Source organism: Phyllostomus hastatus, unplaced genomic scaffold (assembly GCF_019186645.2).
Source record: "Phyllostomus hastatus isolate PE091 unplaced genomic scaffold, TTU_PhHast_1.1 phas_contig_210, whole genome shotgun sequence".
In the NCBI taxonomy this organism is placed as follows: Eukaryota; Metazoa; Chordata; class Mammalia; order Chiroptera; family Phyllostomidae; genus Phyllostomus; species Phyllostomus hastatus.
Window position 1 is genome coordinate 35874425 of NW_025333737.1, and position 113950 is coordinate 35988374.

Sequence of the window (113950 nt, forward strand, 5' to 3'; positions counted from 1 at the left end):
TTGTCGTGGGGAGCCAAACGCCAAACACTACAAAAACTTCAAAGGGGTTAGGAATGCTTGGAATTTGGAAACGGGAAGAGGCGGTTGACTATAATAAGGACTGGTGGAAATCCGTTTAAGATGATCCCTTTCATGCACTCTTCAGGCGCTGGACTGCCCCGCCCAGCCCCAGTGAGGGACCAGAGGTTTCCCCCCAGGCGGGTTAAATAGAGTCTCGCGAGGTCGGGCAGGCAGCAGGCGGCGCTGAAGATGGGGTGCGTTAACGCAGTCAGCCACGGTGAGGGGGTGTGTGGATGGTGAGTGCTTCCAGAAAGGAGGGCAGAGAAGATCAATGGAAATGGGGGGGGGGAATTGAAGAAAAATTATAGGGCAAATGTAGGAGGTTCAACACCCAAATAATAACAGTTCCAGAAAGAGAGAGAAGAATGGAAAGGCACAAATCATCGATGAAAATAATTCCGTAAAATTTCCCAGCATGGAAGGACATGCGTTTGCAGCCTGAAAGGGCCCACAAAGCCCGGAGACGATTCTACGAGATTCCAGAGGAAGAAAAACAGGTTACAGGAAAAAGACCCAGAATGGCTTTGGGTTTCTGAAAGGCAAAGGTAGAGGCCGGAAAGCCATGGAGCAATGTCTAAAAAACCACGAAGGAAAACGAATTTCAGCCTGGAACTCCACACCTAGCCGAGTCATTGCTGCAGGGGAAGATAAGGCTCTCTCAGCATTACTGTCTGCAACACCTCCCCTGTCTCCTACTCCTTTCCAAGGGAGGCTCCCGGAGCCCTTGCTGCCCCGAAATGAGACTAGGAACGAAGAAAAAGAAGACACAGGATCGATAAAGGGGACCCACCACAGCAGAGCGTTGCCAGGCCGATAGTGGACACAAGGGCCCCCGAGAGGAGGACCCCCGGGCCAGACCGAGGGGGTCAGGAGCTCAGGGACAGGTTTCCCCTCAAGATAATGACACAGACAGAATCCCTGGGGAGAACCAACAGCTTGAGTGGAGAGTTAAGCAACTGGCAGGAGATCTGAGATAAGATTTGTGATAACTATATACTACAGAAGACAAAGCAAACCCCCAAATACAACAAGGTCAATGCCAGGGCAAGGTGGGGGGAGGGGGCGTTGGGCAGGAAAAATAATTACAGCTTAGGACACGGCCTCGCTGTGGCTAGCATCTGCCTACCTAGCAGCATGGGCACTGAATTCTGAACCGACCGAAGTAATACTCCGATCTCGACGCTGGGAGGCAGGATGGGGGGTGGGGCGGGAGATGGGCGGGCAGCCGCCTCCTGGGGTGAGCTGGAAAGCGGGTGAAGTTGCTTCACTTCCACGCGTGTGGGATGCAGGTAGGTGATGCCTGAAATCAAGACCGTGAAGCGTTGCAGGGCCAGCGTGTCCTTTAGAAGTGCGGAGGGAAATGCCGAAGGCTCGGCGGGAAGGTTTGGAAGTGTGGGCTCAGCACAGGAGGACAGTGGCTGGGGACCCCCGACTCTGAAACACCAAAGCCCCCCCCCCCGGGGAATGTACAGGTGGCCTTGTGTCTTCAGGCCCAGGGCATACAGGACAAGCCCAAGATCTGGCGCTTGGCATTGCAGGCCATCTATGCGCTGGGCCTTGCCTGCTGCCCTAGCGACACCCCTGCCGCCCATTTCCTGCACCAGCGCCACCTCTCGTCCTGGAGGTCTCACTGCGCACGCTGTTCTCCCGCCGGTGCCCTTGTCTCTGTGCTCGCCTTTGCTGGCTTGTTGTTGCTTTTCCAGTCCCCCACCCCCAGCTGTCACCTTTTTTTCGGCCTTCCTGTGTGTTATTTTAGTGTCAACATTTCCTTTGGATTTATCCATAGTGTTTTGGAGTCCATATCTTTGTATAGCTTTTTAAAAAAGATTTTATCTATTTATTTTTAGAAGAGGGGAAGGGAAGGAGAAAGAGAGGGAGAGAAACATCAGTGTGCGGTTGCCTCTCGCACACCCTACACTGGGGGCCTGGCCTGCAACGCAGGCATGTGCCCTGACTGGGAATTGAACCTGTGACCCTGTGGTTCGCAGGCCGGCACTCAGTCCACTGAGCCACACCAGCCAGGGCTTTGTATAGCTTTTTAAGTGCCTGCTCTAGGCATCATGGTCCAGATGGGTAACTCCTAACTCATTGCAGCCTATGCCTCCCACACTGTACGAACCTCACCTCTGTTTAGGTCCCTTTATTACCCACCGTTGTACTACGATTGTTTAAATATTTCTCTCTTTCTTGGGGGAATTTTGGGAAGGGTTTTTCTGAGCCCAGCTGACGCCGCGTGGCTGGGAGCCAGAACGCAGACGCTCCCAGTTGTGGTACGCGTTTGCTCTGTTCACACTTAGAACCACAGCGGACAAGGTTGTAACTTTCGTTCTAACCACCAGATGTAAAAAAAATAAATAAATAAAAGGTGGCGGACAACTGTAAGAGCATCACCGATAAAGCATACCTAAAATAAAAATAAAAGGCTCACGAGGAGAAGGGCGCCTCCTCCGGTTGCTGGTGTCCGGACTCTCTGCACGGGCCTCCACGGGCCCTTCTTCCCCCTCCCCTCCCTGGGGGCAGTTTCCCAGCCAGTCCTGCAGGGTGGCTCCGCTGGCAGCACGTCCTGGTTTCCTCATCTCGTCTGGACGCCGGGACTGCGGCCCGCCTCTCCCGGGCCGGCTCCACATTGCCTTCATTAGCGCCGCCGCACGCACACACCCGCGGGCCTGGCGGGCCAGCCTGCCTGCTGTCTCGTCTCTTCAGTGTCGCTCTGGCTGCTCTCGGCCTTCTGCACGTCCACGTGCGTTTGATTTAGTTTTTGTTTGTTTCATTTCATTTTACTTTTTTACTTTTTAAAAAGATTTTATTTATTCATTTTTAGAGAGGGAAGGGAGGGAGAAAGAGAGAGAGAGAGAGAAACATCACTGTGTGGTTGCTGGGGGCCGTGGCCTGCAACCCGGGCATGTGCCCTGACTGGGAATTGAACCTGCGATGCTTTGGTTCGCAGCCCGTACTCAATCCACTGAGCTACGCCAGCCAGGGCTTTATTTTTTACTTTTTTTTATTGAACTTTTGGGGTCGTTGTGGGCATTGGCAGTCTGTTCCCTTTTACTGCAAGGGATTAATTTTATTAATCAATAACCCCTTATTGTTTACTGAAATTACATAGGTCTCAGGGGTACATGTCTGTAATACATCCGCTATATATTGTAGTGTGTGTGTTCAGCCAAGTCTCCTTCCATCCCCACTTACCCCCCAATATCCTCTTCTCCCTCCCCCGGCCCCCCTTCCCTCTGGTAATCACCATACTCTGGTCTCCCACTTGCGTTTTGTCAGCTTGTTGATTTCTACAAAACCCCATTGGGATGTGATTGGGGCCACGTTAAATCTACAGATTCGTTTGGGTGGATGTGATGTCTTCACAAGATCGAATCTTCCAATCTATTGACGTTGTCTAAAGTTCCACTTACCTGGGTTCTTTAGCTTCATAGTTTTCAGTGGAGAGATGTGGGCACGTTTCTCCTTAGCTTTGTTCCTGCTTGGTGCCTTTTGATGTTATTCGAAAAACTTGTTTTTGAAAAGGATGTTGTTTGGAAGTTTTCATTCCTCCCTGGTTTGTTGCCGACATCTGGAAGCACGATGGTCTGTTTACTTGACTTCGTGTCTGGGGTCCTGCTGGATTCCCTCCTTAATTATAGCAGTCTGGAGATCACTTTGGATTTTTATGTGTATGATCTGGTCACTAGACAGTCATGACTTTCCAGTCGTCACGAGTTTTATGCCTGTGCTTTGCCTTACTGAAGTGGCGGGGACACCCAGTTCAATGCCGAGTAGCCCAGTGAGAGCTGGCTCTCCACCTTCTCTCCAATCCCGGCGGGAAAGATTTTTAGCTCCTTCTTCTTTTTTTTTTTTTTTTTTAAGATTTTATTTACTTATTTTTAGAGAGGGAAGGGAGGGAGATAGAGAGAGAGAGAGAAACATCACTTTGTGGTTGCTGGGGGTCGTAGCCTGCAACCCAGGCATGTACCCTGACTGGGAATCAAACCTGCGACACTTTGGTTTGCAGCCCGCGCTCAATCCACTGAGCTACGCTAGCCAGGGCCATTTCCTTCTTCCACCTCCATGCACCCGGGGAAAAGTTTTTAATGCTTTGCCATTCAGCCGGACATTTGTTGCTGACTTAATTTTTTGGGTAGCCATTCCTTATCAGATTAAAGAAGCTCCCCTCTCTTCCTAGTTGGCTAGAGCGGGAATGGGCATTGAATTTTATCAAATGCATTTCCTGCTTCAATTGAGGTAATCCTATTCATTTTGTTCCCGTGCATTACGGTGCCTGCTTTTTACCATCCCTGGTTTTCAGGACCTGAGTCTCAGTCTGTAGCTGAATGCATTCTGGTGATCGCCTGTACCCACGTGCACCCCGCCCCCCAGCCAGACACAGACATGTCCGTGACCCCAGGCGCTCACTCCCTCGCCGCCCTTCCGGCCCGCGGGCCGTTCTGGAGAAAACCGCCGCTCTGATTTCTTGCACACAATTCAGTTTGGATTGTTCTCAGACTTCACAAAGGCGTAACCGTACACCTGTGATCGCGGGCGTTGGCAGTTCCTTCCCTTTCACCGCGAGTATTTATCGTTCCATTGTGGGGCCACAGAGCACACTTTTCACCCGTTCTCCTAGTGCTGGACATTGGGGTCATTTCCAGTTTCTAGCTCTTATGAACGAATCTGTTACAAACATTTTGTACAAGTCTGAGAGGTGGGCTAGGAAAACAGGCAGAATTGAAACTGTGTGTGTGTGTGTGCGTGCGTGTGTACCCAGGGGGTGCGGTGAGGGCAAGGCTGACAGAGTATCCTGGAACTGGACAGACCTGCCCCGCCCTCCTGTCCACTCTGGCCAAGTCCCCGGGGCCCGAGGGGGGGGGGCTGCACTTTCTCCCTCAGGGCAGGATCAGGCTCGCTCTCCTGTTTGCTGCCGGTCCCTGGTGGCCCCCCGCCCCCGCCGCCTCCGCACCGAAACACAGCAAGCCCCGACTTGCTTCCTTCCCCGGGGAACCCTGGAGCCAGTTGTCCTTGCCGAGCCCGCCTGCTGGCTGCCCTTGCTGGCTCATTACTTCAGAGAGGTGACTGGGGAGAGAGAGAGAGAGAGAGAGAGAGAGAGAGAGAGAGAGAGAGAGAGAGAGAGAGAGAGAGAGAGAGAGAGGGAGAGGGAGAGGGAGAGGGAGAGGGAGAAAGGCAGCGGGCATGTGCTCCAGCTCGGGCCCTCCTCACCCCCAGTCCCTGAGCACGGCTCCCTTGGATTAGACAAAGAAGGAGGGAGGAATGCCAAAGAGGATGACCCAAGGACCCTTCCAGATGCCTCGGAGGCCGACCTGCAAAAGGCGGCGGCGCCGATGCTAGGAAGGCAGACTGCAGAGCCCGCGCTCAGCCCCACGGCCCCCTGACTGTGGGCTGGGACGAGCTCCTCACTCTCTCTCTCTCTCCCTCGGTCTCAGTTTCCCCGTTTGTTACATAGGAACAGCAATACTGCCCACGTCATAAAGATGGCCGTGCGCATTCGATGTGCCTGTAACCATTCTGGGAACGTGGGAAGCCCTGTACCCGTGTTGCCTGCTGTGGCCTGTACGGACCAAAGAGTGACGTGCTGGGTGTTGCCGGCAGAGATGACAGCAGCGGGTCCCCCCAGCCTTGACTGCCTTGAACACACACACTTTCCGCAGGAGGTCGGGTCTGTTTCCCCACCTTTGACCCTGGACGGGCCTTGTGACGGTCTTTGGCCAATAGCACATGGTCAGAATGACTCGGGTGCCTCTGACAATTGGCCTCCAGTGGCTTTGTAGCTTCTGCTCTGGGAACCCCCTGCCACCGTGTCCAGGAGCTCTGTCCGGACACCTGCGGGGTGGTGGAGAGCTGTGGCACCAGCTGAGAGCTGCGTGCACTGCCAGACGGAGGAGGGAGGCCACCTCCGGCTCCGAGGCCGCCCTGGACGTCTGCGGCTGCGTGGGGAGCCCCAGCCCAGAGCACAGGGGAGCTGATCCCCACGGCTGATCCATGAAATCATGAGCAAGCACACGGGCATTTTTTGAAGCCTCCAGATTTTGGAAGACCTGACGTCGGTCTCACAGGCAGCCACGGCACTGCCTGCGGGGCCTGCACGGGGGGCTCCTGGTGGGCTCCGTGTCCACCCCCTGCTCACAGTCGTGGAAGCCATTATTTCTGCCATTACTTCTGCTCAGAAGCTGGACGCCCACCCGGCCTGGTCGCTGAGGAAATATTGGTTGGCCAAAAAGTTCATTTGTTTTTTTCCCATACGATGGCTCTAGTAGCGCTTAGTTGTCTTTACCTTTATTGGAAACAATTTTGTTAAATTGTATTATGCCAGTTGTCATATCAGCGTGCATGTAAAAAAACTTGTCAAAATTGGTGAATTTTCGTGTAGTTATTTTAATATTGACGATGGAAGAAAATAAGCAACATGTTTGGCATATAATGCTTTATTATTTTAAGAAAGGTAAAAGTGCGACTGAAACACAAGGAAAGATTTGTGCCGTGGATGGAGGAAGTGCTGGGATGAATTGAATGTGTCCAAAGCAGTTTGTGAAGTTTCATGCTGGAGGTTTCTCGCTGGACGGTGTTCCGTGGTGGGGCACACTCGCTGACGTTGATAGCGATCAAATTGAGACATTAATTGGGAACAACCAATGTTATACACGGGGGAGATAGCCGACATACTCAAAATACCCAAATCAATAAGGTTATTGGTGAAAATAAAAAAAAATGTGTCTTTTATTTTACAGAAAAAAACTAAAGGGACTTTTTGGCCACTCCAATACAAAGCTCTATGCAGGCCAACAAGAGGGGCTACTTTAGGAGGATTGCACAACCAGAGGGAGGAAGGTCAAGTTCAACACCCAACTGTCACTCACACAGAAAGAGGGAAGGACCAGAAGGAAGTTCTGGGACCAAAAAAATCCACCCCACCCCACCATGATTTTTAAGTAAAAAAAAAAATTATTAGACAACTTGAAAAAAGAGGATAGTCTGTTGAAATCCACATAATTAGTACACAGGGCAAAAGAGAACAGTTAAAAAGATGTAAATCGCACAAGGAGGGAGACCTGGGGGACGCACCACGGGGAGAAGGCGGGGAAATACACGGTAATGGGCAAGCGATAAAGATGGCGCGGCCGTAGCGAAAGCAGGCTCGCGGCTGCGGAGCAGAGGGACGGCCAGACCCCCCGGCGGGGTTATCTCTGAGAAGACGGGCATCTAGGCTTGTCCCCGCGCACCTCTGGGGTCCGAGGACAAAAAGGCCTCCAATGGCAGGTAACCTGAAAAGGACTGAGAACTAGCCCGACACTGGGCTCTGTCTAGCTCCCAGCACGGAGGCTCGAGGACCACAGGCCCAGGAAGGAGGTCCCCGAGCGCTGAGCTGCGTGGGCGTGTTCATAAACCCGTGAACCCCGCCGGCGGGAGGGGACGCATCTCTGCACCCAGCCAGGGTGCTCTCTCTCTCTCTCTCTCTCTCTCTCTCTCTCTCTCTCTCTCTCTCTCTCTCTCTCTCTCGGACTCACACCCTATCACCTGCATGTGTTTTGAAAACTTTTCTTTGGCCCCTAACGCTGAGATACTGAGAGTCGCTGCGGTTTTGTGATGCCCCCCAGACGACAGGCAGCGGTCAGACCCACGCGAGGAAGTACCCGGCGGGGAGGAATTCTGCACTGGCGGCAGGGCTTGCCCAGGCCGAGGGTCAGCCTGCCATCGGGAGGACGGCGGCCCCTGCGGGAAACGAGGGCAGAGCGGGCGCAGGGCCCGCCCATTTCCCTGTGCTCCAGCCTCGTGAGGACGGCGGCCCCTGCGGGAAACGAGGGCAGAGCGGGCGCAGGGCCCGCCCATTTCCCTGCACTCCAGCCTCGTGCAGCTCACGGCGGAGACGCTGCGGCGCGCCGCGCCCCGGGTGCGCTGTTTGCTCGCAGGATCTTGCAGGGCCGGCGTGTGTGCGTGGGTCAGGGCGAGGCCTCTGCAGCCCGGTTCCCTGCGGCTGGGTGCGCCTGAGCAGAACGTGATGATCGGTGCGTTCGGCGTTTTAGTATAAACCAATTTGCAAACAATTTTGAGGCTAAAGTATGTTGCGTGGGTCACCGGCCAGCAGTGACCACGGAACGCTGTGGATGGCTCGTCTAAAACACTCGAGAAAAAACACATGCACAGAGACAAACTAGTTTCTGTGGGGAAGTAGGGACGAAATGGCCACCCCCCCTAGTGGGGAGCGCGCCGATTTACCGTCCATACCTGCTTTTATTGGGCTCAATCTGCATAATAATTCAGGTAAAGTACAGTACTCATTAGGGGGAAGTAAGGAACCATAGAAAACAAGGAACTGCCAGTCTATTGACTCGGGGTCAAAGAGCTGTAAGACTGAGGAACAAAATAACTTCCTCCTAAGACCCTTCTCATTCAACTGAGAGCATTCTAAACAAAGAAGGTTTCACAGTAATTTACATGTTCTTTCTGAGGCCTGATCACCCCGGGGAATCCGCACTTCTCAGCACAGAGCTGCACCACCCTGTCATTGTTTCAGGCTTAGGTGGAGCAAGGGAACTAAGGCAACTGAGAGACGAGGAGGGTTTTTTCCCAGACGCTGAGAACTCAGGCTATGTCAAAGCCGAGGAGCGAGGGTCCATCACCCCCCTTTTGCTGCAGCCCCCCCCCCAAGTCCTTCTTTTGGGGGGCCTCCCAAAGTGATCGTGCCTGCCTTAGGTCGTCCCCCCACGTGGGGAATCTTACCCGTCTTTGGCTAACCGACCAAACTTTTGGGGGTTCAGTCATGAATAAAGCAGCAGAAGCAGCACTCCTGCCAGGAAGATAAGCTTTTGTCTCCTTGCTGGCTTACGGTTCCAAGGGCGTTCCCTTAGCCTTAGCCTAGGCGGGGGTTTCAGCTTCTGATACCAGTCAGGGCAGTTCCCAACAAAAGTATATACATCCTCAGGCCTGGTACGACCTACGCCTCTTCTGGGAACATGGGTGCTCGACTTTGACCTTTCCTCTACCTACCGAGAGGCAGGACGCGTAAGGACTTGGACTTGGAGGGCAGCCCCGGCCCGCCCGCCCGCAGTCTCCGGAGTCACCCCCAGGCTCTCTGTCCCTGGCACAGACTGGCTTGCGTCCTGCTCCTTAACCCTCCTCGTCCCTGCATCGCACTGTCGACCCAGGAGGCACCGTTCACTGTTACCTACTCTTGTTTTCATCAACTTCAAAAACCCCAGCATGCTTCCTTACTACAAAAAGAGCAAAACCAGCAACCACTGACTTAGCAGTACGGGCAGAACAGAGGTGGACCAGCAGGACACTGTGGGCAGTGTCAAAGAGTTGCACTTTTTTGAGGGAGTAGGTGCTGTTCATGTTTTGTGCCTATTTTTCGGTTCGGGTTTTGGTCTCCCTTCCTTTCCTGTTGAGTTGTTTATATATTAAATATATTAATTCTTAATCCGTGATATAGGTGGCAAATTTTTTTTTCCAGTATTTAAAAAATGTGTCTTTGGCCCTATGATGATTTTTTTTATTTGGTCAAACAAAATGTTATCATTTATAGGGAGTCAAATGTATCCATTTTTTTATTGCCTTTGAGTCATGTTTTAAAAAACCTTTTCTTGCCCCCAACCTAAGAAGTATTCACCCATGAGGTCCTAGTATGCTTGTCATTGCATTTTTTTTTTTTTTTTCACTAAATCTCGGCGCCATCTGGAGTTCATTCTTGTGTGTGGTGCGGTGGCACCCCCAGTCTGATCTCTTTCCAAATGGCCATCTGGGAGTCTGACCACCGTCGGTCACAAAGTCTATTTGACCCAGTGATTTCTGCGTGTACCTGGGATCTCTGGACTTTCTATTCCATTCTCCTGGTCATCTGTCTACTGAAGACACAAGTCTACCAAAATGTATTCTCGGTAGAGAACCCCAAACCCGCCTCCTCAAATTTAAACTCTGGCTACACTTATCTGGGTCCAAAGTGGAATAAAATGTTGAGTTAACTCACTCTAAGGTATCTGTCGAAAGAATTAGATAAGCAGTCAATTAGAGGCATGAGAATGAGAAATCTGGGTGCAGCTGACATGACAGGAGGCGACAGAATCCATTACATATTATTAATGTAGCAAGAAAGGAGGATGTAAAATTCACACACAGAAATCTGTAGCTTTCGTAGACAATATAGAGAAAACCCATCGACAACAGCAACAAAGAAGATACAGTACTTAGCAGGAAATGTACCAAACCTGTTGTAAGTCTACATGAAGGAAACATTAAAACACTCCCGGTAGCCCTGGCGTAGCTCAGTGGATTGAGCGCAGGCTGTGAACCAAAGTGTCACAGGTTTGATTCCCAGTCAGGGTACATGCCTGGGTTGCAGGCCATGACCCCCAGCAACCGCACATTGATGTTTCTCTATCTCCCTCCCTTCCCTCTTTAAAAATAAATAAATAAAATCTTAAAAAAAACAAACAAACCACTCCCGAAAGGCACAAAAGTGGGTTTGGATAAATGTGCAGTTCTTGGAAAAGATGACTCAATGTAATCAATTTGTGAGTTCGCCCCAAGTTCATTTATACAATGCAATTTGAATAGAAATACCAAAAAACATTCTTCCAGGTCGTAAATGGATGCTAAAATTCACATGGCAGAATAAATCCGTTAAAGGGGCTCCGGGAAACAGAAAAAAAAAAAAAGCTGGGCACTGAAGAGACTGGGGCGCCGAGATGCCGCCATCTGCCGCCCCGAGCTGGTACTGCATCCTCTGAGCAAAGCAAATCCGCTCCTATTGGTGTTGATTAGCTTTTGGACCCTGAGCGTGGTCTAAAACGAAGCTTGCTGCTGCTACTGCGGCTTTTTTGTTTGCCTTCCACGCCCTCACCAAAGGCCTGTATTCTGTGTAGCATCTTTAGAGCTCTGGGCTGCAGAATCCAAATCCTGGGGACAGAGCTCAAAGAAGATGGGCGGAAAGATCTGTGGTTTAGATCCTTATCAGGGGTTTGATTGATGGAAGACTATGAAAGAGGAAGGAAAACTAGTTCCTTGTTGCATCAGCCGTTTTACGCACAGGAATTTTTTTTTTTTTAAATCCTTGTGAAATGGACACCCCGAAAGTCGCGTTACAGACTAGAAAACAGTAGCCTGGGCAAATGTACAGGGATGTTTTTTAAAGGGTACAACTGTGACGCTCGTACAGCTATAAAACGAATACGCGTCAAAGATTTCATTTCGCTCACGAATGAGTGAAGGAACTAGTAAGATGTCAAAACTGGCTCGCGGGAGAACCCGGAGTTACAGACACACATGCGCGAGGGACGGTCGGGGACGCTGACGGGCGATCACTCCGCGATGCAGAACCGGTCACCGGCCCCAGCGGAATCAGCACTACGTCTTCATTGCGCAAAATTCGTTTGCATCTCTGTGCACCAGAATGTTTATTACTATCAGTTTCCTACCACCCAGAGAGCTGTCACACAGCTCAAAGACAAGGAGCGGTGCGGGCCCTTCTAGAACCGGGTAACCCCCTGGGCTAGGCCAGCGATGTTCACCCTTCCTCGTCCCCCGGCATCCAGAAACCAATGACTAAAATTCTGCGGCACACCAGAAGATATGTTACATTTTTTTTGTCAATCTGACAAATAAAACATAGGTCATCATCTTGATTCATTCACACCAGACAGATGTTGTTGTATTGGCTCTTGCCATTAAAAAATTTTTTTTAAATTTATTTTTAGAGAGAGGGGAAGGGAGGGAGAAAGAGAGGGAGAGAAGCATCTGCGTGTAAGAGACACTGATAGATTGCCTCTCATACCTGCCCCAACCCGGGACATGGCCTACAAACTCCGGCAGGTGCCCTGAATGGGAATCGAACTGGCGACCTTTCGCTTTGCAGCATGACACTCAACCAACAGAGCTGCACCTGTCAGGGCCACTCTTGTCATGTTTCAAATCTGACAGTCTAAGGGAAAAGAGGTCTGTGGCCCTGACTAAACAGTCAGGCATTGCACATTTTCAAAATCCTCGCGGCGCCCCCCGTGCACCTGCCGCGGCGCCTCGGTTGAAAATCACTGCTCCAGTCGGTGTAGAGTGACATTAAGTAACCCCCTTCCAGGTTTCACAGCTGCTAAGTATAAGATCTGGAATGCAAACCCAGATCCCTATCTCCCTGAGTTCTGGCTCTTTCCTCCGTGCCCAGTAGCTTTCGGATGGTGACGGGCGATGTTCAGCAGAGATGCGTACTGGCCACTCATCACTGCATTTAGTGAACATGTTTTGGTCTCAAGAAAGAAGCCCTTCTTCCCCATCCTGGGAACAGAACCTTCAGCCACGTTCCCAGGTCTCCAAAGCCTCTGCCACCTGGCACCCCTGGACACACGTCCCCTCAGTGGCCTGGAGGGGCTGGGAGCCTGGTCCCAGCCTCGGAAAGGCCCTGGTCAGGTCTTCGGCGGGAAGGTACGGGACGCTGGAACAGTCTGATGATGCCTTCGTCGTGCAGCCGCTTCCAGAGTGTTCTCTCTAAGGCGAAATCATGGTTGGTGTAGAAGACTGTCTTTTTCCACGTTGTGTCGTAGTAGTGGTCTGAGAAGCGCTCGTGGCCCTCGGTGATGAAGCCATAGGCACTCACCTGCGGAAAGGCAGGAGGAGACATGGGGCTCGCCCTGGCCCCTCCGCCCCCCTCCCCAGTCCCGGCTGCCTCTCCGAGGCTGATTGTGTGTGTTGGGCGCGGGTGCTCTTTCTGGGTTCCGTCCCTCGAGGTCTGGGTGCGGGCCCCCGGGTGCACCCGCAGCCACGCCCGCCGCACCCCACGGGGATGTGCAGCCAGCCCAGCTGCCGCCCCGCGCTGAACAGGCCAGGAGCCCGCAGAGCGGTTTCCCGGGGTCCTCCTGCCCCCGCGGCTCAGCCTCACCTGGTCGCAGAGCTGGAGGGCGGTGAGCAGCAGGAGGGCCCCCGTAGTGGGGCGGTATATCCTCCAGTGGACAGTGTCCAGCGTCTTAGACCTCAGAAACCTGTAAAACGCCCCCCGAACTGTCAGCAGGCGGCCAGGGCGAGAGGGTCCCGGCCCCTCCGTGCCTCTGCCCCCACCTGTTCTTCATGTAGCGGATGGCGTCTGGGTGCAACAGCAGGTACCTGTCCAGCTGCACCGTGTCCTTGAAAGCTTCCTGGGGCCTTTTCCTGTGGGCGGGCCGCTGGTTCAGGCCCAGTCCCCCACCTCATCCGGCGGGGGAGCTGTCCCGCCCTTCCCAGCCGCTGGCTACACAGCCCAGCCTGAGCGGGGTGGGGGTGCGGGGGAGGCCCAGCCAGTACCTGTACCAGAAAAGGCTCCTTTTCTCAAGGGTCTGGTTCAGAAGCAGAGCTTCCAGCCAGTCGAAGTCCCGGCTGCCTTCCAGGAAGTGCAGGTAGCGGATGTCCTGGGGACCAAGGACAGCGAGTGGCCCGGGGGCCCTGCCTGCGGTCCGCCCTGCTGTTGCCCGCCCCCCCACCCCTACCCTGTATGAGCTTGCACCAGCTGTGCGCTCGCTTCCCCAGAGCCTGTGGGGCCAGGCCCACTCCTCCCCGCTCACCTTCCCCACGGGCACGTGCGGGAGACCCCGACGGCCCAGGATGTACAGTGACTGAGTCAGGGAGAAGGCAGTGAAGCCGTAGAAAGATGTCCGAGTACCCACATCCTGCTCGTAGCCCTCGGTAACAGCTCCGCTCAGTCTGTGCAGAAAGACCCTGGTCAGACCGGACGCGTGAGCACCGGAGGGAGCGGCGAGGAGGCGGGTGGCGAGGAGAAGGAGAGACGGGGAGGCCGCTGTCACACGCGGGGATTCTCGGGGAGCCCAGGAATTCCCCCTCCCAGGTGCAGGCATGGGACGCCCCATCAGCGCTCAGGAGAGCCTGTCTCTGCAGGAAAGGCTGGGGACGGGGGCTGGGGCGGGGCAAGGGACAGCTCACCGGAACACGTAGTCGTGGCTGTCTATCTCTTGGCCCACGCGGGAGTTGTTCAGGATGCCCCCGTTACCCACCACGGCGCAGGTGGCGCACTGGGTGCTCCCGGCGGGGAGGCGGGCCAGCAGCAGCTGCTGCTGGGCCACTGGAGGGAAGCGTGTCACCACCTTCTGCACCACTGGAACAAGGGCGACCCTCCGTTCAGAGCCCGGGGACGGCCAGGGACCCCGGTGCATCATTTCTCCCAGAGCTGGCGGCCCCCCAGGGAAGAGGCAGACCCAAGACCCAGAGCCACTGCCGAGTGCACAGCCAGGTTCCTGGGGGCGGGACTCACAGGAGTAATTGAGCTCCATGAAGCCAAAGGGGGGTGCGAAGTGCTCCAGGCGGTCCCACTCGCTCTGGTTGAAGCGTCTGGAGTCCAGGAAGAGGGTGAGGTTGGGCAGAAAGAGCTTCTGGAACCAGCGTGACTTGGAAGCTCTCACTTTCACAGAGTCGGGGCAGGTCTAAATGCAGGAGGGCGGGGCAGGCAGGGCGAGGTTGGGGGGGCCCTGGTGGGGGTGGGGCAGGGTGGGGGCTGGGCTGGGCAGTGCGGGTGGACAGAACGCTGGCCTGGGAGGTCGGAAGGCACCGCCCCCGCTGCCTTGGCCACCCCTTTGGCAGGCCCGCCGTGGTCCGGAGACTACCCTCGGCCCTCAAGGTGAGCACACCCTTGTCAGTGCGAGAGGAATGCAACGGCCTGGGGCGGGTGTGTGTTCCCGCATGCTGTCGTGTGCGTGGCTGCAACCGTGTGTCATCAGATACATGTTCAGTGTCACCCCCCCATGGGTGTTTTTCTCAGGGACGGACGAGAGGGGAGGTGGGGGAATGACCTATGCGGAGGACCAGGTGTTCCCAGGCGGTGCTAGCGCCGAGCACCAGGCTGGGTGTTCTTGTCTGATAGTCTCTGCCCCCCTTGCCCCCTGCCCTCCCGGAGGTGGGGAGCAGGTGTTGAACCCCAGAACGGGCTGCACCCTGTCACCCTGAGGGATGACCCTCCGGGCCTCCCTGCAGCTCTTTGTCACTCACAGCTTCCCATGCTGCCTGGGCGGGGGTTCGGGTTCTGGGGTGGGTGGTGGGGGGGCCTGCCTCCTCCTCCTCCCTCGTTTTGGCCATTGTGGGAAGGGAGGATGGGGAGGAGCCTGGGGGGTGAGGAAGAGGGTGGGGGCGGGCTGTATACTCCAGGAGGGGCGTTGGCGCCAGGCGGCTTAGGGCCGGGGGGGGGGGGGGGTGCGGCCCTGGAAAACTCACCGTCTGTAGGCCCCCCACGTCGATGCTGTAGTTTTCCTCGAACTCCCACTTGGGCTCAGACTTGAAGCTGGCGGCCTGCAGCCTCGGGGCCTTCTGTGTAGTGGGGCCCCTCCGTGTGGTCGGGCCCCTCTGTGTAGTGGGGCCCCTCCGTGTGGCGAGGCGCTGGGAGGGCGCAGAGCTCGGGGCAGACTGGGCTGGCCGCCTGGGTGGGACCGTGGCCGTGGCCCCCCCTTGCGTCTTCCTCAGGGGCGGCCCTGCTGCCCTGGTGGTGAGCGCCTCAGCCCCCCATTCCGGACCAGGTGCCCGAGGCTCCGTGGGCGCTGTCCTCGCGGCCGTCGGCCCTCCGTCCTCGCCCCTCCGTCCTTCGGGGGTCCTCCTGTCCGGCGTCGTCTGCGATGGGGCCTCAGTCCCATTGGAGGCCCTCGCCCTGTCCTGACTTCTCCGGGACAGCACGTCCACCGTGGTGTCCTTTCTCTCCTGACTCTTGACCGACGCGGTCCTCGCCGTGCCGGGCGCTCTGGCGTCCGTGTGGCCCGTGGCCTGGGGGCGCTGCTGCGGTGTGCTGCTCCCCTGCGCGGACCCTCCACGGGCGGGGGTCTTCCTCTCCACGGTGGGTGCTGGGGGCGTGGCCGTCTGGAGCCACTCCAAAGACCTTTCTCTAATGCCCTCTCTATCCTGAGGCCTGCGGACAGAGATGACTTTGGATGAAGGGTGGGGATTACAGAAGCGGGTCAGAACGTGACGAGTGCCCTGGCTGGCGTAGCTCAGTGGATTGAGCGCGGGCTGCGAACCAAAGCGTCGCAGGTTCGATTCCCAGTCAGGGCACGTGCCTGGGTTGCGGGCCAGGTCCCCAGTGGGGGCCATATCAGAGGCAACCACACATTGATGTTTCTATCTCTTTCTCCCTCCCTTCCCCTCTTTAAAAATAAATAAATGAAATCTTAAAAAAAATGGGACAACTAGCATAATCAATAAAATATATTAAAAAAAAAAAAAGAACGTGACTAGTGGTTGCCCTCGGGCCGAGGGTAGACCTCAAACCAGGTCTCTGCACCAGCTCCTCCCAGGCTCCCCGCGAGCACCGGGTCCCGGACTGTGAATTCTAGAACGAGTTCGTGTGGCCCTGGTCCTGTCACCTCATCGCTGCCTGACTCAGCCGACCTTTTCACCTTTCACCTGAAGTGCAGGGAGCACAGGGAACCCTGTCCGAAGAGAACGGGAAACATGCATCTACGCTGAGACTGGAGCTGCCAGCCCTGACCTTGAAATCAAGGTCTCTCCGAGGACGACCTGCCGTGCAGATTCACTCCCGGTGCCTTGCGCAGACCAGCGGCCTCTGGCTGGCACGGTCCGGAAGCACGTGCGCGCTCAGGCCGTGCTGCTGGTCCGGAGCCCCCTGCGTCTGCCGCCCGCCGCGTCAGCTGCCGGAGGTGGGAAAAGGCGTGTTTCCCAGCCACCAGCAGGAGGCACTGCGGTGCGGGGCCGGCCGTGTGTGTCCTCAGGATGCAAAGCACGTGTTGTACCCTGACCGGTGTGGCTCACTGGGCTGGGCGTCAGCCCACCGAGCAAGCGCTCGCAGGTTCAGTTCCCAGTCAGGGCGCATGCCCCGGCTGCGGGTCTGGGCCCCCGTCGGGGGGGGGGTCCTGCGTGCGAGAGGCAACTGGTTGATGTTTCTCTTTTGCGTCGATGTTTCCCTCCCTCTCTTTCTCCCTCCCTTTTCCCCTTCTCTAAAATAAATAAATAAAATCTTAAAAAAACCAAACCAAAACTGGGCGCACATGTCAGCTCAGTGGGTGTGAAGGAGGGGTTCTGCCTGAGCACCAGGGAAACAAGGAAGGCTTCCCGGAGGAGGTCCCCTCTGCAGAGGGTTAGGAGAGGGCGGGAGGAAGCTTCAGTCCCAGAAACGTGAGAATTCACCGTGTGCCCGAGCTGCTGAGTATTGATGAAGCGAGTGGGGCTGGGGCGGGACTTGGTCCCAAGCGGGCAGGTGGGCCGGGTCGTCAATAGCATTCTGTGCCGGAGGGAAGACTTTACTCTGGATCATCCAGGAGGAGCTGCAGAAGGATTTCCCTTGGGAGGTTGGGGTGGGGGGAGGGGCTGAAGGGACGAGCGGGGGTGAGCGGGGGCGGGGGGGAGGTGCGGCACACAGGGACGTGCATTCTGGAATGCTTTCTCTAGCCCCCGTGGAAGACGGATTTGCCGTGGCTGGTCTGGCTCCCGGCACTCAGGGTTTGGGACGCCGGGGACTGGATTTACTGTATCTTCTGCTTTATTGTGAGGCTGTCAAAGGTGTCAGTTTATGCAAGTTTGTGTCGGGCGTTCTGCGGAGGAGAGAGAGCACGGGGCCTCTGCTCCCCACGGTCCTTTAACGGGACTTCGTGTGTGGGGTCCCTGTGCTACGCAGGTTTCGGGGGGACTCCGGGAGCTTTGGATAAAACAGTCTTCCTCTCTCGTGACCTCACCACGATGCAGATGGATTTCCAGGTGCTCTTAACTCTTACCTGGTGTCCGGGGCCCCCTCCCTCGGCTTGGTCTCTCTCGTCCCAAGCTCCCTTCGACTGTTTCCACTGTTTGCGTCCTAGGCCACGTGTAACAGACTTACTGAGGTTGCGCGGAGGGAGAGAGCGTGCGGTGTGCGGGCAGGTGGGCCGAGGGAGCACCCCCGCCCCTCCGCGTGTTAGCTGGCGTGACCGGGAGAGACCTTCCTGGCCTGCCCGGCCCTGGGTTTTTTTTTTTTTAAGATTTTATTCATTTATTTTTAGAGAGGGAAGGGAGGGAGAAAGACAGAGAGAGAGAGAAACATCAATGTGCGGTTGCTGGGGGCCGTGGCCTGCAACCCAGGCATGTGCCCTGACTGGGAATCGAACCTGCGATGCTTTGGTTCACAGCCCGCGCTCAATCCACTGAGCTACGCCAGCCAGGGCCCTGGGGTTTTTATTATGCGTACAGTGTGCTGCGGCCTTTTGCTTCTCAGAGAAGTCTGCTGGGAGCATTAACGGGGAGCAGGTGCCACGCACCTGGCACAAAATACAGACTCAACCAAATGACTGCCCTCCCCTCTCTCCCTGCCCCCCCAGAGGCACCCTGTTTCCTGTCGCCCCTGACTCTTCCCGTGCAAGCCGCAGACCTGTTCGGCCTGGTCTCCACCCCCTCTACCACTGCCCGACTCAGTGGGGAAGAACTCATTCTTCTGTGCAGCCGACATTCACTGAGCGCCTCCTGTGTGCGCCGGACTGGTCAGGGCGGGCACGCCCCTCCCTGCGTGGGGCCCCCCACACGAAGGGGCTGACGAGCCATCACCTAAGGAAACGTCAGGTTGTCCCTAGGAGCTGAGCAGGAAGAGCAGGAAATGGGCGCGCAGGACCAGGCCACGGGAGGGAGCCTGCCCCGGGCTCCAGCCCCCGGGCGGGTGTGGACGCTGAGACTCCTCCACCAGCCATCGAGCCCGCCCTGTGCTGGGGTGCTACCTGCTCAGCGGCAATGTCATCTCTTTCTTAAATCACAGACCCTGAGGAGGCAGCCCTAGCCCAGCGCCACGTTGTATCAGTGATGGATCTGTGTACTTATTGTAAGATGTCCTGTGCCCCGAACGGGAAACCAGTGACTTTCCGCTTTGCGGGACGATGCCCAAGCCGCTGAGCCACACTGGCCAGGCCCCGGGACCTGGAGGGAACTGGAAGGTTAACTGCCTCCAAGCCTTTGTTCTTTTTTTTTTTTGGTTTCTTTACTTTGGACTAAGTTAAAAAAATTAAAAGGAAGTTTATTATAAGGCCGGAAAGTGTCTTGAGGAACCCAAGGGCAAGAGGTGGTCGGTCAGGCCTCTCCCAGGGCCCAGAACCAGGGGGACCCTGGGACTCGCTCTCTGCCCGGTCTCTGCCTCCTGCTCTCCCTCCCTCTGCTCTCAGCCTGCCCGGTGGTGGGGGAGGGCCGGCCCATAATGCCTGTTCTGGGGACTGTTGACTCTCTCTGCTCCCGGTTTTTAATTTTGTGGGGAGAGTTTCGAACCCAGTTGGGTCCTCTCTCCACCCCTGGCCAGGGGTCTGGGCAACATGGCACGTGGTGACATTCCTGGGGTCCACCCTGAGCGTAGCAGGAGGACAGTCTCAAGAGAAACCGGGGGGGTTATTGGCTCAAGAACTGTAAGACACCCCCGGAGTATTCATTCTGAAAGAATGCCACCCGGTGCATCCTGGGAAGCGGGAGTTAGTGCAGAGCATTTGTGATCGGCTTTTGCTTCCTCTAAAGAGCTGAGCGCCGTGAGCCTGGGCATGGGACTCGCTCAACTGCCCTTTCAGCTGATAATTGAGCTGAGCTCCAAAGGCAACACAAAAGCCTGGGTGTGACCTCCACTTAGCACCTGCTGGTTACCGGGCTGGGACTCTGGACAGGTCCAGCTGCACCTCCCCCTCCCCCTCCCATCCCCAAACCTCGGGAGTCCACAGGAGTCTTCCTTTCCAGCTACAAGCCCCTGACGTGGCTGTGAGGGGGGAGACAATGAGGAGGGGTGGTCTGTTACATTCCACATGTCGCACAGGCAGCACGGAAGGCTGGCCACCTGCCCGGACGAGACACCTCTCCGCAGCCCCGTGTCGGGGCAGGAGGACAGCGACCCCCGGCAGGTGGGTTCAGCCTGCAGATGCTTCACGTTCTTGAAGACTGCTTTGCCTCTTACAGAAAGTCTCAGCAATGACCCGGGTAGTGACCGAATTGTGTCATGACATTTCACGTCAATTTCCTATAATTAAATGCACCTGTGATTGCTAGGGATGTGGCAGTTTACCTAGGCATTACCTATTCTCCGGTGTGGTATTTACTGAATATTCTAACTGCTTCCGTCCCCATGTTGAGTGCCCTGCACCTGCTTGGCCAGAACTTACACGCCATGGGCTGGGTGAGGGTGGGGCGGGGAGGCGGGGAGGCGGGCACCTTTTTTCTGTTAAGAGTCCCTAGTTCAGAGGGATAGGCAAATCAGTCACAGATCACATCCAGACCAAAAGCAATTTAATTTCGCCATCTATTTGGGAAGTAAAAAATGTAAAATGTTACACTTTGAAAAATAAATATGTCAGCCCTGCCTAAGTCCCCGCAACGGCTGGCTCCAAACCAGCGGGGGTCGAGTCGGTGGAAGAAACTGCCGGAGCCCTGAGCAGTTCCGTTTTAACAGCCCACAGTCAGGCTCGCCTACCCAGACTCACCCCCCCTGAGCGCCAGCACCGGGGGGCAGCTTGAAGGGCACCAGCGGCACACTGGCAGGGGCTGAGGTGTCTGGCATCAAGGTGGGCAGAGGCCATTGTCCTTTTCTGAGCCCTCCCCTCTGCAAAGCCACGGAGCCGGCAGGCCAGTGCCATGGCTGAGACTCCATCAACCCGGCTGACACGGTCTGACCTGCCTTGAAGATCCCCAGAGACTCTGCCCCACCCAGATTCCGGGCCCACCCAAGCTACTTTTCCATGGGAATGACTGGTCTTGGCTCAGGCTTCACAGCTTCCGAAATCCTATGAAACAAGCAGCAGCTGGCTTCAGGGAGCCCCAGGCCCGGCACCAGCAGCAGCCGCCAGCCCAGATTCACAGCGTGGCTTCACCTGGGAATCTCCGAGCCCAGCACAAGCAGCAGCCATCTCAGATGGCTTTATAGCTCAGGAAGGACAGCCCTGGGCAAAACACAGGTGCAGGCTGACCTTGGCCTGCTCCACCCAGGAACCCCCAGGGCCAGCGCACCCAGTGGACAGCTGCATTCCACTTTGGAACACTGCCACCTGGCCCCCTGCACAGCTGACCCTCCGCAGAGGGTGGAGGCTGGTGGTCAGTGGTCACGGCCAGTCCCTGCAGCTGATTGGCTTGGGTAAATCCCTCCCACTGATCTGCCAACAGCAACTGAGGCTCAACTACAAGAGGAGGGTGCACTCAGCCCACACAAAGGGCACACCGTGAATACCCAGAGTTGGGTGACAGGGGAGGCAGTGCCACTGGACCCTACAGGACACCTGCTACCTTAGGCCACACCACTAAGACACGGAGTCAGAGCAGCTCTCCCTGACACACAGAAACAAACACAGGGAGGCTGCCGAATGAGGAGACAAAGAAACATGGCCAACGTGAAAGAACAGACCAAAACTCCAGAAAAAGAGGAAAGTGAAATGAAGATAAACCACCTATCAGATGCAGAATTCAAAACCCTGGTTATAAGGGTGCTCAAGAAACTTAGTGAGGACCTCAGCAGCATAAAAAAGATCCAGTCAAAATGAAAGACACACTGATGGAAATAAAGAACAATTTACAGGAAACAACCGTAGAGTGGATGAAACCGAGAATCACATCAGTGATTTGGAACGTAAGGAAGCAAACAACAACCAATCCACTAATAAAGACATTAGGAGACAATACAGAGGATACTTCGTATGACTGTGGGCTGGGACAGAGTTTCCTAAGAACGGTACCAAGTCCAGTGGCCATAAGGGAAAGATAGACAAATTTTATGTGTATGCAAATCACTCGTGTATGACATAAGATAAATGATGCAACAAAACAGCGCCCCCCCGACACCCCAAATATCAGGCTGGAGAGGACATTCGAAGTACTGTTACAGATAGAACAGGACAGGGTGGATATTCCTCATACACAAAAAAGCTCCTATGGATCAGAAAAATAAATCATTCAATTTTTTTAAAAAGCAGAAGACATGAACAGGTCATTCATCACAAAATACAAATGATTACTAGACCTAAGAGGGTCCTCCAGTTCCCCAGAAGCCTGAGAAACGCAAACAAAGGAGAGAAATCCCCTTTCACGTATCAGAGGGTTCCCTGTCACCATCGATGACAGCCAGCGTTGCCACAGAGGACAGAGCGTTCATTCTCACGCTGGTTGCCGGAGGCTTTTCATGGGGGGATCTGATGGTGTCACGGACGTGTAAGGTGAACACGGCCATTGTGTTGGCAGTTCCCCTTCTAGAAACCCACCTAGAGGAATGCTTAGGTGAGTACACAGAGGCCTGTGAAAAATGAGTGGCCACCCCAGTGTCAGTGGATAGGAACTAGTTAAACAGATTGTATCCGGTCGACGGAATACTACACATCCCCGAGAAAGAAGCGAGCAGAGCCACGCATACCGGGGGAAGGGTATCCACGACACAGTGTCGATGTAAGGAGCTGACCTGTGGAACCAGGTGCGTCTGTCTGTCACCCACCTCCCTCCCTGTCGACCCATTGGTTCCATTCACCCACCTGTGGTCAGGGTGTACGCAGCGTAAAGGAAAGGGCATGGGCTATGGAACCAAAATGCTGGGTCTGAGCCCCGGCCCTGCAGCTTACTGGCAGGGCAACCTGGGTGTGGGTGGCTCAGGGATGCTCGGTGTTTCGGGGCACACCTAATCGTCAGAATTAGTGAGTGAGTGCACAGGAAGCATTTACAGTCGTGCCTGGCACCTAGTGGATGCTATAATCCCATAATAACGATGCACACACCCAGATATGAAGAGCACTCACCCCAGAGGAGTGGGTGGAGACCTGGGGTACGTAATGGAGAGACCCCCCTCTTCCTGCTTCACCTTTCTGTATTTGTTTAAACTTCACAAGAGCACGTATTACTTTCAAATTGTAAGAATTGTGAAACACAGTTGTTTAAAAATTGAGTCTAGAGCCCTGGCTGGTGTGGCTCAGTGGACTGACGGCAGGCCTCCAAACCAAAGCATCACCAGTTGGATTCCCAGTTCAGGGCACTTGCCTGGGTTTGCGGGCCAGGTCCCCCAGCAGGGGGTGCACAAGAGTAACCACACACTGAGGTTTCTCTCCCTTTCTCTCTCCTTCCCTTGCCCTTTCTCTAAAAATAAATAAATACAATCTTTAAAAAAATTGAGTCTAGAAAGAACAGGGTCCCTCGCTGCTGGAGATGTGTTTCTTCTATAAGAAACCTGGTCTAGAAGGTCCTTTCAGAGGATGAACTGGGGGCCCGGAATCTGAGCGGCAGCCAGAAGTGGCGGACTTCTGAAGGAGAGCGTGATCTGAAATGAGCAGAGCGCACGGGATCACTTTCGCCCCAGGACACGGGGACTGGCAGGTAAGAATGAACCCCAGAGCCGCTCAGCGCACTCACGGTCCCAGAGGGGAGAACAGTCTTGTTTGGAACCTCTGCCTTCTGGACACAGCTCAGCAGTTTCCTCTGTTTGCCTTTCCCCTGCAGACAAGCCCCGTGGCCCCGGGGGCTTTGGCCTCCCGCCCCCACCACCTCCGCGTTCCCCAGGCTTCCCCTCGGATGGTTCTTGGCGGTGGTCCTTGCTCCCCGACGCCTGTGTGGACACAGCGGTGCCGCAGAGTTCCCCGGGTCTCCCCACAGAGTGTCCCTGTCCTCTAATAAGTGAGGGTGAGCTGGGGAAGGGGCCGGGGTCTTACCTGGTGAGCTTCGAGTTAGGTTCCTTGACGAAGGTGGGCAGGGTGAACAGGAAGAAAATCAGCACGACTGCCGTCAAGAGCCAGACGGCTTGGCGCAGGTGCCCGAGCCTCCACAGGCAGGACCTCATGGCGGCGGGTCGGGCCCTCGGGGAGCTGCAGCAGGTCCTGCCGCTTGGACATGGGACAGCAGCGAGACGGACCGCTAGGATATCCTGGGTGGGGAGCGCACACGCCCTTTGTCCTCGTAGGAGCCACTCGGGTAAACACGGAGCCTTTACACCTTTGCCAGGGAGGGGAGGGGCCACTCGGGCTGCTTTATGGAGGCTTATAGGCTGGCGTGACCGAGGGGAAACTCCTTTGGTTCAAACAGGTTCCCGTTCCTTTTCTGTGTCTCTGAAGCCAATTTCTGGATGAGAAACAGACACGCATGAGACGGAAGCTCACGTTCATCGGGTCCCCGATCCTGGGGGACCCTGGGCAAGGGCTCGGGCTGGCGGGGTTGGGCACCACCTCCACACCCAATGTGAGCCTCAGGGGAAAGAGAGGGGACCCTTTAAGGACGAGACCCCCTCGTGGTCGCTCCCCTGAGAGACCATCCCTAGCGTGTCGGGGAACAGCTGTCAATCTCGGGTTCACAGCAGAGTCACCCGGGAGCCTTGGAGACGTCCTGACGCCCAGGCTGCACCCTGACCCATGAAACCAGAACCTCGGGGACAGGCGTTTTCCGGGTGTGGGTGTTTTTCAGTTCCCAGCTGACCTAGTTGCGTGACCTGGTTGAGAACCACTGATTTATCGGTGCTGGAGGATTGTCAGACTCGTCGCTATAAATTAGCAAAGTTTGCTCTGCAGGGCGCTTGTGGAAACCCGAAGGCATGCCTCGTGAATTTTGCACAGTTGGGTGATGTGCCTCCTTCTTCCTGTAACCTTGGACAGGTTCCTTACATGTCTGGCCTCACCTACAAATGGGAAAAGGGAGGCATCTACCTCGTGGGATTATGACGCAGGTGCTATGGAAGGGCCATTGTCACCTGCAGCCAGGAGCATGACCTGGACCCGCACACCCGCGGCGGGTGCGCCCGGAGCCAGGCACCATGGCACCCACGCAGACCCCCGGCCTCTCCGGAGGTGGGGCACTGTCAGCAACCCCATTTCACAGTCAAGGGGATTGCCTCTGGGGATGAGCAGCTCAGCCAAGGTCTCGGAGTCAGCCTCCGGCTTGGGGACCAGATCCCGCTGACCCGGAGGCTCAGCCTTACCTGAAGCACCGTGCGCCTCTGAGAAACCGTGCGCTCTGCCGTGATAGGGAAAGCAAAATACCTAACCCTTGGGGCAAAGGGACAACTCAGAGAAACGACGTCAAGATCAGGTGTAGAAAACGGCGCATTCGGAGAAGCAGCAGGTTACCCGGTTTAAAACTATTGCTCACAGCGCGTCACTGGGGCACTGGAAAGCAGGTGTTTTCCGGGAGCGGAGGTGGCGCAGGTGCGGCCTGGGAGAGTGGGGCTCGGAAGGTTTGGGGGGCCGGGCCCGCCACGCACATGGGACCTCGTCCGTTCCTCTGAACGCAGCTTTCGATGCTGGACCCGCAGTCCTTGGCCTCGCCGGTGGATGCACCAAGAAATGCTTACACGACCTTCCCCAAGGGGCATGAAAAGGTCGGAACGTGCTTCTGAGTGGCTGAGAGGCACCCAGAGCACCGACCAATGGGCGTCCTTTTCCCCACACCGTTTGCCGTCCCTCGTGGCACCTTTTGGGAGGGTGGGGACAGACAGACTGCCTCTCCTCGGGCCGACTCAGCCTCAGCCTCTCTGGACACACCTGACCGCACCTGACCGCACCTGACCACACCTGACCTGACACGCAGGCTCTACAAGCACTTTCCCAGCACACCTGAGTCAAGTCCTCGCTCTGCCGTAACTGACCCTCTTCCCCGGGTCGGCCTGCCCACTTGGCCCGAGCCACTACCCTCTGCCCTGGTGCCCGGGAGCAAAGCCAGGCCGACCAGGTGCGCAGTGGGAAGGCGTTTTCTTACCTACAGCGTTGGTTCCGACTACACCCAGCGCCTCTCCCGCTCACCGGGGTCTGAAGAAGACACAGGCGCTCAGTGTTCTGACCTCCGCCGAGCCTGGAGGGCTGCTGACCTCCGGGGCGGGGGCTGAACAACCGTGCACAGCCTGTGCTTCTGCCCCCTCGGGGGAACGTTGAACTTGGGTGTTCAGGAAGACATATGGGGGAGGTAGGATTACCCGAGTTCTAGCTTCCTGGTCCTCAGGGTCCAGCCCGAGGCTGCCGCCCCGTGTGGCCGAGCAGGAGGGGAAATACGGAGAAACACAGGTTTTCGTGGAAGCTGACGTTCCGATAGTTTTCTGAACGTCGTCACCGTTTGCATGTTTGACGAGGTCTACTTTCCTTTCTAAGCTAATGCTTCTGACTCGAGTGTTTTTCTCTTTTCTTTTTTGAATGCACCAGCCAACAAGAGGTGCGACAGCTTAAATGCAGAGACACGCCCTGAGAGGGTGTTTGGGGGAAGGTCAGACCTTGACCTTGACGCAGGCGAGAAACAGGAAAACGTGTTACAGATTGTGTTCTACTCCTGGCAGAACCAGGCGGGTGTAATAGCCGATTTAAAAGAGAAGTGCGGTGGCGCCCATGAAGAGAGAGGAAGGATTATTAAACTGCGTTGCAAGTTGGGGCAAAGCTGGATTTCCAGGGAGGGGAGGGAGTTTGCAGGGCCCTGGGCTACACACGAGTTTGCGGAGCGGTGAAACAGCCAGGAGAGGAAGGGAGGGTGAAATCGGCTCGCCTGGAGGGCTGCTCTGCCATCCCGCTGCCTGTGCGGAGCAGGCCTGGGTGCAGCCTGGCGCGAGTGGGCACCTTCCAGACCCTCAGGGATCAGTGCGACCCTGGGATGGGACTCTCTCTGAAGGTCCCTTTCCCTGCTCTCTTTGTGACATGTAGGGCTGTCCTGCAGTGTTGCTTGTTTCTACTGGTGTCATGCCCAAAATGTGCTGGTCCCTGAAGTGCCCCCAACATCCACAACACCCGGACACTGCTGTTCCTTCTGCCTCTGAAGACACGGGGCACGCGGCGAAGAAGCCTTGCTCTGAGGCCCGAACAGTGTTATTCACGGAGGCCCACGTGGTCAGTTAAGGGTCAGGCTGCACCTGCCCTGAGCACGCGATCCAAGTGACCCAGGCGCACGCTGCTCTTCAATACGTTTGTGTTTGTATGTTTGGGATACGGGGCCTCCTAAAGCACAAGGTCCAGCCCTGGCTGGTGTGGCTCAGTGGATTGAGCTCAGGCCTGTAAACCAAAGGGTCTCCGGTTCGATTCCCAGTCAGGGCCCATGCCTGGGCTGTGGGCCAGGTCACCAGCAGGGGGCGTGTGAGAGGCAACCACGCAGTGATCTTCCCCTCTCTTTCTCCCTGCCTCCCTCTCTCTCTATGAAAAATAAATAACTAATAAAATCTTTTAAAAAATTAAAATAAAGCACAAGGTGCAGGGAAGGGGCTCTTCTCACCTGCATCTAAAGGGGATACTACCCTACACCCCGCCTTTGGCCAAACCTCCTTCTTTTTCCTAGCTAGAATGCCCCTGGTTCCTACAGACACAGTGTGTGACTTTGTAACAGGCTCCCTTGGCATAGCCATTTCTTAGAAGTTTCTCGGAGAAATTCAAAGGCGAAAATAATGCTGTTCGGTGAAGAGGAAACGCCAGAGGCAGCCGGGGAGGAAGGCGCCCCAGGCAAGGACTCCGCGGTAACACTACTCTCTGGTCTTTCTAGGGTGCAGCGTGCTCTGCCCCCCGGGCTGTCCTGGCCTGCGGCAGCGGTGCTTGTCCTGGAACCTTGAACCTGGGTCAGAGGCCTGCTGGAGCCCCTGGGCTGCCGTGGCGCTCTTCCCCCCGGGCACCTGGGAAGGCCAGGTGGGCCATAACGAACTCACCTGATGACATTTCCTCAGTCTCTGCGAGACACCAGTATCCACAGGAGAACCCTCGTTCATTTTCTGAGCTCTTCGCTTCCCCTTCTCTGGCACGTGCCGGGCGTCTCGCCTCTCATGCGCTCTCCTTCTGGGGGGGGTGAGTCTGACGGAAGGAGGTGGACGCCACGGCCCCGTGTCTGAGTGGCATGGACACCACAGCACGGTGTCGGGGTAGCGTCGACACCACAGCCCGGCGTCATAGTAACAAGAGCTACCCAAAGGAAACATGACATGAAAGATAGGGTTTTGCTGGTGAATTCATTTATTTTGCACTTATTAACAGATGACTACATACTGGACTCCTGAGGTAGGAACGGTAAACTGGTGTGTGACTATGGGACAGAGGACAGACACACTAGCTACCGAGACTTTCAGGAGGGGGACCTAACCGGTGTGCGTGCCAAAAGGTTCCCCGTGCCACGCTCCCAGCATGGCCAGGAAGGCCCCTGGGATAACGTGGGACGCGGGCACGCCCAGGCAGCCTCAGGTGGCTGAGGCTGAGATTCGAGTGGGAAAACCACCGTGGCCACGGGAGCCCCCCGGGGAAGGGCTGAGACCCCGAGGGCAGACTGCGCTGTGTCCACCCGCAATGCTAATAATCGTGGCAAAAGCATCTTTTGGAGAGGTTTTCTGGCTTGGCGGGAGACTTATTTTTAATGCTATTTCCCCGACACCAGGCAGTGTCCGGGCTGCGGGCACAGTGCCGGGCCACACAGAGCAAGTCCTGACCCCCGGGGTCACCCTCCCAGAGCAGAGACAGAAAGAATCACTTAATTTGGTTGTGAGTGGCGCTGTGAGGACAATGAGGGGGGCGAGCCGCGCTGGGGGCATCCTCTCTGAGGTGTGGCCAGGTAACAGGAGAAAGCAAACCGTGGGGAGTGCTGGCAGGACCTGGGCCAAGCCACAGAAACCAGAAGGGCAAGGTCCTGAGGCAGCGCCCACTTAGTGCTGGTTAAGTCCAGCACAAAGCGGAGCGAACCGAGGGGCGGAGGGCGGAGGGCGGAGGGCGGAGGGGTAGCTCGTGTCCAATAGAATCAAACCCGGTGACCCAGTCCACCCCTCCATCGTGAGAGAGGTTGAAAGAGAAATCAAACAATTTTATTGTCGGGCAAGCATTCAACCAGGGTTTCAGGTGGCTCCACTACAAGACGAGGACAAAGACATCTTGACCTTTACACAGGCGGTCTGACACAACCCCTCCGGAACACATCCGTGAACCGAGCAGCCGCTGGGCCTCCAGGGAGCAGACGGGACTACGGGGTTCCTCGCACGCAGAGTCCGTCCCCACTTCGCTGGGCGGCTGGGGTGCCGTCGTCTTTGGTTATGTTCCAAAAGGCTTCTGGTCCTTAGGAAAGGCACTCCAGGGTCTGGCAAGAGGATTCTCTCTCGCTTTAAAAAGGTTCATATACACTTCAAAGAGATGGAAAGAACTTACAAGTTTCCTAAAGCAAACACTCTAATGAAACTCTTCTGGGTCGGGGTGTAGTTATTGCTTAATTTTCATCGGAATTCAGTTTTTTTGTCACCTGTTTATACAGGTGTCCTGACACTCCCCCGGCAGCCCCCAAGGCTCTGTGCTTGCATTTCCTGGGCGTGTTAGTAATCCAGACAAGGACAAACGAATGCAAACCTCTTAAACCAGTACATAAAATCTGTCCAAAAAAAAATGAGTTAAGAAAACTCATTTTAGGATGAGCTGTTGTTCTCAAAGCCACTCCAGTGGACAAAAGCCAAATGTCCCCCGGATTTTCCTCATTGCAAAAACTGGTGTTTCACAAAACCAGCTTGAAACTGCTAGTCCCTCCAGGGGGGCAGGGGGGTTGGGGGGGCGGGAGGGAGGGGGAGGTCACAGTCAGAGAGCTGGCCGCTCGCAGCCGCCACTCACACGTGCTCAACCCCATCAACAGCAGCAGCATTACAATTCTTGCCCTGGCTGGTGTGGCTCAGTGGATTGAACGCCGGTCTGCAGACCCAAAACGAAAGCAAAAACTATATATATTCAGCTTATTCAGGTGTAATTCACATGCCATACAATTCGACTATCTAAAGCATACAATTTAATGGCTTCTAGTACACTCACAGAGCCATGCAGATGTCACCACAATCAATCCTACACCACTTTTGTCACTCCCCCGACACCCCCTGCCCCCGCTAGCGGTCACTCCTCTTCCCCCCACCCCACTCCCAGCCTTCTGCAACCGCTGGCCTACTTTCTGTGTCTGTGGATGAGCGGACCCGCGAAGTGGCATGTACATGGAATGACTCGGTGTGTGACCTTTTGCCTCTGGCTTCCTTCCCTCCGAGTGATGCGTTCAAGGTCCGTCCGTGCTGTTGCAGGTAACCACTTCGTTCCTTTTCATTGCTGAGTAATATTCCTTTATAGGGACGCACCACTTTTATTTATTCATTCATCAGTTGATGGGTGTTTGGGTCGGTTCCACCTTTTGGCTACTATAAGTAATGCTGCTACAAACACTCATGCATGACGGTTTTGTGGTGGACATATGCAGTTTTTTTTTAAAACAGCTTTACTGAGACACAGTTGACATGATAGTGCGTAATTGAAGGTGTACAATGGGATGACTTAATATAGGCCTATGCTGTGAAATGCTTTCCACTATGGGGTTAGCTCACGCTTCTGTCTTGTCACATAACTTTCTTTTTTTGTGATGAGTGTGGACACCTGTTTTCACTTCGCGTGGGTACCGACCCAGGAGTAGAATTGTTGGGTCATGTGGCAACCCTTTGTTTAACCTTTGCAGGAAATGCCGCCATTTTCCAGAGCGGCTGCACCGTTTCACATGCTCATCAAGAGTGTGTGATGGTTCCAGCTTCCCCGTAGCCTCACCAATAACTTGTTTTTGTCTTGTCTGTTTTCATTTATCGTTTTATTATAGCCTCACCAATAACTTGTTTTTGTCTTGTCTGTTTTCATTTATCGTTTTATTATAGCCTCACCAATAACTTGTTTTTGTCTTGTCTGTTTTCATTTATCGTTTTATTATAGCCTCGCCAATAACTTGTTTTTACCTTATCTGTTTTCATTTATTATTTTATAGCCTCCCCAATAACTTGTTTTTGTCTTATCTGTTTTCATTTATTGTTTTATTACTATGGCCATCCTAGTGACTGCAGTGTCTCCTTGTGGTTTCAATTTGCATTTCAATAGCACGTTGAACATAGTTTTCAAGTGCTTGTTGGCCATTTGTAGATCTTCTTGGCAGAAATGGTATTCAGACCTTTGATCTGTTTTGAGTTGGGTTATCTTCAGTCATGTAGGAGTCACATCTTTTCGTCTGTAAAAGGAGAGCGTGACTTCCTTACTGAGAGTTTCGAAGGTCAGGGGAGCAGCGACTGGCAAGGCTCCCAGCGCTCTGTGCGTGCAAAGCCTGCGCTCTGAAAAGTTGGTGAACCTTCAGCTCACCTTGCCTGGAAAGTAGAGGCCGAGTTGAGCTCCTCTCGCATTTCATCATCCAGCCCAGCGCTCGGCACGAAGACAGGCTCCATAAATGTCTGAGGAGTACACTGTGCCAATTCACACCACTCAATATTCAAGCGTCAATCTCAGGTGCTCTGCCCCCTGGCTCCCATTTCCTTCCGGGGACCTTTTCTTCCTGGAACAATGTCCTTAATTTGATTCCCCTTGCCAGCTGCCTCTTCTCCTGACGTCTAACTTGCAGTATCATTGAAGCTGATTACAGGAGAACCAAAGGTGCCCCCGAACACAGCTCTGAGATGAAGATGAGTAACCTTTGAAGGAGCGAAGTGGCTGTCAAAAGAACCTGTCCCCTTTCAGAGAGCCCGACAAAAAGTCATTCAAGTACTGAGCTCGGTGAAAGAAATGAGGTTTTGAAAAACCTGATTGCATATTGACAGAGCTCTTCAGCACAGTTCAGTAACCTGGATGACCTAGCCTGCTCCGAGGCACAGCCCCCTTTCTCATTTGCAGAGGACCCCACCACCGTCAGGCCCCTAAATCGAGGCTGGTGGCACCCCTCCCCAGGGGTGCAAAGCCCGCAGTGGGCTGGATTTGGGCGGCGGGATGGCAGCAATTTGATCCTTCAGCCGAGTGGGGAGTCCAACTGACTACAGACTTACTCAGAGGCGCTCTGCCAACCCCAGCTCCGTGCCCGGGGCAGAACGTGAAAGGGCAAGCGTAGGTGAGAGGTGCGGCCCATCTGCCTTGCACCTCAAGCAGCCCAGTACCAAAAACACCCCATGAGAAAACGGGTGTGTGCAGTTTGCCCAGTGGAAAGGATTATTTGCTGGATTTGGCCTTAGGCGCGGGGCTAACGAGAATGTGGAAAACACGGGGTGGAGGGACGGGAGACACTGGATTCGGCTGCAGGACGGTGACCCCAGGTCACTCTCTTGAGCCTGCTCTAGAACAGGCCCGGGGAGTGTTGGTGGAAGGTGGAGACGGTGGGGCCCTGGGGTACAGGCGCAGGCTTGGATTTATCTTCGCACTGAGGATCTAGCATGGTGCTCATGGGCTGGCCTGGCCTCGTAAGGGAACTCAGCCCCAGGCGGGGCAGACCGCCAGGTCGCGCATCCAGTCGCGGCAGGGGACTCGGTGTAGGGACGCATCTCCAGATTTGCACAGAGGTAGGGCGCCACCGCGCCGTCTCCAGCTCCGAGGCAAACCCGGCGGCACGATACCGGCCGCCTCTGCGCACGGTCACCCCAACACCCCAACGTCCCGCAGGTGTTGCGGTGGAAGCCCGAGGCGCCAGCCTGGCGTAGACCGTTTAAGCCATCCCGCGCTTCTCATTGGACAAAGGCCCTTGTCCATCACTGAGGGACCGCTACTGGACGAGGCCGGACGTCCGGGACGACGCATCTCGTTGCTGAGTGGGGAGGGGGCGAAGATGCAGTACCCAATGGCAATCAAGATCTTTGCTTCCACAGAAGATTGGCAGATGCTCGAACCACTGAGGCTCCGCGGAGGGATATTGTTCGTGGAAAATGATGCGTCCATTCTGCGGTCAGCGGTTTGTCCCGGTGCGCGTTTTCTCTTGGTATATAAAGAGGGAAATTAATTGACTCGTAAGTGAAGCTGCGCTGCAGGCCAGGGTGGTTCTTTCAAATAGTATTTTGGTTTTCAGCGAAGGCTCCTGACTTCGGTAGACTTTTCCAGGAATTACCTGGTTCCCCAGGACCCCTTAGTGAGGCGCCCCCTTCCCTGCGTAGGATCGGAGCTCGACTCACCCGCGCCGCGGCGCGCCGCAAACGGCGGCCTAAATAAAGGGCCGTGTGTGCTGTTCCGTGAATTAAAGCCAAGATTGAATGGATGGTTGTCAGTAGAAAAGAGGCAGAGACAGAAACTGTTTGCAGGGGGGAAAAATGTAAGGAGCACTTAAAACATTTGGATGGATACTCAACCTTTTTCATAGTAAGGAAAATGCAAATTAAAACCACCGAGCTAACATTTCTGACCTATCCGGTTAGTAAAAATCCAAATTTGAACAAGGCACTGCGTTAAACATCGGCGTAGAAACTGGCTCTGTCACGTGTTGGCTGGTGGCGCGCAGGTTGGCATGGGGTGAGGGGGGTGGGTGCTCCGTATCACGAAATAACGTGAATGTAGGTTTGAATCAGCGGTCCCTTAGAGGAATCGACCCTGAGAACACGCTTCCACAGCTAGTCGCCCAAAGTCCTATCCATAGTGGTGTTTGAAGTAGCACAAGACTGGACACGACACACGCGTCCCTTGGTAGGGAAATGGCTGAACGAACCGCGGGGCTCGGCCCCGTGCACGGTTGTTGCTGCACAGCGGCCGGTGCTGTTCTCTGCGGAGTGATATCCAGAGGCGTTGTGAAGTGCGCGCCGCTACCTTGAGCAAAAATCAGGGCAACAGGGTCCCGACCAAACGAATAAAAATGGTTTACTCAGAAGGAGCAGAGGCGGGGGTGGTGGAGAACCTGGGGGAAGCCTTTGAGGGGAGGGGGCGTTAGAAGGAAGGGATAGTAACGGCAATTGTAAGAGGAAACCAAAGACCACAAAAATCCGTGACGATGCGCATTTGCTCAGCTTGGCCACTGCCCTCCTGGGACCCAGTACTAGACCCTGGAAGGGCAGGCGTGCTTGGCCGGGTGGGCCTCAGGGTACTTCCGATGGGACCTTGCTGTCCCAGGGGCCCAGGGTATCTGGAGGAGAAGAGGGCAGAAGGGCAATGACTTTCACCTGCTTCAAGGTACGCTCAACTCTCCTCCCACAGTGCAGAGCGGGGCCTGGCCGGGGATCCCAGACGGCGAGGCTGGTGAGGCCCACGGATGACTGTGGGTCTGGGCCAGGCCGGCCACACCGGCAGCCCTGCAGCTGCGGCTCGGGTGGAGGCAGAGCCTCTCGCTGCTGTTCTTCAGTGCCCGGTCCCACGGACGCCACGCTGTGCCTTCAGAACGCGAGGCCCCGTCTTCCACCTGACGTTTTCCAGGCCCAGACGGCTGCCCAGAAGATACACTTTGTCACACTGTGAGTACCGGGGGGGTCCTTTGGACAAGTGCATGTGCTTCTGATCAAACTGGGAAGAACAAAACAACCTCAAAGTGATCTGTTCTTAGGAAAACTGTTTACATTTCCAGATTTTTTTTAAAAAATGGAAAACAAGTAAAAATCAGCCGCAGAGTGGGGCGGAAGGCTGGGTGCACGGAGCTCACGGCAGGCTTGCCCTTAGCTGTAGCCTGCTCCTAAAGCCGCTTGGGTTCTGTGTAATCTTCGGTATGGCCCCCGGAGACGGCAGCCACTCGGAGGGCGGGAAGCAAGGAGACACTAATTTTGTCCAGGTGATGCAGTTACAGACGCCTGCGGGGAAGGAGGAGGCCCTGAAAGATCTCTGGCAAGGAGAGTTTGGTAGACAGAAATGGACCGTCCGTGGCTGTGGTTTGTAACCCACTGCGGGTGTGTGATGGGTGACAAGTTGCTGCCATTTGTGTGGGCACCTCCGGAGTAGGGCTCCCGGGAAGGGCAGTGATTGGACGGGGTGGGGGGTGGGCGGGAACTCCGAGGCTCTCACGTGGTGCTCAGTGCTGGTGGAGACTGCGCCCTGACGTCTCTGAACCTGCAAACCTGGCCAGTTCATCCTGATTGGCCTCTGTCGGCCCCTGTGGCCCTAGCCCTGCTCATGGTAGGGCCACAGTGGCGGTAGCCTGCCTTGTGGAAGTCTGACTTCTCCTTCCTCTCCCCGTCCCGCCCACTCGCTCTTTCTCCGGGACCGTTTGGATTTAGAGGCCCTAACGCAATCGAATTGTCTTCTTCTCGGCACCTGTGAACAAACAGGGTGTTTCGCCCCAGTTTCAGGTTGCAGGGCGGGGCGTTGTCTCAGGTTGCGAGTTAAGGAGTTAACGTTCTTGCTATAAACTCCAGGAAACCCGTAAGAACGGGTCTGAATCAGCAGGTGCATTGTTTCCGAAGGTGCTTGGATTTCCCCCACCAGTGGCAACACCGGTACCAGGGGCGACGTACGGGTGTCTGTTTGAGATGGGTTGTAAGGGGACTCTCTGGCCGCAGGTGGACTCAAGGGTGTCCCAGTGAGGCCGATGAGGTGACGGGAACGGTGTAAACAGGAGAGGGTGCTTATCTGAGATGGCGTCAGGGCCCCCAGCAGTCTCAGGGGCCAGCGGGGCTTCCTGGAAGCTCCAGCGGCCCCTGGGGAGTGTCGCGTGTCCCAGGTACTTCAGTCACCGGCTTCCAAGTCCCTGGCAGGTGACAGCGGTCCTGGTGTCTACCCAGTGCCACCCCCTGTCCCTCCCTCACAGAGCCCAGTGGGATCCAGTTGCCCCTCCTCTGAGTGGCCATGTGTTCAGGGGACCTGGCCGCTTCCCCAGGCATCTCAGCCAGCCACGGTGGTCTGTGCCAGTCCCCTGCTGAAGCGCGGACACGTGACGTCTTCTGGCCAGCTGGCACCTGAGGGGAGGACCCGTTCCCCCAGTCCTGGAGACACAAGCAAGAGGTGGTGACCCTTTGGCTGCCTCTGGACGTGACACCTGGACTCCTACGGCCATCCTGCAACCGCGAGGAGAGGTGGTCCGTGACGGGAGCCCGCACGGCGAGGAAGGTGGCGCTGAGAGCTTCGCACCCTGGGCCTGGCCCTCCCGGGCCTGCAGCCTCTCCGCCGTGGACCCCTCAGGGACCTAGCGCGGGGCGGCGGTGGGGGGGTGTGCGGTCTGGACAGTCTCCAGCAAGGAGAGTCTGGTAGACAGAAAAGGACTGGGAGAGGTGGGGGGAGCATGGTGCCAGTGCTGCCGTGCGCGGCCTGGGGGCCTGGCCAGTGCGTGCCTCCAGGGGACAGGGAGGTGAAACCACGCAGGGGTCCCCGAGACCCCAGAAAGAGAGCAGACATTTCTCTAATCATACAAGTTTTAAAAAGCATGCCGAAAAAAATACAAATAAAATTTGAAAGAAGTAAAAAGCACTGACATTCGGCTACAACAGACACAGCAGCCCCTCCTGCCGCGCAGATCGTCCGGGAAGCGGCGGGGGAATCACAGCGCCGGGGGGAGGGGGGAGGGGCCCCGGGAGAACTACAGCCAGCACGGGCGGGGCGGGGGGGTTCGCGGAAGGAGGGCCACCGTTCCCTCCGCTGTCACTTGAGGTGTGTCAGATGCCGTGGCTTCACTTAATTCTATGTGTTGATTTAGGTCCTTTGTGTTTTTTAAAGATTTTATTTACTTATTTTTATAGAGAGGGAAAGGGAGGGGGAAAGCAGGGAGAGAAACGTCGATGGGCTGCCTCTCTCACGCCCCCCTCTGGGGCCCTGGCCCGCAGCCGGGGCACGTGCCCTGACCGGGAATTGAACCGGCGGCCTTTTGCTCTGCAGGATGACGCCCAGCCCACTGAGCCACACCAGTCAGGGCTGTTTTAGTTTTACTCCAGCAAATAAAAAATATAAGAACTTCGTGGGCCCTCCCTCACTCAGTTGGCTATGAACTTCCCGCCAGCGGGGTGACGGAAACCAGGCTCCAGCCGCACCGGGTAACCCCTGGCGTTGCCGTCGCCCCGCGCACGTGCTCGGCGACTCGCAGGAACGCGCCGCGCTCGCGCCCTGTCCCGGACACTGTCCCGTGAGGCCGGGTCGGCGTTCTCTGGACTGCTGCCCGGGGCGGTCCCCCGCCCCCGCACGCGTGCCCGCCTTCGCTGGAGGACCCAGTCTCCGTTAAGGCAGGCACCGCACCCGTGCGCCGTGAGCACTCAGAGGAGCCTGATTACATACACGCGGAGGAGTCTCGTGCCTACAGGGGAGAAGCTCCTGGAGGGCTTAGCTCGGATACGGCTGTTTTGCTCCAGGGTGGAGGGGGAGACTGAGTTAGCCTTTCTGCTCAGAGTGCTCCCCTGCTGCTTGCTTCCATGCAGTCACAGAACCTTCCGGAAGTCCTTCTAAGGCAGAATGAGAGTGTCATGTGGCACACCTGTCTGCCATGCACCTCTACGTCTGTGGGCACAAGACACAGGAAGCCTACGGAAGTCCGAAAGTAACAGGCTGGGGTCATGGGTCAGGGCGGGGTCACGGTGCCGCGGTCACGGGCATCCCACTGGGCGGCGGCCTACATGTCGTAGAGCCTGAGCTGCTCCTGCACGTCGCCGGCCGACATCTCGCCGAACGTCTCCTTGTTGTCCTCCATGAGCTTGAAGATGGCCGCCAGCTGCTCTTTCTGCACTCTGCCAGGAAGAAAGGAAACAGAGGAAGAAGCTGCTCCTGACCCAAGGCAGGGAGAGAGGGAGAGACCCAGCGCGTCCCCAGGGGGTCGGGCCGCCCCTCTCCTGTGTCGCTGCATCCGCTCTCTAGAACAGGAAGAGAACCAAAGTCAGACAAAACCCGCTGGGAACACGGGAGCTGGTTCTGAACACTGGGGTCCTCAGTGCTGGGGTTACCCTGGAGACTTAGGGACCCCCAGTTCCTGCTCAGGTTCTCTGTGTTCAGTTCCCCGTGACCCCTTTTACTGTTGACCGCACGTCTCACAGAGGGGAGGGGGGACAGGGTGGGCCCCACCGAGTGGCTGGGGATTCTGTGCGAAAACGTGTTAGACACAGTCTTAGTTTAGAGAAATGAGCCCAAAGTAGAGGAAGAAAAAACATCATGGGCTGGGAAATAGGGGCACTCACAGATGTGCTTGGCCAAGGGGCGAGGCTTGGGTGTGGGGTCCCACTGCCCGAGGAAGGGGCACCTTTTCCTAATGGGCACAAAGACGCCATGTGGCCGCCAGGGCCCCTGCCGCCCTTCCAGGGGCCGGGCATGGCCGGAGGTGAGCTTTATGTTTCTGAGGCTCGGCCGTGCCACCTGGCCAGCGCGGGGCTGCGCCCCGCCGTGCAAACTCGAAGGGGCGGGGTGAGGCTGCAGCAGAAGCCAGGGGACGGTTTGCCAGGCTGCCACCTGGCACTGCGTGCTGGCCCCGGCTCACTGTTCTGGCTTCGGGCTTCTGCGCCGGCCACCGTCAGGGGATGTCAGCCCAACGGCAGGGTGGGACCCCCAGGCCCCTCCCTGCAGCCGGGCCAGCTGCGGTCACAGCGCGTCCCGCAGAGCAGGCTTTGGCACTGTCCTAACACACCCCTGCTGCGAGAACCCCAGGGCCCCCACCCGGCCGTTGGTTTTCCGACTACAGTGGCATCTACAACCTGAAGTACTGAAGTCCCAAATGCCGGCCTGTCTCGTCGCCCTGGGAACGTCCTTTCTTTCTGGGGGAGAAAGGGCCTGTGATAAGCACCCCGCTGTCTGAACAGGGGACAGTGCTGGGAGTTGAGAGGGTGTTGCTCAGCCCCTTGGGTGGACTCGCACAGTCCAGAGGTACGCGTGGGCGCCCCCCCACCCCAGTGGGTGCAGATTCTCTCCTGTGTCTCCGGTGGCTGGGACACTTGCGTGTTCTTAACAGGGTGGACACGGGACTTCTGGCTCTGCTGGAGAGGGCCAGGCATCAACATGAAAGGAAGCTCAAATTTTAAGGGGTTCACAGGTTTTTGAAAAAACAAAGCAAAACTAAAAAAAGCACACAATAATCAGGACCGTCTACTCAGAGTTTATTGGACCGAACAAAGGCTGAAAACGCGGATCCACGCCATCGGCGTGGGTGAGCCTTGGCGCCTGCGTCCCAGAAGTTCCCAGACAAATCAGACTGGAGGGAGCCACCTGCTGACTGCGTCAGTAAGAGCCCAGCCTGGACAAGGACACTGCCGTTGCTGCGTGGGGCGTGTGTGCCCCCCACACACCTCCTCACGTGGCGCTGCGTGGCGGCGGCTCGTCGCCCGTTCTGCCCACGGCCCCTGAGGTGTCAGGCCCGGAGGAGAAGGCCGCACACCCTGTGGGTTGGCACTGGACATCTCCCGGCCTTCCGTTAAATGGAAACTTTTTTTTCTATAAACTTATTGCTTTAAAAAATGTTTTAACCAACATATCTAAAAGCTGCGGACTAGTTTGGCATCGTATAAATATTGTCATATACAAAAATTCCAGGAGAGGAATCTGGGGCTGATCTAAGGATCTGGTTAGGCTCTAACTCATCTCGGAAAGTTTCTAGGGAGACACACCACTGAGTCATCCAGTGTAAGCGAACACCGTTACTGCCGCTTCGGGCGGTCTGGCTGAACGGGCAGGACGCGGATCGGTGAGGAGGCCTGGGAGCGCCCGGAGGGCTGCTGCGCGCCGCCCCGGACGGGAAAAGACGGGCAGCCGTGCATCGGGGCCGGCCCTGGTTCTCGGCCGCTCAGTCGGCAGCGGCTGCGCCAGGCAGGGGAGGGCGGTGGCCCTGCTCGGTCCCCTCTGTCCCCCGCATCTCAGAGCCTTTCCGGGTTGGGCTTCAGGGAAGGAAAAAGCGCAAGGGCCGGGATAAAACTCTCCGGATTTAAAAATGACGGAGTTGGCGCGCCCGTGGCGTTCCCAGGTGTGCAGGGTGTGTGGGGGCAGGGAGTGAGAACAGACCCTTAAAACCCTTCGGTGTAATGAAGCCAGCCACCTGACAAGGAGGAACGCCCCGACAGCAGGGGCGCAGAGGCGTCCCCCGGGCCGTCGGCTGAGGGGGGCGTCCTGTCCGAGCGTCCGCGTGCCGGCACTGTGCGGGCACGGGGCGCCTGGGAGCCTGCAAGGCTGCCCTCTGGGGGGTACGTCTTATCTCTCAGGCCTTTAGGGCGCCAAGTGGAAAAGCCTGTAGGAGGGCGCTAGGGGCAACTTCGTCACTCTTCAGTTCTGCAGAGAGAAACAGGGAGAGAAGGTCACTGATCCGACTCGCCGCGCCCTGTGAGAGCCGTGGAGGGGCAGTGGGTGAGGAAGGGGAGGGGTTGGAATTGCAGAAGCCGGCGGGGCGCTGGCTTCCCCACACTGGAGGGCTGCTTCACCCCTCGTCACCTTCAGCAGGACGGTCTGTGCCGCTAAGCGGCAGTGGGCCCCCCCCAGGGGACCCCGCACGGGAGCTCAGCAGCCTGCGGCCCCGTCCCACGTCTGCGTGGCATGTGGGGAGCTGGGGCAGGGCCTACACTGAGGTAGTCAGGCAGGCCACGCACCGGGCACTTCGGCCTTGTGGCTGTGCTGGGACGGGCTTCCCACTCTAGATTATTTCCTATTCCTGCTGCCTGGGTTTTGCCCCCTTTGGGGACACTAGCAGCTTGGGACTCATGCTCCTACAGTCCAGGTCCCCGCTTTGGGGGGACCCCGCTTTTTCTAAAAAAAAAAAATCCCCCAGAAACCCAGAGAGAACGCAGGGATTCAATTTTGTCCCTCTGGCGCCCTCTTCTGGAGGTCAGAGTCAGCACGTGTTTTTAGAAACGGACACCGGCGGATCATTTGGGGCCACGTCAGGCAGCAGATGTTAGGGGACCATCCCACAGCCAGGGTTTCTCTGCCCCTTCTCACCCTTGCCCACTGTGCCATACAAAACCCCGTCCACTGGAAGCCTGTCCGTCAGTCCCGTGGACCTTCAGAATGGAGCGGGTGCTGGGGTCCCGGGTCCTCATCTATCAGAGCCAGCCTGGGGTACAGCCAGGGTTGCGTCGTTCCTCTGAACCAGTGCGGGGGAGAGCGGGTGGCGTGCAGTGAGCGGCCTGGATGGTGGCGCTCCACCCCTCTCCTGCCAGCCTAGGAGCCGGCCAGGCCTACCAGCTTCGCTAGCTCTGGGGTGCGGGGACGTCTTGCTGGGGGCCGGGGCACAGCCACCAGCCTGCAAGCCCACTGTCCTAGCTGTCCTCAGGCTGGGCGGGGCGCCTCCCAGAGAAGCCAGGCGGGGCAATGCCGAGGTGGCCCGTGAGCCCCGCGCCCCAGAGAGCCAGGAGGAGGGGGCGGACGGTGGCAAAGCAGGTCTTTCTTAGGCAGCAGCGGCCTCTGGACTTACAGACCCTCATCCACGCTGCGCCTCGGGCGGAGGAGTCAGCGCTGTGAGCCGTCCCTAGGGTGGGGGTACTGAGTTAGACACGCAGAGGCGCAAATGTGGGGTCTCCCGCTTTCAGTCCCGCTTCTTAGGCCCGTTCCCTGAAAACTTGTCCACGGAGGCCTCTGGGGAGGGCTGGGTCGCGTGACCACAAACACGTCAGGCTCTAGACACTGTGTTGGCGGAGTCAGTGAGTTACAGCTGGGCGCTGCCCGTGTTTGCTGGGTCTCTGGCTTGCAACTTGGCTGGGGCCCTGAAGGCCGGGGAAGGGATCGGGAACAGGCAGAGCCCGGCCGTGAGAATCCGTCCGGTGAAGAGGAGTGCACACGCTTCACCGGCTCGTGGTGCCCGCGGCCGGACGGCGGTGCGCACGCAGTGTTCCGCACCGGTGCTTTCGGGGCGGGTCTCTGGGCCAGCCGGTCACGCCGTCTCGCACCTGCGAGCAGCCCCAGGCCCCGCCAGAGCTGCCGTGCTGTAGGTGGAAGTCAGAGCCAGGCTCGCCGGCCTCTGCAACCCAAGCGTCGCCATGCCAGGAACAGGAGTGGTTTGGGAGGGGGGGCGGGGAGCAAGGGGGCCCCTGAGGGCCGCGCGTGCTGACCACATGCAGGGCAGGGGGAGCGAGCAGACGTCACAGGCAGGCATGTCGGACAGCCGCAGGGAGCATGCTTGGCGGGGCAGCGGTGAGAATGAATGTGGACTCCAGCCCCTGCCTGTGAGGAACTGGGTTCAAGGGCCGCAGAGTCTGCCTGTCCCTCCTCCTCAGCTCAGGGTGCACCAGCGACCCCGCAGCCTGTGCAGCCTGTGTGTGTTGGGGGGGTGGCGAGCACCCTGTCTGGACGTAGCAGAGAAGGGACTTGCCCTCCGCGTGCCCGAGGCCCCGGCTCTGAACCCAGTGACATCGTAGCCTGACAGCCTGGCGCCCCCCACGCCGAGGCCTGGCGTCCGGTCCCCGGCCTGGTCCCTCCTGTTCTGACGGTCCCGCCGGTGCACGCGGTGCACACAGACCAAAGGCCGCAGCCTGCGTCCCCGGGACCTTTGAGGGCCCACGGTGTGCCATCCCCTCTCGATCCTCCACCCGGGGGCTGCACCCTTCCCTGTACGGAGCTGGCTCTCTGAGGCTTTCTGGGCCACGGGGTCTCTGCTGCAGCTCATCCGCTCAGGCCACCGCAGTGCGAGAGCCTCCGCAGGCCGCAGGAAAGGGGGCCCGGCCGTGGTCCCGTCCCAGACGCACAAGAACAGGGCTGAGGTCAGCCCCCTCTCGCTCTGGTCGTGAGGACCTGCCTGTCCGGCATCTTGGGGCACAGGGTTCCTTCTGCCTTGCACTGTTCTACAAGCTGTGTCACCTCCTTAGAGTAGAACTGAAGCTGTGGCGTGACATCCTGCATGTGCTGCAGTCCCGTGTGATCCCCACAAGAGGGCGCTAGCCCCCACCAGCTAGCCCATTAGGTCCATTTGCCTCTAGGAACCTGGTGGCATCAGGAAGGGGGGGCCTGTTCACCAGGTGATCCCTGCACCCAAGAAGAATGTGGCTCTGGGTGCACAGCAATGTGCGTGTTCACTGGTTGTGAAGGAGATGGAGGAGGGGAGGTTTGCCCACAGCAGTTGTGTTGGGGATACGCTCACAGACAGGATGAGGGAAGCACCACTAGTCTAGGAAGTCAGTCTCCTTACCAAAAGGATTTGCAAGAGTGTTTGTGGCTCAGGACCTAAGGAACTTGCTACAGGGAAGTGAGGTCAGAGGTCAGCTCAATCCTGAAATATAAAGGCAGCACACCAGGTCACACCGCGGCAGCGTCATTGCAGGGAGGAGTGGGTGCTCCCTGGGCCACCTTCCCCCGCCCAGGGCCGTCCTCCGCTGGGGTGGCACTGCCGCCCCTCTCCCCGGGCGGACAGCCTCCGAGCCAGGAAGAGCGGGGGACCACTACCGGTGGGGACATAGGGGTTCTCGCAGACAGAGCGGCTTCTGACCGCTGGCGGGTACTGGGGGGCTGGGGAGGGCAGTGGGAGGTGGCCGGGCCTGAATAGCACTCTCCGCGTCCCTCTCCGGGTGCCAAGGAGTGGGGGGGAATGGGGGTAGGTGGGGGCGGTCGCCCAGGCCTCTGCGGGTGGCCAGACAGAAGAGGCACAGCAGCCAGTTAGACCCCCGATGGAACCAAGGGGCTCTGGGCCCTAGGCCACCCCCCAAGTGTGGGGACAGCTGGGGTCACAGTTGTTGAGAGACCCAGGCTCTCCTGTGGCCTGCCCGAGCTGTCCGGCTGCTTCCAGGGCTGCTTAGCCTCTGGCGGGATGGCCTGGGTGGGAATGCGGAGGGTGCCCGTGGCGTGCAGCGGGTGCTGGCTGGGGGAGGGGGACAGCCTGACTCTAAAACAAGAAGCTGCGCAGCAGCAGCCACAGCCGCCTCCGAGCTGTGCGGAGTGGGATGGACAGGACGTGACCGCGGGCTCCGGGGCGGGAGGGGCGGGGGCGGCCGCCCCACGGGTGGGCATGAGGAAGCATGTCCCACCCCGAGCGATACGCTGGTGTTGTCATGACCTCAGCGTGTAAGCGGGCAGCCGGGTCTGCTCCAGGCCCTTCCCCGGCATCTTGCCTCTTTTCTCTTTCTGGGGGGGCCGGGGGGGCAGGGTGGGAGTGCAGGTCACAGGCTTGGCACCGGCTCCCCGAGTGCCCCGAGGGGAAGTCCCCAGGGGGAAATGGAGCCCCCGCGTGAATAGTGCGGGGGGGGGGGGGGGAGCGACGCCCTGGGATGAACATGGAAACGGTCGGGGCCGTGCAGCCCGCAGGGGCAGGGCTCCTCCCCGCCCCCGAACCGCGGGCGCAGGGGAGGCAGCGGGGCTCCCGGCAGAGAGCCGAGCGGCCCTGGGGAACCGACCGAGGGGGGGGTGGTGCCTACCTCTGCTCCTCCTCCAACTCCTCCTGGGTCATCATCCTCTTGTACTGGCTCCCCCGCAGCTTCCCGGGGCTGTACTTGAAGGAGAAGGCCTCTCCTCCTGTGGGCAGGGGCCGGGTGAGGGCCGGCAGAGGGTCAGGTGCCGGGTCCCTCCTGCAGGTTGAGCCCCGTTCCCCCCTTTGTTAGTTCTGAAGGACCGTCCCGGCCAGAGAGCCCCCCCTTCGAAGAGAGGCAGAGGGCGCCATCAGCCAGCGCCAGCCCGGGGGCAGCCTCGGCCCAGGACAGGGCTCTCGCCCTCACCCGCACCCCGTGGGCCCGCCCCCCCAGCCCTCCCCGAGACGTCCTGCTGAGACAGCCAGAGGGAAACGAGCGCCCACGCCCAGAATAATGCGGCTCCTGCCCCACACGCTTCCCTCCGGGGCCGGCCGAGCCGTCCGGAGAGCCGGCTGGCCGGCCGCCCCTCCTCACCAGGCCGCTGCCTGCACGGCCTGTCTCGCCTCATTGGGAGGCCCCTGGCTGCTGTGCTCATCACCGCGGACGGAGGGAGCCTGTCTCGGGGAAGCAGGCCATGCTAAGGCGCTGGACCCCCCGCCTCTCCCGCTGCGCTCCTCCAGTCTCACGGACGTGGGGCCCGTGCCCAGCAGTCCAGCGGTGTCCTGCCAGCCAGGCTCATTCTCTCCACGCCACAGCTGCCTTTGAGAGCTCAGAAGGGCGGCCCTCGAGGCCTGGGGGGCGGGTGGGGGGGGTGGCAGGGGGTTCGGACGGGGGAAGCAGGAAAGCAGGGGAACAGGAGGTGGAGCGAAGGCCGGCGCTGGGCACACGGGCCGGATGCAGGCGGCACCCGCAGCCGAGGGCGGCGAGGGCAGAAGAGAAGAGACCAGCTTCCATGTGGAGAGAAGCTGTTTGGGGAGGAGTGGCCTTGAGGGGTCCTTCGGCCTGGCGGGTGCAGGGTGCCTGGCCTCTGGCCAGCTCCAGGACAGATGCCGAATGGCCCATCTTTCCTCATTTCCATTAAGGCAGAAAGAACTGAGTGAGGGGGACGCAGAGACCAGCAGCCAGTCACCCTCCCACACGGTGCGTTCTTTCTCAGTCCCGTTCTAGAGGGCCCGCCCGCTCCCACTCCCGTGTCGGGAGTCTCGGACACCTGCGCGTCCTGCCCGCCGGGCCCCCCGGACCTTCGGCTGCCGCCCGTCCCACGTGACCAGAGAGGCCGAGGGGGCCCCGCGGTGGGGGAGCGAGAGGCCTTGGCCTCTCAGGCCCTGGCTTTCCCTCGGCCACACCCAGGAGGCTCTGGACGCAGACCGAGAGCCCAGTCCTCGTGCCGTGGGGCTGGCTTCCTCTTGCCAACGCCGCCCTGCCTGGGGGGAGGCTGGCCCTGGCCCACACGCGGCCCAGGGGCTCCTCACCCCGCACCCCACCGCCCGGGGGGGCCTCTTGTTCCGGAGCCGTGACTCTTCCTGCACGGGGGCTAACTGGCCTGCGTCCCCCAGGGATGTGTCGTGCGCGCCGTTCGAGGTGTTGGGGCTGCGGCAGTGCGCGGCACAGCGAGCGGAGGGGAGGGGCGCAAACGCCGAGCTCACGGCGGGGGGAGGGGCGGGGGGGCTGGGGAGGGCTTCATGGAGCCGGCACAGCGAGGAAGCCTGGGTGGCGCGGAGCCAGGGACAGGAGGGCATGGCCTTCCTCCGGGTGAGACGGGACTCGCTCCCTGCTTACCGGAGACCCCCGCTCCCACTGGCCAGCTCTCCCCTCCAGGCTGAGCTCTGGGGGGGCCCCGGGAGCACCGTTCCTCCTGGGGCCTCAGAAGCAGGAGCCTCCTGCAGCACCGGGTGTGGACAGACGGCGTCCGGGGCCTGGGGACTCTGCTGGGTGACCCCGCAGCACCGGGTGCGGACAGACGGCGTCCGGGGCCTGGGGACTCTGCTGGGTGACTCAGGGCCACCGCTCCAGGGGCCCGGGCCTTCGGAGTCGGTCCCACCGAGCCGCAGACTCAGACCGAGCCGGCCGCTGGTGCTCGGCCCTGACCTCAGCGAGAGGCAACAAAGAAAGGCAGTTCACCTCCCTGTCGAGGTCAGTGTGTTGCTGTTTTGGAGAAATAAAACGTCCAAAATGCTGCCAGCCAGGTTTCAATTTATGGGGCACCTATGATTCATTTTACACTTTCCAAGCCAGGGAGACGTGACACGGCTTTCACATGATCACACGCGTGTACCAAGCGACACCCAGACATTCCCAGTTGTGCCAGACCAGGAGGGCTCTGCGTACAGCCCCCAGGGAGGGCAGGCGTCCCCCTGCCTCTTGCGTGAGCCCAGCGCGTGCTTAGGGCACACAGACCCACTTGCCCGGGGCCGAGCCGCTCACGGCGGAGGGCCTGGCAATCTGCTCGTGTTTTCTTCTGCCAGCTGGGGCCCCCAACCTCCCCTCCCTCTCCGAGTCAGGGCCCACGGGGGGTGGCTGGGGTGGGGGGTTCCAGGGCAGCAGTCAGGGAAGGAGGGAGGCCCAGGGCGGGGCTGGAGCTCTGGAGAGTGGTCTGCAGACCCCCGGCCCAGGGGCCTCCAGCAGCAGCCTCAGCTTTTGCTGCCCGAGTCCCCAAGTCACTGACAGGGTGCGCCGACGTGGCAGAGACAGACGCGGGGGCACAGTTTCTGCAGACGGTCCGGGGGACCGACAGCTTGGAGGGGGAGCCGGCAGAAGGGGCCGATGTCCGCCTCACCCGCACCCCCCGCAGCCGCCTGCCCTCCCTTGGCCTCTGAGGCTGTGTTGACAGAGCCCACAGCCCAGCCCTGCTGGGCCTCCAGGGGGAAGCTTCGGCCCCCACCCCCGCCCACACTGGCCTTGGCGGCCGCATTCCTGCAGCCCTCTCTTTCCACGGCTCCTGCCAGCAGTCGGCTTAAAGACACAGCGCCAGCCTTGCTCTTTGAACATTATGAAATGTTTCAGACACACACAAGAGTACTGCAGTAAGTCCTCCACGTACTTGCCGTATACATGTAACAAATGGTGACATTTTGCTGTTTTTGCCTCAGGTTTTTTTAAAAGAGAACAGAAACATGACGGATGCGGCAGAAGCCCACCCGTGCTGGGTTCTTGCGCTGTCCAGGGACGGGCCCCTGGGGGGTGGGTGCCCAGGGGAAACAGGGCCTTCCACTCAGTGGGGTTTTGAGCCGGTCAGTGTTGAGCCGGGCCAGTTTCCTCACCGTTCCTGGTCACTCCCTGTCCCGTCTCCTGGCCGCTGATGGCCCGGGAGGCCTGGCGGGTGAGTGCGGCTGCTCAGGAGTCGGGCGCCCCCTCCCCCGGGGCCTTTCCTCCGCAGAGAGCAGGGGCAGCAGCCCCGAGGAGGGGGCTGAGAGGCTGCTCAGGAGGCAGGCCGGGGGGGCGGGGTGCTCGGTGCTCGGTTCATCCTCGGGATGGGCCACCTGTGTTTGGACCCAGGCCGTGTTTTACAGGCGCAGAGGCGGAGGCTGAGAGAGCCAAGGAGGTGGGTGGGGAGGTGTGTGCAGAAGGCGGGGTCGGCGAGGGTCTCAGCCCTTCTCCCTTATTCTCTCCCCACCCGCCCACCCACTGCCACTCAGACCCTCGGCAGGGGACCGGCCCCAAAGGCCCACAGGGCAGCCCAGCATTCGTGGCCTGACAGAGGGCGCCGGGGAGGGGCGGAGGGGTGTGGCCTGGAGGCAGGGCCCACTCACCTTCCTCCTCCTCCTCGGGCCCGGCTGGGTCCTGCTCGGCTGGGTCCTGCTCCTGCTCCTGCTCCTGCTGCTGCTGCTGCTGCTCGTGCTCCTGCTGCCGCCGCCCCTCCTCCTGCGAGACAAGGAGCCCGGGTCAGTGCCCGGAGTGCAGGCCGTTTCCTCCCCGACCCCCGACCCCTGACCCCTGGGTCCCCTCGCAGGGGGGATGTCCCGCAGCAGCAGGGGGACCAGAAGCGAGTGACCACCCTGGTGAGGTGGGCCAGTCAGTGGTGGGCAGAATGTCGGGGCGGGGGAGGGACCACCAAGGGCCAGCCTGACCGTGAGCAGGCCCGGGAGGACGGACGGGGGCCACGGGCAGCAGCTGTGGCCACCGTGATGTCAGCGCAGACACCGTTTGGCCAGGATGAGGGAGAGGGGACCCCAGGCCGGGAACAGTGTGTTTGTCCTTGTGCCTCAGGCCCTTTTCCGGCCGGGTGCCGGTCAGAGTATCGGAACGCCACTCTGATAAGTGGGCTGTGGACTCCCACGCCCCCACGACAGCGGGGAGCGCGGGCCGGGCCCCACGGAGAAGCTGCACTCGTGGTCGCGGGCTCCATCCGCCTCCGCCCCCCCCCAGCACCGTTCCCGGCTCCTGTCCCCGAGTGTCCTCCCGGAACCGCAGCCCGGCCTCCCCCCGCCCGGCCCTCGCCCACGCACCGCACCGCGCGACGTGACGTGCAGGACGCTGCCGGGGCCACCCAGCACGGCCTCGGGGAAGGAAGGAGGGACTCCAGCTGGCAGGAATGTCGGGGGGGCGCAGTGCCAGCTGCTCCAGCCACGCGGGGTGGGAGCGCGTGGCGGCGAGGGGACCGACCACCGAGGAGCCGGGACCGAGAAGCCCAGCGGGAAGGAAGCGCCTGCAGGTGGTTTAAGGGGGGACGAGCGCGGACGGGCTGCCCCTCGAGGAGAGGGCCGCGCGGCCGAGAGGCCCAGCGCCAGGCTTTCGGGGCTCCGGTGCTGGGGGTCCGGCCCCGCGCGGCAGGCGGGCACCCAGGGAGACCGAGCGAGCGGGGCTGGGAGGCGGCGGCGGCAGCAGAGCAGCTGCATGGGCCCTTCTCCCCTGCGCCAAGGCGCCGTGTCCGCACGGGCGGTGACGCTGCCCTCACTGCAGCACCGGCCCAGGGGCCCCTCGGACTTTGCCCGTCCCCGGGGGTGTCGCAGGGGAGGTCCAGGCGTGCGCTGGACCGGAAACCCACCTCCCCGGGCCTCGCGCAGTGACTCTGACTGCGCGCGGCGGAGAATTGGAAACCACCCTATGCCTTCCTGAAGGGCCAAGTGTGTGACCGTCAAGTATGTTCGGGCGATACGTTCGCCAGAACACTGGCCGGTTAGATGTCCTGCTGGGTGCAGACCACGCAGCGCCGAGCACTCACGAGGAGGCAGCCGGATGTGCCGCTGTGGAGCAGCGAGCCCCGGGGCAGACCCCGAGGAGGCAGCAAGCAGCAGCCCGGCGGGGGCAGGCAGTCTCCGGCGTCGCCGTGAAGGCGGGGCGCACACCGTGCTCCCCGTGCAGAGAGAACGGTTTCCGCACGGGCAGCGGTTGCCCCCGGGGACGGGGCGGCGGGGGGCAGCCTTACCTCTCACCTCACACGTTTCAGTGTGATTGGGTTTTATAAACGTGCACGAACTGCCCTTTACATGTTTTTAAAATGCTACACGTGGTCTCTGCACAGTTGAGACTGGGCTAGTATCTATTTTTCTTTATTTTAAGTAAAGAAAGAGACAGACGGCCATTAGCCCACCCAGGGCTGGGCCCCGGGAAGTAGCTAGGTACCGAGACTAGAGGGGAGGTCAGTTCCCCAGCGATGTTCGAGGGGCGTGAAGATGAAGAGGAAAAATCACACCACCACCCAGCACAGTCTCTGTCCCGAAGGAACCGCGGTCCAGCGGGAAAGACACACTCACAGATGGTCCAAAGGCCACGGCAGACCCGGCGGTCCCCGAGGGACAGGGCTCAGCGGGCCTGACCGCACCCTCCTGGGGGCGGCCGGCCTGCGTCTGGATTTCTCACCGACTCTTGCAGTGTGGCGCTTTCTAACGGGCCGTGACCCGTGCGGTGGGTCACGAAAGCCATCTGGCAATTGCCACCGTTATTTTTTAAAACGCACAGCCCATCTTAGTGCGGTTTTAAACTTTGATAACTTCAGAGGCACAGATGCTGCAAACACACCAAAAAATGGCATACGGAAGGTTATTTATGTTTTCAGTATACTGATGTCTCTTACTCAGATTCACGCGAGACCACCAGCCGGTGCTGCCCACTGCTTTGGTTGGCTTTCGGACTCCGAAATCACAGTCACGGGCTGGAGCTGGTCAGCGGCCGAAGAGACTGCCTTTGTGGTTTCTGCCTCACGGGGCCTGGAGGCACGTGTGACGGTGTGGGCATGGCGACCTCCGGGAGGGCGCCCGGATGCCCCCGGCACCCCTGGGCGAGGCTTCCCTCCCCGCCACCCGGCCGGATTCCGGCACACACAGAGAACCGAAATGAAAAACCGGGCTTTCAAATGCCAGGAAACTAAGTATAAAAGGCATTAAGATAAGTAAATATTCAACGGATGTGTTGTGTAGGTTTGTAGCATTTACACTTCTTGAGTCATTAAAACCGCACCGAGACTTTGAGGGCACCCCTGTCCCGGAGTTACATTCAAGATACATAGTGTGGTGTGCACGGTAGGGTAGATAGTGCGTTACAGATCCTGGTGCAGGTGTCACTTTAGGTAACACACTAACGTGCGACCTCGTGAGGTGCACAGCACGCTGCACGGGGGGCGAGGACTGTCCGCACAGAGGCCCCGCCTTGCAGACCGTGCCTGTTGGAGCCTGTGGCCCCAGTGGGGAGTGCCAGCTGGGTCCCTCAGAGACCAAGAGGGGAGGGGTGGCAGGGGACAGGCAGGTGGCTGCAGGGCACACAGGGACTCCGAGGGAGGCTTTCGGGAGCCACTGAGAGCCCAGCACACACCCTGCAGGCAGCGCGTTGCCATGTATGGCCGCCCTGGCTGCCCCAGCGCTGACCGCAGACTGAAGCAGAGAGAGGGGAGGCCGGAGGGGGACGGAGAGAGATGCAGATACCGGTCTGCCTGCCTGCCCGCCCGCTGAGGAGCTGGCTCTGCCCTGGGGCCCTGCAAACAGGACTGCAGGGACCCTGGGACCAGCCCCCTGAGCTGTCGCCTCTGTGACCCCCCCGCCCCCCGTGGTTAATCTGGGGTGATTTTAGAGGCACACACCTCCACCGGGCAGGCGGGGCGGGAGGCCGGACCAACTCCCGTGGGAATGCCTGCCCGCCTGCCCCCCCTCCCCTGGCGCAGGCCGGGGCAGAGATCACAGGGAGCTTTGGAGGGTCTGCACGCAGTACCCGCACTGCCCGGCAGCCCGGGAGGGGTCCAACCCCTGTCTCTTGAGGGTCCCAGATGGGCCCCGAGACCAGCGAGGGGCAGGGGTCCCAGCCCCCACGGCTGACCGGCCTGACCGTGCCCCCTCCTTCCAGAAGGGTCCCATCAGGCGACCGGGGCGTTCACCTCGCGCACTCGGAGGGGAGCGTCGGCTGGGCACAGGGCTGGCAGAGAGGGTGCTGGCGGAGGTCACGGCAGGCCCCTGCACACAGACCGTCTCGCCAGCTCGGCCGCCACAGGCTCCAAAGGACGGCCCCAGGCTGAGGACGCCCCGGCCGGCCCCCTGAATCCACATTGGCGGCCGGAAAGCACGTCCCTGGTGACGAGGGACCCGACGTCCCCTTGCCCCAGGCTGGCTCCCTCGCCTTGGCAGCTCTTCTGCGGCCACAGCTTCCTGGACACTTGGCCGCAGCCCAGGAAGGCGGGCCGAAGCCCGACGTTTCCTCTCCGTTCCCGCCGCCCCGCTCCCCCGCCCTCGGGAGGTCCCCGGGAGGCGCCCGCTCACTCACACCCCGGCCACCGGCCACCGGCCGCCGGCACTCAGGGCCTCCACACGGCCCTGGGTCCCGCGCCCACTCTCCTCCAGGCCACCTCCTCAGGGGACCCCCTGAAGGTGCCAACTTTCGGAGGCTTTTCCTGCTCGAGACCTCCCAGTGATGGCGGCCACGTCCAGTGCCCATACTCCCAGCCTTCCAAGTCCCCCCCGCTTCCAGACTCGGTGACGGCCGTCCGTCTCTGCTGGTGGCTGGGTGTGCGTGGGGTGGGAAGGCAGGCGGCACCTTGGGCAGTCCTGGGGACCAGGGCCTCCCTCCGCACGGCTTCTGTCCTTCCCGTTCACCTGCGGGCCCCCACCTGCCCGCACCTGGGCGGGGCCTCCGAGGTCACAGAGTCTTTCAGTCCCGTGGGACGAACGGGTTTTGACGCCATTCCCACCAAGAGGGTCAGAGGGCATCAGAGGCTCCGTGCACAGCCCACGGCAGTGGTCCGCCCTCCCCCTGACCCTTATCAGTGCACGTTCTGGGCCAAACGTTGGATAAGCCCGTTCCCGGGGTCCTTGCGCCGGGCTTCCCTTGGGCTGTCCCATCCCACTGGGCATCCGTCCGCGCCCCCGCCGCCCCGGCCACCCCAGAGCAGGCGCTCTGTTGGGGACAGTGCCCCTCAGGGGAGGGCGAGGGGTCTCCTGCAGATCAGAACCCCCCGCCCCGATTCCTCGGTCCTCAAAGGAGTGTGGGCGGCCCCAGGCTGTTCCGGAAATGCTCCGGACACCCGGCCGTGGCCGTTCCCTGGAAGGAGGCCTGAGGGTGGGAGCGCCGGCCTCGCCCCCCCCCCCCCCCGCTGCAGCACTGTGGGGGAGAGCAGGGGTACCAGACGGAGTCCGTCTGAAAGGGGCTGAGCGCCACATTCTAGCTCTAACTCTCCAGAGCTGGGCAGCTTTTTCTCCCCCCCAAGAGATGGTCTTTAAAAATTCATTACTTCTCTCTGGGTAGAAAATTCCGACTGACAGCTAAGTGTTCTCTCTGGAAGAAAGAACAAAGCTCAGCCACTAGGAAAGCCCCCGGCCTCCCTCCCCCACGGAAACGGGTTACACTCTGAGCTTAAACAGCTTCACAAAAGACACCCCCCCCCACACCGCACTACCGAGCACTGACCTCTGTCCACAGCCCCCGCGGCACCTTATGTTCATGATGCACGCCATCGGAGGCACTGGGGCCGCATGGTGACTGTCCCGTGTGCTGTTTGTCCCCTCACTTATTTCTACCAGCCTGCTGATGAACCCACCGTCCTAACTAGTGGGCCTGTGGGCCATCTCCAGTCTTCCTCCTGGAGAACCTCAAGGCCTGCTACAGGCCGAGTGTCTGTGTCCCCCAGGGTTCACTCCTGTGCACCCCAGAGTGGCGGTGTGTGGGTGTGTAGAGGGGGCCCTCGGGAGGACGTTAGGGTTCAGCGAGTCAGGAGGGCGGCCCCCGTGAGGGGTCAGGACCCTTAGAGAAGGGAGGCAGCTGTCCGGGAGCCAGGAAGAGAGCCCCCACCAGGGGCCGGGTCTGCCCGCGCTTTGACTCCGAACTCCTGGCGCCCAGAACTGGGAAAGACACGCCTGCGGTTTCAGCTGCCCAGCCCGGGACATGTTGTCAGGGCAGCCCGAGCCACCTCAGACAAGACCCCGCAGCGGCGCGAGCGGCGGCGGTGCCAACTGGGCCTCCACGCCCTGGCTTCCGCTCCATCAGGAGCGCACCGAGTGGGGCCCCATGCTGGGGCACCAAGGTCAGGGCTGACGGCGGGCAGGGAGGCTGCTGCTTCTTGCTCATTCTGGGAAGGCTAGGGGCTCTGCACCTTGGCAAAGGCCAGCCAGGGCCCGCCGCACGGCAGGGCCAAGGAGGCTGTGCGCCCGAGCGGACGGACGGCCGTGGGGCGTCCAAACACCAAGCCCTTCCCTGGGAGACCCCCCCACTGGTTTCCTTCTGTCCAACTCGGTGCTGTGAGAACCCCAAGCCTGCAGGGACGGTGGGAGGCACGGACGACACCATGAACACTCACACCCGTCGCCCAGCCACCCAGCGTCACCGGTCGTGAACACGTCCCCGTCCCTGTGTGCTCTCCACACACCCCCACACTCGTGTGCGACTGTGGGGACCGGGGCCTGCCACTCCCGACTCTTCCCGAGAGCAAGGACATTCTTCTGTGCAACCGCAGCTCCAGAGACCGGCACTGACACAATAACATGATCTCACGGACCATTCATTTGAAAAATGTCCCCGTCATCTCCCAAACGTTCTCGGAGCGCCCCGCCCCCACCCCAGTCCGCAAGCCCACCAAAGACCGGGCACTGCATTCGTCTGTCCTGTCTCTGGGGAGTCTCCTTGAAGCTGGAAGAGTCTCCTGCCTCTCTTGTCCGGCGACACGGGCCGGCTGCTTTGCCGGAAGTCCCCGCTCAGGGTCTGCGTGCAGCCGGCACCTGAGGGTCACGACGTCCGGGTTCTGGCACAGACGCAGTGATGCAACTCCAGCACTGCTTGAATGCCACTTGACCCTCCGCCCTTGGCCGCTGCGCGGGAGCCCTCAGACACAGCCCTACTAGAACCCGAGCCGCCGCTGGGTGAGAAGGCCGGCAACCCCGAAAATCCCAGCCGATGCGTCGGCACGAAGAGCACTCACTGCCTCCCGGCCTTCGCTGGGGCCGCGGTTCTTGGTGAGGCGGGGGTGCACCCGCAGCGTGCACGCCCTCTGGTGCCCACCTCACACCAGCCCCAGGGGGGACGGAAAGGAACGGGCTCAAACACTCGGGCTCTGCCCTCGCTCGGCCTCCCTGCCCGGGCCTGGCTCCCTGCCAGGGTGGCCTCAGCCCGGACTCGGTGTCCCAGCCCTCGGGGGGGCCCCCAGCACCAGGGACACGCTTTCCAGCGACCCGCAGCCGCCATGGCAGCAGGCTGCTGCTCTGGGCTCCAGATCCTTCTCCGTAATCAGCTTTGCTGAGTTGTGGCAGCAGCTGCCCCAGGCTCCGGGGGGCTGGCGGGGAGGGAGCCGGCTGGGATCAGGAGGGATGCAGTTGATGGAAAAGCGGGGGGAGGGGAGAGGCGGGTTAAGTGCTGGAGTCAAGTGCTGCTCTCAGGGAACAGGGACGTCTCACTCCCTGCTCCCTCCTCCCCGCTGCCGCCCTGCTGGCCTCGCCCCTGCTTCCCCTGATCCGAGTTATGAGTTATTCCCCCCAGGGGTGCTTCCCCTGGTGTTTGGTGATCAGAAGACTGCACTGGGACCTGCGCTTGTGCATTTCCAGACAATTTCTTAGCAGCGACCTCCAGGGCTAACCCCACCGCGGGAGGGCAGGGGCGTGGGGAGGCAGTGGCTGTGTCCCCAGCACCAGAGTCCAGGCCCGTATGCTCGGTTGATGGTTGCCAGTCAGCGTTACGGGGCGCTGGACAGCTCGGGAAGGGCCGGGACCCGATCCCAGAAGGGAAGGGCAAGCCCTCTGGGTGGGGAAACGGCCGGTGCCCTCGGTAAGGTGCCCCCTGCCCCCTAGGACCAGGACTCGCATCTTCCTCCACAGAGTCGGGCAGCCACTGGAACAGCAGCGCGAACCCGCCGCAGTTCTAAACTTCCTTCTGGAAGCCGCCACTGGGCCACGAAGGGCCGCTCTGCAAACCGTAGGAGCGGGGCCGGTGGGGAGCCAGCTGCAGCCAGAGAGCGGCCTGCCCTCCCCGTTCCCGAGGGGCCGGAGCTCGGGCAGGGACCCTGAACCTGGGAGCAGACCCCACCTGCCACCGCCAGCCACCAGCGGGGCCTCAGTTTCCCTTGGAGAGTGCCAGCCCCTGGTGAGCCGGAACCACTGTCTGTCCTGGGCTGAGCACAGCGGCCCCGCTCTGGCTGGTTGGAACCGGCTCCACTGACACAATTAGTCACCGGCTTGTCGAGCAGAGCGCCTGCTCTGAGGGCGTCTGGTAGACTCGCTCTGCAAAGGGGGACGCTTCTGCCCGGCCTGGCTGCCGCCTCCTCCTTCCCCCACGGGCTCTCTCCAGTGGGAGCCATTGTGTCCAGCAAAACTCAGCGCTGGCAACGCACCAAAGCCGCTCGCTCCTGGTTCCTACCGCCCTGGCCATCCTCCCACGAGCAGGAGCTCGGGAGAGAGGACCAGGCGTTCTCATCAACGCTGGGACCTTTCGCTGAGGCGGCGGTGGCCTGGAGGGCCCACGGGGGCCGAAATGCTGGGACGGCGCCTGGCGAGCAGGTTTCCAGCCTAGAGAGAGGCCTGGGCAAGTGTGTGGGCCGGCGGGGTGGTGAATGCAGGCGAGTTACCAGACACCTCTGCGGGGGCCCCGAAGCAAGACAGGCGGGACGGAGCTGAAGGATGCGGCCGGATTGGGCTTGGGCGGCCCCCGGACTGGGGGTGGGGGTGGGGGGCGGTGTAGGGCGCTCAGCTGGGCCGCGGGAGCGTCACCCGGCTTCTGCGCTCCGCACTGGCTGGGCGGATGGATCTGCCTCCCCAGCAGAGACCGGCCGGGGCGCAGGTGCCGTTCGCAAACGACAGTAAGCACGGCTGCGACCGTCCGGTGCCTGGTCGCTCGGTCCCACCCCCACGCGCCGTGACATCACTGACTCTGGAGTCCGGCATTCGCATCGGCCCACAAAGAAAAGGCAGCTCCCCTTCCCTTTTCTAAGTAGTAGTGTTTCACGGGCAAGACAACTCTACGCGCGCCTCGAAATGAGCCACTTGCACGTGGACTGGGGACCCGTGGGCGGGAGGGTAGGGCGTGCGCCCGGGAGTGACGCTGCGGCGGAGCAGCGAGCGAGCCGGGGAGCTGGGGGCCGGGCGCGGGGCTCCGGGCTCGGAGACGCCGCACAGAGAGAGGAAAACAAGCAAAACCACGAAACAACTCCGACAGGCTCGTTCGTCTCGGGGCCACACTTTTCTGGGGCAGGACCGTGAGTTTGCTCGCCCACCCTCCCTTCCGACCGAACACGGGCTCCGGCCTCCCTGGGGGTGCCCCGCCCGAGGATGGGGGCCTGGGTCCCAGCTCCGTGAGGGGCGGCAGAGGTGGTGGGAACCGGGGAAGGAACCGGGCCGGGGTGAGGAGGGGTTCCTGGCGGGCCAGGTTCGTACCTGCTTCGCCTCGGCGGCCTGCTCCTCTGCCTCTGCCGGCCCCGTAGGCTCCCCCGGCTCCTCGGGCGCGGCCGCCGGCTCCGGGGCCGCCCCCAGGCTGCACGGCGCGGAGGTCCCGCTGGCCTCGGCCCGGGGCGCAGGCTCCGGGGACGCGCCGGCGGGGTCCGAGCTCGCGGCCTGTGCGCGCCGCACCAGCAGCCAGGCGAGCAGCAGCGCCAGCACGGTGGCCAGCGCAGGTAGCGCGGCCAGCAGCTCCGCCGGCGCCTCCATCGCGCCGCGGTGGCTGAAGTGCGCGCCCACGGGAACCCCGAGGGAGCCTCCTGGCCCCGCCCGGCCCCGCCCCACCCGGGGCGGAGCCCCACGTTGCCTGGCCCCTCCCCCGATTTCTCCTCCCCCTGGGGTGACAGACTCTGGGGACGGGAGCCTGGACCCTTTGGGAAGCGCATCTGAGGCCAGACGAGGGCCAACCCTCCTCTGCCCCGCGGGGGCGGGGGAGGGTGGGGACAGGCCTGGCGCTTTGAAAACCGTCAGAACTCGCTACTCAGGTGCCCTTACTGTCATCTTTGGGAGTCACTTGAGCCCTGCGGAGGTCATCTTAGAGCATTTTGTTAATGTAAGTGCTAGCCTGGGCCGAGCACAGCCAGCCAGGAAGGCTTCTGTAAGCTGGCCCTGGACTTCCTGCGGAACAATGAAAGGCACACACCCGCCCCGCTTACTTCAGCCCCTTGACAGCCGCGGGGACAGCCGCTGTGCTGGGGGGGGGGGGGGCTGCCCGCCCACGCCGTCTCGTCTCTGGCCACCCCTGCAGCCTCCCCCGGGCGCAGCCTCTTTGTCGTGTAGCTGCCCCCCCCACCACCCCCGGCGCCAGGGCAGGTTTCTGGAGCTCAGCTCCAGTTCCTCGGGGTCAACTCTGCTCCCCGTTTCAAACCCTCTGTGCAGAGTTCTGGATGTCTGCGAGGGGGGCAGGAGGTAAAGGGAGTCGACTGTTTCTCTTTCTCCAGATCCTCCCAGGATCTGTGGCTGATAAGTGTGTATTTGAGATAAATATGTTGTTACCCAAAACATTATTTCTTTACCACTCCGTTGTAAACAAACAGGGGGCTGGCCAGGTTGGTCAGCCCCCACGGGGAACCTAAGGCCTCCTGTTGAAACAAGGCCTGGTTTTTGCTGAGGTCGCACTCAACGCTCTTTGGGAAAATCTGCGGGGCCGAGCTGACGGCTGACGTCAGCTCAGTCGCTGGATGGAGCGCTTCCTTTTCAGTGGGCGGGGCCAGTGTGCCCTCCGGCTTCCTCCCGTCCAGCCAAACAGGGTTCCACAACGGGCTGGGGGCTCAGTCCTGCTGCACCCCAGAAATACGGAGGGGAACAGGCAAAATAAAATAAAATAAAATAAAATCTCAGTGCTGGTTGATGAAAGTGGCCCCCAGCGGTAACACGTGGAACGGGGCTCATCTCTTGGCTACTGGATTTTAAAAAAAAATTTTATTTACTTATTTTTAGAGAGGGAAGGGAGAGATAAACATCAGTGTGTGGTTGCTGGGGGCCGTGGCCTGCAACCCAGGCATCTGACTGGGAATCGAACCTGCGGCACTTTGGTTCACAGCCCGCGCTCAATCCACTGAGCTACGCCAGCCAGGGCTGGCTACTGGATTTTGGCCACACTGGGGGACTTTCGGCCCAAGCGCTGAGGCCTTATTTTTGCCCCCCCACCCCGACTGTTTTAGGGTATGTCTGTAAGAGGTCCTGATGTGGAGGCAAAAACTTGGTGACCTCGAAAAGAAACAAGGGTGAAACAATGCAAAAAACCCCACTCCCAGTCAAGTGGCTTTATTCACAGCGATGAGCGAGTTCCAGCCGAGTGGACGTTGAAGTGCCGCTCCAGTGGCCGCGAGGAAGCGTGGACCAGAGGAGGCCGGAGGCCCCGCGCTCAGCAGGCAGTCCCAGTTCCTCCGTGGCGCCCAGGCGCCCGTGGACAGCAAGCCGGAGGGTCCCCTGGGGGAGGCTCTCCCGGGGGAGACAGGAGGACGTCCGTTCCCAGGTGTCGAACTAACAGTGAGACAAAGTTGCGTGCCGCCACCTGAGGACACGGGGCCCGCGAGGCAAGCAGCTTGTTTGGGGAAGGGCTGCAGGCAAGTCGAGGAACCTGCGTGGAACGCTTCCTCGCCCGCCTCCTGGCCGGCAACCCGCTTGCCGATCCCTGAGCACCTCTAGCGCGTGTGCGAGGAAGCCACCACCGTCAGGAATACAGCTGTAGTGACACTCAGGTCCTCCCGTGAAGATCTCACACACGTGCATTTAGTAGTAAGGGCTTCTGCGCCCGCCCCCGCCCGCCCTGACCAGCAGCCCTGCGCACAGAGCGCCCGCCGCCCGCCAGCCAGGCCGAGAGCCCCGGCTCGGCTCGGGCACCTGGGACGGTGCCGGCGGGCGAGCGTGTCGAATGCTTGCTGTGCAATAAACGGGCGTGTGCGAACGTGAACCAAGTGTGAGAGACGTTCCGGTTTTGGGGAGGCTGTCTCCTCGGAGGCATCACCTTGGACATCACAGTGCTCCTGAAGACCCCCGGAGGCCCCCGCGTGCAGCCCTGCAGGCTGCCGGCTGATGGAAGAGCCACGGGCGCCTCTCCCGTTCCCCACGACCAGGGCCCCTTGGTGCCCTAGGTGTCCCAGGTGTCCGGGCCCCCACTCTCGCCGTGCCCCACGGCCCCTCCCCATCAGCCGTGGGGTCCCAGGTCCTTCCTCTCCGGACCCAGCCTGTTGGCTTTAAAATTAGCTGGAGAACGCTAAGAATGGTTTGACTCTGCACCCTTCATTCACTCCACTGCTGTCGACCCCACTCCAAGGAGCAGCTCCAGCCTGGCGGGTAGCGAGTTAACCGAACACCCCCCCCCCACACCCCCCCCCCACCCCCCATTCCCGGCCTCCCCGGTCCTGCTCGCCCAGCCCCCACGCCACGCCTTTGTCGCCGTCTCCCCACCGCATCCCTGGCCCCTTACTTCCGGGTGGCCTTGATCAAACAGGGGTCACATTTGGCATCTGGGGAAACAAAACGAGGTGGCTCATCTTTTTTTAAAAGAGTTTATTTACTTATTTTTAGAGAGAAGGGAGAGGAAGGAGAAAGAAATTTCAATGTGTGGTTGCCTTTTGCACGCCCCCTGCTGGGGACCTGGCCCGCAACCCAGGCGTGTGCCCTGACTGGGAAGTGAACAGGGCCCCTTTGGTGTCCAGGCCAGTGCTCAGTGGACTGAGCCACACCGGCCGGGGCTGGGTGAGGCTTTTTGTTGTGCGTAAACGGCCAAGTCAGGAAACACCCCTGGGCAGACCCTCTGTCTCAGTTTGAGTTTTGAAAACAGGGCCTGTGTCAGACTCTAAAAACAAAACCCCAGGCAGAACAGAGAACATCACTCAGGCTCTGGAAGTGGGTGGTCAGCCTCAGCTTTGCAGGTGACTGAGGACGTGCCGCCCGGGCTGGGGGAGGGGCCGGCTGGGGGAGGGGCCGGCAGAGGGCAAACTGCCACTGGACCATCCCAGCCACCGCTGCGGCTCACTCTGCCCCCTGGTGGCAGACAGCCTTTGGTTTTGGCATTTTTCTCTTAATTCCTAGAGGAGCCCTCAGTATGAGTTTGAGAAGAAAGTGAGTGAGAGAGCCTGAAAGCAGTGCTGGGGGAAAGATGAAAGCATTTGCAGGATGGTGAGAAAAGTTCTTTGAAAAGGAGAAGGAACACCACTCGGATGTTAATACAAAGAGACGATGGTTTCGGGGTCTGACCTCACTCTCGCCCACACGCAGGCCAGGCCACCCCGGCACCAGAGGCCCGGCTGCCTGGCGGGGGAGGGGAGGGGAGGGCGGCACCGGGGCAGGCAGAGGGGCAGGTGCCCACGACAGACGGCGGCAGCATCCCATCCAGCCGGCCACACGTTTAGGTTGGCATTTTAGGACACGGAACCCGGACCAGGCCACAATGGGGACAGGCCTCCGACAGAAAGTCACACCAACAGCCCAGTGGCAGGAACGCTAACTGACTGGTGAAAAGCCTAACGTTGAGCAGAGAAGCCCGGATTCACCTGATCATACCTGTTTTTGGGGGGAACTTGGGAGGCGCTGGCGCGGGGTGCCGTCTGTGCACACACACGCCCGTCCGTCCCCCGGGGGCACCGCGCTGACAGCGCCTCACCTGCACTCCCGCCCACACGGCCGTTTTCCCGGGGCGGGTGCTTCGCAGCCCCCTCGTTCTCAGTCAGGTGAGGGACAGAGGCAGGCGAGCAGGTGACGGAGGAGGGCAAGAGATACAGGGCCTGTGGGTCGACCCCCAGGTTTTTGTAGCAGAATGGGCCAGGAGCCTCAGCAGCTGCCCGTGAGCGGGAGCAGCCTCTCTGAGTCTGTCCCTGATGTAATGACACAAGCCATCCACCGGATGCTGGGCAGGGCCGGCCGACGGGGGCGCCGACCGTGAACTCTTACAGCCTCGGGGGCATCGCTGGGCAAGTGGGCACCTCGGGAGGCAGCAACTCTCGGTGCTTCTCACGTGTCGCTGGTCCCACCCACAGATCCAGCCCACCCACTCGTCATTGTGTCTGTGTCCACGCAGCTGGCTCTGGGGACAGTGCAGATTCACAACCCGCCAGCCTTGGGGTCGGCCAGCGTGGTCCCACAGGAGGCACACAGGACCCTCTCTCACCCAGCGTCACGCAGCCCTCGGCGTGCCACTGAGCTGGCGGGGTTGACACTCAGCAGCAAAGACAGGATTTGACAAAAGACAGAGCCTTGGGCCATAGAAGGACCCCAGAGAGCCTTGGGGTCTCCCTGGACCCCAAGTCCAGGAAGACAAAGGAGAAGAGGGGAGCTGAGCTGGGCGGCCACCGGCAGCCGACACGAGGGCCAGCACAGGGCGTCTCTTCACGTGCTCGGGGGTGAGCACGGCCTCCACCGCGTCCCTCACCGGCCAGGGCAAGTCCGCCCGCCCGTGACTGGCACACAGACAGCACGGCCACGTGCAGGGCGGGAGGGCGACGCTGCCGCAGGCCCCCCGGGCCCCCACGTGGAAGCGATGGCAGGGCTTCCTCTAGACACTTTCCTTACAGGTGACAGAGTCACACCTCACGGGCAGACACAGTCTGCAACGTCGGAAGCCCAAGTGTGGCCGTGAAAAGGACATCTCGGGCTGAGACACGCGCTCTAGTGCCACCAGTTCCCTGGAGTGAGACACCGCGCTCTCCCGCGGAACTCCGGCCAGACCGGAGGGAGCCGGGAAACACGACACAGAACACTCAGCCGCGGCTCACAGACCGAGGGAGCGCGCGGGAACGCTGCCTGGCAGGCGGCGAGGGACTCCGGGCACGCGAACGCCCACCAACCCCAGCATCGTGCCGTCCTCCCGGACCCTCGCCGCCCCTTATGCTGACACACGGCACACGGGGCCCCGCGGCCCGGAGACCCTGGGGCCCGAGCCACCAGCCTTCTCTGGGCGCCCGCCACGAGCCCAGCACCAGGGCGGGCTCGCTCACGCGTGCGGCCCCGCCCTCGCTGATTTCACTGCGAGTTTTCACTTCTTTAAATCAATTCTGGGTTTTAAACGCTGGAGACGTGATTCAGGTTTTATTCAGAAAGTCTGAGGTCTCTGCCTCTGTCCAGCTTAGCCCGACCGTCACAGCAGCCACGAGCAAGTGGGAAGAAGGAAGCCGCCCCTCAGGCCTGGGGGTGCCGGGAGGGCCCGGCCCCCCCCCCCCAACCGCGGCCATGCTGCCCCCATCCAGGGCACAGAGCTGTGCGGCCGCTCCCCTCCCCCAGGGCCACTATGGGAGGGGCAGCACGGGACGGTTCTGGTGTTCTCGAAGAAGATTCAAAGGTGTAAAATGCATTTCATTTTTATTAAATAATGGAAAGGGCTTCCTTGGCACCATCCACACAGATCCTCGCCTTTACGCATGAAACAAGCCACGTGAATTTGCACCGGCAGCGGACAGACAAGCTACTGCAGCAGACGCTACGTGAGCGGACTCATTCCAGGAGCGGCCGCACTCGCCGGCCCTCCCGGGGCCTGCAGGGGCCGACAGGCCGCCCTCCCGGGGCCCGGGCCCTGGCCGCCGCGATGGCACGTCCTCCGACACAGCCCAGAGCGGCGCCCGGTCACCTGGAGGAACTGCGCTCTTTGCTCACGCAGTCGTCCTGGGAGGCGGTGTCCCCGTTGCCCACCATGCCGCAGGTCCTCCTCTTCTTCCTGCGGTGCGTCGTGCCATCCCCTTCGGACCCCGACTCGCACTGGGCACACGGAGAGACACGGGAACTCAACCCGATGGGGCCGCGGGGGATGGCCCGCACACTGTCCACCTCCCCCCGAGGGAGAGCGGCTGCCCGTGAGCGCCCCACAGTCCAGCCTGGGCGGCCGCCGCCCTGCACACTGCCAGCTCCTGGAGAACGCGAGTCTCCCGGCAGGCGGCCAGCGCCCTGTGCTGGCCGGCGGCAGGGCCGTCTGGCACCCGCACAGCTGCTCTGAGGACGCGTGCGGGCGCTCCGAGACTGCGCCAGGGGGCCTCACTCGGCCCACGCTGCCCGGGCAGGAAGGCGAGCACCACGCTTACCACTCACGGCATGCGCCCCGCCCCGAGGACGGAGTAGCCGGCGGGGCAGCACCGAGGGAACAGGAGTCCCGCCTGCAGAGGGCGCAGGACGTGCGCGCCCAGCGTTAGGGAAGCTTTCAGCGGTCCCTGAATTTGCCGGGTTTCTAGGCTCACGATTTACCCGGCCCCCGGGGGAAATCCTTGACCTGGACTTTGTGCCCAGAACGCTCGCAGTCTGGGCGCCCGACACTGCCGTCTGCTGGCTGTGTGGCCCCGGGCCATTCATTACCGAAACCCTCAACTGCTCTTCCCCCTCCCGAGGCCACCGCAGTGACCCGCAGACTCGCAGAGCTACCAGGTGGGCAAAGTCCCTCCGCAGCAGGAGTGAGAGGCTGGGGCCCGCCACTTTCTCCTGCCTGCAGGGCAGGAGGGCGAGTCGCCCCAGCGTCTATTGGGGGGGGGGGCCCGGCCCCGGAGGCCTGGCGGGGGAGCGGGCCTCACCTCTGAGTCGGAGTCGGACGAGCTGGAGCTAGAGGAGCTGGACGAGTCGCTGGAGCTGTCCGAGGCGATTCCCGTGGATTCCTGCAGGTCAACGGAGTCCGCCAGGACCGCCAGCTCGGGCCGCTCCTGCTTCAGGATCCTGGGGCACAAGAGACCCTGTTCTCAGCGCCGGGGCCCGCAGCGACGCCCGCACACGATCCAGGCTGGGCCGGGGGCCGTCTGCCCCAGAGGCGCCCGCTCGGACGGATGGAGGACTGCAGGGCGGCGAGGACCCGGATCCGCAGGCTGGGAACGAACGCCCTACCGCGCCGTCAGCTTTCCCAGAGGAAACTAGCTCCACGTGACCCCCCGCCGCCTCTCGAGGGCTGGGGCGCGCCTGCGGGGGGGGGCAGCGTGGCCTTGACTCAGTCTCCGAGTTTTCCCCTCGGGGGGAAGTCTGTCGTCATGCTCTCCCTGAACTGCCCCTAGCTGGTGTTTTTAACCTCCCTATCCACAGCACAGCGCTTAGCGGCTGGCGTCGGGCCGGTGAGCCTCTGTCTGTGGGAGGACACGACTAGGTCTGTGAGAAATGAGAAGTGTCCAGCACAGAGAGGGCCCCTCATCAGGGATGGAACGGACTGGGCCGTCGGAGGCCGCAGCCCACTCCGGGAACTGTGTGGCATCCACTGTGACCGAGGACGAGACCCTGCCGCAGGCAGGGCCGTCGGAGCACGCGGCAGCCCGCAGGAGGGAGCACGGGCCTCTCTGCCTGCGAGTCTGGGGAGAACGGGCCGCCGCCCCTGCTGGCCCTCTCAGCAGGGGGGCTGAGCTGAACCAGCCGCATCCCTCTCTTACCCCGAGAGCTGGTCCCTCCAGGTCAGGGTTGGGACACAGAGGCACGGGGTGGCTGGGGGTGGCGTGCACTGCCGCTGCCCGTGCTGTATCTGTTCTGTGGATAAACAAAGGAGCTAAGTCTCCAGGGCAGTGACCTCACTCGCAAGAACTGAAGGGAGTAAGTTCAAATGGGAATAAGGCTTCTGGGTAAGGGAAAGAAACACCCAACATAAAACCCGAACAAAATGGCTTCCTTTGCTCGAGCTAGCTCTGGGAGGGGGGAGGATCAAAAACAAACACCCCTCCCCCCCAAAAAAACGAGAAACAATCCCAATCACAACCATGTTTTGACTGGCTGTCTTTGGTCAGCATGCAGCGCCTTCGCCTGTCACCCGAGGCTGGCGAGTGCCCTGCGGGCCCGGCCCGCCTGGGCTCACGCTCCTGCGCCCGGGGCCCCTGCGGCCCCAGCCCCGGCCGGGCCTGCCTGAGCACAGCACGTCTGCGCGGCGGTGGGCTCGTTCCGTGTTTTCTCTGCGGCGGACATCGGAGCAAAGCGAAAGAAAGAAGAAAGTGTCTCTCACCTATACCATTTCCTGGACAACTTTGGTCTCCCTCTTACCGTCTTGTGCCACACAACAGGGAAGTTGGTGCTGCTGGCAAAATTCTGGGTGACGGCCACGGTGGCGTCGAGATTGAGAACGACGTGCCACCAGCCTCCTGAAATCCAACAAGCGGAGAGCTCAGTGGGGCCGGGCTCCGGACACAGCCACGGCCACACCGACTGCACACCACGTCTAGCGGGAACGCCGGGAGTGGGGGTTCCTAGTCCGGAGGGAGCGCCCCGGGCACGGGCCGCCGAGTGGCCATGCTCCTGATCCCAGAGGCACAAGGGACCTGTCCGTGTCACTGGAGTAGGGCTGCGCCTGCTCGTTTTGGGATTGTTTACGGCTGCGTTCCTGCTACAGGGGCAGAGGTGTGTCCTCTCCTGCCCGTCCAAATCAGTGACCCAAACCGTAAAGGCAGAAAGTTCTTCGGCTTCTCGCAGGGGAAGGCCCGACCGAAATCCCTTTATTCGCCACATGTGACCCCTCAGAGGCACCGACTGTGGGGCTGATTCACTGCCACTAGGCTCCCAGTCACTGTATTTCCTGACCTGACCCACCCAGTGCCACATTGTATCAAAACCCCAACTTCCGGAGATTACAGAAGACACTAGGTAAACACTAAGGATAAAAATGAGTTGAACTTTATATGCACAAAGTTTACCAACAGTCACTATGTATTTAGCTGATGAGAAGGGTGGCAGCGGCCCCCTCAAGACTTGCCAGCACCGTGGCCTAGCCCTGTCGGAGGTGGGCACAGGCCCGTGCATGCAGTCCGTGTCCAGAGGGGTTTCTTTGACTCCCTTTATAGGTAGTTCTGCTCCAAAACGACAATTGCTAACTTCGAGGAAAGACCCCGTTTCAGCTCATCTGTACCTGGTACAAAGACAGTCTCTCCTGGTTTCTGCAAGATTTCCAGGGGTTTGAATTCAGGTGGCCAGGTGGGAAGCTGTGTCCGGGGATAAATGACGTTGAACCAGGTAATAGCTTCATCTTGCTGGTTCCCCCCTTCTTCTCGGGTCACCTTGATGAGTTCCCGGGGCGTGCTGGTGGGAAAAAGACACCAGCGCTTGTGGCCCTGAACCAAGGCATTCCAGGCGCTGGTTCCCAGGGGGTCGATGTGGATTCCGGTTCCGGAGCGTGGGGGCCCCATCACGAACCACCTAAAGGACGGGCAGATCCAAGACGGGAAGAGAAATTAAACTACACACACACACACAGCACAAAATATTATACACTGCACTGTTATCTCTGTTCCAAAGACTACACGCATTTTAGGACACAGAAACGCTGAGTGAATTGTGCGTGAACTGATCCCTAACGGAGAGGAAGAAAAATCACTGGAGTGCCAGCGCCTGACTCAGAAAAGGCAGCTGACAGGGTGCGCCCACAGGTGCTGCTGCAGAGGACACTGTGACGACGCCTCACCTGTAAGGGGGCCGGCGTTTCTCGCCTGCGTACTGGAAAAGGTCGTCAGTGAAGAACTTGGGCACCTTGTAGTCTTCTAGAAGTTTCCTTCTCTTGGGATGTTCACCGTAGCTGCTGTCGAAAATGTACAGGGGGCTGTCATCTCGCGTGCTCTCCATGTACTCGATGTAGTATTTCATCTTCATCTTCACGGAGTAGCCGTCGTTATCTTCCCCACACTTGAACTTCTGGTTCCGGTACTTCCTTTTCAGGCGTTCCAGCGTCCATTTCTCCTGCGCAGACCAGCCCTCTTGGGCGCTGAGCAGAACCACGGGCTTGTAAGGTCTTTCGTATCGCTCCACAAATTCCTCCACCGACAGCTGTAGTGCGTCTGCCCTCTCCACATTATCCTGAGGGAATCAGAAAAGACCTATCCAGTTAAAAAAAAATCAAGCAAATAAGGGTGTCCCCAGGGCCACTTAAGAATGACATATCTAAAGAGACAGCTTTTTGTTCCGGCTTCTATGGGTTTGGCTGGGGGGCGGGGGAAGGACCTGCGTGAGTGCGAGCACGTTGTAGCGTGAGCCACCGCACCACGGGTGGCTTCGAATCTCCCAGTTTTGTGGCCTTTGACAGCCACGTCCCCGAGGGCCTCGCCGTCCAAGGAGATCAAGGGACAACAAGAGTTCTCTTTGAGGGTGCCAAACGCGTGCGAGTCCAGTTGCCCGGGCAGGGGAGAAAGGAGACAATCCCCGGAATCATGGCCCATATGACCCCGACCTCCGCCAGGTGCGGGTGAGCCCATCGGAAGCCCGGGATTCCGCGCTCGGGGCCGGTGGACTGCGCCCCGGCAGAGGTGCGCGACCGCCCGGGGACGCACATGCCCGGCCCACGGTCCCCGCACGCTCACCACCACCGCCGCCGGGTTCAGCGAGAAGCTCTCGTAGTAGTTGTGCCGGGTCCAGTCCAGCGAGTCCTTCAGCTCCGGGCGCGCACTCCGCTTGGCTTCGCGGATCCGCTTCTTGCTCTTGTGGTTCATCCTGCGGGGGTCACCAGCTGGTTCCGCGACGACCTCGGCGCAGCTCGCTTCCGGCCACCAACGCGCCCCTTCCCGGCCCAGGCGGCGGCCGCTCCTGAACGCCCTACGCCTTTAAAGCCTCCTTCCAGAATATTCACTCCCCAACCACCTCCCGGCCTTCGGGTTGGGCTTGCGGCTGCCGTCCTCCCCGCCCCCCGGCCTGTCCCGGTCGGCCATTGGCCTCGGCGCCTCCAGGGCCCGCCTTCACAGACACCGGGTTTCTGCCATGTTGGGAAGGTCCGGCCTGCCCAGGAGCCGTCGCACTGCGGCCGGCCCTCGTACGCCTGCTTCCGGTTACGTCACCTCCGGCAGCGCGCATTTCCGGAGCCAACTTCCGCTAGCGCGCTGCGCGGCCGCCAGTTCTCTCTGTCTCACGTAGCTGGCTTCGGGTTCTGTCTCTTGCGTGCTGTCACTCCGTCGCCCGAAGGGTGCTTCCCCCCCACGCTTGCCGTAGGGCTTTAGGGGCCCGAGGGGCCCCGCGCAGGGCCACGTGGTGCCGGGGAAGCGGCCCCTGTGCGTCCAGGGGCCCCGCGCGGGCAGCCTGGCCGCGCGGCGCCGTCCGCTGCTGCCGGCCCTCCCGGGGGCCACCGACTCTCCTCTGGGCGGCCGTGGTCTCCGAGGTCACGTGGTCCTCGCCCAGCGCTTTCGGTTCTCGGAAGAGCCGGGAGCGGAGGGGGCGGTGCTGGAGGTCTGCGTCCCGCAGGTGCGTGCACCTGCACCCACCCGGAAGGGTCTCGAGTCGTGCACGCCCTACCTGCCTCAGGAGCAGTTCCAGCCTATCTGGGCGGGCGGGGCGGGGGTGCGTCCGCGGCTTCCTGCCTTGGGATGAAGCCTTTGGAGTATTACCTGTCTTTCAGTAAGGAATCTGGGGACCTTGCCGGGAACGGAGCCTCTCCACACCGAATATTCCTGCCAGAAAAATGGAATTCTGGATACCTAGTATTGCCTTTGATCTTCTTGAAAGGCTTCTTAATTAATCTTTGCCTGGGACCGGGGGTTCTAACCCTCTCTGCCCAAGCAAAGTTTTTGGGTTGGTACTCACGTCTTCCTTTCAGCTCACGGTTGCCCCAAAACTCAAAATTGTGCTTTCCATGCGTCCGGTTCTCAAAGCACTTTCACGCTGTAGTGTTTCATTTCGTTTTAACGGCCGCCTGTGGCGTAGATCTTAGTAATAACAGTTTAAAGGTGAGAAACAGCTCCAGTGGGACCCATTTCTGATAGTTTCTAATGCCTTCACCTTGAAATACCCGTTTGGATTTCTTCCCAAATTCAGGGAGTGAAGATCCTCCCTGCGAGAAGAGAGGCCTCTTTTATCTGCGCGGCGCACTCTGCTCAGAAACCCTTCACTGCCCTCCTGGCTGCCGTCTGCCAGGGCAGGCGTTTTTGTCTCATAGGCATGCTGCCCCGCCTGCGGTTAGAACAGTACCTCACATATTTTGGGCACTAGTATTCTTGTTGATTGGGTTAAGTTCAGACCTTAGTTCCTTCACCTTTGATATTTTATTACTTCAGTCCCCTTCCTACCACCCCACTAGGGGCACCCTTTGAGAAAACAGACTTCCGGTTTAATCATTGCTAACTGTATGCGTGTTACATGCTTGGCACTGTATTAAGTGGTTTGCATTGAATTTTCCTAACCATACTATGAGATTGTATTTTGCAATTGAGGAAACTAAAGCACAGACTTCAGTGACTTGAGTGAGGTCGCACACCTAGTACATCGCAGATCTGGAGTTCGAGCTCCAGCAGGCTCGTGATGGGGTTGTGAGCGGCGCTGGCTTGCCTCGCTCAATACCACACCCTCACGACTCTGCGCCTCTCCAAAGGCTTTGTGAACCTGCCGGCCCTCTTAACCCCTTCCGCACTCGGGTCCACTCAACCTCTTCTAGGAGGTCTTCTAGGATCGTATTGCTCCCATTTGCATGCCAAGTTATGCTTGTGCTTAAAATCCTCCAGTGTCATCTTGCGTTTAAAAGCTAAAAGTATAATAAAAAATAAACTTAAAAAATAATAAAATGCTAGACTTCCTGCGGCCTGTAAGACCCCCTAGGTCTGTCTGGTCCTTGCCTTCCCTGTGACCTCTGCATGCTCTGCAAAGCCCTGCCTCTGACCCCTAGGCTGGGCTCTCTGTTGTCCAGTAAGAGGCGTCGGTTCCTGCTTTGAGGCCTTTGTCTGAATCATCCTTTCTCCCTATCTAGGGCAGCCACCCTGTGGCGACTGTACCCCGCACCCCGGGCCACCCCCCACCCCCAGTACTCTGACATCACTGTTTTATTGTGTTGATAGCATTCTCACAGGCCAAAAATAACTTTATTTGCTTGCTTGTTGCCTGTCTCTCCCTAGTAGGATACACAGGCTTCATGAGAGTTACATCTTCAGCCTAGAATAGCTACTAAGCCACTGAGTCTCTAAATAAATGCCCATTGAATAAAGAAAGGAGTGAAGAGGGCTTCTTACCACAGGGTACTGCATTTTCACACCCTCCCACAGGGTGGGAACTGGGGGGTCCTTCTGGAATGGGTGTCCGTGCAGGCACCCAGCCATGGTGTAAGCAAGCATTCCGATTCCAGCACGAGTTGTTGACGGTACACCAACATCCTTTTCAGGTCCTGCACCTCCAGTATGGCATGTACGTCTGGCCCTGTGCTGTGGTGCTGGCCCAGTACCTGTGGTTTCACAGAAGATCTCTGCCAGGCAAGGCTCTCTTAGAGGTAAACGTGCCCTCCAAGTTTCAAAAAAGTACTCGGATTTAAGTCCACATGCTATTTGCTGTTGGTAAATACAGCGTGGGGCAAAGGTACGTTTACAGTTCTGTGCAACATTTATTCTTGTATTAGTATTTTCCATACAAACAACGGAGCCTTCGTTTGCCCCACACTGTATTTTAATTTAAAAAAACTTTTTGTTGACATTTATAGATGTCTACCCTTCCCTCCTGTTCCCCTACTTTGTCCCCCTCCAGTCAGCCCCCAACCCCCAGTTTTTAAAATCAAGAGTAACTCGGCTAACTTGTAAGGTGTGTGAGCGGAGAACAAACTTTACATTTGTGAAGTGTTTAAAAAAAAAAAGAATGGCCCAATATTAAACTGACCCAACTGTCTGGCCACTGACAGTTGCCATGCCTCGATGCTGAGTGAAGCGCATTGGCCGATCTGGCAGGACAGCGCCCGAGGCCATCTTCCCACGGCACTCCAAAAGGGCCACTGGGCTCAGCACAGCGTCCTCCGCACAGATTTCCCATCGCCGAGATCTTGAGGTCAGATTTGAGATGTGTCAGACTTTTTCTCACCACTCTGTGTGACCTGAGACTGCTGGGGGCTTGGAGAAACCACCTTTTGTTGTTGGCAGAGGTGGTAACTTTGCTTCAACTTAAAGGTTAAACACAAACCAGAAGCTTAAGAACACCTGCTTTTTGCTAAACCTATAAATGAAGGGCAGAGAAGGCGTTTGGCATACTTCTGTCCCCAAATGCTGGCAATCGTCAGGCATTCAGAAGGATGGAGAAGCTGTGCCCATCCTCCAACTGGAAAATGGGCAGCTTGTTTCAGTGTTAATACACAGGCAGTCCTTGGTCTTGATCCTTATTGTGTGAGGGCCTTTGGAGGCCCAGATGGAAAATCCTTCTGTAGGAAGCCACACTGTGGACCTGTCAGGCTTTTGTTCACTAAAACCGGCTAAAATCAGTACTGCCCTGACTGGTGGGCTCAGTGGGTTGGGCAGTGTTGTTCGGGGCAAAAGCTCCTGTTTGATTCCGGGTCGGGGCACGTGCCTGGGTTTTGGGCCAGGTCACCAGACATGGATGTTTTTCTCCCTCTCTCCATCCCTTCCCTTCTGAAAAGATCTTAAAAATATAGTACCAACCGGCTGTGCATGTTCAGTCAGTCACGCAGAGCTTCTGGAGACCCAGTGTCCTATGAAAGTGACAGGCGAGTGTCCCGGACTACTTTTCTGGGCTTGCCAGCAATGACATGGCCAGACACACGTGGAGGCTGGAAGCACGGATCCAGTTGCAGAGTACTGGGCTGTGCATGGGACTAGGGCTGCCCTTTGACCCCATTGAGTAATCCGAACTCTTGCCTTCAACAGAGAGCCCAAGCGTCCTACAGTTTAAGGCATTTTTTAAAATGGGGAGCTATCTGCAGAGACCCAAGCTTTTTGCATTCCTAGGCCAACTTTGCAATGTCGCCTTTTACCCTTTCCAGATTGGAGCTGGAGTGAGCCTTCCCGGAATTGTGGCTGCAAAGTGCGGTGCAGAAGTGATCCTGTCGGACAGCTGCGAGCTGCCGCACTGTCTGGAAATCTGTCAGCAAAGCTGCCGACTGAATAGCCTGCCCCAGGTGCGTGTCCTAGGACTCACGTGGGGCCACCTGTCGCAGGACCTCCTGGCTTTGCCACCGCAAGACATTATCCTCGCATCTGACGTGTTCTTTGAACCAGAAGGTAAACCTTTTTTGCTCAGCAGTGAATTTGACCCGAGTTGCAATGTAAGTAGACATCTATTAATAAGCCCTTTCTTCCCAGATTTTGAAGACATTTTAACTACTGTTTACTTTTTGATGCAGAAGAACCCTAAGGTCCAACTGTGGTCTACTTACCAGGTGAGAAGGTAAGCCCTGTTAGTCCTGGTTCACTCAGTTTTTACTCAGTTAAATCAAGCCTTACTAATGCAATGCCAAAGGATAAAATGGAAAGTGCAGCTGAAGCAAAACAGGAAAATTGTAACCTTTAAACGCAAATTTTTTCTCAGTGCTGACTGGTCACTTGAAGCTTTGCTCTACAAGTGGGATATGAAATGTGTCCACATTCCTCTGGCATCTTTCGATGCAGACAAAGAAGACATAGCAGAATCTGCCCTCCCAGGAAGACATACCATTGAAATGCTGGTCATCTCCTTTGCCAAGGACAGTCTCTGAACTACACCCACAAGCTGTTTTGGGACAGTGCCGGGACCCGGGCCACTCCGGCCTCTTGGACAGTGCGAGCAGCGGGCCCAAACATGGTCTAGCTGTTTGCTGGCCTTAGATCGCGGTGGGTCACCTGGGCAACACCCGTGGGCTCCATAGCCATGAAACAAATTAAAACACTTATTAAGAAAAGGACTCAGATGGTTCCTGAGTTATTGAAATAGGGCATCATTTAGGTGATGAGAAAGGAGTACCCCTGGACTCAAAAGTGCTACCTTAGGGCATTGATTTCAGGGAAGGTGGGTTCTGAACTGGCATTTGCACTTTAAAAAAGTCAGCCAAACATTTTATTCTCATACGATACAGTCAGTAACATTCACAGAAAATTGCACAGGTCTTTCAAATAAAGGGAGGAAAAAAGACAGACATGTTCTGAAAAAGCTAACACCAAGAAAATGTTTTAATTAAACTATAGAAACAATGGTTATAGTACAGAATATTTATGAGCAAAAAAGATACACCATGTTTTAAGTACTTACAAAGTTACAAACCATTTGCTTCCTTAACATTTTTCATATTTTAAGTTCATACATGAAGATGATCATTTTTACCATTTGGTGGAGTGGGGGTAGGAAAAAAAAGGTGTATTTATCACCAGCTAGATGTGCTCACTGTATGCTCCGTAATTTATATGCAAGGCCCGGGTGACTGGAAGTGCAGTTGTCAGGCATTTAATAAACTGGACAGCCATTTGTTTCTGCACGACAAGGCATCTTTACACAGGAGCAACCGGGAGAAAACAGGAAACAGCCAAGCACTCTGCACTGCAACACGCCACCTTAACAGCTAACCAGCATTACTCAACTGCTACACAACTGCGCCTAGTGCACAAAAATACACAAGAGAAGAGATTAGAATTGTGTTTGGTAAACAATCCTTTCAAAAAAAAAATAATAATCAAGTCTTTTCACCTGAAGTCTTTATACAAATTTGGGTTCAGATTACCATTTAGATCTGTAGATAAGTAACATACACAAACAAATTTACACCAGGTTTGTAGGTTTTTAATTCTAAGGAATGAAGGCAATGCTGAGTCAATCTCTTGACAGCTTTAGGCTGTGCGTAATGGCTGCATGTTTCCTTAAAAGTCAGGAGGCCACAAATTTGGTTTACCAATCTGTTTAATTCCAAACAAAAAAAGTCAGCACTATATAAACAAAAAAGAAATTTTACCTCAAATATCCAAGCCAATAATGAAATCTGAAGTTCGTTCACCTCACTAAATTACAAGAAATTTGAATAACAGCAACAAAATGGCACATAAAATGAAGCTTGCCACCTGAGGCCAAGCTTGAAACAAGTAAAAAGTTAGACAAAATGTTACAAAATAACCTTTTCAATAGCCAGTTGCTTGTTCCAAGGACTCCGATGGACTGAGCATGTGGTCCTTCTCCCCAGGGTGTCTGTCACGCTGCGTGTCGCCACATCTAGGTTTGAAGAGAAGCAAGTTCAGTGGACCCGCCAGCACTGGGCCGCGCACAGGGCTTCAACCGGGGCTGGTACTTACTAAGTAAGGCTCCGGGGAAACGAGCGGTTACAGAAAGGTTCCACCCGGCCGTTCTCACAATTTCTTAAAGGCCCAAATTAGGAAATGCTCACAAAGGCTACCGCCAGCATTTACAAGTTTGTGCTTTCTTGGCCAAATAACCAAGGTGAAAAATATTAAGGGGGGGGAAAGGAAAAAGAAAAGGAAAGAAAAAAGAAAAAAAATAGGGCTGTGTCCAAATATCCAAACAAAACAATGTGAAATCAGAAAAACCAGTCTATATTTCAAGATAAATTTAGTTTTCAAACAAAACTTTTGGCGATTGAGAACAATGCTTTAACATCTGAGCTACTTAGGGCCCTTCCTTTTAAAAAACAGGACCAAACAATTTGAGTTAAAGACACACTATCCTTTCCCCACCCGGTGCAATACCTGCAAACTTTTTTGGGTTCCAAAGTTCATTGCTTCGTTTTGCGATTCGTTTGCCACATCCGCTAGAATAGTGTATCCCGGTCAGGCCAACAAGAGTTGACCTGACAGCCTTCTCTAAGAGGATAGTGCATCTTTAACATTTAAAGACAAACCTGCTCCAATACACGCCCACAGAAACTGGTCCCTGGAGGATCAGCCAAATCAGTTAAAATCTGCAATACTGGCCAATATTCTTTTATCAAACAGGAGACCGCAGCTTTAAAGGGGAAAATGCAGACGTTGGATAAAAACAGCAAGAAATAGTCATTTTCATCAATAGGTCTCAAACAGTTTACCAAACAGCCACAAACATCTACGCTTTAAACACATCCTTCCTGCAGGCCCCTCTTCGGCATCGCTCCCAAAGCCGCGTCCGCGCAGGGCAGCGCCCCGGCGTCGGGGTCGCTCCCCATCCACGCGGGCCGGAAACGCGACCGCACACCCCAGCTCTCAGTTCGGGCCCTGCGCCTCGGGCCCCGCGGACATTACCGTTCGCTCACGAGGACACCGCTCCTTCCTCCTCCGGAGACTTGGGGGGGCTCTTGGAGCGCGACCTGGACTTGGACTCCCTCTTGGACACGGGCGGCGGACTCCTGGACCTGGACCGGGACCGGGACCGCGAGCGCGACCTGGAGACCGAGGACGACTTGGACTTGGACCTTCGCGCCGACCTGGACTTGGAGGTTGACCGCGATCTCGAGCGGGTGCGGGACCGAGACTTGGAGCGGCTGTAGCGGGATCGGCTCCGGGACCTGGACCGGCTCCGGCTCCGGGATCGGCTGCGGCGGCGCCGCCGCGGGCTGCGGGCGGAAACAGCAGGCGTCAGGGCTCCGCGATCGGCCGCGCCCCGCCCGCCCGCCATTATCTCGCCGCCAGGCGCCATTTCCCTGGCCGCGCGCCGGGGCCGCCCGGGCCTGGAGAGGCCCGCCCGCCGCCGCGGCCGGGGCCCCGCCACCGCGGAGCGGTCGGGCGGGTCGCAGGACCGCGGCGAGGGGCCGCGGCCCCGGCCCGCCACCACGTGTCTCCCAGAACCTTTGTGCGTCAGCTCGGGGCCCCTCCCCATTTACCTGCGGCTCCGGCGTCCGTAGCCGCCACCCCCGTACCTGCGGGGTGGCGGTCCCCGGCGGCTGTGGTGCGAGTCGGGGGGACGGCCGTAGCGCGCCATCTGCACCCGCAGCTCGCGGCCATCTAGGACGGCCCCGTCCATGGCGTCCATGGCGTCCTCGGCGTCGCGCTTGTCGTGGAAGCGGACGAAGGCGAAGCCGCGGGACTCCTTGGTGTAGCGGTCCCGCGGGATGTACACGTCGCCGACGCGCCCGTACTTCTCGAAGACGCGCCTCAGAGTGTCGGGCGAGGTGCGGTAGGTCAGGTTGTCCACCTTGAGGGAGGTCATGCCCTCCACATCGGGAGGCGGGCGGCCGTAACTCATGGCTCGGGAGAGTCGGCCGGGCCCTGAGACTGCGCGCCTAAAAACTAACGCCCTGGGCGGGCCCGCGCGTTCGGCCGAGGCGGCGGCGGCTCCCCCACACTAGCTCGGCTGCACGCCGCGCCTCCCCGCCGGCAGTTGGCTTCCTCGTGGAAACGTCTCTTAAAGCCCAACAGACGACTACAGCGGCCTACTACCGCAGCACACAGGCAACTGGGCAAGCGGCCAACCCCAGCGCGTATTTATAGTCCTCTCCACAAAATGGCGCCCGCGCCACCCACAAATGAACCCTCAGATTGGCTGGCCCCGCAACGTCCCTGCTGCGTGCCCCGCCTCTTTCTGGCGCGCCTGCGCAGAGCCGGGAAAAGCGCGGAGTCACTGCTGCTGGGAGGGGGGAGCGGCGTTTGCCGGCGGTTGGAAAGCCCGCGAAACGCTCCTTCCGGCTGGGTGCTCTGGGGCAGGAGGAAGAGGAGGTGTTCCCCTTTTGGGCTCCGCCTTCTTCTCCGTGCCGGTATCGGAGTTCCGCGCAGCTTTTCGGCTTGGCCTCAGCTCCGCCTCTGTTAGAGGGCGTACTTCTTCCCCCACCTGCGTCTCTACCCCCTGTCGCCTCAGACCCCGCTATGTGGTCTCCAGGTCCCCTCTCATAGTTGCCCCCTCTTTCCCTAGGTTCCGCTTTCAGCCCCCCCTGCGCCACCCCCAACAGGATGGACTCTGCTCCCCTCGGGCCGGCGAGCTCTCGCGACGTTCCTGCCATTCTCGGGCCGCGCAGGGACTGCATTTCCCAGCGCGCCCAGCGGGCGGCGCCAGGGCTGCGGTCAGGTGACCGGGTCGTCTGACCCGCGTCGCTTGTGGGCGGGTTCGCGCGGGCGGGGCCGCGCCGGCCTGTGCAGCTCGCCCTTGGCCCCCTAATTCCCCCTCGCGGGCCCCTCAACCTGGGGTGACAACGGTCCTGGCGCGTCTCCGGGTGTCGGACTCTTCCCGACTCGGGTCGCGGCTTAGGAATGTCCTAATCGTGCCGCTGGGGAGAACCGCGCCCTACGCCCGGGGTTCTGATCCGAGGACTGGACGTCGGCAGCCTGGATACTCTGCTCCCGGATCTGTCCGCCTCCCGTCGCCGTCTCTTCAATCCCCCCAGGACCCGCAGTGGGGCCGCCCCGCGGAGAGCTGACTGCCCTGGCCGGCTGCTGACCCCCGGCAGCGTGGAGCCACAATGTCCCCGGAATCTAAAAAGCTTTTCAACATCATCATTTTAGGGATTGCCTTCATGTTTATGTTCACCGCCTTTCAAACTTGCGGGAATGTGGCGGTGAGTTGGGACCTGCTGTTTCTCCTTAGAAGTGCTGCTCCTGATGCGTTCCAGCAAGGATCGTGAACGTTCCTTGTCCCCACCAGCGCGCTTGCATTGCGCCTTTTATTCTCACAGCCTTCCTCGTTTTGGTTTTTGTTTTTATGACTTGGTTTGATTTCATGTGTCAGACGTTTCTTTTTAATATATAGGCATGTGAAACATTGCCGTTTATTCCTCTGATTTGAACCCAGGCCATCTGGCCCCAGAGCCCAGGGTTTTAACCACTGTTATTCCTCTGATTTGACTTTGGGTTTCTACGTTGACTTATTTCTTTTCTTTTCCTGCCCTGAGGTCTGTGTTGCACTGGGAGAGCTCAGGCAGTAAGCCCCAAGGCACAGTTTAAATCCCCCCCCCCCCCACACCGCGCGGTCACTGGTTTGCTCTGTAGTCCTTTTCGTCTCTCCTAGTTACTTCAGTGTGTTAAGTATTGAGCATGTTCAGTTTTTACTTTATTCTCAGTATTTGGAGACTTGGCAGGGGGAGGGGGATTGCAAAACCATTTCCCGTGGTGGTTGATGAGTTCTGTCTTCCACACAGCAAACTGTCATCAGGAGCCTGAATAGCACCGATTTCCACGGCAGTGGATATACCAGGTATCGTATCGGATAATGCACTTTACTTTTTAGATGACGGCGGTTGCTTAAATCCCATCAACATCACGGGCAGTAAAATGCTGTGAATGAATGAGTAGCGACTGCTCCTCTCTATCTAGACTATTTGGGAGAACGTCATAGGATGAAGGCGACAGGTTTTGGTTTCACGTGGACGCCGGGTTTGAAGCCCTGGCTTCACGGCTGAACTGCTGCGTGATCTCAGGCGAGTCGCCCCAAAGAGCCGAGTTTCCTTGCTCGGCCGATGCCCGTGAAGCGCCTGGCACACAGCGCCCGGCATTTACTAGCACTCCAGTGTCGTCACGTTACAGCTGCCCAGGCTGCAGCAGAGGAGGTCGTACGTGGCTCTGGCAACATCTGGCCTTTCTGTTTTTTGTAATGTCACAATGATTCACACGCTGTCATCAGGAGCGTTTGGAGTTTTATTCAGGTGGCCGGTCCCCATTTTGCACACGGAGCAAACGAAGCGAAAAGACAATCAGAAGTCACTGGTGCTCGGTGACGGGAGCTGGGAGTGTCGCGTGTGCCTGTGTCTGAGCCCACCTGGGTTCCTTCCTAATTTCTCTGCGTGGAGAGAGTGGGTTGTGGCCAACCCCACCCCCACGTGTGGTCCCCCACACGCCCACCCTGTCGAAGTCAAACTCGATCGCCTGTCCTAGGTCTGACCTCGCATGTGATATTCGAGAGGAAAGGGTTGGGAGCGCCCGTTTTTCTCAAGGATTGATAAAACCACAACTTTCTGGAGTGCTTTGTGTTTTGCATAATCTAAAGAGCAAATGGAAGAACGGTTGGGAGGTTCATAAGTGTCGAGGAACAATTTACTTTGGATGTATAAGTAGTAGTTGAATTCAGGACCTTCGGAATGGTCTTGGTCACACTTTGTCAGGAGACACGTGTTAGGCAGGCTGGGTCTGTAGTAGCGAGATAATATTCAGTGAGACCATTAGGCTGAGCTAAATAAACTCTGGCTGAAGCGAGCCGTAACTCCGTGCCTGTTATTTTTAGCAGTGAGATTGCATGCTGTTGCCAGGAGTTGTGGGCTAAGTGTGCAGAGCAGACCGGTGGACCGGGGCCTCGGGAGTCAGGTTCCCGGGTCCGGGACCCTGGCCCCGCCGCTCACCCGGCGTCCAGGCGGGCTCCCGGCCCCGCCGCTCACCCGGCGTCCAGGCGGGCTCCGGGCAGGTGACTTGGCCCCTCTGTTTCAGTTGTCTTTTCCGTATAATGAGGACGACACCTCTGCCTTCTCGGCAGAGTGCAGGATGAAAGGCAAACACGTGTAGAAAGTACTTGGCACAGTGCCCGGGACGTGTTATGTGGTCGCTGTTATGATAACTTACCAATCCACCCAGACCACGTCATCCAAGGCAAACTTACTCAAAACTCAAAAAAGCATTTGATAAGCCGCCAATGTTTTGTAGAAGTGAGAACTTCTAATACGGCATTCAGTTCAAGGATATGTTTGTCGTAAATGCCGGCTAAAGAACGAGGATGCTTATTGCAGGCCGTCTGCAGACTAAGCAGCCCGGGGAAAGGGAACTTGGGAGTCAGTGCCTCAGGAGTTCTGTTCTGTCTTTGTGTGGCTGCAGCATGGCGATCATTTACGGGGTGTTCTCTGCTTCGAATCTGATCACGCCCTCGGTGGTCGCCGTGGTGGGACCCCAGCTCTCCATGTTCGCTAGCGGTTTATTCTACAGGTGAGTGGCTGACTGTCTCCCCTTCATTTTCCTTAGGACACCTTCAGCCTCTTCCAGGCACACGTAAGTCTGTGGCAGGGCCTTGCCCACTCGGATTGAAGAGAACAGAGCCGCTAATTTAGGGGTTCGGCTCTCTTCTTGACGCCCGGGATAACGGAGTTTCAGTGAGGCTGGGTGCCTGTATGTTTGCCTTTGTTTTACTAGTAATACAGATAGCATCCAAAAGTCTCTTTCCACAAGAGTTGAAAAGAACTTCCCGTGAAATAATACTACATTTTTTTAATACCAAGTTGACTAACAGGAATTCAAATGACACGCTTAAACGTTTCTCGGGGGCTCTAAAATCCCAGTCCCGTCGTGGGCCGAGCACTTGGCGAAGGCCAACTGCAGACCTTTCCGAGTGTGTGGTTGTACGGATTTGAGCTAGCTGACTGAGAAACGAGGTCACACCTGTCCTCCTTCACCTGGCTTCGTCCTCAACCCCGGAGGAGTCCTGCGTGTCGACCCCCGGAAGGCGTGCGTGGCGAGCTGCTTCGGGTGTTGTTTGACTGTAATGCGCTGTTGACCTGTTATGTTTTAGCATGTACATTGCCGTTTTTATCCAGCCTTTCACGTGGTCCTTCTACACAGCCTCTGTTTTCATCGGAATTGCGGCTGCCGGTAAGCATCCTGGTGTTTCTTGTCTCCGTGTTCCGGGGCTCCGCTAGGAGTCACATTTGCGCATTTCGTATGTAAAGCTGAGGGATTTCACTCCCCGGATAACGTTGGGTTTGAATTTCAGTGCTTTGGACGGCACAGGGAAACTGCCTGACCATAAATTCCGACGAGCACACCATTGGGAGGAACAGTGGGATTTTCTGGGCACTGCTGCAGTCCAGGTAGGAGTTAAGAAATGATCCTTTTGCAGCTCAGTCTTTCCTGTAATTTTTTTTTTTTTTTTTGGTCACATCACAGTTTTAGATCTTTGTTGTGTTGAAAACCCAGATCTGTGTTGTATGACTTAAGTTCCTGGCCGCATACAGATTAAACATTGTATGGAATTACTTGTAGTGCTCGAATCGACCTCAAATGCGTCGGAACTTATGAGTGCTAGATAGAAACTAATAGTCACCATAATACATTTAGCATTGGCTATATTTCAGGGACCATTGGGTTCATTACTTAATTTCAGTCATCTTCACAATCTCATGAGATGGGAAGACACACACAGAGGAGAAAAGAGAGGCTTCAAAGTTAAGTAACTGATCTGATGTAAACCATCATTATCTGCGTTCCAGAGGCCTCCCCCTTCTGACCAAGCCCTCAGCCTGATAGCTGTTAACAAATACCTGTCTGAACTGCAGTGCAGGTTAGCTGTGTCCTGAAAGCAGCCACAGTCATTGTACCTCCCCGTCTGTCCTGAGGATTGACCCTCCTGGGTCCCGCCCGAGATGTTGGCTTGACTAAGGCTTAACAAATGCAAATGTTTAGTTTTAAAGTGCAGTGGGAGTGACTTCTTTTCTAGGGAAGTTGGCAAAAGAAGGATCTGATTAGATGCAAATAGCGAAGTCACAGGGTTTTTTCATAGATTCTTTGAAACAGAAGACGGGAGAAGTAGCGCGCGCCAGGGAGTCACCCCCAGTGTTCCCATAATCCGTCTCGTGTTTCCGTGCGAGTCAGGACGTCCGTGCAGGGCGGTTGCGCCTCAGGTTACTGTCACGTGAGGGGCTGCACTCCGTCTGGGTCAGTTACGTTTTCCAGAAGGAGTCAGGGCAGAGTCCACACTTCTAAGTGATCTAGGGCAGGTAGAGACTTTTAAAATTAGGTAATGGCTCCAGCTTTCTCTCTCCCTTTAACAAATAATGGAAAAATTCTTAGAAAACTAGAAACATGAAAGTAATTTCCCAACAATCTTGTCTTCCTTTTTTTTCCCCTCAGCTTGTTCTTTGGAAATCTCTACATATATTTTGCTTGGCAAGGGAAAACTCAAATATCAGGTTTGTTTTAAGCAGATATTCATAAAGTACAATCGCAGTTTCACAAAAATACCCGTAGTTGCTTTGTTCCAAATTGTTCTGGTGAATGTTGGTGCCTTAAGTCCTCTCAGATTTTAGCTCTCAGTGACTTTTCCCCTTGGATCGTATTGTGTAGCTGGGATTGTAGCTAATGAGTTCCAGCGGCATCTCGGGGCGTGGGAGGGTCATGCCGTGCATGTGAGTGTCTGAGTCAGCGGTCAGGCTTTTGAGTTCTTTTTAAAGATTTTATTTGTTTATTTTTAGAGAGGGAAGGGAGGGAGATAGATAGAGAGAGAGAGAGAGAGAGAGAGACATCAATGTGCCGTTGCTGGGGGGTTCTGGCCTGCAACCCAGGAATGTACCCTGGCTGGGAATCGAACCTGGGACACTTTGGTTCCCAGCCCACGCTCAATCCACTGAGCTACGCCAGCCAGGGGGCTTTTGAATTCTTAACTGTGTCGTCTGTACACTTCTTCCATGGAAAGAATATTAAGTTATTGCGCTTTTTTTTTTTTTTTTGGTTTTATTTTTCCTAATTGTATTTCACTAAAAAACAAAAGTGCAGATACCCCGTTTCTCTCCTGGCCCTAGGTTTTTACTGATGCAACAAAGTAAAAAAGAAATTAATTTTTTAAAAAACGATTTTATTTGTTTTTAGAGAGGGGAATGGTGGGAGAAAGAGAGGAACACCAGTGTGCGGTTGCCTCTCATGCACACCCCCTCCGCCCAACTGGGGACCTGGCCCGCACCCCAGGCGTGGGCCCTGGCCGGGAAGTAAAAGCTGAATCAGGAAGCGTTTCGGTAGTTCTGCACTAGCTCTGGGCGGCATGCTGACTCTGCAGTTGTGTGTGTGGTCACCTCTGTCTGCTTTCTCCCCCGCCCCCCCAGAGAGCGACCGCAGGACGGTGTTTATTGCCCTGACAGTGATTAGCCTCGTGGGGACCGTTCTGTTCTTTCTCATCCGGAAGCCGGATTCTGAGAGCATCCTGGGGGAGGATGACTCTTCCGACGACCAGGACCTGGAAATCCACGAGTAAGAAGTTGGGGACGTCCCTTTTCCTTGTTTCGAAAATGTATTTTGGGTAGGTCTAGACTAGAGGTTACCACCGGTCTCTTTATGGCCTGAGTGATATTTGAGACCGGGTGGACGTGAGGGAAAAGTGTTCGAGCAAATCAGGGGGAGAAGACACCGGGGAGGCGAAAGGAAGAAGGGCGGGAGGTAGCTGCATCCCGCCCCTGCGGGCCCCGGGGGCTGGTCTCAGAGCTCCTGTCCCAGAGGCGGCCTCCGCTGTGGCCTCATGGGCCTGGGCCAGGAGTGTGCGCCGCGCCCCCGAGTGCCCACGCGCTGGTCGTGTGTCAGGGTCCACAGACAGCGTCGGTCCTGCCTCGTTGGAGGCCTGGCGTGGGAGGTGTTTGAATTCACGCCCGACGCCGTCCGACTGCAAGACAAGGGTGCTGTTTACGAAATTGAGTCCGAGTGGTTACTTGCGGTCAGGGAAGGCATGAGTTTTTAAGGGGAGGAAAACGTTTTCCCGTTGGTTTAGAACATACTGCCTTTTTGTATCGGTCATTTATTTACGTAAGTCAACTAGCTCTCCATTAGGTTTCTTTCTTTTTGTCATCAGTATCGTTTAAAGATACAGGAAAAGTAGGTATTGCCCTTTTGACTGGTGGGCTAAGAAATGTAATCTTTAAAGAAAAATGTTTTAAAAATATTTTATTTATTTATTTTCAGAGAGATGGGAAAGAAGGGAGGAAGAGAGAGGGAAACATCAGTGTGTGGTGCCTCCCATGCATCCCCAAACGGGGACCTGGCCCACAGCCCAGACATGTGCCCTGACTGGGAATTGAACCGGTGACCCCCTGGCTTGCAGGCCAGCACTCGATCCACTGAGCCACACCAGCCAGGGCTAAAAAAATTTATTAATTTCATTTATTGATTTTGAGAGAGAGAGAGAGAGAGAGGAAGAGAGAGAAAGAAACGTCAATTTGTTGTTCCATTTATTGACCCATTCATTGGTTGCTGCTTGTATGTGCCCTGACCGGGGACTGAACTTGGCAACCTTGAGCTGCCAGATGAGGCTCTAACTGAGCTACCCAGCCGGGGCAAGAAGTGCAGTCTTAGTTAAAATCTTTCTTACCATGATCATGATAAAAAGCGGCACTTAAATCACATTAGCGTATTTAATTCTCACAGGGAGTGGCCGTGCCCCTGTTTCTTAGGTGAGGAAGCGAAACACTGGAATGAAGCACTTGTTTAGAACCCTGCGGAGGGCAAAGGGCAAAGGGCAAAGGGCAAAGCGGTGCCCGAGCCTCCGAAGGCCGAGTTTCCAACCGGTAGATCGTACCGCACCCAGCCACGAACCACAGACGGTGGTGTTGCCCTGGAAGAGTTTCAGCGCTGAAGGACTTACTTTTACAGAGTAGGCGTGGCGGGAAATTGCATTCCCACAGATGGTGTTTAAGGGTGAAGCTGGCACCGTGGAGGAGGTTCCTGTGAAATCCACGTGCGTGGACACGGGCAGTGAATTGAGTACGAGGGAACTGTGCCCCATTGTTAGTGAAGAGCCACCCAGGTGGCCCTTCCCCCACACGCTCTGAAAAGCAGGGGCACGGGCCGTGAGGGGACCCTGGGGCCCAGAGCGCCCCGGGGCACTAGAAGTGTTCGCCGGGCCATGCGGAGGACAGCTTTTACCAACTCCAGTCAAAATGTGATAGGGTTATTTTCTTTGTTGTTCTCTTTTCAATTTCCAGGGGATAAAAACTTAACGTTTTTTCTCCTCTGTCATCAGGCCTGCCCAGAACAACATGACAAAGGCAGCGGATGCGTTCAGTAAGTATTTTCTGAGCGCCTGCGGCACCGGAAATGCGAGAACCAGCAGCAGTTCAGGAGCCACCCGGTTGAGGGCGCCCCGGTGTTTTCGTTTTTCCGGGTGTGCAGCGCAGCTGGGAGAGTGAAACACCCCCACGGCGTGGGCGCGGGCACGGGAGGGGTGGAGACCACGCCCCGAGCCTGCCCGAGGCGTTGGGGAGGGCGGTGGGGCCGCAGGCACCTCAGGAGCTGGGCGTTTGCGTGAGGAGGTGCGGGCACAGACGGTGTGATCTGGCACCTGCCCCCCCTCAGAAGGGAGCGCGCTCTGGCGGCCCAGGAGAGCTGGGGACAGCCGCAGTCCCCGCGGGGGGCTCCTCTACGTGCCTCATTCTGCCAGCAAGTCCGAGTGCCAATGGCATGCATGATAGAAGCGGCAGGTGCAGCCTGTCCTCACCTCCGTTTTAGAGAAGACAAACCGAGGGGCAGAGCACTGCTCACCCCAGGCCAAACGGCCAGCACGGGACTGGGCTGGGATCTGAGCCCCAACTGTCCGACGGGCAGAGCAGGCGATCCCTGCGATGGCCGTCCTGCGGCCCCGCCGGAGTCGGGCAGCCACGGCTCCTGAGTCCAGGGAGGCCTGGTGTGGGTCGATTCCTTTCCCTGCCTGCAGCTTTCCACGGCTTTGTCTGCAGAGGAGGGAGACCCTGACCGCGGCGGCTCTTCTCTGGGGGGAAGCGGCCCTGTGGGGCGCCTGCTCTCAGCAGGCCCCGCCCCCGCCCCGCCCCTTGCTTGTGTCTGACTGTGGCAGTGGGCCCGTCTGTTGCCTGAGGCTTGGGTGCAAATTCTCGGTCTCCCCTGCCGTGGCCAGACCACACGAAGCACGCCAGCTTTTGGCCGGGCATTCCTGCAGCCTGTTTTCAGAAGGGCCCGTGGCGTGGGAGTCTGCAGCTGGCACATGTGTGTGCCATTGTTAGGGCTATTTCCTCGAGTGCGTTCCTTCTGTTTCAGGAATGTGATGATCCGTTAGGCTGTGAGTTGTACTGAAAGGGATGTGGCCGGACTGTCCCCCAGCGAGATGGCTGTCCCCCAGTCAGAGGGCTGGCTTTCAGCTCTGTGGGTCCAGAAGCTTGTGGTCAGGATCCCCGGAGAGCCTGGGCCGGGCAGCTCAGTGCGTCAGAGTGTCTCCGATACGCAAGGCCGGGGGTCCGATCCCCAGTCAGGGCGCGCGCCGATGATTGCAACAATAAAACTCAGTGTTTCTCTCTCTCTCAAAACAATTTTCTAAATTGTGTGGGTGTGTTTTAAACAGACTTCAGGTTTTAGAGCAGTTTTAGGTTCACAGCAGAATGGAAAGGAAGGTACAGAGACCGCCCCCGTACCCCAGCCCCTGACAAAGGCACAGTCTCGTTCGTTGTCGGTGTCGTCCCCGAGAGAGAGCGGGGCCTTTGTCACAGTGGGTGACCCTGCATTGACACACCACTGTCACGCGGCGTCTGTGGTTCCCATCAGGGTTCACTCTTGACGCACATTTTATGGGTTCGGGCAAATGTGTAATGACGTGTGATTGCCCTTATCGTATCAGACTAGGTTATGTTCTAAAATTCCTTTTTGTTAACTAAGTCTTCTGATTATTCAAAAACAAACCTGCCCTGTTAATATAACTTTTTAATTAAAAATATGTTTTAGCCCTGCCCAGTGTGACTCAGTGGACTGAGCGCCGGCCTGCGAACCAAAGGGTCGCCGGTTGGATTCCCAGTCAGGGCACAGGCCTGGGTTGCGGGCCAGGTCCCCAGTGGGGGGCACGTGAGAGGCAACCACACAGTGATGTTTCTCTCCCTCTCTTTCTCCCTCCCTTCCCCTCTCTTAAAACAATTGTTTTAAACTTTTTATCGATCATGTACTTTTTTCTGGAAAAACGTCAGAGCGATCTGTAGAAACCCTGCATTTAGTCGGGCTGTATCTCAGGGAAACTGGACAAGTGGCTCCTTTGCACGTGGGGAAGTTCCGGACAGTGTGTGTGACGGAAGTCGGTCTCACAGCAGCAGCTGAGTAAGAACTGAAGTCTGCGTCTGCTGTGAGCTGCGGGTCCTAGACAGGTGGCCCTGAGTATGCAACGTGAGCTGGTTTAGAAAGACGGTTCCCAGACACAGTTTTTAGGAACGTGTTTTCCACGGCAGGTCTCAACTAGCTTGAGCAGCATGAACACAAACAGTAAAGCGATCGCGAGCCAGTGTGCAGAGCTAGAGCTTCGTCCTCGGGCCCGAGGGGGAAGCGCAGGAAGTGTGCTCCGGCCGCGGCATGGTCAGGAAGCTGCGGCGGTTCTAATCCGAGTCCAGTCCCCAAGCCGCTCCGCGGCGATAGCTCCTGGGTGGGGGGGTGGAGCTAGCGCTTCGCCAGCTGTCGGCTCCCGGAATAGCCTGACCCGTGACCGAGGCCGTTAGAATACTCTGGTGTTTTGTCTGACTCTATTTCTTTTCTCCATTTGGTGTTTTTTGTTTTTATTTATTTATTTTTTTTAATTAGAGCTGGAGACTGTGTTGGAGAAAACACTGCTCTAGAATATATTTGAACATCCGAAACAAACAGGTTATTCATAGAGCAGATTCAGTTCCTACCTTAAGCATTTTAGTCTGAATCCTTAACCTCTGTCCCAGTGTGTCTGTTTACTTGAAATTTTTTTTTTTTTTTACTTCCTTGCATTATTGGCCAAGGGGTGTTCTGGTTGAATAAATGTTTTAGAATTTTTGTGTCATTAATTGAAATTGAGTCAAGTACTCCCCAAAATGTTTCCTTTCTCTTTTCTTTTTTTTTTCTTTTAACAGAAAAGTCTCTTAAATTATGTGTCACCAAGGAGATGCTCCTTCTTAGCATTACAACTGCTTATACAGGTAAGCGCTTGGAAGTTGCTGAGTTCCGTTTTGTTTTCTGTTGCTGAGTAATGACAAGGACACTGAGGGCTAAAGACAGCTGCGACCACGCTGCTGTTCTTTCCCACGGCTCTGCGTGCGTGCTGCCCGGGCTCGGCAGGGGGCGGGGGGGCGTGTCCTGGAGAGCAGCTGGTCCAGAGAGTCCCCTGTGCTGGTCTGTCTGAAGGGGTCAGATCGCGGGCTGGGTCCGTCTCTCCCCGGGTGTCTCTGGCCCAGACCTGTCCCATGTGACTCCCTCCAAAAAGGGCAGGAGGGGAGACGGCCGGGCCCTCGGCTGGCCTGGCACCCACCTGCCCAGCGTCCCCTCTGCTGCAGGGCACAGGGCCACCCACCCCCCGTGGGGACCCTTCCGCACACGGGCTTAACACCGGGGCACGGTCCGTCCCGACCCGTGGTTTCAGGGCAGAGGGGGGCCTGCAGGAAGTAGCACGGCGAGTCTCAGTCAGTGTGTGTGGGTCGGGAAAGCTCCCAGTGAGAAGGAGTGAGCTCCGTGGCCCGCTGCCAGGCGCGGGATGGGGGACGGTGCCGTGTTCTTGGGTCTTCAGAAGGACGAGAAAATCTGTTTTGTCCTCAGAAGCGCTGGTGCGGCTCAGTGGGTTGAGCACCAGCCTGTGGACCAAAGTGTCCCCGGTTCGATTCCCAGTCAGGGCACGTGCCCGGGTTGCAGGCCAGGTCCCCAGTAGGGGGCGCGCAGAGGGCACCCATACAGTGATGTTTCTCCCCCTCTCTTTAAAAGTAAATACACAAAATCTTTTTTTTTTTTTTTAATTTTTTGTTTATTGATTTTAGAGGAGAGAGGAAGGAGGAGTGAGACATTGCTTGGTTGATTCTTGTATGTGCCCTGACTGGGGACCGAGCCTCCAAACACACACAATCTTTAAAGAAGTTATCTTTAAAAAAAACAAACGTACTGTAATGTGCCGGTCAATACTTTTGTCCTTTTCTGCCTCATAGGCATAAAACATTTTTTTAGGAGAAATCGAGTAAATATTAAACATCTTTAAAATTCAGGGAAGGTTTGTAACATTTAGGAATCAGGTCTTCTACTGATGTGCCCTAATTTTTACCCCAATTGTTTGAAATTTTCTCTTGGGAAAAAGGGTGTGATTAAAAGGTGACTGTGTCTTTAAGCAAAGGGGGATCACATGCATTCGTTTTCCAAGTGGACCTTCCCGTGCCCTCGGAAAGCTGCTGCAGGTTTAGGTCAGCTGTAGCCTCTGCTCACGTCCCGTCCACACACAGGGTGGCGGCTTTTAACGTAAGGGTGTCTTTGCCTCTTGGAGCTGACATGTTTATCTGAGACGTGTGACATCGACCACCTTGTGGCTAATGCCGCCGCACCGGCCGTGCAGCAGGCGCCGACACCGTGCTCAGGGGCGACACCTCAGCCCGCGCGAGTTTCCGATTCTGCGCTGGTCCGGCGCGTGCAGAGCTCCGGGGCTACGAGGCGGGAAGCCAACTAGGAAAGGGAGGGAGTGAACATGTAATTTAAGTCTGATTTTTCCCCAAGGTCTGGAGTTGACTTTCTTCTCCGGCGTGTATGGAACCTGCATCGGCGCCGTCAACAAATTTGGGACGGAAGAGAAGAGCCTCATTGGACTCTCTGGCATTTTCATTGGCATTGGAGAAATTTTAGGTTAGTTTGAAAAAAAAAGTTCTGCATTAAATCAGTTTAAGTTATAATAGAAGTTTTAAGTGTACTTCACCTCTCTGTTCTTGAGTTTCTATTTCCCTGCTTAGTTTTACCCCGATGGGTATGTCTTTGTTTCTTTATTGTTACTGTTTTAAGAGAACTGATTTATGAGACATTTGCCAAGTAATTCACAGGCAAAAGCATACACAGGAAAACACACGGTCTCCCCCAGCTTTTCCCCTCGCAAGGGCAGTGTCTGGGACCCCTGACCTGCTTGCTCTCCGGCCGTCTGGCACCGGCTGGGCGTCCGGCAGTCCCTTCCAATTCTGACTCCGCCTCCCGGGGTTAGCGTCACATGGCCCAGATTCGAGGGCGTCCGCCCACACTTCAGATGCCAGCAGTGAGTTCCGGGTCCCCAGACTACCCACACTGCTGTCCCATTGGGCTGTGAACTCGGGGGTTCCTGCAGCCCCCAGAAAGACGTTGTACTTGATATTCAAGTTACTCTAAGGGACGGAAATGCACAGCCTGATGAGGCACACAGGACGGGAACCTCTGTCCCCGTGCAGTGGGGTGTGGCGTCCTCCCTGCGTTTGGAAGCACTCCCAAGACTGTCGTTTGGGGGCTTTGGTGGAGGTCTCCTCCTGCAGGCGCAACTGATTAAGTCTTGGCCACTGGCGATGGGCTCTGTCCCTCAGCCTCCTCCCCTCCTCCCCTCCCTCCCCACCCCAAGATCGTGGGGCCGAGAGTCGGGCTCTCTAGTCAACGCGTGGTCCTTCCGGCCACCAGCCCCCTCCTACAGCTCTCTAGGGCCACCCCAGCCCTCCTTGTGGTGGCCTCGATGACATAAACTCCAGGCGTGTGGAAAGGGGTTCCCGTGGATGACCAGGACACTCCTGGCGCTGAGGAGATGCCTGGGGCTGCAGGAGCTCCGTGCCAGGAAGGCAGGGGGCGGGGCAAAGACCCCGTATTTCATTGCACCGCACTGGTTTCTCCGGATCGAACCAACACGGTAGATTGGATATTGCGTCACCTGTGAGCACTGACCCACAAACACTCGTGTGGATCCACCGCGTGCACAGAGCAGACGCCCTGCCCACACGGAGCTCGTGTCCTCGTGGGGGGGACCCAGAAGCAAACTCAGACCATAGGCCCCGTGGCGAGCCCTACCTGCACCTTGAGGGGTGCCGGCTGCTTTTGCGGTCCTCTGAATACTCCTGAGCTGTGTTCTTGGGTTGGGTTCCGTTCATTTGTTTGGAAAGGGAGAGTACAGTTCATTTCAGTCCTGCTTTTTAAATGTGCTGGGTGGGCCCGGAGCAGTGCTCAGTCTGGGGCTGAGCTGTGTACGCCCCATGCACAGGGGCGCACCCTCGGTGTGGGAGTGCCCTGCTCTGCCCCCCAGCTCATGAGAGTGAAGATTCCCCCCCGTCGGCGGGTGGGACCCAGCACCGTTCCCAAGCCAGCGCGGGGCACTACTGCCTCTGACCCTGGTGGATGCTTCTTCCCCGGTTCTCTGCTGATGTACTCACGTTCCGTGCTGGTCAGCCCTCGGTGGAGACCGAGGGGACCTCTGCAGAGCTCCAGGACCGTCTCTGAGCGGCTGTCCGTCTGTCGCCCTGTCCTGGGAACTCTGGTCCCCCTGGGGCCCGGGGTTCTCAGCTCTGCCGCCTCAGCTCAGGGGGGCGGCGTCCTCGCCTGCCTCCCCCCCGGCAGCCCGCTGGGCAGTCGCAGGGCTCACCCTCTGTTCCCCGTCTCCCAGAGGGCACTGCCCTTCGGTGCCTGACATTCGTCCCCTTGTCGGGTCCACCGCCCCCTATTTTCTGTGTACGTTTAAGGGGTGGGGGGTAGAGCCAATCCCTGCTCTTCCGTCTTACCTGGAAGTCTGTTCTGGTTTTTAAAACAACTTCTGTTTTAATAGTTATTCCTTATATGTTGTTCTTGATTAAATTAGCTGTTGGTTTGTGCACTTTATTTCTTTTTTCAAGTCAATATTTTGATACATTGACTTGCCCACGGGTGGTTCTGTTCTCTGCTCCGTCGATTTCGTAGGTGGGAGCCTCTTCGGCCTGCTGAGCAAGAACAACCGTTTCGGGAGGAACCCGGTTGTGCTGCTGGGCATCCTGGTGCATTTCGTGGCTTTTTATTTAATATTTCTCAACATGCCCGGGGACGCGCCCATCGCCCCCCTGGAGGGGACGGACAGCCGCGCTTACATCACATCCAGGTACGGGGCCGCCCTTTGTCCAGCAGGCTGGGGCGGGGCGGGGTCGGCGGGTCTCGGTCCCCGAAGGGGGCAGCTAGGCCTCCTCTGGCAGGTCTGTTACCTTTACGTAAGGTCACCCGTCGAGTGCAGCGGAGCCAGAAGGAGTCGAGAGCTCATGCTAACCCACAGCTTACCTCTGCCGTTTTGAGCGGTGCGCCCCGGAAGTCAGGGCCTCCAGGAGGAAGAACAGCGAGGGTCGGGGGCGGCCCGCCAGCCGGGCGGGGCGGCCGGTGCTCTCACCGCACAGCTGACGCCGGTGTTTCGGGGGCTTTTCCTCGACTCGCAGAGGCGGCGTGGGCACGTCTGCGACCACACCCACGGTGTGGAGGCGGCCCCGCCCAGGCAGTGTCTGCCTCCCCAACCCTTGGCAGCCCGGGGTTTGCTGGGCTGTGAATGTGAATGAGTACTTGTGTTTTTTTTTTTTTTTTTTTAAGATTTTCTTTATTTTTAGAGATGGGAAGGGAGGGAAAAGGAGGGAGAGAAACATCAATGAGCAAGAGATACATTGATCACGCCCTGGCTGGTATGGATCAGTGGACTGAGCGCCAGACTGTGAACCAAAGGGTTGCCAGTTCGATTCCCAGTCAGGGCAGATGCCTGGGTTGCAGGCCAGGTCCCCAGTAGGGAGACCTACTGTGTTTAGGGGACCTAAACACATTGGTGTTTCTCTCTCTCTCCTTCCCTTCCCCTCTCTAAAAATAAATAAAATCTTTGATCAATGTATCTCTTTATTTTTTTAAAAGATTTTATTTTTAGTTTTTTCTCACACACACTCAGTTGGGCACCTAGCCCACAACCCAGGCATGTGTCCTGACTGGGAATTGAACCAACGACCTTTCGGTTCGTAGGCTGGCACTCCATCCACCGAGCCACCTCAGCCAGAGTGTTTGAACATATCTGAACCATGAGTGCATTTGAACATAAGTTCTTCCTTTGAAAATTCCAGTATTTATTCTTGTTTCAGAGTGTTTAAAACTTGGGAGGTAAAAGGCTTTCGTGGGTGAGTTGCTTTTTACATTGTAAATGGCTCTGGCAAATCTTGCCGATACTCACCCTAAATTAATTTTTACTTTGCTCAGCAAAGAAGTGGCCATCTTCTGCAGTTTCCTGCTGGGCCTCGGAGACAGCTGCTTCAACACCCAGCTGCTCAGCATCCTGGGGTTCCTCTATTCCGAAGACAGCGCCCCCGCGTTTGCAGTCTTTAAGTTCGTCCAGGTGAGCGCTGGGCGGACCGCGGGCCCTTGGTCCCGGTGCTGCGGGCTTGTTTCCCAGGCGTCTCCTAGGGGGAAGCCGGGCAGCCTTTCAAGGGATCCGCAGGTAGAGTCAGGAAGCCGTGAGCGCGGCCTGGGCCTCCCAGTCTGTCCCATGCAGACTGGACACTCCCTTCCGCTGATCCCGGATCCGTTCACAGCGCGGACACTCCTCACCTCGTCTGCGCGGCCCCTTGTCGTTCCAGTGTTCGCAAGTCACGGTGTTAAATAACAGGCCGCAGCTCGCTTGAGGGTTTCCGGCTGGGGGAGGGAGTTTGTGGTGCGTGTGCGTGTGCTGGTGACACACACATGCTTGCCGGGTGCAGGAAGCGCAGAGGGACAGCCACTCACGAGGGCGGTGGGGCGGGGCGGGGCTCACCGTGCCGCGCGGCTCACCGTGTGCCTGCCATGACCTGTGTCCTTTGTCCCTAGTCCATCTGCGCAGCCGTGGCGTTTTTCTACAGTAACTACCTTCTCCTCCCCTGGCAACTCCTGGTCATGGTGATCTTCGGGTTCTGTGGAACTGTGTCATTCTTCGCCGTGGAGTGGGAGGCGGCCGCCATCGTCGCCCGGGGCTCTGACTACCGGAGTATCTGACCCGGCGAGCCGGCCACGGGCGGGAGGCCGGGCCTCTGCGGACAGCACGCCGTGGGACAGAGCGCGGGGGGAGGTGCCGCCTCCCGCTGTCACCGCGCGGCGGAGGGCGCTCAGCGTGGCGACATCGAGGATGTGGGGCAGCTCGGCCCGTGGGAGTCGGCGTTCAAGTTTACAGATTCGCTCCGTACCACAAGTGGAATAAGGGAGACTTGTTCTGTCCATTATAATTGTTCAAAGATGTCGTTTTTCATTCATCTGTCGCAAGTTCCTTATAATCACGTTACCGAATGTACATGTTTTCCTCCCCTCCCGTTTCCTCGAATGATCTTGCCTCGATTCCGAATCCTAGGCCATCTGTCACGTAGAGACTCTTGCTGGGTGTCGAGTTACGTGCTTCTACGTAAGAATGGGGAGCACACGCCACCCCACACGTGTGTGTGTGTGTGTGCGCGTGGATGCCACTGAAATAAACTGGAGGTACTGAAACGCAGTCTTCTCCGTGAAAGGATTTGCACTTTCTTCCTCTTTCAATGTTTCGTTTGGCAAGTTTTCTCACCCCATAGTTCGTAGGAAGGAGTGGCTAGTTAACTACTGTAAAGTGAGGTAAAAATGGTCTTCAGTCTTAAAAGCAGGAATCTACCATTTGTAGAGGAACACTAACACACACACACACACACACACACGCTGGAGGAGGGTTTTTGCCGGCAGGCCCCCTGGAAGACACACGGCGGTGGGGGAAGGGCGCTCCGCGCTGGGGCCGGCCAGTCTGCGCCGCCTGGACGCGCCACGCCGCTGCCCGGGCAGGCGTTCGGTGGGATGCCGACTGCCCCCCGTCAGAGCTTGCTTAAAACTTCCTTAATTTACACGCCATTCGGAAACTATAAAATGCACCATTTTTAAAGTGTACAGTTTAGTGTCATTTTTTTCATCGTACATCCACAAGACAGTTGAACCACCACCGCGACCCCACTCCAGAACATTTTCATCCGTCACCCCGAAAAGAGCCACAGGCCTGTCAGCAGCCAGTGCCCCGCCTCGGGCCTGGCCCTGGAACCTCTTGTCTGCGTCCTTTTCTGAACGAGTTTGCCTGTGCTGACGCTTTACGGGAACAGGGGAGCTCACTTCTTGTGGGGGCTCCGCCCACAGGGCGCCCCCGACCGCCACGGATGAGAGTAAGTCTACCAAGACATGATCTGCTTGGGGAGGAATGATGATCGATCTCACAGGAGAAGGGCCAAGAGCCTGTTCCTCAATGGGCTTTTATTGGGTTCATTTACACAAGAATTCAGATAAAGCTCATTAATCGTCAGACAGTGAGGATCAAACAATAGATAACAAAAAACTCTGAGGGCCTATTTTTGAGTCAGGGTCAGATAGCTAAAGAGCTGTAAAACTTTGAAGAACAGCCTGGCTGGCGTAGCTCAGTGGATTGAGCGCAGGCTGCAAACCAAAGTGTCCCAGGTTCGATCCCCAGTCAGGGCACATGCCTGGGTTGCAGGCCACAGATCCCAGCAACCACACATTGATGTTTCTCTCTCTCTTTCTCCCTCCCTTCTCTCTCTAAAAATAATAAAATCTTTAAAAAAAAAAAAACTTTGAGGAACAAACTTACTTCTAGCTTGGACCCTTATCATTTCATTGAGAGCATTCTAAACAAAGCAGGTTTCACGGGATTTTACATATTCTTTCTTAGGCCTAATCACCCAGGGAGCCCGCCCTTTCCAGCACAGGGCTGCACCGCCCTCTGTCATTGTTTCAGGCTTAGGTGGAGCAAGGGAAGTAAGGCAGCCAAGAGATTAGGAGATTTCTCGAAGACAATTGAGTACTCAGGCTTTGTCAAAGGCCGAGGGGCGAGAGTCTATCACCCCCTTTTGCTGTAGCCCCCAAAGTCCTTCCTTGGGGGCATCCCATGTGATCGTGCCTGTCTTAGGTCGTTCCCCCCTTGGGGAATCTTACCCATCATTGGCTAACTGACCAAGCATTGGGGGCCAGGCAGGGTGAAGTAAAAAGAGCAGAAGTGGCAGCTCCTGCCAGGGAGATAAGCTTTTGTCTCCTTGGTGGCTTATGGTCCAAAGTCACTTCCTCAGCCTTAGCCTTGGCGGAGGTTACAGCTTCTGAAACCAGACAGGACGGTTCACAACATCGCCCCCTTTTTTGTTTTCAAAATCAATTGTGGTGGTGAAGCCTGTGAAACCTACTATTTGCTATTTTCTAATGTGATCCCGAGAAAACAACTTCTATATACATTGCAAAGCGTAAATAAGGATTAAAACGAGGCACCCAAGGGCTACCATAAGGGCTACCACAGGGAGGAGGGGAGGGCAGGAGGACCAACTCTGCCTTCTGCTGCTGCCGGTCCTGGGCAGAAAGACGAGGCCCCACCCACCGTGCTGCCAACGCAGGCACCGGTGCCCCGGCTGGGCTCACCAGGCACAGCCGTGGAGCTCACCGCAGCTGGGGCGACCCACAGGACGGGTCCGACAGGCACCTAGAGCCTCCACCACAACCGTCCCATGGGCCCCTTCTCTTTGTCCAAGCTTTCCTGATGACGAGGACCTCTCTGTCCTGCTTTTCCCCGTATTTCCACATCTAAAGTTCCCTTATCAGGGAGGCATCTAACAGCCTTAAAAAGCTGAATTAGTTTAAAACACTGCTCTCGTTCTTGAGAGAGCTCGTTGCTATGGTTGAGTGTTTGTAGAACCCCTTAAAGAAATTCCTTAACAAAGAAAAGAACCTTCTCTGAAATTCCTCCTGCCGCAAGCGCGGCGATTACAAAACCAGTTTCAGTCTCACTTTCACTCCGCCTGCACCCTCAGTTCCTATTTCTTGCCGGTGAGGAGAGTGCAGTGGGTCAAAAATGTGCTGTTGGTGGAAGGCGGGAGAGGGGTACCGGATATTTCGAGTGCCCTAACCCTGCTTATGGGTCTCGGTTCCTCTTCCCAGTCGTCTAGACCAGCTAGCTGGGAGGGCTCGGAGCGCTGGGTGACCAGCCCTTAGATCACGCTTCCCCGGATGAGCCAAAAGTTAAATGACAGGAGAGGGAATTCCCTATGAGGCCCCTACACCTCTCGGGGGTTAGACCCAGACACCTCCGCGAGGCCCCCACTCATGTAGGGACGCCCGAGATCTCGAGCCGGAGGGAGGAAGTGCCTCTTTTCTTCGGGGCTCAGCAAGAAGCTGAAATACTCACAAATACCTTGCCACAATAGGCTGATACAAGGGAAAGTCTTTGCTCCCTAAACCTAGGCCGGGATCGTGCTGCAGGGGGTGGGACGGTGGATGCTTTTACCGTGTGCCTCTCGCTGTGTGGGCTTTCGCTTGCAGTTGGCGGGAAACCTAGTGGTCTGACCCCGCCCACGTCCCAACGTACACCTCTCCCGGGTGTCTTCTAGCGGTGAGCGCCCTCGTGGCTCCTAACTGCTCGACCCCGTGCCCGCAAAGTGCAGCGACTTCTAAACGCTGTTTTTTTAGCCGTACGAGGGAAGGAATCGAGGGCAAGGTACGTTAAGCCAAGAGGACAAACAACACCTTGTTTTCCCTTTTTTAGAAATACTGTGAATGCCATTTCGGAAAGAATTACGTGCTTTTGTTATTTCATTATCTGAGCCCATTATTGCTTACCCACGTGTGTTCGTTCTAATCACCACGCAACAGAGTAACCTAACACTCGGCTGCTGGAAACAGCACACACTGGTCATCCCAGACTTCCTGCGGGTCGGGAATCCGGGTGTGGCCGAGCCAGGTCTGTCCCGAGGCTGCGGTCAGAGTGGTGGCTGGGCTCCACGGGGCGGCCCCGCCCGTCAGCCCGCTCACGTGGGGGTGGGCCGCAGGCGGTTCCTCACGTGCCCTTGGACCCAGAGTCTTTGCTCCCCGGGACTGCAGGCTACGGGCCGCCCCCTGTGCCCCGCTGCCTGAAGCCGTTTGTCCTCCGGGCAGCTCCCCACGTGGCAACTGTCTTCGCCAAACACAGCAAGCAAGGGGAGACAGAGTGCCAGCGAGACGGGAGTCGCCGTCTCTAAAGCGGTGTCCCGCACTCACGGGACAGGACTGCCCCGGAGGTGAGTGCCAGCAGCCGGGCATCCTCGGGACCCTCGTACAAGGCTGCTCAGCTCCCGTCTGAGCCCAGAGCTGGGCCCTGCGCACCCACATTGCGGCTCGTTCCCCGGGCTGTCAGCTGGGCTGGCGGGTAGGGGCCGGCCGCCTGCTCTGACCCCAAGTGCTCCGGTCGGGAAGCCAGAGTGTCCTGGCACCCCCGCTTGCCTCGTTGGGCAATTAGCCTTCTGGGCTCGGAGCGGTAGAGTAGCCCACCAGCGTGGTCTGAGGGGAAGGATCCCTGACGAGGAGCAGGTCGCCGCAGGGAGGCACGTCCTGGGCCTGCGGGTTCCTTGACAAAGGTCACCCTTTTCCTTTGACATTGTCTGTCGTCTTTGTGCATCTAAGATAACGTGCTTTTGAAAGGTCAGCGTCCTCGTCATCCCCAGACCCCTGGGGGGCACCGGAGCCGGAGCCACGGGTTACCTGGTGGCCACGTGCCAGCTCTGTGCGCTGTGAGTGGTCGTGGCTACCCTCCCCCCCCCATGTAGAAGAAGCAATTGTCTCCGCGTTTTACTCCGCATCCAGTCGCAGAGGTTTCCCCGCTGTGCTTCCTCTCCCCCCCTTAGCCTCCCCCCCCCCGCCCGGTGGATTTCACGGACCCCCGTGTGTCTCCTCCTCCGATTCCCCCTCCCAAGCCGCACCACTGCCGTCTCCCAGGCGTTTTCTCAGTTTGCTGAGGCTTCGCTTCCTGGCAGTTGTCGGCGTGCCTCTGAGACGCTCACGAAAATCCCCCCGCCCCACGGTCTGCACGGCTCCAGCGCCCGCATCCCCACGCCCCTGCCTTGGAAGTCCCTCAGAGGTGCCGCACTCACGTTGGCAGCCGCTCCCTGCCCAGCAAAGGGCCGTGCTGAGCCTGGGAAGTCCAAAAGGGGAACAGGGAGAATGGCCGGCTTCCGGAATTAGGGGCCTGCAACCGTGACCCGTGAAGGTCGCAGGGATGAGGCAACACCAAGGATCCGCAGGGCGGCCTGGGAAGCTGGGGGTGACTCTGGTCCCTCAGTTTTAGCTCGCGTCTCCTGGGAAAGCTGAGAGGCAGCTCGAAAGGGGGAATCGTTCAAGAGGAAGCCACAGGCCCCGAGCGGCCTCACGTGTGCCGACAGCCCGTGACCCCAAACCGAGGCTTCATACATGACCTGACCGCGAGGTCACGAAGTCAACCTCCCCCAGAAACACGGTCTCTGCCAGCCTGGGGGTTTCTGGTCCACACCAGTGAGGTCACCTGCCCTGTGGGTGTCTAACCCCCCCCACATGCAAGGGGCAGTCTGTGTGATAAAAAAAAAAAAAACGCACGCCACCCCCCCACAAAGATGTCCTGCTCTAAAAATAACGCTTTCTTTTCTTCCGTCAGCGGTGCCCTTGCCCCACCCTTCCGCCTGCAAAAACCCTGCCATTCCGGACGGAAGTCCCCCCCCACCCGCCGGAGCTGCCCCTGTGGTTGGACGGGTGCTGCTCGGTCATGGGGTCGTGGGGTCGTGGGTCGCTGAATAAAGCCAATCAGACTTCTGAATCCACTCCGCTGAATTTTGGGTTTTAACAGCCCTAATTCTGTGTGAATGGAGATAATTTTTTTTTTAAAAAGCAGATTGCTGTTTTAGAGACATCAGATCCCCAAAAAAGCCGCCTTCGCGCATTTCTTTTTTCCACTTCAATTCATAGTTCCTCTTTTTCCCTTTTCTTCCTGAAGATGTTGTCAGGTCGTCCCGATTCTCCAATCTTCTCTGTTTATGTTCTCAGCCTGTTTGACTTTTCTCTCTAAATTGGTTTAGTTTTCTCCATTTCACATTTTAAAAGGATCTTTTAGGGTAATTGCCACAGGAACCGAAAGCACAGTCTCGGTGACTCATCCTGCAGACACGGCGGGCGCAGCGGGGGAGAGCAGCCGTCTCTTCCTCGCCTCCTTCCGAGCGGTTGGAAGCGTTCAGATGAATAAGGAGCGCGGCGGCGTTTTCGTCTGGCGTGTTGGGTACGTGGTCTGCCACGTGGATGATGCCGTCACAGGCGTGTTGGGTACGTGGTCTGCCGTGTGGACAGTGCTGTCACAGGGAGCCGTGCAGGACTGAGGGGGCCGGCTACCCTGTGCTCCATTCTGCGGGGAAGGGACTTGTTCTGTGGCCGGCACTTGCTGGAGACCCAAGGTCGTCGCCTTGGCGGCAGCAGACCCTCAGACCCAGGAACCATTCTGGCCCGTCCCACTGTTTCGCAGGTTCAAGTGCATCGTGCCTGGCGCACCGTCAGTTTCCTCTCCTGAGAGATCAGCCCCTTGCTTGCGATCCCCTCGGAGCAGCGTGTTCCTGGCGCCCACGTGGGCGAGAAGGGGGCTCGGGCTACATCTGCCACGTCAGCCACGTGCGGTGACTGAGCGCCACCGCACAGGGCGACCGCGTGATGAATCCCTCGGCGGGCAGGTCACGGTGGGTGGTCCCGCCCCAGGCCTTGACCTTCTTTAGGAAAAGCTCCCTCAGACCCCTGGGAGCGTGGCCGCCCTCTAGGAGGCACGTAACCCTGGGAACCGCCCTGCACTCGGCCCCTGCCCGGCCCGCCGCCACCTTCACGGACTCGTCCTCCCTTCCCGCCCCGCACGCCAAACCGATGTGCGAGGGGACCTGCGGGGGGCGCCGCTGTCCCAGCATGCCGCGCGCCGTCTCCCGGGAGGCGTGGCTTCCAGGCGCGTCCTCTGTTTGGCTCCCATGAACCCCAGTGACCCCTCCGGAAAGTTCCCACGGGTTTGGGTGGTTCCACGTGGACTCTTCACGGCAGGTGCTTCTCCGTGCCCGCCCCCGCGCCCACCCCCACGCCCACCAGGCCCGGGCTCCATCCAGCGCCGGTCTCTCTCTGTGTCCAGAGCTCGCCAGTCCGTGCTGGGCGCTCGTCGGCACCGGGCCCTGTTCTGGGCGCGTCACAGGTAGAGCGTCCAGGTGCCCTCGGACCGGGGGAGCCGGCGTCCCTCCGTGCTGCCGGTCACCTGCTGGACCCAATAAGAGGGACGGGGACTGCATCTCTCTGGGCGGGTTTGTGCCCTACGAGGCCGTCCTAAACTCCATTTTAAACCGGCCCCTTTTAATAATAATACTAAGAGTGTAGGTCAGGGCATTGGAATTCAGGGGAGAGGTTCATCAGATAAGAGCTGCAACTTCTGGGTGGTGGTCTTTATCGGTGCCCCGGGCCTGGGCGTCTCGCCGCGGGGCGCAAGGCTCAGATACCATCTGCAGGTTTGCAGCTCCCCCGCCCCCCCCCCAGCCCGGGGCACAAAGTGGGAACTGCTTAGCGTCCTGGAGTCAGGGTGGGTCGCACCTTCCCGTTCCTGGAACAATAGCTTTGTACTTGCATTGATTACTAAGCTTATTAGCTATCACCTGAGGCTAAAATTTTTCCCACATTGGAGTCCCCCATCACCCTTACTACATCTTTTTTTTTTTAAGATTTTATTTATTTATTTATTTTTAGAGAGGGAAGGGAGGGAGAAAGAGAGAGAGAGAGAAACATCAATGTGCGGTTGCTGGGGGTCATGGCCTGCAACCCAGGCATGTGCCCGGACTGGGGATCGAACCTGTGATGCTTTGGTTCGCAGCCCGAGCTCAATCCACTGGCTGAGCTACGCCAGCCAGGGCACTACATCCATTTCTATACGAGGACAGCACGGACATGGCCATGAGAAAAGGCATGGAGAGGTCAAGTGCGGTGCCGAGATGGCAGAGGCAGTGGAGTGGGGAGGCCAGCTCCGTCCCAGACCTCTGGTTTGGCACCCGGACAATGAACGGCTGTGCTCCAGCTGTGGTACAGGTGGCTGTCCCAGCAGGATGCCGGGACTGTCACAGCAGAGGCAGCCTGGGTCCACCTTGTTTTCCAGGTACTAGGGGGCAGGGTGTGGTCGGCAGAATGAGGACCCGCCCCCAGATGAGTCCACACCCTAATCTCTGGAACCTGTGACTCTTACAAGGCAGAGGAGAACCAGGGCCGCCAGTCAGCTGGCCTGGAGCTGGGGGGTTATCCTCGGTTATTTTATTGGGCCACAAATCACAAGCATCCTTGTCAGTGAAAGAAAGTGGTCGGGGTCGGGGTCAGGGGCAGGGTGGTGCGACGGGAGGAAGACTCACCCTGACGAGTAGAACGGAATGACTGCAACAGGACAGACGGTGACGAGTGTCGGAGGAGAAACTGGTTCAGGCCTGTCCCTGTAGTCTTGGCCGGTGGCGCTGCTCACAACACCACTTGTCACTCTCCGGGGGCAGGCGTTCCTCTGCTGGCTTCGGGTTCTCGCGGGACAGAATCCTGGGAAGGCAGAAATCGGCTCCTGTCCTTCCACGCCCTGCAGAGGGCGCCCTGCTCCTGCCGTTGGCTCGTGTGCGCCTGGAGACGGTGGCTAAGCGGATCTGTGGTCTTCTCTGCACTGAATCAGGCCTATTTTCATCCACGGCTTGTCTCTGAGCCGCGGTGGAGACGAGAGCAGGGATGGGAAGCTGCCGCCGTGCCCCCGCTGTGCCCCCACGGAGCAGGTGTTGTCTCTGTGCGGCCCCCACGCCCACTCTCAGGTTTTCCCGGACTTGAACTGGGAGGGGTGTCGAGAGGGCCCTTGCCTAGTGGACGGATGCTTTCAGCGAATCCAAGGTTGCTCTTTCGGTCAGTCCGGTCCTCTCTCATCACGGCCTCCCAGCCTGCTGCTCCCAATCTCGGTGCTTCCCCGTGGACTCTGGGACCTGGTACAGGCCGCCCCTGTGCGGCCGGAGGAGCCACAGGACCAGCGCAACCCTGACAGTGGCCCTGGGGGGCCCCACCCAGGGGCACTGTCCAGCCCCGTTCTTGGGGAACGGACACACCTGTGTGGGGAGCCTGTGCCTCTGAGACGCTGCCCGGGGCTCCCTGTGCGGCTGCAGGGCTCCGTGCGCGGCCCCACGAGGCCTTTGCCATCACCCACTGCAGGGAAAACGACCGATGCAGACACACACGGGAGACTCCAGCTGGTGTCCCGCCAGCCAGCCAGCCAGCCAGCCAGCCAGCCAGGCGTTGAAGATGCCTGCCATCCCACGACACTGTGTCATCGGCAGAGGCCGGGTCTCCCTCTCTGTCCACGGTTCTGCTCTGGTTTGTCATCCCTGACAAGTCCCCTTTGTCCCCTTTGTCTGCCCGGGTTCCCGTCTTTGGGGTGAAGGGTGGAAGGGGGGAGGAAACCGGAATTCCTGAGCCAGCCTCACGTCATGGGGTCCCAGCCGAGGTCGGGACTGGGTGCCCATGCTGAGTCCTGTGGTGGGTAGAGTCCCCCTCTCGGCTCCCTTACCTGGCCTGCCCCCCCACCCCCACCCCCAACCAGAGCACCCTCAGGAATGTTTCTTGTTGGGCCCAGCAGGTCCAGGGTGCCCGGGGGGATCCTTCGGTGACTGTAGGTTTCAAATCAGCACCCATGCTTGGAGCTCAGGGAGCAAATTAGGTTGTTCCTGGGGAGAGGGGCCGGCTGTCCTTTCCAGGTGGGAGCCGGTGGCTGGCTCTCCTCCATTAGGGGGCAGAGGGGAGTCTTGGGGTGTGCTGAGACCAGGGTCCACCCAGGGGCTTCTGGACCATCCCACCTCGACCCAGGTGTGCCCTGAGCCAACGCGAGGACCTTGGCTGGACTCGCCTCCTTCCGCGGCCCCTCCCTTATTGCAGAGCAGCAGCAGCAGCAGCAGCAGCAAAGGCGAACCTCCCAGCCTGGGCCAGCAGACACAGCTGCCTGAACTGTCCTGCCCTGACCTCCATTGCTCTCAGGAGAGCCCAGGCCCCAGCGGTCCTTCCTCCTCAGTCTGCGTAAGGCGGACACACGGTCCCCCACCCCCCTGGCTTCTAACTGTAACCCTTTTGCTGCTGGGGTGGGGGTCAGTTTTCTGAGCGGGGGGGGGGGCTGTTATGGGCTGAATGGGCCCCCTCCCCAGGTTCACAAGTTCAAGCCCCAAGCCCAGGACCTCAGGATGGGGTAATTAAGGAAAAACGAGGTCATCAGGGTGGGCCCTGATCCAGTATGACTGGTGCCCCTCTAAGAGGGAGTTAGGACACAGGCGGACACAGAGGGGTGACCGCATGAAGGCCCCACAAGCCGAGGAGCGAGGTCTCAGAAGGAGCTGAGCCTGCCCACACCGGGGTCTCGGACGTCCGGCCTCAGACTGGGACAAAGCGGCTTTCTGCCGCCCAGCCCGCGGCCCCTGGCCACGGCAGCCCTCGGAGGCCAGCCCAGCACCCCGGGCCGGGGCAGCCTCGCGCCGTTGCCTGGTGGCAGGGCGAGTCCGCCTGCCCTCCCCGCTGTGGTCAGTCGGCCAAGTGCAACTGGGCCTTGTCCTTCGGCCTCAAAGGAGAGGAACCTCAGGCACCACCACGGGGCAGGGCGGGGTGTGCAGTGAGCGGGGCCGTGCGTGTGGGCGTGTCTCCCGAGTAGCCGGGAACGACTGATCGGTATGAACGCTGAGCTCAGCTTCCCTCCACTCAGCAGAGCACGCAGCACGCCCCTCTTAAAAACAAAACAAAACAAAACAAAACAAAAAAAAACCAACAAACTTTATTGAAGTATAGCTTTCCCAACTAAAATATACCTTTTCAGTGTATCAGCCCAGGTATTCACCCGTCATCAACGCCATCATCAAAACAAAGTGCTTTTTCTAGCCTTCTGGAGGTTAGAAACTGGCCGGTTATAAAACTGTAACATTTTAAAGCGCACGTCGTGGTGATTTTATGTGCGTACACATGCGAAAGGCTTCCCGGCGTCGTGATGACCATGCCCGTCGCCTCACAGGCGCCTCCTTGTGGGGGACCACTGAACTGCCACTCCGGCGAATGAGACTTCAGCTCTGCCGCGCAGTGTTGTCGGTACGGTCACCACCGATGACCTTAGTTATTACGTAACCGGGCCCCGCGCCCTGCTTCCCCCACCCACAGCCCCTGGCAGCCACCTTCCTACTCTCTGTGTCTGTGAGTTGGGTTTATTTCAATGTTTACTTATTGATATTTTTTAGAGAGAGAGAGAGAGAGAGACATCAGTTTGTTGTCCCACTCACTGATGCAGTCACTGGTTGGTGCATTCACTGTATGTGCCCCGACTGGGGCTCGAACACCCAACCTTGGCGTATCAGGACGATGCCTTAACCCAATGAGCCACCTGGCCAGGGCGAGTTCGGCGTTTTTTTTAGATTCTAGACAGAAGTGCTACTGTGTAGTATTTGTCCCTTTCTATCCAGCTTACTTTACTTGGCATAACTTCCTCTGGTTTCATCCACATTGTGGCGAATGGCAGGATTTCCTTCTTTTTAGAAGGCGGAATGCTACTCCACTGTGTGAGTGTGTGTGTGTGTGTGTGTGTGTGATCGTGTGCACGCGCGTGTGACATCCACCGCATTCTCTTGGCGCACTCATTCGTTGATACTTGGGTTGCTCCCATGCCTCGGCCACTGTGATTAATGTTGCAGTGCACGTGGGGGCACAGGTATCTCTCGGGGAGGGTGACTCTGTTTCTTTCGGATACGCCCGGAGCTGTGGATGATACCGGCCAGCAGTATCCATCTCTGCTGCGGATGCTCGTCAAAACATGAGAAAAACATACACAGAGACAACCAGGTCCTGTGGGGGAATAGGGACAGAAGGGACCCTCTCTCTAGGGGAAAGAGTGTGCCGTCTCCATTCCCAAGCAGATTTTTATTGAGAATCCAGACTTAGTTTGTGGATTCACAGTCTGGCAGAAAAGATCAAAAGAAGTAGGTGACTATCAAAGGTGCACACAGAACCCCTGCTGTGATTCTGCGCAGAGATTGGAGTTTTAACATTTGAAAGGAGTAACAAGGCTCAAAGGGCAGTTTTGGTTTCCTGTCTGTGCCTTCAGATTCTAATCTAATAACACCCTCCAGCAAACAGATCTCACAGGATCTTGCATATTCTATGTCCCAGGCCTGATTACCCCGGGGGTCCGCCGACTCTGGTCTAGGGCTGCACCGCCCCTGCTATTTCTGCAGGCCTGAGTTAACAGAGGAGACAAAGGCAGCCAGGGGACTTGGATTTACTCACTTCTAAGAACAAGGACTCAGGCTTTGGCAAAGCCGAGGGGGCAGGGGTCGATGTCATCACCCCTTCATATCCACAGCCCTGAGTCTCTCCCCTTAGGGCATTCCCACGTGATCGTGTCTGTCTTGGATTCATTCTCTTTCTTAGAGAACTGTTACCCATCATTGACTGCCGATCATGCAGTGAGAGCCAGGCATTAGAACAGGCAGCGTTCATGCCAGGGAAATAAGCTTTGCCTCCTTAGTGGCTCCTGGTCTGGAGGTCTTTCACCCAGCCTAAGTCATGGGGGGTTACAGCTTCCTGAGAGCAGGCAGGGCGGTCCCCAACACGGAGGTGGGGTTGCTGGGTGACGTGGCGGTTCTATTGTTAATGTTCTGGGGGGGCCTCTGTACTATATGTCCTGTAGTGACCGATCTGTGTCCCCACCATCGGTGCCCAAGGGCCCCCTCTTCCCCACCTCCTCACCAGCACCCTTATCCCTCATCTGTTCGTTAATTCAGTTCGAACAGGTGTGCGGTGACACCTCCCTGTGGCTTTGACCTGCGTTTCCCTGATGGCCAGAGACGCTGAGCACCTTGGATGCCCTGTTGGCCATTTGGATGTCTTCTCTGGAAAATGATCTATTCAGGCCTCCTGCTCATTTTTAAAATGATTTTATTTATTTACTTTTAGACAGGGGAAGGGAGGGAGAAAGAAAGGGAGGGAGAAAAACATCAGTGTGTGAGAGATACATTGATTGGTTGCCTCTTGCATGCCTCCAATGGGGGACCCAGCCCACAACACAAGCGTGTGCCCTGACTGGGAATCGAACCCATGATCCTTTGGTTCACAGGCCAGCGCTCAATCCACTGAGCTGCACCAGCCAGGGCCTTTGGCTCGTGTTTTAAAAAAGATTTTATTTATTTTTAGAGAGGGGAAGGGAGGGAGAAAGGAGAGGGAGAGAAACACCAGTGTGTGGTTGCCTCTTGCACGCCCCCTACTGGGGCCCTGGCCCACAGCCCAGGCCTGTGCCCTGACGGGGAATCGAATTGGTGACCCTTTGGTTCACGGGCCGGCGCTCAGTCCATGGAGCCCCACCAGCCAGGGCCTTCTGCTCATTTTTAAATTGGGTTATTCGTGTGGGGTTGCTGTTGCTGTTACTGCGCTCTGTGAGTTCCTTTTATATTCTGGATATTAACCCCTTATCTGATATATGTGGTGTGCGAATTCTTTCTCCCACTCCACAGGCGGCCTTTTTGTCTTGTTTGTGGTCGTCTTTGCTGTGCAGAAGCTTTTGTAGAATGCTGGAGACCCCCTGTTTGCTTGTGCTTTGGTTGCCTTGGCTTCCACCGCGTGCCATTTCTGCGAGGATGTCAGAAAATCGATCCGGTGTTCGCCTGAGTGTGACGGTTCCAGTAATCTGCCCTGTGCTGAGAGCTGGGTGGGGCGGGGGTGGGGGGCGGCGGGTGGTGTGGCGAGGAGCTGGTTTGAGCTGCCTAGGAAGGACTCCTAGCCCTGAGCAGGCCGGGCACCGGGGACTGGGACCCCTCCCCACGGCCACAGTCGTGCCTGCTGGGCACTCTCGTGGCTGGAGACCTTCTGGGGGTCACGGAGGAATCGCACTGCCCTCAAGGCACTGTGGGTCAAGGTGAGTCTTCCCCTTGGCTGGAGGAACCCCAGGTGGGAGCCCGAGTGTGGCAGGGCATGGAGGAGAGCAGGGCGTGGAGGAGGAGACGGTCGCAGCAGGCCTCCCAGGGGCCAGCTGGAGTCTGCAGCCCTGGAACAAGGGGCTGATGGGAGCAGGGAACACTGGAGAGGGGCGTGGCCAGCCTGCAAGGCCTGGAGCCGCCCACGGTGACCGCGGTGACCACAGTGACCACAGGTGGGAAGGGGACTTCCGCCTTGCGTGCTCTTCCCCTAACGGCGGACAACAGCCGGGGTGGCCCGCTGTCAGCAGACCGCCCGCCGCAGGCCTGCTGTGCAGCTGGGGCGTGGGGCGGCTCTGCAGGCTGCACCCCACGCAGTGGCTCTCGGGGACCCCTCTCTGCATTCCGCCCGGGCAGCCCTCACAGGGCAGCCCCTTCCATCCCCCAGGGCCGCTCCGTGGAAGGGGACCGAAGTCTTCAGCCTGTTGCAGCCAAGGCAACCCCCACACACACAGCTCGCAGCTGGCTGTGTTTGGGATGGAGACAGTTTTTATTACATTCCCACTTGGCGCCCATCTTCCTGCTTGGCCCTCCGGGGTTTCACGGTCCCTGAGACGGCCCCCCACGTTCAGTGCCTCACCAGAGAGGCTCGCGGGACTCGGCACGCAGTGTGTCTTCAGGCTGGAGGTTTATCGCAGCAAAGGACGCGCAGGCGTGGCCGCAGGGGGCAGAGCCGCAGGCGGGTCCGGAGGTCTCTGCGGGCTTCCGACAGGGCCCTGACCCCGAGGGCAGCAGAGGGCCACGAGAAATGCAGCGACACCAGTGGGATGTCTGCCCACAGACGCCCACTGGAGACTCCGCTCTTTCGGGTGTTCGCTGGGTGCTGGTCACGCGCTGAGCAACTCTCGAGATTCCGGACTCCTGACAGCTCCCCGATAGCGCGGCGGTCAGCATCCCCGCCTGGCAGAGGTCCAGGCTCCGCTAGGCAGAGCCGGTGACAGTCGAGAACCGTGTCCTTGGCACAGACCGTGCGGCCCGGGGCGTGTGCCCTGCCCGTCAGGGCCGGGAGGAGGCGTGCAGGTGCGGCTCAGAACCAGCCTCGCCCGCGGGGGCCCCTGAAGGCAGCGGCCAGGCCCTGGCCGGGCCCTCGGCCAGCCGTGTCCCGCGGCCTTAATCTTCCCCCTAGAAACAAACAACAAAACCACGAAACGGGAAGTCACTTCGGAAGCTTGGGGTTTTCCTTGAGGGGCTTAGAGCCGGCTCAGGACCAGACGGGTGGTTCGGGGACAGCGCCTGTGTGTGTGTGGCTGGTCCCCTCCCTGTGTCGGCCTCTTTCTTCAAGAGCAGCCTTGAAGGACGGAACCAGAAAACCCCACCCTTGAGGTCATGAGGCTCCTCCTGCAGTCAAGGCCAAGGCCGGACCGGCCGCACCTGTGGGCCAGGTGCCCCTGGCGAGGCTGAGCTCAGCCCGGGAGCGGGGCCAGGATCCTCCGAGATTCCCCAGAGTTCTTCTAGAAAGTCACACGAGGTACTTCCTGCTCCCATGAAGTGGGGGTGCAAGCTGGGGTGCCGTTCCGGAGCCCCCTGGGGCGGTGGGAGAGAAACAGGCGGGGTCCTGGGAGAATTCGCACGGAGGTGGCGCGTCCCTGGAGGTGGCTCCGTGTCACCTTGAGCCGCCTCTCGTGCTGATGATATCTCTGAACGAGACCCGATTCGTTATCCTCCAGAAAACGGATTTTAAAAAAGAACCCTCAGCTCGGGAACCGCTGCGATCTGGGCTGATGGAGGGCTTTGTTAGCAGGCTTCAGTGTTATATTTATCAAATTAAACCAGCAGCCACCGGGCATTTAATGAAGATTCTCTCTCATCGCTCGGAGGAGAGAGGACGGGGAGAGAAAAAAGGTCTGGGGACTCCGTTCTAGGGGGAAGGTTCTAAATGTCCGAAATGACACGCGAGAGGCCCCCTCGGGGGCGTGGTGGGTCACAGGCTGGAACAACGGTCGCCTTCACCCTGGGAACCCTGGGGCCGAGCCCCGGTCCTGCGCTCCCTGAACTCTGAGTGTTGGCCAGCCGGAAAGGCACCAGCTATTCGGTGCCTGGCCCACGGCGCCCTGAGGACCCTGTGGATCAACCATGAGGAGGGGAAAATACCAGGAATGTTGGAGGGAAGCCGAGGCCAGGGCGATGCCCACCGTGAGCGGGGATTTGCACAAAGGAACCAGGTCTGTTCGGGGCCCAAAGTCCCCAGGGGGTGCCTGCTCGAGTCTGCCCCTCGGCCCCTGGGCTGGGGTTTGGGGCCCAGTGAGTGACAGCCGGGGACGGCGTGGGCTCCAAGGTCTGCGGGGATCCGCAGTGAGTCTCTGCGTGAGACGTGGGCCCCTCCCTGGAGCAGCGAGTGTCTGGTAGCGGCAGGCAGTCTGGAAAGACGGATGTGTTCTCTGTAACACTGTAACAAATACCCGCTTAGTGGCTGAAAACTGTAACAAATAACCTAGCGCTTCTTTAGTGGCTGAAAACAACAGAAATGTATCATTTTACAGGTCAGGAGATGGGAAGTCCAAAGTCTGTCTGCCGCGGCTAAGACCGAGGGGCTGGGGCTGCATTCCTTCTGGAGGGTCAGGCGAGGGGCGGCGGGGGGTGGGGGGTGGCGGAGAAACCCGCTCCTTGTCTTTTTCAACTTCTGGCATCTGTCTGCATTCTTTGGCTCGTGGCCTCTTCCCCATCTTTTTTTTTTTTTAATTTTTATTGATTGATTTTTAGAGTAAGAGGAAGGGGAGGAGAGAGAGACATCAATGTGTTATTCCAGTTATATATGTGTTCATCAGTTTCTTCTCGCAGGTGCCCTGACCGGGAACTGAACCCGCAACCTTGGTGTGTTGGGACGACGCTCCAGCCAGCTGAGCTGCCGGGCCAGGGCCTCTTCTTCGGAGCCGGCAAAGGCTGGCTGAGTGCTCCTCACACGGTGTCACACTAACAACGCTCCCTTCCCTTCTGCCCCCTCTGTCTCTGTTTAAGGACTCCTGTCACTGCATTAGACCCAGCTGGATTATCTGGGATGATCTCCCTCTCTGAAGGTCGGCTGGTTCCCAGCCTCATGACCTCTGCAACCTTGACCCCGTTTGCCACGCAATGCGACACGTTCACAGGTGCCGGGGACCAGGGTGTGGTCACCGCTGGGAGCCCACGGGTCTGCCACCCCCAGGCGGCTCCTGCCGCACACCTGCAGTGCAGCGTGGCCTGTGATGCATCCAGGGGGCTGTCCGGAAAGAAAGGGGGTCACTTTTTATTTTTTCTATAACCTTGGAAGATATATATATTTAAAGATTGTATTTATTTTATTTTTAGACAGAGGGGAAGGGAGGGAGAGAGGGAGAGAAACATCCGTGTGTGGTTGCCTCTCACATGCCCCCTGCTGGGGACCTGGCCTGCAATCCAGGCATGTGCCCTGACTGGGCATCGAACCGGCGACCTTGTGGCTCACAGGCCAGCGCTCAGCCCACTGAGCCACACCAGCCAGAGCAGCAAAGGGGTCACTTTTTAAAAAGCTGTCCCGCTAAAGCAACTTTAAATAAAACAGCAGCGTAAACATGGTGACACACTTAGAGCCCCTAGATCATTTCCTGGCGCGCAGTAGGTGCTCAATCACTGGAGCCTCGCGGTCTCGTTAAAGGAAGAGCTCGCCGGTGAGCCCAGCGCTGGGGTGGGGGCCACGCGGGAGGCCCCCCGTCTGCTCTGTCCCTGGCTCCCCTGCCCGCCCCCGGAGCACATACTGCCTTGCACACGCATGCACACGCATGCACACGCACACCCAGGCACAGACATGGCAGCCGACGCCCCTGCAGACCCGGGAAAGTGCAGCGGCTGCGCTCGCGGCGCCCACACGCCGTGCGGCAGAATGGCCTTCTGGCACCGATAAAAATAAACCCAGATGCCGCTTTTCAATCGGTGGATTAGCCTCAATGTTGGGAAACAGGAAACATGAAATATGCATCGGGGACGCGGCGCCCCCCACCTCCCGGCCTCCCCGTGCAGCTCCGGCGCCCGCCTGCCCGCCCGTCCATCCGCGGGGCTGCTTGTTGCCGCCCCGCGAGGCCGGGGATGATCTGTGCGTGGTGTCGCTAAACGCCGTTATGACATTATTAATGCTCCGCTCCCCAGCAGAGGACAATGGCCTGTTGCCTCTTAATGTGCTGTCTGCTGCCCAAGCCGGAGCCCATTAAATGGGGATTTCAAACACCATATGCTGCTTGTTTCTTTCTCGCCTCCTGCTCCCCCCCCACCCCCCACAGGCCGCCTCTGTGGCCGCCCTGAGAAGGTAGGGGCGGCAGCCCAGACTCCCGCGCCCAGGGAGGCTGGCGGGGTAAGGGGGGGCACCGAGGGGCAAGGAGGCCCCCAGGGAGCATTGAGTTCGCCCCTGGGGACAGGGAGGCGTCTTTGCAGTGGAAGGGTCCGGGGCGGGCCGCAGGAGAGCCGGACCTGCTGGGTGGGCAGGGCTGGCGGGCTCCCTGCTCTGCCTGCTGATGACATCCGCGGGGGACACCCGAATGGCTGTCTTGCCAGTGGATTGTATGATCTTGCACAGCGCTTCAAAAAAAAATCGAGTCTGCATTTTAAAATTCTGTGACTTCCCATGAGAAGCCCGGATTTCTGACTCTCTTGAAACGACGGGGCTCACGGTCACTCAGAGCATGGGGACCTTACGTCCAGTCCTCGCCGACGCTGGCTGCTCCCTTTCCATAGCGCCGCACCGCCCCCCCCCACCCCGTCCCCCTGCACACACATCACTCCTGTCTGCCTGGAGCCTCCAAGTGGGATCTCACTTGGAACAGGGTCTTTGCAGATGGGTGAGCCAAGATGAGGTCATTCTAGATTAGGGTGGGCCTAAACCAGCGACTGGCAGCCTCGTCAGGAGAGGAGAGGACACACAGGCACACACAGGAGACAAGACTGAGTGTCACAAGCCAACGATGTCCAGGACCACCGGCCCCCGCTGGGACCCAGGGAGAGGCGGGATGGAGGCTCCGGGGGGAAGCCAACGCTGCCGACACCTTGATGTTGGGCTTCCGGCCTCCAGACCTGGGGGGCCATCAACTTCTGTTGTCTGCAGCCCCTCGGTCCCCAAGGGTCCACTGCGGTAGCCCCCCCTTCCCTTCTCTGTCTGGCCCGCCCTCTGGGCATTTGGAGTGTGACAATCCTGAGTAGTTGCGTTTCACTTTCTCCAAAACCCTCCCCGGGATGCTGCCCTCCCTTTTGGGGCAGAGGGCCCGCGTCGCCCCGCAGAGGCCTCTCCCCGCCCTTCCAGCCAGGAGGCGGCAGGGAGCGCCCCCCCCACCCCGCCCCCGCTGCCCCGGGCTGGTGTGGTCTGGGCCCCAGATCCCTGTGTTGGGCGGGCCCCAAAGAGGAAAGGCACGAAGAGGGGACGGTTCTGGAACCTTGCACGACCTGACATCATCAGTCCTTGGGCGTGCCTTCCGGCAGGAGTGGCCCCCGACTCCTGCACCGCCCCCCCCCCCCCCACTGCTTACCGGGAGGCAACGGCTGTTCATCCGGAACCGCGGGTCTCCGCTCCGGCCAGCTGTGTCGGTGTCACCTGAGGCCGTGGAAGCCACACATGCCCAGGCCTCCCCCAGAGGCGCCAGGTGCAGGGAGGGACTCCGCTGTGTCACGTTCCCCAAGCGACTCTGCCGTGAGCCCGGGCAGAGAGCCCCTGGCCTGTGGGGCGGGGCTCCCCAGAAGCAGACTCAGCGACAAGGATTCCTGCACCTGAAGTTCACTTGGGAGGTGACCCCGGCACACGGACAGAGGAGGGGGGAGGAGGCGGGGAAGGGGAGGAAGCCCACACAGGGTGTGTGACGGTGCCGGTGTCGGCGCGTGGGCCGCCGAGCGCAGTCTTGCGGGGGAACAGTGGGAGGCGGCGCGGAACCCGCCAAGCGCCCCTCCTGAGGGAGACGGAGACGCGTGTTTATTGGTTCCTTGAGGGCCGCTTCCAGGCCATTAATTCCTTGGCACTTCTGCCTGGCCCCCGCATGGTCACGCGTATTCCTGCTGCCAGAAATGGAAGCCTCAGGCACTGTCCCCTGTGTTCCCGGTCACCCGCCTCTGGCGTGCAGGGGGTGAGCGCCCAGGGGACAGGGCGGGCACCTGCAGCGTCCACTGCAAGTAGGCAAAACCGAGGCGAACCTCCGGCGCCACGCCATGAAGGCCCCGAGGTGCCTGCAGCCAGCCTGATTTACAGTGGAGGACACGGGGCCCACTGGGGTCCTCCCACGGTCCACCGCACATCGGGGCGCGAGCAGGTGGGCCGAGCCGCGCGGCCGGCAGGAGGCAGATGAGAGGAACGGGCCTCGGGAAGGGAGAGGCTGTGGGGGCCGGGGGTGGGGGCGGGGTTCTGGCTCAGAAAGGGGCTTCCCTGTCCTCTGGGGCCTCCTGCCCGGCCTGAGCGTGCAGTTCGTGCTCCTCCCCACCACCCCCCCCCCGCCCACCTCAGCGCCCACTTCCAAGACTGCAAGGCCCAGAGGGCGTGGGTGGGGGGGACCCTCTCCCACCTTCGGAATTCGGGCTTCCAGCAGAGCGAAGGCCACCTCCCCAGACGAGCCACACCAGACGTGGCCATACTTGGCCGGGGGTGGGGTGGGGGGACCCTTCTCCCCTCTCTTTCGGCCTGAAATGCCAGCCAGCCAGGTGCAAGTGCCGCCCCCTGAGCTGACAGGAGAGGGGCGCACAGTCGGAACGGCCGTTTCACCCCTTAACATAGAGGCGGCTTCTGCCAGGGGCTGTCACCACGGCGTGCGGCCGGCGTGGGTGCCCAGGCACCAGAGGTGTGCTGTTCAGAGCCCCGCAGAGCCCCCCCGCCCTTCCGGCAGCTCCTCGGCCAGCCTGCCCGAGGCCCAGTTCCCCCACCGCCACTCGCCGCTCTCCCGCCCGGAGCTATATGGTCAGCGCGGCCTCGTTCATGCAAACCCGTTACCTCGCTGGAGCAGCCCGCCGGCCCGCCAGCACCGATTCATCATCTGCTTCCCCACTTGCAGGGAGCGAGGCCGTGAGATAATGGGACACGGGACAGGAGGGTTTTGATGGAGAATATGCAGGAAAAGCTGGAGCGTGAGCTCCGGCTGGTGGGAAATGGCTCAGAAGGGGGCTGGGAGGTGGGCCAGGCCGGCCGTTAAGGGGCTGCGCGAGGGGACCTGGGCCAGGGCAGGACGGACAGAGAACAAAAGCTTTCTCCTCGCCTAAGCCGGACTGCAG

At 58.3% G+C, this 113950-nt stretch overlaps 6 protein-coding genes across 26 annotated transcripts; 2 read left to right on the forward strand and 4 right to left on the reverse strand.

Annotated features, from left to right (window-relative positions):
- Nucleotides 1-11703: 11703 nt before the first annotated feature.
- On the reverse strand, nucleotides 11704-26016 carry ST6GALNAC1 (ST6 N-acetylgalactosaminide alpha-2,6-sialyltransferase 1). 2 transcript variants are annotated; one of them, XM_045837543.1, is made up of 11 exons: nucleotides 25874-26016; nucleotides 25660-25709; nucleotides 23628-24033; nucleotides 15241-15922; nucleotides 14288-14456; nucleotides 13960-14131; nucleotides 13584-13722; nucleotides 13327-13430; nucleotides 13105-13194; nucleotides 12929-13028; nucleotides 11704-12646 (listed from the first exon to the last, which is right to left on the reverse strand). In XM_045837543.1, the coding sequence occupies exons 3-11, from the start codon at nucleotides 23753-23755 to the stop codon at nucleotides 12404-12406; spliced, it is 1827 nt and encodes a 608-aa protein (XP_045693499.1). In that variant the 5' UTR covers nucleotides 23756-24033; nucleotides 25660-25709; nucleotides 25874-26016; the 3' UTR covers nucleotides 11704-12403. The 2 variants fall into 2 exon arrangements, with proteins under 2 accessions (XP_045693499.1, XP_045693501.1); XM_045837545.1 differs by lacking the exons at nucleotides 25660-25709; nucleotides 25874-26016 and adding an exon at nucleotides 24385-24583.
- Nucleotides 26017-32540: 6524 nt separating this feature from the next.
- On the forward strand, nucleotides 32541-72598 carry METTL23 (methyltransferase like 23). Of its 8 annotated transcripts, none has more exons than XM_045835809.1 (6): nucleotides 32541-32611; nucleotides 33828-34081; nucleotides 70106-70210; nucleotides 71702-71939; nucleotides 72021-72105; nucleotides 72247-72598. In XM_045835809.1, exons 3-6 carry the CDS (start codon nucleotides 70127-70129, stop codon nucleotides 72410-72412), a joined length of 573 nt encoding a protein of 190 aa, XP_045691765.1. In that variant the 5' UTR covers nucleotides 32541-32611; nucleotides 33828-34081; nucleotides 70106-70126; the 3' UTR covers nucleotides 72413-72598. The 8 variants fall into 8 exon arrangements, with proteins under 8 accessions (XP_045691765.1, XP_045691764.1, XP_045691768.1 ...); XM_045835808.1 differs by having other exon boundaries at nucleotides 32553-32656; XM_045835812.1 differs by lacking the exon at nucleotides 32541-32611 and adding an exon at nucleotides 32986-33141.
- Nucleotides 36382-56841, reverse strand: MXRA7 (matrix remodeling associated 7). Of its 6 annotated transcripts, none has more exons than XM_045835799.1 (5): nucleotides 48220-48677; nucleotides 47524-47635; nucleotides 43844-43940; nucleotides 42625-42705; nucleotides 37142-37264 (listed from the first exon to the last, which is right to left on the reverse strand). In XM_045835799.1, the coding sequence occupies exons 1-4, from the start codon at nucleotides 48607-48609 to the stop codon at nucleotides 42672-42674; spliced, it is 633 nt and encodes a 210-aa protein (XP_045691755.1). In that variant the 5' UTR covers nucleotides 48610-48677; the 3' UTR covers nucleotides 37142-37264; nucleotides 42625-42671. The 6 variants fall into 6 exon arrangements, with proteins under 6 accessions (XP_045691758.1, XP_045691753.1, XP_045691755.1 ...); XM_045835798.1 differs by lacking the exon at nucleotides 37142-37264 and adding an exon at nucleotides 38597-39779; XM_045835802.1 differs by lacking the exons at nucleotides 42625-42705; nucleotides 48220-48677 and adding an exon at nucleotides 56545-56841 and having other exon boundaries at nucleotides 36382-37264.
- JMJD6 (jumonji domain containing 6, arginine demethylase and lysine hydroxylase) lies at nucleotides 62390-67600 on the reverse strand. 4 transcript variants are annotated; one of them, XM_045835794.1, is made up of 7 exons: nucleotides 67332-67600; nucleotides 66443-66831; nucleotides 65891-66177; nucleotides 65032-65129; nucleotides 64434-64522; nucleotides 63600-63738; nucleotides 62390-62799 (listed from the first exon to the last, which is right to left on the reverse strand). In XM_045835794.1, the coding sequence occupies exons 1-7, from the start codon at nucleotides 67458-67460 to the stop codon at nucleotides 62668-62670; spliced, it is 1263 nt and encodes a 420-aa protein (XP_045691750.1). In that variant the 5' UTR covers nucleotides 67461-67600; the 3' UTR covers nucleotides 62390-62667. The 4 variants fall into 4 exon arrangements, 3 of the variants coding, with proteins under 3 accessions (XP_045691750.1, XP_045691751.1, XP_045691752.1); XR_006785330.1 differs by having other exon boundaries at nucleotides 62663-62799; nucleotides 64434-64527; nucleotides 64994-65129; XM_045835795.1 differs by lacking the exon at nucleotides 64434-64522 and having other exon boundaries at nucleotides 64994-65129.
- A 238-nt stretch (nucleotides 72599-72836) lies between the features above and the next one.
- On the reverse strand, nucleotides 72837-76078 carry SRSF2 (serine and arginine rich splicing factor 2). 5 transcript variants are annotated; one of them, XR_006785333.1, is made up of 5 exons: nucleotides 75488-76074; nucleotides 74910-75220; nucleotides 74534-74637; nucleotides 73796-73890; nucleotides 72837-73284 (listed from the first exon to the last, which is right to left on the reverse strand). XR_006785333.1 is itself a non-coding variant. In XM_045835805.1 (3 exons), the coding sequence occupies exons 1-2, from the start codon at nucleotides 75847-75849 to the stop codon at nucleotides 74917-74919; spliced, it is 630 nt and encodes a 209-aa protein (XP_045691761.1). In that variant the 5' UTR covers nucleotides 75850-76078; the 3' UTR covers nucleotides 72837-73890; nucleotides 74910-74916. The 5 variants fall into 5 exon arrangements, 2 of the variants coding, with proteins under 2 accessions (XP_045691761.1, XP_045691760.1); XR_006785332.1 differs by having other exon boundaries at nucleotides 72837-73890; XR_006785331.1 differs by lacking the exon at nucleotides 74534-74637 and having other exon boundaries at nucleotides 75488-76072.
- Nucleotides 76079-76238: 160 nt separating this feature from the next.
- MFSD11 (major facilitator superfamily domain containing 11) lies at nucleotides 76239-93465 on the forward strand. Its single transcript, XM_045835793.1, has 13 exons — nucleotides 76239-77152; nucleotides 77732-77787; nucleotides 79392-79499; nucleotides 80080-80159; nucleotides 80281-80377; nucleotides 81417-81475; nucleotides 82382-82526; nucleotides 84286-84326; nucleotides 87128-87193; nucleotides 88743-88868; nucleotides 90915-91089; nucleotides 92208-92343; nucleotides 92811-93465. Exons 1-13 carry the CDS (start codon nucleotides 77057-77059, stop codon nucleotides 92973-92975), a joined length of 1350 nt encoding a protein of 449 aa, XP_045691749.1. The 5' UTR covers nucleotides 76239-77056; the 3' UTR covers nucleotides 92976-93465.
- The last annotated feature ends 20485 nt before the right edge of the window (nucleotides 93466-113950 follow it).

What these genes read in the sequence shown, in the direction of transcription:
- ST6GALNAC1 (XM_045837543.1), bottom strand. Translation starts at nt 23,755, where the DNA reads ATGAGGTCCTGCCTGTGGAGGCTCGGGCACCTGCGCCAAGCCGTCTGG. An exon ending in CCTAACTCGAAGCTCACCAG is followed by an intron (nt 15,923 to 23,627) that starts GTAAGACCCCGG and finishes CTCTGTCCGCAG; the next exon opens with GCCTCAGGATAGAGAGGGCA. An exon ending in CATGGAGCTCAATTACTCCT is followed by an intron (nt 14,132 to 14,287) that starts GTGAGTCCCGCC and finishes CCCTTGTTCCAG; the next exon opens with TGGTGCAGAAGGTGGTGACA.
- MXRA7 (XM_045835797.1), bottom strand. Translation starts at nt 48,609, where the DNA reads ATGCAGCTGCTCTGCTGCCGCCGCCGCCTCCCAGCCCCGCTCGCTCGG. An exon ending in ACGTCACGTCGCGCGGTGCG is followed by an intron (nt 47,636 to 48,219) that starts GTGCGTGGGCGA and finishes CTTGTCTCGCAG; the next exon opens with GAGGAGGGGCGGCGGCAGCA. An exon ending in GAGTTGGAGGAGGAGCAGAG is followed by an intron (nt 37,265 to 43,843) that starts GTAGGCACCACC and finishes TCTTCCTGGCAG; the next exon opens with AGTGCAGAAAGAGCAGCTGG.
- JMJD6 (XM_045835794.1), bottom strand. Translation starts at nt 67,460, where the DNA reads ATGAACCACAAGAGCAAGAAGCGGATCCGCGAAGCCAAGCGGAGTGCG. An exon ending in AGAGACTGTCTTTGTACCAG is followed by an intron (nt 65,130 to 65,890) that starts GTACAGATGAGC and finishes GTTGGATTTCAG; the next exon opens with GAGGCTGGTGGCACGTCGTT. An exon ending in CGTCCGACTCCGACTCAGAG is followed by an intron (nt 62,800 to 63,599) that starts GTGAGGCCCGCT and finishes CCGTGTGCCCAG; the next exon opens with TGCGAGTCGGGGTCCGAAGG.
- METTL23 (XM_045835809.1), top strand. Translation starts at nt 70,127, where the DNA reads ATGTACGTCTGGCCCTGTGCTGTGGTGCTGGCCCAGTACCTGTGGTTT. An exon ending in CAGGCAAGGCTCTCTTAGAG is followed by an intron (nt 70,211 to 71,701) that starts GTAAACGTGCCC and finishes TACCCTTTCCAG; the next exon opens with ATTGGAGCTGGAGTGAGCCT. An exon ending in TCTACTTACCAGGTGAGAAG is followed by an intron (nt 72,106 to 72,246) that starts GTAAGCCCTGTT and finishes ATTTTTTCTCAG; the next exon opens with TGCTGACTGGTCACTTGAAG.
- SRSF2 (XM_045835804.1), bottom strand. Translation starts at nt 75,849, where the DNA reads ATGAGTTACGGCCGCCCGCCTCCCGATGTGGAGGGCATGACCTCCCTC. An exon ending in TACGGACGCCGGAGCCGCAG is followed by an intron (nt 75,221 to 75,487) that starts GTAAATGGGGAG and finishes TTCCGCCCGCAG; the next exon opens with CCCGCGGCGGCGCCGCCGCA.
- MFSD11 (XM_045835793.1), top strand. Translation starts at nt 77,057, where the DNA reads ATGTCCCCGGAATCTAAAAAGCTTTTCAACATCATCATTTTAGGGATT. An exon ending in TGGGCACTGCTGCAGTCCAG is followed by an intron (nt 80,378 to 81,416) that starts GTAGGAGTTAAG and finishes TTTTCCCCTCAG; the next exon opens with CTTGTTCTTTGGAAATCTCT. An exon ending in AGGGAAAACTCAAATATCAG is followed by an intron (nt 81,476 to 82,381) that starts GTTTGTTTTAAG and finishes CCGCCCCCCCAG; the next exon opens with AGAGCGACCGCAGGACGGTG.